The sequence below is a fragment of the Micromys minutus genome (assembly GCF_963924665.1).
Source record: "Micromys minutus genome assembly, chromosome: 4".
Lineage (NCBI taxonomy): Eukaryota > Metazoa > Chordata > Mammalia > Rodentia > Muridae > Micromys > Micromys minutus.
This window is the reverse complement of record NC_137973.1, coordinates 33,193,362-33,318,000: the sequence shown is the minus strand read 5'-3', so window position 1 is coordinate 33,318,000 and position 124,639 is coordinate 33,193,362. Positions and strand designations below refer to the sequence as shown.

At 42.2% G+C, this 124,639-nt stretch overlaps 1 protein-coding gene across 2 annotated transcripts; it reads left to right on the top strand.

The window, feature by feature from the left end:
- Positions 1 to 17,084: 17,084 nt before the first annotated feature.
- LOC308420278 (NADPH-dependent 3-keto-steroid reductase Hsd3b4-like) lies at positions 17,085 to 69,132 on the top strand (the record flags this gene model as incomplete). Of its 2 annotated transcripts, none has more annotated exons than XM_080916235.1 (3): positions 17,085 to 17,232; positions 64,920 to 65,084; positions 68,321 to 69,132. In XM_080916235.1, 3 exons carry the CDS (start codon positions 17,085 to 17,087, stop codon positions 69,130 to 69,132), a joined length of 1,125 nt encoding a protein of 374 aa, XP_080772361.1. The 2 variants fall into 2 exon arrangements, with proteins under 2 accessions (XP_080772361.1, XP_080772362.1); XM_080916236.1 differs by lacking the exon at positions 17,085 to 17,232 and adding an exon at positions 61,497 to 61,641.
- Positions 69,133 to 124,639: the final 55,507 nt, after the last annotated feature.

The following is a 124,639-nucleotide window of genomic DNA, read 5'->3' as shown; positions in this document are numbered from 1 at the left end:
GGACCATAAATTATTAGTAATCCAAGAGCTAAGAATAGAGCCTTGTGGCAATTTTTAGTATTCAAAGATCATTATGTTTAATCTATACACACCAAGAAAACTCTGACTGTCTCCTTGTATGTTCTACTCTACATGTACTTTATGCTTATGGTCACTAGCAACAATGACCTCTTAAGCATTTCACTGACAGAAGCTCTCCCTCAGCAATCACATTTGAGTGCAGCACCCTGCAACAATGTCTTTGAATGGACCCAGAGGAACTGTGTAGTTTTACACAATGGAGTCTGAGATAAAAAAGTAAGTGGTCCCCTTGGAATTTCTCTTCTCAGATAATTACCTTATTAAAGTTGAGTTGTGCTTTACTCAGATTTTTTAGGAGTGAGACACAGACAAACTCTTTGTCAAAACATAACAGGAGTAGTTTCTGGCCAAACAAACAAACAATGTTTTCACATTTGAAATGGCACTGCTGATATTAAAATCATAGTGTTTACTGTCAGCACATCTTTAGCATTCTGGTCTTCCACTTTCCCAACAATCATGTGCTAAGATGTTTGTGCCTTTGTAGGAATTCTCTAGCCTGAATCTAGAGTCTAGGAATCTCTAGCCTGTTCACATCATCATGAACCACGGATCAGAGAGAAAAGGTGGAACCAGGGCTTGACTGTACTTCAAAGGCATTTCACTACACCTTCCCAATGTCTTCACTGGCTTTCAGGTTAAAGTATTGACTATTGGTATGTTCTCATGCAAAGGTTTAGTTCAATAATCAGGGGCAGAGAAGAAACTGTGGGGCTAAAGAGATGAATAAGTGTTTAAGAGCACTTGGTACTCTTACATGGAAACCATATATTGGCCCCAGCCCACAGATAACAGTTCTCAACAGTAGGCATTAAATATACACACAGGTGTTTTCACAAACAAGAACACACACACACACACACACAGAGCTTTTGTCATTAATTAAATAAAAGAGAACTGATTTCAGTAGCCATTGGGGACATATTCTAGAAACAAAGTATACAAATTTATGAAACTCAAAATGCCACATTTCAACATGGAAACAATTTCACAGAATTTTTTTTTACCTTACATTGATAGCTTTATTTTTTTAACTTTATTTTTAAAAACAAAGATAAATTTACAGATTTTTTTGCATTTTTGCATAAAGGTATACAAATACATTTTTATAAAATTGTAGTTAAGTATTTGTGGGTACATATACATACACTTAAGTATATATATATACCAATAATATAGGAAAGAGGTTATTATTTGAGGAGATAGGAAAGAAACTGGGAGGGGATGTAGGAAGGAAAGGGGGATGTGATACCGTTCTATTTTAATTAAAATATATTCTTTTTTAGTTTTTTCTTGAACTTCACAAAGTCTGTGAATTGTTTCTGGGGTATTCAGAGCTTTCTGGGGTTAGTATCCTATTATCAATGACTGCATGTTAAGTCTGTTCTTTTGTGACTGGGTTATCTCACTCAGGATGATATTTTTTAGATGCAACCATTTTCTTAAAAATTTCATTAGGCCATTATTTTTGATAGCTGAGTAGTACTCCATTGTGTAAATGTACCACAAATTTTGTATCCATTCATCTACTGAAGGACATCTGGGTTCTTTCCAGGTTCTGGATATTATAAATAGAGCTGCAATAAATATTGTGGTGCATGTATCTTTCTTGTATGTTGGAGCATCTCTGGGGTAAATGCCCAGAAGTGGAATAAGTGGATCTTCAAGTAGTACTATGTCTATTTTTCTGAGGAACCGCCAGACTGATTTCTAGAGTGGTTGTATCAGTTTACAACACCAGCAGCAGTGGAGAAGTGTTCCTCTTTCTCCACATCCTCATCAGCACCTATAGTCATCTGAGATTTGGATCTTGGCCAATCTGATTGGTATGAGGTGGAATCTCAGGATTGTTTTGATTTGCATTTCCCTGATGGCTAAGGATATCAAGCAATTCCTTAGATGTTTCTCAGCCATTCGATATTCCTCGATTGAGAACTTTTTGTTTAAGTCTGTATCCCATTTTTTAATAGGGTTGTTTGATTCCCTGGTGTCTAGCTTTTGGAGTTCTTTGTATACCTTGGATATTAGGCCTCTATCTGATGTGGGGTTGATAAAGATCTTTTCCCAATCTGTTGGCTGCCGTTTTGTTTTCTTGACAGTGTCTTTAGCCTTACAGAAACTTTGCAATCTCATTAAGTCCAATTTGTCAAACTTTGACCTTAGAGCTAGGGCTATTGGTGTTCTGTTTATGAAATTTTCTCCTGTGCATATAAGGTCTAAGGTTTTCCTTACTTTCTCATCTGATAGTTTCAGTGTATCTGGTTTAATGTGAATATTTTTGATCCACTTACTTGAGCTTTGTACAAGGAGATAAGAAAGGGTCTATTTTCATTCTTCTGCATGCTGAGTGCCAGTTGGACCAAAACCATTTGTTGAATAGGCTGTCCTTTTTCCATTTAATGTTTACAGCTCCTATGTCAAAAATCAGGTGACCATATACGTGAGGGCTCATTTCTGGATCTTCTATTCTATTCCATTTATCCACGTGCCTATTTCTTTACCAGTACCATGCAGGTTTCAGCACAATTGCCTTGTAATATAGCTTGAGGTCAGGGATAGTGATTCCCGCAGATGTTTTCTTGTTCTTGAGGATGGATTTTGCTATTCTAGGTCTTTTGTTATTCCAAATGAAATTGCACATTGATCTTTCCAACTCAGTGAAGAACTGTGTTGAAATTTTGATGGATAGTGCATTGAATCTGTAGATTGCTTTTGGTAAGATGGCAATTTTTACAATGTTGATCTTTCCAATCCATGAGCATGGGAGATCTTTTTATTTTCTGAGGTCTTCCTCGATTCCCTTCTTTAGAGATTTCAGTTCTTGTCATACAGGTCCTTCACTTGCTTAGTTAGAGTCACACCAAGGTATTTCATAGTTTTTGTGACTGTTGTGAAGGGTATCTTTTCTCTAACTTCTTTCTCCACATGTTTTTCCTTTGAATATAGGAAGACTACTGATTTGTTTGAGTTAATTTTATATCCAGCCACTTTGCTAAACTTTTTTATCAGCTGTATTAGCTCACTGGTGGAATTTGTAGGGTCGCTTACGTACACTATCATGGCATCTGCAAATAGTGATGTTTTTGCTTCTTCCTTTCCAATTTGTATCCCTTTGTTTTTCATTTGCTGTCTAATTTCTCTAGCCAGGACTTCCAGTACTATGTTGAATAGGTAGGGAGAGAGTGGGCAGCCTTGTCCAGTCCCTGATTTTAGTAGGATTGCTTCAAGTTTCCCACCATTAAGTTTGATGTTGGTGGGCAGAGAACAGAGCTCTGCCCATCTGCTACCTTGACCAGCAGTTCCCAAAGGTAAAGGCCTGGTGAGAAGGAGATCTGAGGAGCAAGGGTGCAGAGAGATCTCTGCTGAGTGTGCACAGAAAGCATGCCCCTGCCGTGCCTGATCCAGGGACCAGGAACCCAGCATTGGAACCTCTGTTCCAACCCAATGGGTTTGGGGCGCAGAACAGGGCTTGGACCATCCGCCACCTGGACCAGAGGAGATCCAGGGACACTGACCAGATACAAGGGAAAGGCAAGAACATATCACTGAAAACAAGATGGCAAGAGGAAAGCAAAAGAGCATATCCCAAGGAAACCAAGACAACCTGGCAACACCAGTACCCAGGTCTCCCACAACAGCAAACATTGGAATGCCGAACACTCCAAAAAAAGAAGAAGCAGACCTAAAATCATACCTCAAGACAAAGATAGAGATCCTTATACAATAACGGGAGGAAAAGCAAAAAGAATCAAAAGCTTTTAAAGAGGAAACAAGAAACACACTCAAAGGACTCAAAGAACTAGAGGAAAACAGGACCACAGAGATGAAGGAATGGAAGAAAAAATTTAAAACAGAAATTGACACAATAAATAAACATAAAAGAGATAACCTAGAGGTAGAACACCTAAAAAAGAAATCAGGAGTCACAGATGCAAGAATTTCCAATAGGCTACAAGAGATGGAAGAGAGAATCTTGGGGGCCAAAGACAACATTGAAAACATAGACAAAACAGTCAGAGAAGATGCAAAAATCAAAAATCTCTTAACCCAAAATGTCCAGGAGATGCAGGACACAATGAGAAGACCAAACCTAAGGATAATAGGAATAGAAGAGGGAGAAGAATATCAACTAAGAGGCACAGTAACTATATTCAACAAAATTATAGAAGAAAGCTTCCCTACCCATGAGAATGACATGACCATGAGCATAAAAGAAGCCTTCCAAACTCCAAATACGATGGACCAGAAAAGAAATTCCTCCCAACACATAATAGTCAAAATACCAAGTGCCCAAAGCAAAGAAAGAATACTAAAAGCAGTAAGGGAAAAAGGTCATGTAACATATAAAGACAGACCAATCAGAATCACACCAGATTTCTCAACAGAGACTATGAAAGCTAGAAGAGCCTGGTCAGACATCATGGAGACCCTAGAAGAGCACAAGTGCCAGCCCAAGCTGCTATACCCAGCAAAATTATCAATCACCATAGATGGAGAAATGAAGATATTTCCAGACAAATATAAATTTACAAAGTATCTGAAAACAAACCCAATACTACAATGAATTATAGGTGGAAAACCCAATACAATGAGGGGTACTTCAACCTAGTAAAAACAAGAAAGCTCCTAAGTATGAAAACGAAAAGAAGAAAGAGGAACAGAAACAACTAAACCTACTAAAGCAATAATAGCAGGAAAAAGCAACCACTATTACTTGATATCTATTAAAATAAATGGACTCTACTCCCCAATAAAGAGACATAGGCTATCAGACTGGATACATAAACAAAATCCAGCATTTTGCTGCGCACAGGAAACTCATCTCAGAGGCAAAGACAGACACTATCTCAGAGTAAAGGGGTGGGAAAAAACTTCCAAGCAATAAGCCCCAAGAAGAGAGCTGGAGTGGCTACGCTAATATTGAATAAAGTAAATTTCCAACCAAAAGTTATCAAAAAAGATAAGGAAGGACACTTTTTACTCATTACAAATGAAATCTGTCAGGAGGAACTCTCAGTCCTTAACATATATGCTCTAAATATAAAAGCACCCACATTCATAAAAGAAACCCTACTAAAGCAAAAAAATAAAATAAAATAAAAAAATAAAACTACATTTCACTCCACATAATAATAGTGGGAGACTTTAATACCCCACTAACACCAATGAACAGATCATGAAAACAGAAACGGAACAAGGACACCGTAAAACTAGCAGAAACTATGAACCAACTAAAATTAATAGATATCTAAAGAACATCACCCTAAAGTAAAAGAATACACCTTCTTGTCAGCACCCCATGGCACCTTCTCGAAAATTGACCACATAATTGGACACAGAACAAGCCTCAATCGATATAAGAAGATTGAAGTACTCCCAAATAACACCAATACTCTCAAAACTATTCCACAAGATAGAATCAGATGGAATACTACTTAACTCATTTTTTGAGGCTACAATAACCCTCGTTCCTAAACTACACAAAGACCCTACAAGGAAAGAGAACTTCAGACCAATCTCTCTTATGAACACTGACGCAAAAATACTCAACAAATCCTTGCAAACCGAATCCAAGAACACATCAGAACGATCATTCATCATGACCAAGTAGGCTTCATCCCTGGGATGCGGGAATGGTTTAATATGAGGAAATCCATCAATGTAATCCACCATATAAACAAACTCAAAGAACAAAATCACATGGTCATCTCACTAGCCACTGAGAAAGCATTTGACAAAATTCAACACCCCTTCATGTTAAAAGTCCTGGAAAGAACAGGAATCCAAGGTCCATACCTAAACATAATAAAAGCAATATACAGCAAACCAACAGCCAACATCAAACTTAACGGTAAGAAACTTGAAGCAATCCCACTAAAATCAGGGACTCAACAGGCTGCCCACTTTCGCCCTACATATTCAACATAGTACTGGAAGTCCTGGCTGGAGCACTTAGACAGAAAAAGGAAATCAAAGGGATACAAATCGGAAAGGAAGAAGTAAAAATACCACTCTTTGCAGATGACATAATAGTGTACTTAAGTGACCCCACAAATTCCACCAAAGAACTCCTACAGCTGATAAACAAGTTTAGCAAAGTGGCTGCATATAAAATTAACTCAAACAAATCAGTAGCCTTCCTATATCCAAAGGACAAACATGTGGAGTAAGAAACTAGGGGAAAGATATCCTTCACAATTGTCACAAAAACTATTAAATACCTTGGTGTGACTCTAACTAAGCAAGTGAAGGACCTGTATGACAAAAACTTAAAACCTCTAAAGATGGAAATCAAGGAAAATCTCAGAAAATGGAAAGATCTTTCATGCACATGGATTGGAAGGATCAACATTTTAAAAGTGGCCATCCTACCAAAAGCAATCTACAGATTCAATGCAATCCCCATCAAAATCCAACACAGTTCTTCATTGAGTTGGAAAGAGCAATGTGCAATTTCATCTGGAATAACAAAAGACCTAAAATAGTGACATCCATGCTCAACAACAAGAAAACGTCTGCAGGAATCACTATCCCTGACCTCAAGCTACATTACAAAGCAATTCTGCTGAAACCTGCATAGTACTGGTACAGAAATAGGAACTTGAATCAATGGAATAGAATAGAAGATCCAGAAATGAGCCCTAACGTATATGGTCACCTGATTTTTGACAAAGGAGCTGTAAACATTAAATGGAAAAAGGACAGCCTATTCAACAAATGGTGTTGGTTCAACTTGCACTCAGCATGCAAAAGAATTAAATTAGACCCTTTCTTATCTCCTTGTACAAAGCTCAAGTGTAAGTGGATCAAAGTTCTCCACATTAAACCAAATATACTGAAACTATTAGATTAGAAAGTAGGGAAAACCTTAGAACACATAGGCACAGGAGAAAATTTTCTGAACAAAACACCAATGGCTCAAGCTCTAAGGTCAAAGATTAAAAAATGGGACTTAATGAGATTGCAAAGTTTCTGTAAGGCTAAGAACATTGTCAAGAAAACAAAAGGTCAGCCAACAGAATGGGCAAAGATCTTTACCAACTTTATATCAGATAGAGGCCTAATCTCCAAGGTATACAAAGAACTCAAAAAGCTAGACACTAGACAATCAAACAACCCTATTAAAAATGGAGTACAGAGCTAAACAAAATGTTCTCAATTAAGGAATATGGAATGGCTGAAAAACACCTTAGGAAGTGCTTGATATCCTTAGCCATCAGGGAAATGCAAATCACAACAACCCTGAGATTCTACCTCACACCAGTCAGATTGGCCAAGATCCAAAACTCAGATGACAGCAGATGCTGGCGAGGTTGTGGACAAAGAGGAACACTTCTCCACTGTTGGTGGGGTTGTAAACTGATACAACCACTCTGGAAATCAGCTAGTGATTCCTCAGAAAATTGGACATAGTACTACCTGAAGATCTAGCTATTCCACTTCTGGGCATATACCCCAGAGACACTCCAATATTCAACAAAGATACATGTACTACAATGTTCACAGCAGCTCTATTTATAATAACCAGTGGCTGGATAGAACCCAGATGTCCTTCAGTAGATGAATGGATACAAAAATTGTGGTACATTTACATAATGGAGTACTACTCAGCTATCAGAAACAATGATTTAACCAAATTCTTAAGAAAATTGTTGCATCTAGAGAGGATCATCCTGAGTGAAATAACCCAGTCACAAAAGAACAGACATAACATGCAGTCACTGATAGTGGGATGCTAACCCCAGAGGCTCGGACTGTCCCAGGAACAACTCTCAGACTGTGTGAAGTTAAAAAAAATGAAGAAAAGAAAAGAAAACAATAGAAAACAAAACAAACAAAAAAAAAAGTTATACTCAATTCTTACATACCCAGAAAATGTTGACTAATTCCGGTTTACATCCTGTTTAACATGTACTTTTTGTTCATTGTAACTAGTAAGACCTTAATGCAGAGTATCAAACCTTAAAAAAAAAAAAAAAAAAAAAACCCAAGCACTGACAAAAATGTATTTGTATACATTTATGCAAAAATGTTTAAAATTTTTTCTTTTATCTTTGATTTTTAAAATAAAACTTAAAAACTAAAAAAAAATAAAAAAGATTTATGTTGGCTGTTCATTTGTTGTATATTGCTTTTATTATGTTTAGGTATGGGCCTTGGATTCCTGTTCTTTCAACACTTTTAACATGAAAAAGTGTTGAATTTTGTCAAAGCTTTCTCAGCTTCTAGTAAGATGACCTGTGGTTCTTCTCTTTGAGTTTGTTTATATGGTGGATTACATTGATGGGATTTTTCTATGTTAAACCATCTCTCCATGCCAGGGATGAAGCCTACTTGATCGTGGTGAATGACATTTTTGATGTGTTCTTGGATTCAGTTTGCAAGGATTTTGTTGAATATTTTTGCATCAGTGTTTATAAGTGAGATTGGTCTGGGGTTCTCTTTCCTTGTAGGGTCTCTGTGTGGTTTAGGAATGAGGATTATTGCAGTTATATAAATGAGTTAGGTAGTTTTCCATCTCATTCTATTTTGTGGAATAGTTTGGAAAGTATTGGTATTATGTCGTCAATAAATGTCTGATAAAATTCTGCACAGAACCCAATGGACCTGGCCTTTTATTGGTTGGGAGGCTTTTGATAATTGCCTCTATTTCTTTAGGTGTTATGGGATTATTTAGATGGTTTACCTGGTCCTGGTTTAACTTTAATACCTTGTATCTGTCTAGGAATTCATCCATTTCCTCCAGATTTTCCAGCTTTGTTGAGTATAGGCTTTTGTAGTAGGATTGATGATTTCTGGAATTTCCTCAGTTTCACTCATTATTTCTCTACTTTCATTTCTGATTTTTTTAATTTGTATAATCTCTCTTTGCCCTCTAGTTAGTCTGCTAAGGGTTTATCAATCTTGTTGATTTTCTCAAAGAACCAGCTCTTGGTTTTGATGATTTTTTCAATGATTCTTTTTGTTTCTATTTGGTCGATTTCTGCCCTAAGTTTGATTATTTCTTGCCATCTACTCCTCTTGGGTGTATCTGCTTCCTATGTTCTAGAGCTTTCAACTGTGCTGTCAAGTTGCTGATGTATGCTCTCTCCAGTTTCTTTTTGGAAGCACTCAGAGCTATAAGTTTTCCTCTCAGTACTGCTTTCATTGCATCCCATAGGTTTGGGTATGTTGTGTTTTCATTTTCATTGAATTATAGAAAATCCTTAATTTCTTTCTTTATTTCTTCTTTGACCCTGCTATCATTTAACAAAGGGTTGTTTAGTTTCCATGTTAATGTGTGCTTTTTCTTGTCTTTGTTGTTGTTAAAGACCAGCCTTAGACCATGGTGATCTGAGAGGATGCGTGGGAGTATTTCAATCTTCTTAGATCTATTGAGGCTCATTTTGTGACCAATTATGTGGACAATTGTTGAGAGTGTGCCATGGGGTGTTTAGAAGAATGTGTATTCTTTTACTTTAGGGTGATATGTTCTGGAGATATCTATTAATTCCAGTTGGTTTATAGTCTCTGCTAGTTTTACAGTGTCCTTGTTCAGTTTTTGTTTCCATGATCTGTTTATTGGTGAGAGTGGGGTATTGAGGTCTCCCACTTTTATTGTGTGGGTCGCAATGTATTTTTTGAGCTTTATTAGGGTTTCTTTTATGAATATGGGTGCTTTTGTATTTGGAGCGTAAATGTTAAGAATTGAGAGTTCCTCTTGACAAATTTCCCCTGTAATGAGTAAAAAGTGTCCTTCCTTATTTTTTGATAACTTCTGGTTGAAAGTTTACTTTATTCGGTATTAGAATGACCACTCCATCTTGCTTCTTGGGGCCATTTGCTTGGAAGTTTTTTTTCGAACCTTTTACTCTGAGATAGTGTCTGTCTTTGTCTCTGAGATGGGTTTCTTGTATGCAACAAATTGCTGAGTTTTATGTATCCAGTCTGATAGCCTATGTCTTTTTATTGGGGAATTGAGTCCATTTATGTTAACAGATATCAAGGAATAGGGGTTGCTGTTTCGTGCCATTTTTGCTTTTGGAGGTTGAATTGTGCCTGTATGTCTTTCTTCTTTTGGTTTTCTTGCTTAGGAGTTCTCTTGTTTTTATTAGGATGTAGTTCCCCTTGTTGCAATTGGTTTTCCACCAACATTGTAGTGTTGGGTTTGTTGTCAGATATTGTGTAAATTTAGTTTTGTCTTGGAATATCTCAGTCTCTCCATCTATGGTGATTGAGAGTTTTGCTGGGTATAGCAACTTTGGCTGGCACCTGTGCTCTCTTAGGGTCTGCATGATGTCTGTCCAGGCTCTTCTAGCTTTCATAGTCTCTGTTGAGAAATCGGGTGTGATTCTGATTGGTCTGCCTTTATATGTTACATGGCCTTTTTCCCTTACTGCTTTTAATGTTTTTTCTTTACTTTGGGCACTTGGAATTTTGACTATTATGTGTTGGGAGGAATTTTTTTTCTGAGCCAATCAATCTGTAGTTCGGTAGGCTTGTTTTATGCTCATGGTCATCTCATTCTTAATTTCGTCATATTTCTTCTCTAATTTTGTTGAAGATATTTACTGTGCCTCTTAGTTGATATTCTTCTCCCTCTTCTATTCCTATTATCCTTAGGTTTGGTCTTCTCATTGTGTCCTGCATCTCCTGGACATTTTGGGTTAAGAAATTTTTGGTTTTTGCATCTTTTCTGACTGTTTTGTCTATGTTTTCAATGTTGTCTTTGGTCCCTGTGATTCTCTCTTCCATCTCTTGTAGTCTATTTGAAATGCTTGCATCTGTGACTGCTGATTTCTTTTTTAGGTGTTCTACCTCTAGGGTTATCTCTTTTAGTATTTTCTTTATTGTGTCAATTTCCGTTTTAAATTCCTTCTTCCATTTCTTTATCTCTTTGGCTCTATTTTCCTCTAGTTCTTTGAGTTCTTTGAGTGTTTTTCTTGTTTCCTCTTTAATAGCTTCTAATTCTTTGTGCTTTTCCTCCCGTTCTTGTTTAAGGATTTCTATCATCATCTTGAGGTACGATTTTAGGTCTGTGTCTTCTTTTTCTGGTGTGTTTGGCATTGAGCTGTTTGCTGTGATGGGAGAGCTGGGTTCTGGTGTTGCCAGGTTGTCTTGGTTTCCCTGGGGTACGTTCTTTCCCTTCACTCTTGCCATCATGTTGTCAGTCTTGTGTCCCTGGATCACTGCTGGATCATCGCTGTCTCACTGCTGTTTCTGGTGGTAGGTGGTCTGAGTGCCCATTCCTCACACTGAGCTGTCCAGCTGGGAATACTGGTTCCCTGGAGCAAGCTGGGGTGGGTAGTGGGAACCAGGGGACCGCATGCTAGCTCACCACTGGCTCACTGCTGTTCCTGGTGGCAGGTGGTCTGAGTGCCGATTTTTTTCATTTTACATAAAAAGGAAGTCATAGATAAAGGCAACCTTAAAATGCATTGGTGGGTTCAACAGAGAGGTGCAACAAATGTAGTAAGCAGTTCTATAGATCTAAGAGGCTGTATAATGATGTTCTTGGCTCTTAAACTAGTAGAATGTTCTGCTAAGTGAATAGATTCTATTGTAAGGATAAAAAAAATCACTGAAGGAAGACCCCAAACTCGAATAGTAGGCAAAAACAAAGAACATTTATACTTTAGAAAGGGAAGCATGCTAGGGTCACTACCTTTCCGAATGGCAGCACCTACAGAGACACTCCAGATCCTTTTATAACTACTTAATTGATTCAGAGATAACAACAGATATATAAAACATAGGGCACATTTCAGGAGTTACAAAAACAATTAACCAAAGGTCATGGAGAAGATACACCACAGGGTCATAAGTGCAAATTCAAGAGATAAGATATTGACTGTATTATGTATTAGAAATTTCCAGAAAAATCATAGTTACAGTCTTTAACTTTCCATACACCTGTAAGCTACTAACAAATAATCAGTGTTTAGCCAGACAATTGTTCCTAGTAAATATTCATGTAGACATTTTCTGTTATAAACCCTTTATTTAAAAAAATCTTTTTACTCAATTTATGACCTGAATTTATATACAAAAAACATAGTGAGCTTGCTGCAAACCCATAGTCAAGAGCAACTTAAATGGAGAGAAACTCAATGCATATACATCAACATCAGGAACAAGGCACATTGCTCGCTCTCTCCATACCTATACAACGTAATACTAGAGACCACAGCTAGAGCAGTAGAACAGGAGATCAATGGGATATATGTTGAAATGGAAGAAGTCAAATTATCTTTATTTGCAGATAGTATAACAGACTACTGAAGTGATGGGAGAAATTCCACTGGAAAACTCCAAGAGTTGATAGATGCTTGTAGAAAATATCAGAACACAAAATCATCTTACAAAAACAAGTAACTTCCTATATTCAAATGACAGATTAAACAGAGAAAAAAATTGGGGAAGCAAAATTCCTTACAACAGTCTGAAATAACATGAAATATCCTTGAGTATTTGTAACCAAACAAGTGAAAGACTATATTAAAAACCTTAAGGCACTAAAAAGAGTATTAGGAGATGAAAAGAACTTGGATGATCATGGGTCAAGAGGATTAACATAGTTACAAGGGCCATTCCAACAACAGCAATCTACAGACAGATTCAATGATGTCCCTATTAAAATGTTAACATAACTCTTCAAATATCTTCATTTGAAAACACAGTAAAAACCTAGGATATTTTAAACCATTCCTGAATTATTAAAAGAATTCCTTCAGGTATCACTATACCCAGTTTTAAACTATAGTAAGAAAAACAGCATAGCCTTTGAATGAAGGCAGACACAGTCAATGGATTCGAATTGAAGAGCTAAACATAAATCCACATACTTCTGGACATTTGAACCCAAATAAGGAAAGCAGAAATACACAATGGGAAAAAAAATGCAGCATTTGTTACAAGTGGTACTCAAACTAAATGGCGGCATGTAGAAGAAGTGTAAATACATCCATACTTTTTATCCTGTGCAAAAACCAACTACTAATGAATCAAATGCCTCAACGCTAAGTAAGTTAATGGGAGGGTGATAAAAGAGAGACTGGGGAATAGCCTTGAACTCACTGGATCAGGAAAGTACATACTGAACACAACAGTGTTAGCACAGGCTTCAAGATCAATGATTAACACAGAAGATCTGATGAAATTGAAAAGCATCGGGAAAAGGACACCAGAATCTGACAGCCTACAAAATGAGAATTTTTTTCCTAATAGAAAATTTATAGAGGGACAATATCAAAAGTATATAAAGACCTCAAAAAAGTAGATAACAAGCAAACAGCCCAATTAAAGATGGTGTATAGATCTAAAAACAGGGAATCCACAAAAGTATAAACTCAAATGGCTGAGAAACAAAGAAATGTTAATATCCATAGTTATTAGAGAAATGCTGATGAAAACTATATTGACATTTTATCTTATACCAGTGAGAATAGCTAAGATCAATAAAACAAGTGACAAACCACGCTGGTGAGGATGGAGAATAAGGACAAGGCCTATCCATTGTTGGAGGGAGTGCAATTTTTTAAAAACAAGGTGGAAATCAATGTGGGTTCTTCAGGAAAATGAAAATTAACCTCAAGACTCAGCTATACCAGACTTGGACATAAACTCAAAGGACATGTTCTCTTACGACAGAGACACTTCCTCACACATGTTTATTGCTGCTTGATTAAAAGTAGCCAAAACTTGAAAGCAGGTTAGATGGTCATCGACAAACTTATAGATAGTGAAAATGTGAAAAAAACCATTGTGGAGGCAAGGCATGTCATGAACTTTTAAGGTAAATCAATAGAACTTAAAAAAAAATTATCCTGAGTGAGGTAACTCAAAAGTCAGACACAAATATGGTATGTATCTACTCATATGTGAATACTATCTGTTAAATGAATGATAACCGAGCTACAGTGAGAAACAAAAGAGTTTGGGTATCCAGGAAGGGTTTGGAGATGGGCAGATAGCTCTCTCTAGGAATGGGAAATAGAATAAACAATTATGAATGGATGAAGGAATGAGACTTGAATAAGACATTTGAGGCTAAGAGAGGGAGAGAAAAAGGGAAAATTCAGGGAAAGAGCTAAATCAAGGGCTACTTGATGGGTAGTGTGGAAACTTCTTATGATAGGAGTGTCCTAAAATTGTACATTAAGAATATTGTCTAAATGAAATCCACAAGTAATATGTAAGAAAGAACTCAAACTTGATCTCTTCTGTCACCAAATGAAACTTCCAGTACCAGGCCTGGGTCACATCTGATTGGATTGTTGGCCATAAGAGTTCCCTGAGTCCTCCTAAAAACCTTGGCAGTTGACAAAATGTAGGTTGCTTTCCAAAAAGTGACAGCAAGTCCCCATAGATGAAGACCACATCTACAGAACTCAACAAACATGGAGAAGCCAAGCTGCTGCCTACATATAACTTTCATTTCTATGGACTGGCATCTTCGGTACTAAAATACATTTTGCATGCTAACATAGGAGGAAAACACCAAGTCAGCCACAAAAAGTTTGAACTACAATGGTTTAATTCTGTCGGCAACATATGCTAATAGAATGTTGACACAAAGTTTATAGCACTAAGGAGACTATATCTGTTTTAATTTAAGTTCCATTTCACGAGTCTCACCCAGCACTGCTTGGGTGTCCAGAGACACAAACTAGATAGCCCAGAAACCTGGGGTAACACCAAATATAACTCTTCTGAAAGGGAAAAAAATACCAATAAAATAACTCCTAAGGACATTTTGATATCCTCATAGATCAGTGCCTTCTTCAGTCATTATTAAAGAAGCTTCCTCCTACAGAGGATGGGGACACATAGAGAAACCACAGCTGGACACTGTGCAGAGAGTGAGAGGCCTTGGAACACTCAGTATTAAATGAGAGAATCCATCAAATCCCTCCCCTCAGGGCACAGGGAACCCCGTGGAAGTGGAGGCAAAATGTGTGTAAGAACCAGAGGGATGAACAACCCCAAGAAAACAAGGCCTTCTAAATGAACATTATTCACACACTTATGAACTGAGAGAGAATAATGCAGCCTTCACAAGACCTTTACAGATCTGCAACAACTGGGGTCCTAGAGATGAAAGAAGTGATCATATGTTCCCATTGCTAACTCACAAGCAATGTCCAATAGATGGACACTTGCAAAAGGATGTTTAGTTTGCTCCAATGGAGTCTCACTGGGGGAAAAAAACTACTCGTAACAGTAGAATGTATGTCCAGCAGAAGTTAGCCAGCCAACTAATCAATGGCATGTTTTGAGGTTCTTTGTTTTATAGTACCATGTCAGGGTTTTTCATTTTTACTATATATATATGTGTGTGTGTGTGTGTGTGTGTGTGTGTGTTTAGTGACTTCTGATTTAATGCTTTTACAGGATTCCTAAATGTACAAACCAGTGGGTCTCTTTTTCTTCTGCCTTCTCATGGGATCTTTTTATTCTGTTTGTTTGGAGGATAGAATAGAAATGATGGTTCATAGTTTGGTTCATAGCTTTCCTCAATAGGCTTCTTGTATAATGACTATCAATCTAGCAATTAGCTACACTGTAAAAAAAATGAACATGGATCAAATTAGAGATAATCACCTACTTGTTTCTATAACCCAGATACGTACCTAGACATGTCTGTACAACATTCAACCAATAAGAACTACACATTCAAAAAACGAATCATTGAAACATATGTGCTCTCATGTATGGAATCCATGCTGCTGCACACTTATAGAAAGTCTGTCTACATCAGCTTTGTGTAGGACATACACAGTGCTCTGTGGGTACCTTAACTACAAGAAGGCTAGGAGCCCTTTCAATGCATATGTGTTCAACCTTTTAGAATTGCACCCAGACTTGGTCACCTAAAAAGACAACGACCAAGAACCTCATGAACGTTATATACCATTCTAAATAATTTCCAACTTTATATTAGGCAGCATTCATAGCTGTACCAGTCCACATTGACCTAAGGGCTGTAAGTTGGACACATCTTGCAGTGTTTCTACCATAAGGCCATTTACTCACCTACTATTGTCAATCTCAAGGAGCAGGCAAGTAGATGAGAGGCAGATCTTCTGCTAAATAATGATCTGACTTTTAGGTCAATATGCATGCACAGTATTTAACTGTGAGATGCTCAGAGTAGTTGAGACAAGGAGAAGAATTTAAAAACAATAACAACATGTATTACATCTAACACACTGAAAGAACAACCGTTGGCTGGGTATTGATTAGCCTTGATTGTACACTTGACATAACCTAGAATCATCTAGAAGGAAGAAAGCTCTATCGAAAAATACCCTCATTGAACTATTAAGCATTGTCTTCATCACTAACTGATCAAGGAGGGCCCATCTTCCTAAGCTTGTTCAAAGCTGAAAAGTTACACATTCCTAGAAGCTGGTACATCAAAGAAGGGAGTAGAATCCTTGTTCCCCTCTCTCTTTCCCCAGCCTGTGCATCTCTTGCTCTGTATTCTCTGTATTATCCTTCATAGGAATCTGATAAATGTGAGCTTGGGTTTCTGAAGTCATAGGACTGATGCTGAAAAAACTAACCATATGCAGTGAGGGATTGTAGAACTCACACATATGAGAGCTTCCTCATGAGCATGGGTAAGACAATGCAGAGTTTGTAATTTACATCTAAGGTGAGAGGGACAAATTTGGGGCACAGTCTAATGAAGTGTCTTAGTATCAAAGGTCACCTATGACAGAGATTACATATCTGGTGTTCAGTGCAGATGGGTGTTTGGTTTTGTTTTGTTGTTTGTTTGTTTGATTTGTTTGATTGTTTGGTTGATTTGCTTCTGGTTGTTTGCTTCCTAGAGAACATCCCAAAAAAATTGGGATCAGAGAGGTGCTGTGTCATGAGACAAATGTATAAGAGTTAGTTTCAGGACATTTTTCATGTAAACATAGTAGGAATTCCATGGCCCTGTACACATTGAACCGGTCCACAGGATCACCTTACCTAACATCTGCTCTATCAACTCTCTGCTCTCTCTGTTGACCATGCCTGGGTGGAGCTGCCTGGTGACAGGAGCAATAGGTTGTCTGGGCCAGAGGATTATTGGAATGTTGGTGCAGGAGAAAGAGCTGCAGGAAGTCATACTCCTGTTAGAGACCTCCAGTCCAAAAACAAGGAGAAATGCTCCAGTAAGTGACATAGGGAATGGTGAACACAGACTGAGTATGGTGAGTGCTTGCTTGTAAACTCCATAAAAACAGGTGGGTCTTTAGTAAACCTCACAAGAAATGTTCACAGTTCACAAGCACAAAAGGCACTCCATAAATTAAAAAATACACTCTGCTCTGAGGCAGAGCTAGAGAACAAGGTCATGGACAGCCCTGAGCCTAAAGGTCTCTTTTCTATTTTGACACTGCAGATCAGATTTTTCCTTTACTGGAAGCTCTTTTATGACCTAATGAACTAGACTTTTCATTATTTAACATATTGTGCAATATTGTGAAATATTAGCAAAAGATTATTAAACTAGAGACCTTACCAGTGGGTCTCTCCCTCTTTCGGATGTTCCAAATCTGCTTCATAGTTTATTTTTATTAAAGACTAGAGAAAGACTGCAGTTTATAGCAGAAAGTGCTAATAATATTCAGTAAATTTGTGAAGGCTATAAGGAAAGCGAGTGAAGGAGGCGAATGGGAAATTGTGAAGTGCATAGTGAGAGCCAGTAAGACTTCACATGTGTCATCCAGGATCCTCTAATGTTTTTCCCAGCATTCCTCCCCTCTGCCATTTCTCTTCAAAGAAAGTGACTGAGCGCTTTGCTGGAGAGGTACTGTATTTTTTTATGTTGTCTCTTCACCTTCAAGCCTAGGGCAAGCACTGGGTTGACAGTGCAGGTTCCCAGCTGCTCCATTCTCATGCCCTATGTGGAGGTAGCTGTGGAAGGGCCTCAGCTCCTAGTTGGAGACCATTATGAAGGTTTTCTCTTCCTCTATACTCCCCAGAGTTAATTTGCACTCATTGCTTAGATTCCACAGACTCATCCTTTGGCTTTGTCAGATTCAGTCTGGATCAAATCACCTATCAGGCATATCGTAGTTTGATTTTGATTGTTCCTCCTTCCCAAGATGAACTTAACCCTGGAGGTGATCTACCAGGTCCTATGAAGAAGGAAGATGATGGAGGCATGTCTTCATTGCTGTTCTGTTGCTAGGATAAGAACCTGCAAGGCCATTTACAGAAGAAAGAGATAACTGGGGACTTTCAGTCTCAGAGGGTTAGAGCCTATGACAATCATGGCTGAGAACATGGCAGCAGGCAGATGGGTATGGCACTGTGGCAGTAGCCAAGACTTCATATCTATTTTTACCCATAACCATAAGGCAGGGAACTATGGTGGAATGATCCATTTTATGAGGCTTTAGAAGCCTCATAGGCTACCTCTAATGCCACACATACTCCAAAAAGGCCATACCTCCTAACCTTTCCAGCAACTTGGGACCATTATTCTGAGTTATGAACCATCTCAGCCATTCTAATTCAAACCACAAGTCCATGTCTAAACTCTTTAAGATACATTTGAGGTTGAGAAAGAGTGGTTCTCTGTCCACATTTATCTGGATTTCATTGTCAACATAATTTCATCTATTTAAGGAATGATTAGCATCTGAGATTACTGGACCAATATTGTTATGTTAAAAACAATAGGCTTCAGAGTTTTGAGAAGCAATGGTTTCAATTTTTTTAAAAACACACACACACACACACACACACACACACACACACACACAAAATAAATAAATAAATAAATAAATAAATAAATAAATAAATAAATAAATAAATATCAAGAAGAACGAATCAGATTCTATTTTTTGGTAGTATTGAGCTAAAAATCATAATTTTAATGCAATTCTATTTTTCTCTAAGTGAATTAGAAAAATGCCATTTTTGTTATTTTATTTATTTATTTATTTATTTATTTATTTTTGTCAGTAATTGGTGTTTTTTTGTTTTTTTTTTTTTCAACTTTATTTAAGAAAAACAGAGATACATATACATACTATTAAAAGCATTTTAGCGTAAATATATATGAATATATTTTTCACAGTACTTGACTTTTTTAAAGGTTTGATAATATGCATTGAAATATTCCTATTTACAAAGATCATAAAGTATATGGAAAACAAAACATAACATGGAAATACTCAAAGTTTTTGGTATGTAAAGATTAAACATAATAATTTTTAACTACCAAATATTGTCACAAGACTATCTTCTTAGCTCTTGAGTTATTAATGGTTCACGTATAGGACTACCCCACTATGAGAGGTTGCTATACACTTTTTTTTAACTTTATTTAAAAAAAATTTAAAAATTTAAACATTTTATCATAAATATATACAAATACAATTGTGTCAGTGCTTGGCTTTTTTTCCCTTTTCTTTAAGGTTTGATACTCTGCATTAAGGTCTTACTAGTTACAATGAGCAAAAAGTACATGTAAAAAAGAATGTAACCCGGAATTAGTCAAAGCTTTCTTGGTGTGTAAGGATTGAGCATGACTTTTTTGTTTTGTTTTGTTTTCTTTTCTTTTTTCTTGAACTTCACACAGTCTTTGAGTTGTTTCTGGGGCAGTCCAAGTCTCTGGGATTAGCATCCCAATATCAGTGACTGCATATTAGGTCTGTTACTTTGTGACTGGGTTATCTCACTAAGGATGATATTCTCTAGATGCAACCATTTTCTTAAGAATTTGGTTAAGTCACTGTTTCTGATGGCTGAGTAGTACTCCATTATGTAAATGTACCACAATTTTTGTATCCATTCATCTACTGAAGGACATTTGAGTTCTTTCCAGCTTCTCGCTATAATAAATAGAGCTGCTATGAACATTGTGGTGCATGTATCTTTGTTGTATATTGGAGCATCTCTGGGGTATATGCCCAGAAATGGAATAGCTGGATCTTGAGGTAGTACTATGTCCAATTTTCTGAGGAATAGCCAGACTGATTTCCAGAGTGGTTGTATCAGTTTACAACCACACCAACAGTGGAGAAGTGTTCCTCTTTCTCCGCAACCTCGCCAGCATCTGCTGTCATCTGAGTTTTGGATCTTGGCCAATATGACTGGTGTGAGGTGGAATCACAGGGATGTTTTGATTTGCATGTCCCCGATGGCTAAGGATGTGGAGCACTTCCTGAGATGTTTCTCAGCCATTCGATATTCCTCAATTGAGAACGTTTTGTTTAACTCTGTACCCCATTTTTAATAGGGTTGTTTGATTCTCTGGTGTATAGCTTTTTAAGTTCTTTGTATACCTTGGATATTAGGCCCCTATCTGAGTTGGTAAAGATCTTTTCCCATTCTGTTGGCTGCCGTTTTGTTTTCTTGACAATGTCCTTAGCCTTACAGAAACTTTGCAATCTCATTAAGTCCCATTTGTTAATCTTTGACCTTAGAGCTTGAGCCATTGGGGTTTTGTTCAGGAAATTTTTTCCTGTGCCTATGTGTTCTAAGGTTTTCCCTATTTTCTCATCAAATAGTTTCAGTGTATCTGGCTTAATGTGGAGATCTTTGATCCACTTGCACTTAAGCTTTGTACAAGGGGATAAGAAAGGGTCTATTTTCATTCTTTTGCATGCTGAGTGCCAGTTGGACCAGCACCATTTGTTGAATAGGCTGTCCTTTTTCCATTGAATGTTTACAGCTCCTTTGTCAAAAATCAGGTGACCATATATGTGAGGGCTCATTTCTGGATCTTCTATTCTATTCCATTGATCAACATGCCAATTTCTGCACTAGTTCCATGTAGTTTTCAGCACAATTGCCATGTAATATAGCTTGAGGTCAAGGATAGTGATTCCCGCAGATGTTTTCTTGTTGTTGAGGATGGATTTCGCTATTCTAGGTCTTTTGTTATTCCAGATGAAATTGCACATTGATCTTTCCAACTCAGTGAATTTTGATGAGGATTGCATTGAATCTGTAGATTGCTTTTGGTAAGATGACCATTTTTAAAATGTTGATCCTTCCAATCCATGGGCATGGGAGATCTTTCCATTTTCTGAGATCTTCCTCGATTTCCTTCTTCAGAGGTTTGAAGTTCTTGTCATACAGGTCCTTAACTTGCTTAGTTAGAATCACAACAAGGTATTTCATAGATTATGTGACTATTGTGAAGGGTATCTTTGCCCTAATTTCTTTCTCCACATATTTGTCCTTTGAATATAGGAAGGCTATTGATTTGATTGAATTATTTTTATATCCAGCCACTTTGCTGAACTTGTTTATCAGCTGGAGGAGTTCTCTAGTGGAATTTGTGGGTCATTTAAGTACACTATCATGTCATCTGCAAAGAGTGGTGTTTTTACTTCATCCTTTCCGATTTGTATCCCCTTGATCTTCTTCTGCTATTTAACTGCTACAGCCAGGACTTCCAGTACTATGTTGAATAGGTAGGGGGAGAGTGGGCAGCCTTGTCCCTGATTTTAGTGGGATTGCTTCAAGTTTCCCAACGTTAAGTTTAATGTTGGCTGTTGGTTTGCTGTATATTGCTTTTATTATGTTTAGGTATGGACCTTGGATTCCTGTTCTTTCCAGGACTTTTAACATGAAGGGGTGTTGAATTTTGTCAAATGCTTTCTCAGCATCTACTGTGGTGACCAGGTGGTTTTGTTCTTTGAGTTTGTTTATATGGTGGATTACATTGATGGATTTCCTTATATTAAACCATCCCTGCATCCCAGGGATGAAGCCTACTTGGTCCTGGTGAATGATCATTTTGATGTGTTCTTGGAATTGATTTGCAAGGATTTTGTTGAGTATTTTTGCGTCAGTGTTTATAAGAGAGATTGGTCTGAAGTTCTCTTTCCTTGTAGGGTCTTTGTGTGGTTTAAGAACGAGGGTTATTGTAGCCTCAAAAAATGAGTTAGGTAGTATTCCATCTGATTCTACCTTGTGGAATAGTTTGGAGAGTATTGGTGTTATGTCCGCAATAAATGTCTGATAAAATTCTGCACTGAACCCTTCTGGACATGGCCTTTTTTTGGTTGGGAGGCTTTTGATGACTTCTTCTATTTCTTTAGGTGTTATGGGATTATTTAAATGGTTTGCCTGGGCCTGGTTTAACTTTAGGATCTTGTATCTGTGTAGGAATTTATCCATTTCCTCCAGATTTTCCAACTTTGTGGAGTATAGGCTTTTGTAGTAGGATCTGGTGATTTCTTGAATTTCCTCAGTTTCAGTTGTTATGTCTCCACTTTCCTTTCTGATTTTGTTAATTTGGATACTCTCTCTTTGCTCTCTAGTTAGTCTGGCTAGGGGCTTATCAATCATGTTGATTTTCTCAAAGAATGAGCTCATGGTTTTGTTGATTCTTTCGATGGTTCTTCTTGTTTCTATTTGGTCTATATTTGCCCTAATTTTGATTATTTCTTGCTGTTTACTCCTCTTGGGTGTATCTGCTTCCTTTTGTTCTAGAGCTCTTAGCTGTGCTGTCAAATTGCTGATGTGTGCTCTCTCCAGTTTCTTTTTGGAAGCACTGAGAGCTATGAGTTTTCCTCTCAGTACTGCTTTTATTGCATCCCATAGGTTTGGGTATGTTGTGTTTTCATTTTCATTGTATTCTAGAAAATCCTTAGTTTCTTTCTTTATTTCTTCTTTGACCCTGCTATCATTTAATAGAGTGTTGTTTAGTTTCCATGTGTATGTGGGCTTTTTGTTGTCTTTGTTGTTCTTAAAGACCAGCATTAAATCATGGTGATCTGAGAGGATGCATGGGAGTATTTCAATCTTCTTATATTGATTGAGGCTCATTCTGTGTCCAATTATGTGGTCAATATTCGAGAAGGTCCCATGGGGTGCTGAGAAGAAAGTGTATTCTTTTACTTTAGGGTGATATGTTCTGGAGATATCTATTAATTCCAGTTGGTTCATAGTCTCTGCTAGTTTTACAGTGTCCTTGTTCAGTTTCTGTTTCCATGATTTGTTCACTGGTGAAAGTGGGGTATTAAAGTCTCCACTATTATTGTGTGGGGTGAAATGTATTTTTTGAGCTTTAGTAGGGTTTCTTTTATGAATGTGGGTGCTTTTGTATTTGGAGAATATATGTTAAGGTTTGAGAGTTCCTCCTGACAGATTTCCCCTGTAATGACTAAAAAAGTGTCCTTCCTTATCTTTTTTGATTACTTTTGGTTGGATAATTACTTTATTCCATATTAGAATAGCCACTATAGCTTGCTTCTTGGGGCCGTTTGCGTGGAAGTTTTGTTCCCAAACTTTAACTCTGAGATAGTGTCTGTCTTTGTCTCTGAGATGAGTATCCTGTATGCAGCAAAAGGCTGGGTTTTGTTTATGTATCCAGTCTGATAGCCTATGTCTCTTTTTATTGAGGAGTTGAGTCCATTTATGTAAATAGATATCAAGGAATAGTGGTTGCTGTTTCCTGCTATTATTGCTTTTGTAGGTTAAGTTGTGTCTGTGTCTCTTTCTTCTTATGGTTTTCTTGCTTAGGAGTTTTCTTGTTTTTACTAGTATGTAATTGTATTGGGTTTTCCACCTATAATTCGTTGTGGTGCTATGTTTGTGGTCAGATATTTTGTAAATCTAGATTTGTCTTGAAATATCTTCATCTCTCCATCTGTGGTGATTGATAGTTTTGCTGGGTAAAGCAGTTTGGGCTGGCACTTGTGCTCTCCTAGGGTCTGCATGATGTCTGTCCAGGCTCTTCTAGCTTTCATAGTCTCTGTTGAGAAATCTGCTGTGATTCTGATTGGTCTGCCTTTATATGTTACCTGACCTTTTTCCCTTACTGCTTTTAGTATTCTTTGGGCACTTGGCGTTTTGACTATTATGTGTCGGGAGAAAATTCTTTTCTGGTCCAACCTATTGGGAGTTCTGAAGGATTCTTTTATGCTCATGGTCATCTCATTCTTAAGGGTAGGGAAGTTTTCTTCTACAATTTTGTTGAAGATATTTCCTGTGCCTCTTAGTTGATATTCTTCTCCCTCTTCTATTCCTCTTATCCATAGGTTTGGTCTTCTCATTGTGTCCTGGATCTCCTGGACATTTTGGGTTAGGAGCTTTTTGGTTTTTGCATCTTCTCTGGCTGTTTTTGTCTATGTTTACAATGTTGTCTTCGGCCCCCGAGAATCTGTCTTCCATCTCTTGTAGTCTATTGGAAATGCTTGCATCTGTGCCTCCTCATTTCTTTTTTAGGTGTTCTACCTCTAGGGTTATCTCTTTTAGTGTTTTCTTTATTGTGTCAATTTCAGTTTTAAATTCCTTCTTCCATTCTTCATTTCTTTGGCTCTGTTTTCCTCTAGTTCTTTGAGTTCTTTGATTGTTTTTCTTGTTTCCTCTTTAAAGGCTTCTGATTTTTTTTTTTTTTTTTTTTTTTTTTTTTGCTTTTCCTCTTTTTCTTGTTTAAGGATCTCTATCCGCATCTTGAAGTATGATTTTAGGTCTGCGTCTTCTATTTCTGGAGTGTTTGGCATTCCAATGTGTGCTGTGATGGGAGAGCTGGGTACTGGTGTTGCCAGGTTGTCTTCTTTTCCTTGGGATATGCTTTTTGCTTTCCTCTTGCCACCTTGTTGTCAGTGATATGTTCTTGCCTTTCTCTTGTACCTGGTCTGTGTCCCTGGATTTCCACTGGTCCAGGTTGCGGATGGTCTGAGCCCTGTTCTGCGCCCCAAAGCCCCTGGGTGGGAACAGAGTTCCCAATGCTGGGTTCCTAGTCCCTGGATCAGGCAGAGCAGTTGTGTGCTTTCTGTGTGCCGCTGGGTGGGAACCCACTTTTGTTATTTTTGTGGCATATACTAATACTAGATTTACAATGGATAACTGATAGAGAAACGTATCGTAGTTCTAGAGATTTCATTATCCCTTAGAACATATACAAATGCATATTTGATAAAAGAGGTCTAATATGCATGTCATTTGGACTTACAGGGCCTTCTGAAATCCTTGTGTCAGTAGTAAGTCACAGTGATTGAGGGGCTACAGAAAGAGCTCTCTGGTCAAGAGCACTGGATGTACTACCACAAGACCTTGGTTCATTTCTCAGCACCCACATGGAAGCTAATAACTGTCTGTAACTCCAGTTCCAGGATTCATAACACCCTCACACAGACATACATGCAGGCAATACATAAATGTACACAAAATAAAAATAAATAAATCATTTTTAAAAACTCAAAAGATTTGATTTTTTTGAAAAATATAGGAAAGCTTAACATATTTAGTAAATAGTACAAAACAAAACACACAACAAAGTAAAAGCACAAAGCACAAAAGATGTCTGAATGCACCAGATGTGACAGGAAAGTGTCACTGTACTCCACTAAGATCACATGTAAGAAACCTCAATATGTGTTGTTTTTCCCCCAGTACTGGTGATTGAACACAAAGCCTTTTTATTAATATTGGGAAGACTCCAGAGTGAACATTGCCTGAATAAGGAGCCAGTGTTCTATGATATTTATTCAGCACCTGCAAGTCAACACCCTTTGATCTCAAATGCATCTCTTTTATAAGTTGAAGTGGTTTCCTCGACTCTCAAGACCAAAACTCTAACAATCCATAAGAGGTAAAAAGGCTAGTCAGCTCAGGAGGACTAAGTTCCTAGTGTTAGTTCAAGTTTCTGCACTCTGACCCGAGTGGTTTAATTTTTGTGTATTTAAGCAGAGCAAAATTTGGTGAAACATTTCTGGTAATAGTTGACTTCATATACACAATAAAGTTTACATTAATCTCCTTTAGAAGCAAAGTAAGCTGAGATAAAGATCAGGAATGACCACACTGAAACACTTGGTGTAGTCCATGTGATGCCTTCCATGAAGATGGGTTCAATAGATTGATTAAGAAAAACAACATCATGTTTGGAGTCTGGGGGTAGGTACAATGTAGTTTCCAGCCATGCAGATTTTACAGAGTTCAAGAGGCTGAAATGTGTACTCACTCCCAGTCTTCTGGGCAGATAACTGGTTATGCATCCCTTCCCTTAAGGCACAACTCTGCCTACATTCAAGGTTTCCCTAGTGCTTGAGTGTGAGCACATGGTCCTCTGTATTTCCTGAGAGAAGTCCTGTGCCTTTCTGAATCTCTTTTGTAGCTTTCTCAAACCATATGGACCCATAGTAAATCATTCCGGGCCCCCCCCCTCTCTCCCTCTCTCTCTCTCCCTCTCTTCCTCCCTCTTGTTCTCCCTTATTTGGGAACAAAATCATCTTTATGGGAAACAAACAATCATGATTTCTCCCTTTTTCTCATCACATTTTTTATTTTATATTTCTCATTATAAATCTTTATTACACAAGTCACAATTTCTTCCGTTACTTGGTTGTTTTACTTTGTTTCATACATCAAAATGCCAAAATATATAGACCTTAAATTTCTGTTTACTGGTTTAGTATTTTAACATCCTCAGAAGCAACCTAGGCACCCTGTCTCAAAGCAAGCAAAGAAAAAGAAATAGTTAACATAAATTATCTGACTTAGCTAGGGGTACTTACTATGTCTGTGAAGAAACACCATGACCAAAGACAATGAGGGGAAAGGGTTTACTTGGTTTGAGCGTCCACATCACTCTTCAGTAAGGATGGAAACCAGGACAGGAACTCAAAGAGGGCAGGAACCTGGAGGAAGGAGGTGATGCAGAGACGACGAAGAGACAATGCTTACCAACGTACGTCCCATGGCATGCTCAGCCTGCTTTCTTATAGAACACAGATGTAAGTGTGCAGGGATGGCACCAGCCACAGTAGAAAGTGCTTTCACGTGGGTCACTAGTGATGAAAATTCTCCACAGGCTTTCCAACTGCTGGGTTTTATGGAGCCATTTTCCTCAGTTGGTGCTCCTTCATCCCAGTAAGTGTAAAGAGCCCTTCTAGTACCTATTCTGTGTCAGACTTCCCAGTGGTGTAAATTCCTTGTCCCTCTTCACCCTCCAATCCTTAAACCAGGATAACTGTGCTCTGATTCTACAAAGAAGGAGACATCGATAATAAAAACTGGCTTCCCCCAAATGTCGCAGCAACTGAGGTCTGGCAGCAGACCTGTTCTTTTAAAGGCTGCCTAGCATGAGCTTCTCTCTGGATCTCCTTCTACTTTAGACCACAGCATGATGTCACTTTCAGGACACGGAAATGCAACACAGCTGCCAAGTCCATGGTGTCTTGAACAAGGAGAGAGCTGTGGATCTACCACAAAGCACGCAGATGCCCCGGTATCTCAGTACCATCAAAGAGACATAGTGTGAAGCCAGACTATATACTCTGTAACAGTACCACCTGCCATGTCATAGCTACACCTTTGACACACTTTGTATAAAACTCAGATCCCATGAAAACAGAGGAAAGAGCATACAGAAAGAGACTCTCATCCTGGTACCTGCTTCCTTCCCAGAAGCCTTTTCCCCATTATGGAGGTTTGAATAGAAATGATCCCTATAGATTAACATGTTTGAAAACTTGGCCATAAAGAGTAGTGCTGTTAGAGGAAGTGTGTCACTGCAGGCCAGGATTGGAGGTTATATGTTCAAGCTATGATCATCATGGAAAGCAGTCTCCATCTGCTGCCTGAGGATCAAGTTGTAGAAGTCAAGGCTCTGCCAGTACCGTGTCTGCTGCATGCCGCCATGATGATAATGGACAGCCCCTCTGAAACCATAAACCAGCTCCAAATAAACGTTTCCCTTATGGGAGTTCCCCTGGTCATGATGTCAGTCCATTGTATTAGAAACCCTAAGGAAGACACACATCCTTCTCTACTTCAAGGCCTCCTTGTGGTTGCCTGAAAGGAAGAAAGAGCCTAGGGTAAATAAATCCAGCACAGGCTTGCTTCTGTCCCAAGAGGGATTTCTCCAGCTCTGGATTTCTACTTCTGCCTCTGTCAAGCTACTCTTCAGGTGCATCATAGATTCAGTTGAGCTGACTGTCTCACTAGAGTTGATCTCAGCCAGCCTTGGGCTTAGAGTTCATAGAGAAGTGAGCATGGATTGGAAGGAGGCAGGGGGACAGTGGAGCCTTCACTGGGCTTATGTGTGTCCTGAGGCCTGTTTCTGTAGTTTTCTGTGGTTCCCCAACCTATACTTGGGACATCAAAACCCTGAGTATTACGAGACGGCTGGAAGAAAAAAGAGGAAATTAAGAAAATCATGTGCAAAATATGAAGCTCCAGCCAGTGTGGGGACCTGTACAGGCTGCATGGACTCATGTTAACTTCATGAGCTAATTTTGTGAGTGACATTGTGATTGGTAGTATCATTCGATAGATTTCAGAGAAACTCAAAGATACTGGTGTATCCATTGCCCGTGAATATTGGTCTGGGTGAGGTTGCCCCATTTACATTATACAAATCTGACAAGAAATACTCATCTAAACTGATCATTGGAGCTTATTCTGAGTTCTCTCACAGAGGCCCCATTTTCCTCTCATTATTTCAGCTAGCTCTTCAGAAAGTTTTAAAACTTAATAGCCTTTGAAATACCCATCCTTGTGTCTCCTTGTTCTGAGTCCTTTTCACTGGAACTCAGGGGGACACATCCCATTAACCACCACCTCTCCAGCCACGTTAATGAATGTAGGAATTTCCCAGAACTCTCTGTTTATGTGCAACCACAAATGGCATCTTACTGCTCAGATGCACTTTCTACAAAGGGATGGGGTGCAAATAGATGCTTCCTCCTTCCCCACAAATGCTATGTTCTGATTTTTGAGCATTTACACTTCCTTCTGTAGAAAGTCCCCTCTCCAATGTCTTCTCACTATGACTTTCCTTGAAGGCCTAGGTAACCTGTGATACCTGTGTCAGAAATGGTCCATCCCAAGTAGAAAGCTTTCCAAGGACCTGCTTTGTGTCTACAGAGCTGCAGACCAAGGCCAAGGTGACAGTACTGAAGGGAGACATTCTGGATGGCCAGGGCCTGAGGAGAGCCTGCCAGGGCATCTCTGTTGTCATCCACACAGCCGCTGTTGACCCCTGAGATGCTGCCACCAGACAGCCTAACATAGTGAGATGGATTGGAGAGAAAAGCCCCTATTTTGGAACATCTGCAGGAACAGTGAGACGCCTGCTGTTGTAGTGAGAGATGCTGGGTAAGCCAGGATGCAAAAATTAGGACTCTTGTTCTTGGAAGAGAAGAAAAAACCATACTGGGCAAGGAAGAGACAGTAGGACAGAAAGTTTGTAAAGCCACATCCAAGGTACTTTCATAGCTTGGAACATTCTCCTGCCTCTTCACAACAGTGTGACTGGACTTGCTATTCACCAGCATCAGGGTTCCCTCCACCCCCTCTAGTGCTAAGCTGCCTCTTGCCCCGATTCCCATTGATTAGCTTGATAATCTTTTTTTCTTACAGCTTTATTTTAGAAAAAAAAAAAAAGAGGAATACATATACAGATTTTAAAGGCATTTTGGCATAACATTATATGAATATTTTTGTCTATACTCAATTCTTTTAGAGGTTTGATAGCATGCTTTGAAATCCCACTAGTTACCATAAGCATGAAGTACATGTAGGACAGAACATAACACGGAAACAGATTTCTTGTTGGGTATAGATGATTAGCTTGATAATCTAACCAAACCAGATTAACCTGAAATGCCAAGAGCTGTTGCTGCAGTTTCTCAGGCCATGGACCCCCCATATGGCTGACCTGCAGCTACCACTCCCTCAGCTCCCCTGTGAAACACAAACACTAGACACTTACATTATATCAGCCAGATTTATAATGCTAAATCTCCAGCCCCAAACTGCCCGTGCAAAGAACACACAACTCAGTAATATAATTACAAGCTGCACACTTAGACTAGACAAATATATCATACCACTACATTACTCTATTGCCAATCTATGAAATCTCATGGTACTTAAGGCTCCTCCAGGCCAGATGAGTCTGCTCCATCTTTACCCTCTTCTTCCTCCATCTTCTTCTACCTCCTTCCTCCATCTCTTTCCTTCTCTCCCTTCTCTTTTTCCTAAAACTTGCAGCTCTGCCTTTCCTTTTCAGTGGTCAATCACAGGCTCTAGCCTTATCTGACCAATTAAGATTCCACCTGACATTACCTGGATAGCCTACTCTTTATCAGTGCACCTCACTTGAGGGAGCAGAAAACAGAAACAGCAATCCACAACATTTCACGTCTTTGAAAGCAGGTTTCTAATCTACTTTATATAAAGAACTTGACCATATAAAATAGCCACACTGACTGCTGACACCAGTCTTTGTAGCATCACTATACTCCAAGGTCCTGCCTGCCATGTATCCCTGACATGACCTCCAAATGACTAACTGAGATCCTTTTTAAATGAATTCATTATTTGGGAATGGCCAAAACCAACTCAAAAGGATCCTCTTTAGATCTGTATTGCTACTGCTTTCTTAGCTACACTTTAATGTGCTATGAATAACCAGTCTCTATATTAATTCTTACTACATGAGAAAAAATACACCAGCCTTTAATGGCTAATTATGAGTATATAATGGTTTCCAGATGAAGTGATGCACATCTGTAATCCTAGAATTCAGGACTCTGAACCAGGACAATCATACCTTCCAGCCCAGTCTGAACTGTGTACTAATAGTCTACATGGAAAACAAAATAAAACAAAAATACATATTGCGATTTGCCACAAGGAACAGCAGAGATCCAGAAACACGGGTCTGGTTAGAAAGTGTTCTGAGTAGCTGGGGGGGGCAGCGAGATCTCTGGCAAGCATGGGGAAAGCGTGCCCCACTCCCTCCCTCCATCTTGCTTGGTTCAGAAAACCAGTAACACAGCATTGGTCTGTTCTCAGCCGGAGGCCTTCCGGCTCAGACCATCCTGCACCAGGAACAGCAGAGATCCAGGGACACAGGCCTGGAGAAAAGGCTTTCTGAGTAGCTGGGGAGCAGGAGGTCCCCTTACACAGGCCAGGTACAAGGGAGAGGCCAGAACCAATCACTGACAACAAGACCACAAAAAAAAAAAAACACACACAAAAAAAAAAAAACCACACACACACAAACAACAAGATGGCAAGAGGAAAGCTAAAGAATTTACCCCAGGGAAACCAAGAAAACCTGGCAACACTAGAACCCAGCTCTCTCATCACAGCAAACAATGCAATGCCAAACACAGCAGAAAAAGAAGACTCAGACCTGAAATTATACCTCAAGATGATGATAGAGATCCTTAAACAAGAACGGGAGGAAAAACATAAAGAATTAGAAGCTTTTAAAGAGAAAACAGGAAAAACACTCAAAGAAATCAAATAATTAGAGGAAAACAGAACCAAGGAGATGAAAAAATGGAAGAAGTAATTTAAAACAGAAATGGAAACAATAAGGAAAACACTAAAAGAGACAACCCTGGAGGAAGAAAACCTAAAAAAGAAATCAGGAGTAACAGATGCAAGCATTTCCAAAAGAATACAAGAGATGGAAGAAAGAGTCTTGGGGGCCGAAGACAAAAACAGTCAGAGAAGATGCAAAAAACAAAAAGCTCCTAACCCAAAATGTCCAGGAGATCCAGGACAAAATGAGAAGACCAAACCTAATGATAATAGGAATAGAAGAGGGAGAAGAATATCAACTAAGAGGCACAGTAAATATCTTAAACAAAATTGTAGAAGAAAACTTCCCTAACCTTAAGAATGAGATGACTATGAGTATAAATTAAGCCTACAGAACTCCAAATATATTGGACTAGAAAGAAAATTTCTCGCAACACATAATAGTCAAAACGCCAAGTGCCCAAAGTAAAGAAAGAATACTAAAAGCAGTAAAAGGAAAAGGTCATGTAACATATAAAGGCAGACCAATCAGAATCACACCCGACTTCTCAACAGCGACTATGAAAGCTAGAAGAGCCTGGACAGACATCATGCAGACCCTAGGAGAGCACAAGTGCCAGCCCAAGCTGTTATACTCAGGAAAACTCTCAATCACCATAGATGGAGAGACTAAGATATTCCAAGAAAAAACTAAGTTTACACAGTATCTGAGCACAAACACAGCACTACAATGAAATATAGGTGGAAAACACAATAAAACGAGGAGAACTTCATCCTAGTAAAAACAAGAAAATACCTAAGCAAGAAAATGAACAGAAGAAAAACATACAGGCACAATTCAACCTCCAAAAGCAAAAACAGCAGAAAACAACAACCACTATTCCTTGATACCTGTTACCATAAATGGACTCAATTCCCCAATAAAAAAATATAGGCTATTACACTGGATACATAAACAAAACCCAGCATTTTGCTGCATACAGGAAACTCATCTCAAAGACAAAGACAGACACTATCTCAGAGTAAAAGGTTGGGAAAAAAAACTTCCAAAAAAATGGCCCCAAGAAACAAGCTGAAGGGGCCATTCTAATATCAAATAAAGTAGATTTTTAACCAAAAGTTACCAAAAAAAGATGAGGAAGGATACTTTTTATTCATTTCAGGGAAAATTTGTAAGGAGGAACACTCAATCCTTAACATATATGCTCCAAATACAGTAGAACCCATATTCATAAAAGAAACCCTACAAAAGCTCAAAAAATACATTTCACCCCACACAATCATAGTGGTAGACTTTAATACCCCACTCTCACCAATGGAAAGATCATGGAAAAAGAAACTGAACAAGGACACTGTAAAACTAAAAGAAACTATGAACAAACTGGATTTAATAGATATCTACAGAAAATATCATCCTAAAACAAAAGAGTACAACTTCTTTGCAGCACCTCACAGCACCTTCTTGAAAATTGACCACATGATTAGATGCAGAACAAGCCTCAATCAATATAAGAAAATTGAAATATTCCCATGCACCCTTTCAGATCACCATGGTATAAGGCTGGTATTTAATAGCAACGAAGAAAACAAAAGTCCCATATACACATGGAAACTAAACAATGCTCTATTAAACAATAGCAGGGTCAAAGAAAAAATAAAGAAAGAAATTTAAGATTTTCTAGAATTCAATGAAAATGAAAACACAGCATACCCAAACCTATGGGATGCAATGAAAGCAGTACTGAGAGGAAAACTCATAGTTCTCAGTGCTTCCAAAAAGAAACTGGAGAGAGCATACACTAGCAACCTGACAGCACAGTTGAAAGCTAGAGAACAAAAGGAAACAGATACACCCAAGAGAAGTAGATGGCAAGAAATAATCAAACTTAGGGCAGAAATAGACCAAATAGAAACAAAAAAAAACCATTCAAAAAGAATCAACAAAACCAAGAGCTGGTTCTTTGAGAAAATTAACAAGATTGATAAACCCTTAGCCAGACTAACTAGAGAGCAAAGAGAGAGTATCCAAATTAACAAAATCAGAAAGGAAAGTGGAGAAATAATGACTGAAACTGAGGAAATTCAAGAAATCAGCAGATCCTACTACAAAAGCCTATACTCAACAAAGCTGGAAAATCTGGAGGAAATGGATGAATTCCTAGACAGATACAAGATACCAAAGTTAAACCAGGACCAGGTAAACCATCTAAATAATCCCATAACACCCAAAGAACTAGAAGCAGTCATCAAAATCCTCCCAACCAAAAAAAAAAGCCCAGGTCCAGATGAGTTTAGTGCAGAATTTTATCAGACATTTATTCACAACCTAATACCAATACTCTCCAAACTATTCAACAAAATTAAATCAGAGGAAATACTACCTAACTCATTTTTGAGGCTACAATACCCTCATTCCTAAACCACAGAAAGACATTACAAGGAAAGAGAACTTCAGACTAATCTCACTTATGAACATTGATGCAAAAATACTCAACAAAATCCTTACAAACCGAATCCAAGAACACATCAAAACGATCATTCATCATGACCAAGTAGGCTTCATCCCTGGGATGCAGGGATAGTTTAATATAAAGAAATCCATCAATGTAATCCACCATATAAACAAAGTCAAAGATCAAAACCACATGGTCATCTCACTAGATGCTGAGACAGAATTTGAGAAAATTCAACACCACTTCATGTTAAAAGTCTTGGAAAGAACAGGAATCCAAGGCCCATAGGTAAACATAATAAATGCAATATACAGCAAAACAACCGCCAACATCAAAATTAACTTGAAACAATTCCACTAAAATCAGGGACATGACAAGGCTGTCCACTCTCCCCCTACCTATTTAACATGGTATTGGAAATCCTGGCTGGAGGAATTAGACAGCAAAAGCAAATCAAAGGAATACAAATTGGAAAGGAAGAAGTAAAAACATCACTATTTGCAAATGACATGATAGTGTACTTAAGCAACCCCACAAATTCCACCAGAGAACTCCTACATCTGATAAACAAGTTCAGCAAAGTGGCTGGATATAAAATTAACTCAAACAAATCAGTAGCCTTCCTATACTCAAACGACAAACATGTGAAGAAAGAAATTACAGAAAAGATACCCTTCACAATAGTCACAAAAACTATGAAATACCTTGGTGTGACTCTAACTAAGCAAGTGAAGGACCTGTATGACAAGAGCTTCAAACCTCTAAATGAGGAAGTCGAGGAAGATCTCAGAAAATGGAAAGATCTCCCTTGCTCATGGATTGGAAGGATCAACATTTTTAAAATGGCCATCTTACCAAAAGCAATCTACAGATTCAATGCACTCTACATCAAAATTCCAAAACAGTTCTTCATTGAGTTGGAAAGAGCAATGTGCAATTTCATCTGGAATAACAAAAGACCTAGAATAGAAAAGTTCATCCTCAACAACAAGAAAACATCTACAGGAATCACTATCTCTGACCTGAAGCTATATTGCAAGGCAATTGTCCTGAAAACTGCATGGTACTGGTACAAAATTAGGCACTTGAATCAATGAGATAGAATAGAAGGTCAAGAAATGAGCCATCACATATATGGTCACCTGATTTTTGACAAAGGAGCTGTAAAACATTCAATGGAAAAAGGATAGCCTATTCAACAAATGGTGCTTGTCCACCTGGCACTCAGCATGCAGAAGAATGAAAATAGACCCTTTCTTATCTCTTTGTACAATGCTCAAGTGTAAGTGGATCAAAGATCATCACATTAAACCACATACACTGAAACTATTAGAAGATAAAGTAGGGAAAACCTTAGAACACATAGGCACAGGAGAAAATTTCCTGAACAGAACACCAATGGCTTGAGCTCTAAGGTCAAAGATTAACAAATAAAATTTAATGAGATTGCAAAGTTTCTGTAAGGCTAAATACACTGTCAAGAAAACAAAATGGCAGCCAACAGAGTGGGAAAAGATCTTTACCCACCCCACATCAAATAGAGGCCTAATATTTAAGGTATACAAAGAACTCTAAAAGCTAAACACCAGAGAATCAAACAACCCTATTAAAATATGGGGTACAGAGTTAAACAAATAGTTCTCAAGCGAGGAATATCGAATGGCTGAGAAACATCTAAGAAAGTGCTTGACATCCTTAGCCATCAAGGAAATGCAAATCAAAACAATCGTGACATTACACCTCATACCAGTCAGATTGGCCAAGATCCAAAACTCAGATGACAACAGATGCTGGCAAGGATGTGGAGAAAGAGGAACACTTATCCACTGTTGGTGGGGTTTTAAACTGATACAACCACTCTGGAAATCAGTCTGGCGATTCCTCAGAAAATTGGACATAGTAATATCTGAAGACCCAGTAATTCCACTTCTGGGCATATACCCCAGAGAAACTACAATGTACAACAAAGACTTATGCACCACAATGTTCAGAGCAGCTCTATTTATAATAGCCAGCAGCTGGAAAGAACCCAGATGTCCTTCAGTAGATGAATGGATACAAAAATTGTGGTATATTTACACAAAGGAGTACTACTCAGCTCTCAGAAACAATGACTTTATGAAATTCTTAAGAAAATGAATGCATCTTAGAGAATATTATCCTGAGTGAGATAACCCAGTCACAAAAGAACAGACATAATATGCAGTCACTGATAATGGAACCCCAGAAAGCTCGGAACACCCGGAAACAAGTCAGAGACTGTTTGAAGTTCAAGAAAAAAGAAGTAGGTCAGCTTTTCACCCTGCATACACATTAGCTCAGCTACACTGCTTTGTGGAATTGTGTTGTTTTGGTTGTGATCTAAGAATGGTGCCTTTATTTCATGTTTCTGGACCAAGATCTTACTTTAATGAAAACAACTATGCTTTTCATATTGTTTCATCTTTTAACAGTGTTTTTATATTTTAAAGGCCCTGTACTATGATTAGCTTTTAATTTTCATCAAACTCCCCTAATTTCACACCTGTTTTTGTTCAAAGGGGTTTCTGATAAAGAACAGCTAAGAACACAGACATAGAGAAACAAATTATGCATTTTAAGTATTTGTCTAAACCTCCCAGATGTGGATTAATAAATAAAGAAGAAAAAGAAGATTGAAATACTCCAATGAATCCTTTCAGATCACCATGGTCTAAGGCTGGTCTTTAATAACAAAAAAGACAAAAAAAAAAAAATCCCATATACACATGGAAACTAAACAATGCTCTATTAAACAATAGCAGGGTCAAAGAAGAAATAAAGAAAGGAATTAAGGATTTTCTAAAAATTCAATGAAGACGAATAAACAACATACCCAAACCTATGGGATGCAATGAAAGCAGTACTGAGAGGAAAACTCATAGCTCTCAGTGCTTTTAAAAAGAAACTGAGGAGAGCATACAACAGCAACTTGACAGCACAGATGATAGCACTAGAACAAAAGGAAGCAGATACACCCAAAAGGAGTAGATGGCAAGAAATAATCAAACTTAGGGCAGAAATTGACCAAATAGAAACAAAAAGAACCATTCAAAAAGAATCAACAAAACCAAGAGCTGGTTCTTTGAGAAAATTAACAAGATTGATAAACCCTTAGCCAGACTAACTAGAGAGCAAAGAGAGAGTATCCAAATTAAAAAATCAGAAAGGAAAGTGGAGAAAAAAACAACTAAAACTGAGGAAATTCAAGAAACCATCAGGTCCTACTACAAAAGCCTATACTCAACAAAGCTAGAAAATCTAGAGGAAATGGATGAATTCCTAGACAGATACAAGGTATTAAAGTTAAATCAGGACCAGGCAAACCATCTCAAAAATCCCATAACACCTAAAGAAATAAAGGCAATCATCAAAAGCCTCCCAACCAAAAAAAGCCTAGGTCCAGATGGGTTCAGTGCAGAATTTTATCAGACATTTATTGACGACATAATACCAATACTTTCCAAACTATTCCACAAAATAGAATCAGATGAAAAACTGCCTTACTCATTTTTTGAGGCTACAATAACCCTAATACCTAAACCACACAGTGACCCTACAAGGAAAGAGAACCTCAGACCAATCTCACTTATGAACATTGATGCATAAATATTCAACAAAATCCTTGCAAAGAGAATCCAGGAACACATCAAAATGGTTATTCATCATGATCAAGTAGGCTTCATCCCTGGTATTCAGGGATGGTTTAATATAAAAAAATCCGATAGAGGCTGAGCAACTGGCAACTTCAGGACGCAGAGCAGAGCCTGGCCCATCTGCTACCCGGAACGGCGGCTCATAGAGGCTGAGCAACTGGCGACTTCAGGACGCAGAGCGGAGCCTGGCCCATCTGCCACCCGTAACGGTGGCTCATAGAGGCTGAGCAACTGCGATTGGGAACAGAAAATTAGAACTTCTGTTTCCACCCAGAGGCGACTTCAGGACGCAGAGCGGAGCCTGGCCCATCTGCCACCCGGAACGACGGCTTGTAGAGGCTGAGCAACTGGTGGGTGGGAGACCTGGGCTGCCAGGGAGCATAGAAATCTCTGCGGAGTGCACACAGAAAGTGCGCCCCCTACCTTGCCCTGCCCTGCCGTGCCTGATCCAGCAACCAGAAACAGAACGTTGGAACTTCTGCTCACACCTGACGACTCTGAGGCATAAAACAGGGCTTGGCCCATCTGACAAATGGACCAGTGGAGAACCAGGGACACAGACCAGAGACAAGGGAAAGGAAAGAACATATCACTGACAACAAAATGGCAAGAGGAAAGAGAAAGAGTATATCCCAAGGAAACCAAGACAATCTAGCAACACCAGAACCCAGCTCTGCCATAAGAGCAAACATCAGAATTCCAAACACTCCAGAAAAAGAAGACACAGGCCTGAAATCATACCTCAAGACGCTGATAGAGATACTTAAACAAGAAAGGGAGGAAAAGCAAAAAGATTCAGAAGCTTTTAAAGAAGAAACAAGAAAAACACTCAAAGAACTCAAAGAACTAGAGGAAAACAGAACCAAAGAAATAAAGGAATGGAAGAGGGAAATTAATACAGAAATTGACACAATAAAGAAAACGCTAAAAGAGATAACCCTAGAGTCAGAACACCAAAAAAAGAAATCAGGAGTCACAGAAGCAAGCATTTCCAGTAGATGACAAGAGATTGAAGAGAGAATCTCGGGGGCAGAAGACAACATTGCAAACATAGACAAAACAACCAGAGAAGATGCAAAAAACAAAAAGCTCCTAACCCAAAATGTTCAGGAAATCCAAGACACAATGAGAAGACCGAAACTAAGGATAATAGGAATAGAAGAGGGAGAAGAGTATCAACTAAGAGGCACAGGAAATATCTTCAAGAAAATCATAGAAGAAAACTTCCCTACCCTCAAGAATGATATGACCACGAGCATAAAAGAAGCCTTCAGAACTCCAAATAGGTTGGACCAGAAAAGAAATACCTCCCGACACATAATAGTAAAAATATCAAGTGCCCAAAGTAAAGAAAGAATACTAAAAGCAGTAAGGGAAAAAGGTCAAGTAACATATAAAGGCAGACCAATCAGAATCACACCCGATTTCTCAACAGAAATATGAAAGCTAGAAGAGCCTGGTCAGACATCATGGAGACCCTAGGAGAGCACAAGTGCCAGCCCAAGCTGCTATACCCAGCAAAACTATCAATCACCATCGATGGAGAGATGAAGATATTTCAAGACAAATCAAAATTCACACAATATCTGACCACAAACCCAGCACTACAACGAATTATAGGTGGAAAACCCAATACAATGAGGGAAAATACAGCCTAGTAAAAACAAGAAAACTCCTAAACAAGAAAACTAAAAGAAGAAAAAAACACAGACACAACTCAACCCAAAAAAGCAATAATGGCAGGAAACAGAAACAACTATTCCTTGATATCTATTAACATAAATGGTCTCAACTCCCCAATAAAGAGACATAGATTATCAGACTGGATACATAAACAAAATCCAGCCTTTTGCTGCATACAGGAAACTCATCTCAGAGACAGAGACAGACACTATCTCAGAGTAAAAGGGTGGGAAAAAAACTTCCAAGCAAACGGCTCCAAGAAGCAAGCTGGAGTGGCTATTCTAATATCAAATAAAGTAAATTTTCAACCAAAAGTTATCAAAAAAGATAAGGAAGGACACTTTTTACTCATTACCGTAGAAATCTGTCAGGAGGAACTCTCAATCCTTAACATATATGCTCCAAATAAAAAATCACCCACATTCATAAAAGAAACCCTACTAAAGCTCAAAAAATACATTTCACCCCACACAATAATAGTGGGAGACTTTAATACCGCACTCTCACCAATGGACAGATCAGGGAAACAGAACCTGAACAAGGACACTGCAAAACTAGCAGAGACTTTGAACCAACTAGAATTAAGAGATATATACAGAACATACTATCTTAAAGTAAAAGAATACACCTTCTTCTCACCACCTCATGGCACCTTCTCAAAAATTGACCACATAATTGGACACAGAATGAGCCTCCATCGATATAAGAAGATTGAAATACTCCCATGCATCTTCTCAGATCACCATGGTCTACGGCTCGTCTTTAACAACAACAAAGACAACAAAAAGCCTACATACACATGGAAACTAAACAACGCTCTTTTAAAGGATAGCAGGGTCAAAGAAGAAATAAAGAAAGAAATTAAGGATTTTTTAGAATTCAACGAAAACGAAAACACAACATACCCAAAACTATGGGATGCAATGAAAGCAGTATTGAGAGGAAAACTCATAGCCCTAAGTGCTTCCAAAAAGAAACTGGAGATAGCTCACATCATCAACCTGACAGCACAGCTAAAAGCCCTAAAACAAAAGGAAGCAGATATACCCAAAAAGAGTAGACGGCAAGAAATAATCAAAATTAGGGCAGAAATAGACCAAATAGAAACAAAAAGAACCATTGAAAAAATAAACAACACAAAGAGTTGGTTCTTTGAGAAAACCAACAAGATTGATAAACCTCCAGCCAGACTAACTAGAGGGCAAAGAAAGAGTATCCAAATTAACAAAATCAGAAAGGAAAGTAGAGACATAACAATTGAAACTGAGGAAATTCAAGAAATCATCAGATCCTACTACAAAAGCCTATATTCCACAAAATTGGAAAATCTGGAGGAAATGGATGAATTCCTAGACAGATACAAGGTCCCAAAGTTAAACCAGGACCAAGTAAACCATCTAAATAACCCTATAACACCTAAAGAAATAGAAGAAGTCATCAAAATACTCCCAACCAAAAAAAAGCCCACGTCCAGATGGGTTCAGTGCAGAATTTTATCAGACATTTATTGAGGATATAACACCAATACTCTCCAAACTATTCCAAAAGATAGAATTAGATGGAATATTACCCAACTCATTTTTTGAGGCTACAATAACCCTCCTACCTAAACCACACAAAGACCCTACAAAGAAAGAGAACTTCAGACCAATCTCACTTATGAACATTGATGCAAAATACTCAACAAAATCCTTGCAAACCGAATCCAAGAACACATCAAAACGATCATTCATCATGACCAAGTAGGCTTCATCCCTGGTATGAAGGGATGGTTTAACATAAGGAAATCCATCAATGTATTCCACCATAAAAACAAACTCAAAGACCAAAATCACATGGTCATCTCACTAGACACTGAGAAAGCATTTGACAAAATCCAACACCCCTTCATGTTAAAAGTCCTGGAAAGAATAGGAATCCAAGGCCCATACTTAAACATAATAAAAGCAATATACAGCAAACCAACAGCCAACATCAAACCTAATGGCGAGAAACTTGAAGCAATCCCACAAAAATCAGGGACTCGACAAGGCTGCCCACTCTCCCCCTACCTATTCAACATAGTACTGGAAGTCCTGGCTGGAGCAATTAGACAGCAAAAGGAGATCAAGGGGATACAAATCGAAAAGGAAGAGATAAAAACATCACTCTTTGCCGATGACATGATAGTGTACTTGAGTGACCCCAAAAATTCCACCAGAGAACTCCTACAGCTGATAAACAAGTTCAGCAAAGTGGCTGGATACAAAATTAACTCAAACAAATCAGTAGCCTTCCTATACTCAAAGGACAAACATGTGGAGAAAGAAATTAGGGAAAAGGTACCCTTCACAATCTTCACAAAAACTATAAAATACCTTGGTGTGACTCTAACTAAGCAAGTGAAGGACCTGTATGACAAAAACTTCAAACCTCTAAAGAAAGAAATTGAGGAGGATCTCAGAAAATGGAAAGATCTCCCATGCTCATGGATTAGAAAAATCAACATCTTAAAATTGGCCATCCTACCAAAAGCAATCTACAGATTCAGTGCAATCCCCATCAAAATTCCAACCCAGTTCTTCATGGAATTGGAAAGATCAATGTGAAATTTCATATGGAACAACAAAAGACCTAGAATAGCGAAATCCATCCTCCACAACAAAAAAACATCTGCGGGAATCACTATCCTTGACCTCAAGCTATATTACAAGGCAATTGTGCTGAAAACTGCATGGTACTGGCACAGAAATAGGCATGTGGATCAATGGAATAGATTAGAAGATCCATAAATGAGCCCTCATGTTTATGGTCACCTGATTTTTGACAAAGGAGCAGTAAACATTCAATGGAAAAAGGACAGCCTATTCAACAAATGGTGCTGGTCCAACTGGCACTCAGCATGCAAAAGAATGAAAATAGACCCTTTCTTATCTTCTTGTACAAAGCTCAAGTGTAAGTGGATCAAAGATCTCCACATTAAACCAGATACACTTAAACTATTAGAAGATAAAGTAGGGAAAACCTTAGAACACATAGGCACAGGAGAAAATTTCCTGAACAAAATACCAATGGCTCAAGCTCTAAGGTCAAAGATTAACAAATGGGACTTAATGAGATTGCAAAGTTTCTGTAAGGCTAAGGACATCATCAAGAAAACAAAACGGCAACCATCAGAATGGGAAAAGATCTTTACCAACACCACATCAGATAGAGGCCTAATATCCAAGGTGTACAAGTAACTCAAAAAGCTAGACACCAGAGAATCAAATAACCCTATTAAAAAAATGGGGTACAGAGCTAAACAAAACGTTTTCAGTTGAGGAACACCGAATGGCCGAGAAACATCTGAGGAAGTGCTCGACATCCTTAGCCATCAGGGAAATGCAAATCAAAACAACCCTGAGATTCCACCTCACACCAGTCAGATTGGCCAAGATCCAAAACTCAGATGACAGCAGATGCTGGCGAGGCTGCGGAGAAAGAGGAACACTTTTCCACTTTTGGTGGGGTTGCAAGCTAATACAACCACTCTGGAAATCTGTCTGGCGATACCTCAGAAAATTGGATATAGTACTACCTGAAGACCCAGCTATTCCACTTCTTGGCATATACCCCAGAGACACTTTAATACACAACAAAGATATATGCACCACAATGTTCATAGCGGCTCTATTTATAATAGCCAGAACCTGGAAGGAACCCAGATGTCCCTCAGAAGATTAATGGATACAGAAATTGTGGTACATATACACAATGGAATACTACTCAGCCACCAGAAACAATGACTTAACCAAATTCTTAAGAAAATGGCTGCATCTAGAGAATATCATTCTGAGTGAGATAACCCAGTCACAAAAGAACAGACATAATATGCAGTCACTGATAGTGGGATGCTAACCCCAGAGGCTTGCACTGCCCCAGAAACAACTCACAGACTGTATGAAGTCCAAGAAATAAAGAAAACAAAACAAAACAAAAAAAAATTTTACAAAACAAGAAAACTTTAACTATTTCCATGTTACATTTTGTTTTACATGTACTTTAGCTCATTGTAACTATTAAGTTTTCAAGGCATACAATCAAACCTTGAAAAAAAATCAAGTCCTGACTAAAAAATATATTCATATAGTTTTATGTAAAAATTATGTTAAAATCTGAAAAAAGTACTGACAAAAAAATGTATCATTTTAAGCAAAAAATGTTTAAAATCTGTACATTTATCCTTGTTTTGTAAAATAAAGTTGTTTTATAAAAAAAATAAAAAAGAATTGATGTGGCAAACAGAAACCCCAGTAGCTTCTGGGGTTTATAATCTGAGGTTTGGTCAGGCTGAGTGTGCACCTGGGACTCCTAGAAGTAATAACCTACCTTCACTTTGTAAAAGAGCATGGCTTTTCTGAACCTGTCTAAGCAGTCTAAGTTCATATAATGTTTCTTATCCTTGTGCTGGGTTACTTTTCATCTGGATCTGTGAAGACTCACCCAGTGAAGGAAAGAATAATGTAGTCACAACAGCAATGTCAGGTGTCTGACCTGATGGCATGTATCTGTCACACAGAGAATCATATCAGACAAGCATATCCCATTTCTGTCCATTCTCTGTTTGCTTGAGTGCTTGCTTACTTGCTTGCTTTGTTTTGACACAGGGTTTTGCAGTGTAACCATGGCTGTCCTAGAACTCACTCTGAACATGAGGCTGGCCTTAAACTAACAGAGATCCTCCTGGTTCTGCATCTCATGTGCTGATATTAAAGGCTTGCACCACCACCTCCAGGCTGATATCTCATTTCTTCAGTGGAAGGAACTCCAACACCTCCAGGAGGTGAACATGATCGTGAGCTATGCCGAACACCCTTTCTGTTGGGCCCTTCTCAAACCTGCAAGAGAAAAGATAGTGTAGGGATCTCCATGAAGCCTCATGCCTTCCTGACCCACACTATCCCAGCATTCCCTCTTGCTTCAGACACTAAAGTGATCCAATCATCAAATACGCTAAAAGAAAACATCCAGCAGAATGCCATCTATGATGGAATTCAAAGAAGGAAATTACTGTGAACCTGCAGTGGCTCCACATTTACATCAATCAAGACTGTCCTTTTCACACAGTATAAGTTGTTGTGTGCACTTCTCTGCTCCCGCATGTGAACCAAGGCAGGTGGGGTCAGAGGTCAAAGGACAATATGCTGGAGCTGGTCCCAAGGACTGAACTCAGATTATTAGGCTTTAGGACAGGAGCATCATCTGCTGATCCATCTCTTAAGCTGAACTTGCAAACTGAATGCAGAGACTGTCTCTTTCTGACAGTCCCTACCCCAACCTTCTTTTTTTTCTGCTACCACTTAAAAAAAAAAAAAAAAAAAACTTTAGGAAAGGTTTGTATTTCAACTTGTTGTGCCAGGGAAAGGTTAGTGACTCCCCACAAAACAAACAGGAGCTCATCTGATGCAACTGAGTTCAAACTTAGGTCAGGTTCTCTACTAAGTAGAGTCTGAATTTAAAAGATTTGGCATCTCAAGCTCATCTAGATGACATGTTAGCATTAAAGAGAAAAAAAATTCTCAGCCTAGGCAGCTAAGTCTCAGACAAAAGCTGAAAGATTTCTGAGTTTAGAACTACAAAATGGACCCCAGAGCTACACAGTAAAGCTATGATTCCTAGGAAAGAAAGGAAAGAAGGAAGGAAGAGAGGGAGAGGGGGAAGGGAGGGGAGGGGAGAGGAGGGGTGGGGAGAGGAGGGGAGGGGAGAGGAGGGGAGGGGAGGGGAGAGGAGGGGTGGGGAGAGGAGGGGAGGGGAGAGGAGGGGAGGGGAGGGGAGAGGAGGGGAGGGGAGAGGAGGGGAGGGGAGGGGAGAGGAGGGGAGGGGAGGGGAGGGGAGGGGAGGGGAGGGGAGGGGAGGGGAGGGGAGAGGAGGGGAGAGGAGAGGAGGGAGGAAAGAAAATACAAGACCTAACTCTTAAAACATAAGAAAGGGGGGAAACATTAATTAAACTCTCAGTGTTGTTTCAAGTTAGAGATTTGCAGAAAGAATAAAAGATCCCATTTTAAAATAGATCTTGCAGTGGCCTCTCCTCCCACACTACCTCCTCCATTCCCTGGGAACTCCTGGATCCTGGCAGCAGGCCCAGCTTTTCTTTCTCCTCCATCCTCTTATGTGAGCAGAATATATCTAGAAACAGCCTCTGTGTGGAAGCCCAGTGACCATGACAGGCTGAGATCCAAATGGATGATTTGCATTCTTTTTCCTGTCCTTTATTACACACTCTAGCATCACGCAATCCCTGTAGCAGCCTGCTTACAGGAGCCTGACCTCTCAGACTACCTCTATTCCTGGGGAGCATGCCAAACCTTGCAACAGACCCAGCTCTCCTTCTTCCTGTGGACCCTCTCACTGCCCTCCCTGACTCACTCTAATCCTATCAGGCCCCAATACCTAGAAGCACTTTCAACCTGGGACCCCAGAAGCCACATCTGGCAGAAACTTGGGTTAAGGGATCACACTTTTCTACCTTCCCTCTAAAATGAAGTCTCTATTCTCACCCTCAGATGGATAACAACCTGCTTACAGGTGCCCTCGTTCCTCCCCAACTCCTTTCACTGGAGACTCCAGCTCTTGTCCCTCACCCCGGCTCCCTCTATCCCATTGAACCCCCTCTCTGCAGATCATTCTTTAACTTACTGCAACCTATTTGATATGGGAGGTCCGACTCCCATTTGCCTTTCCTAAAGCCACTGTTGCTCTCTGCCCTCTTATCCCTTCCTCTCAGGGTGCCTATATGTTGCTGCGCACAGAACTGGAAAGAAGAAGCAAAGACTGGAATGGGCAGACTTCCAGTCAGGCTGCAAGTCACTGCCTTGGGGCAAGACAACAGAAGGTCTTCCTTCTCTAAGGATCTTAATGTTACTGCTCTTTCAGGAAAATATCTTCTTGGATGATTTTAATGAAACAGTTCTCTGAGTCAATCTTAGCATGTGCATATACCTTTATTTTGAAGGGGCTTATAAACATGTAATGGCTATTCCTGCTTGTCAACTTGACTATATCTGGAATGAACTACAATTCAGAATTGGCGGGTTCACCTGTGATTCAGATCTTGAGGCTGGAAGACACAAGTTTCTGACCTGAATCTTGGCTTGGAGATCTTGAGCCATAGTAGCTATGAAAAGCTTAGGGCTAGGCAAGGTAGTACATAACTTTAATCCCAAGAGACTAAGGCAGGAAGATCTCTGAGTTCAAGGTCATCTAGGACAATGCAAGTTCCAGAATTAGGCGTGGTGGTACACACCTTTAATCTGGGCCACAACTTCTGCTGGAGACATAATGACTTTGAAAAAAATAAAGATTCACCCTTTGCCTGCTTGCATTTACTTGCCAGCACATCTCTTGTTAGTATCTACTTCTACAGAAGATCAGCTGAAACAATTAGCCTCAGACTGAGAAACTACTATATTCTTGGACTTCCTATTCACAGCTGACCATTGTTGAATTAGTTGGACTCCAGACTAAAAGTTATCCAGTAAATTTCCTCAATATAGAGAGACATTCCATAAGTTCTGTGACCCTAGAGAACCCTGACTAATACAACACATATGCTATATATGGGTGAACAAATGGTTATATGGTTTGCAGGAAGGGAGTAAAAATATTCAGAGTGGGTAAAGGTCATTGAATAAAAGCTAAGGTACTAAGATGCCTCATTAGCATGGGAAGAAGCATTCCAGGAGTCTCGGGAACAAATTCCTCAGGTAGAGGATATGCAGGTTTCCAATTCCCAGACAAGACCAGAGAAGAAGAAGCTTTGCTATCTCCTTTTGCTCCTACCTCAGAAAGATAATCAGACTATGGTAGCTTTTGATCTTAATTACAAGGGCAACAAGCCCTCCCCTGACCCACCCTTGTTCCTAGCATACCTCTAGTCCTCTTTGCTTCCCTTGAACCTGCAGAAGTAACTCTACCAGTCAACCACAGAAAACACACTTTTCTAAGATCCAGAAATGGCAACAGAAACCAAGAAGCAGAACACCAAATAAACACTAGCTATCAACACCTAGAATCACGTCAGTGTTCCCAACCCTAGATGCATAAACACATAGGTAGATGAACTCAGAGAAATGCTGAGAGAAACTTTTAGGAGATGCAAAAGAATAAGCAGGCTGGTACTGAAGAAGTGATAACTAAGCAAGTGGTAGGCATAGAGTAGTTTGAATGGTTAAATAAGTTAAGAGCTAGTGGGAATGACCAAAGCTAATGGCCAAGGCCACTATCTCTTAATAATTAGCCTCAGAGTCATCATCCTGAGAGCAGTGGCTGAGAAGGAAAAACAGATTTAAGATTATTTTTGCAAAGAACTTCAAAACAGCAATCATAAATATGTTCAAAGACTTTAAAGATGATATTTTTTTAAAAACTCCCTTAATGAAGTTTATGAAAATACAAAGGAACAGAGAATAAAATGATGAAACAGCTCAAGACATAAAAGTAGAAATAGAATTCCAACTCAATTCTTCATAGAGTTTGGAAAGAGCAATTTGCAAATTCATCTGGAATAACAAAAAACCTAGAATATGGAAATCTATTTTTAACAACAAGAAAACATCTGCAGAAATCACCATCCCTGACTTCAAGCTATATTACAAAGCAATTGTATAAAAAACTGCATGATATTGGTACACAGATAGACAGGTAGATCAATGAAACAGAATAGAAGATCCAGAAATGAACTCTCACACATATCTTCACTTTATTTTTGACAAAGTAGCTAAACACATTCAATAAAAAAAGGACAGCCTATTCAACAAATGGTGTTGGTCCAACTGGCACTCAGCATGCAGAAGAATGAAAATAGACCCTTTCTTATCTCCTTGTACAAAGCTCAAGTGCAAGTGGATCAATATCTCCACATAAAATCATGTACACTGAAACTATTAGAAGAGAAAGTGGGGAAAACCTTAGAATACATAGGCACCGGGGAAAATTTCCTGAATAGAACACCAATGTCTTGTGCTCTAAGATGAAGGATCAAGAAATAGGACTTAATGAGATTGCAAAGTTTCTGTAAGGCTAAGGACACTGTCAAGAAAACAAAATGGCAGCCAACAAATTGGGAAACGATCTTTACCAATCCCAAATCTGATAGAGGTCTAATATTCAATATATACAAAGAACTCAAGAAATTAGACTTCAGAGAATTAAACAATCCTATTTAAAAATGGGGTACAGAGCTAAACAAAAAATTCGAAATTGAGGAATATCGAATGGCTGAGAAGCATCTAAGGAAGTGCTCGACATCCTTAGCCATCAGGGAAATGCAAATCAAAACAACCCTGAGATTCCACCTCACACCAATCAGAATGGCTAAGATCAAAAACTCAGATGACAGCAGATGCTGGCAAGGATGTGGAGAAAGAGGAACACTCCTCCGCTGTTTGTGGGATTGTAAGCTGGTACAACCACTCTGAAAAATCAGTCTGGCGGTTCCTCAGAAAATTGGACATAGTACTTCCTAAAGACTCAGTTATTCCTCTTCTGGACATATACCCCAAAGATGCTCCAACATACAATAAGGACACATGTTCCACCATGTTCATAGCAGCCTTATTTATAATAGCCAGAAGCTGGAAAGAACCCAAATGCACTTCAGTAGATGAATGGATATAAAAATTGTGATATATTTACACAATGGAATACTACTCAGCTACTAGAAAAAAAGACTTTATGAAATTCCTAGGAAAAAATGGATGTTTCTAGAGTATATCATCCTGAGTGAGGTAACCCAATCACAAAAGAACAGGCATAATATGCAGTCACTGATAATTGGATACTAACCAGAGAAAGCTCTGAATACCCAAGAAACAACTCACAGATCATATGAAGCTCAAAAATAGAAAGGTCTAAAAAGTGGAAGCCTCAGTCATTCTTAGAAAAATAATAACTCTCAGAGTATGGTACACCTAGACCTTAACTCATTAATAACTCAAGAGCTATGTGGCAATTTTTGGTATTTAAAAATCATTATGTTTAATCTATGCACATCAAGAAAACTTTGAATATTTTCATGTTACATTTTGTTTTACATGTACTTTATGCTTATGGTAACTAGAAAAATTTCAATGCGTACTATCAAACCTTTTAAAAAATCAAGTACTGACAAAACTATATTCATATAGTTTAATGCCAAAATGCTTTTAAAAATCTGTACATGTATCTCTTTTTTCAATAAAGGTATAAAGGGGAAAAGATAGGAATAAAAGTTCTCTAGAATACTCAAGTGGGAATAAAACTGGAAAAGAAAAAAATTAGGGAGTTAAAAAAAAACTATTAGTGTACAAGATATGGAAAAGAAAATCTTAAGAGCTGGGGACAAATAGAGATGCCTCAGTCAAAGGAAATGTTAAATCTCTCCACAGCTCAGCAACCATTGCTCAGTCACACAGGATGGTCCTTTGAAAGTATTTATTGCCCTTACAAAGGGAGAACATTCCCTGCATTATGACGTCCATCTCACTGTGAGATTGCCTATGTACAGTGAGTGTGACACTGGAGCGTGTGGATTCTCAACTGTCCTTGAATGTGACTGCAGGCTTTCTTATTTCATTTTTTAAAAAAATGCTTCTCTATAATCAAACGACAAATTGTCATTTCTAAAGCCGTGTTAATGGGACTCAAGTCTCTAAGCTACATATCTCTACCCTCTCAAACTGCCATCCCACAAACCTGGATCAGGTAGTGCAGTTTGTTGAGCCAAGTCAGCAGTTTTTAAAGGACTTGGTTCAGCTGGTTAAAAGATGTACCAAACCTGATAGATAGAAAAGAATTCCAGAAGATCACCGTGGTCATAGCAATAAGATTTGCCATCGTGGGATTCAATGGCTTCCTTGGGAAACTGATCCACATCCATATTAATAACATTACTGTGGGTGGCTGAGTCCTTTCTCATTTGGGACTAGTGAACCAATGAGCTGGGTTCTGGTGTTGCCAGGTTGTCTTGGTTTCCCTGGGGTAAGTTCTTTTGCTTTCCATCTTGTTGTCTGTGATTGTATGTGGTCTTGTTGTCAGTGATTGGTTCCTGTCTCTCCCGTGTTCCTTGCCTGTGTCCCTGGATATCTGCTGTTCCCGATAGCAGATGGCCTGAGCATTTTGTCCGCATGCACGGGCCCTCTGGGTGTCAACCGAGTCCCTACAGCAGAGTTCCTGCTCCCCTTAACCAGTCGGGTAGAGTGCTTCCGTGCGCTCGGACCAGACCTCTCTGCGCCCCAGCTACTTGCAGTGCAGTCTCACCAGGACTGCATCCCCTGAATCTCTGCTGTTCCAGGTGGCAGATGGCCTGAATGTTTGGTCTACCTGCACAGGCCCTCTGGTTGGAAATCAAGTCCCTACGTCAGAGTTCTTGCTCCCCTAAACCAATTGCTTTCCAAGCGCTTGGCCCAGCCCTCTCTGTGCCCAGGCTACTGGCAGTGCAGTCTCACTAGACCTGCATCCCTGGTTCTCTGCTGTTCCCGGTGGCAGATATCCTGGGTGAATTTTTGGTCCAGTGTTTTCTTTTGATGGGGTATCTGACACAAGCCAAGATCCTGGAGATGCTGATGACAGAGAAATTTAAAGTTGTGAAAGTCTCTGTCTCCAAGTCCATGGGGGAAACCAGGCACAACCAACTGGTCTATCATCCACAGAGTCCTGTGAAAACAAATAAACAAAGCTTCTCCTGGCATAAAACATCCTGTCCTTTTTATAATGCATTTAGTACAACTTTTTATCTTATTAGAGGTTTGGAATGAATTATATTGTAAAATGTACTGACTGGTTTTGTGTGTCAACATGACACAAGCTGGAGTTATCACAGAGAAAGGAGCCTCCCTTAATAAAATGTCTCCATTAGATCCATCTGTAAGGCATTTTCTCAATTAGTGATCAATGGTGGGAGAACACATTGTGGGTGGTGCCATCCTGGGACTGGTAGTCCTGGGTTCTATTAGAAAGCAAGCTGAGCAAGCCAGTAAGTAACATCCCTTCCTAGCTTCTGCATCAGCTCCTGCTTCCTGACTGAGTTCCAGTCCTGACTTCCTTCGTTGAAGAACAGCAATGTTGAAGTGTAAGAAGAATAAACATTTTCCTCCCAACTTGCTTCTTGTTCATTACGTTTGTGCAGAAATAGAAACCCTGACTAAGACATCCCCCCTTGCTTTATATTGGAATTATGCCTTCAAAACAGAAATAGCATCTTGTTGATTTTGACAGCTATATCAATTATGTTTCCTATAGAGAAAGGATTTATTACTTTCATAATTTCAGTACTGAATGAGTAATTTTATTAAATACATAGCTATCAAAAGCAAAATTACACATGAAAAGCAACACAGAGAGAGAGACAGAGACAGAGAGGTGGGAGTAGGGGAGGAAGAGAGAAAGGGAGAAAGAAAAGAGAGAATCAACAAATAACATCATCAAATCAGAGGCTTACACTACCCAGCAGATAATACGGTAGTAGCCTGACTGGGAGAGTAAACAAAAGTAATGTCAAACAAGGCTCTTAGTACATCCAGTGGAAATGACTAGGGAGGCCCTGCTGAAAGAGACCTGCTGGAGCTCCAGAGGTTCATGGGGTTTAGATGCAAATAGGCTTGCATGTTTAAGCCTACGGTTCCTATTGGTGGAAATGCTGCAGAAGCATGAGGAGGTATGGCCTTGTTGAAAGAGGTTTGCCACTGGAAGTGAACTTTGAGGCTTCCAAACAATCCTACTATACTCTGTTCTCAGCTGCCAGATCAAGAAGGGAGCTGTGCCTGCCTTTAGGATTGCCAACCCTTGGCTACAAAGCGTAAGTCCAATTAAATTCTTTCTTTTATAAGTTGCTTTGGCTGTAGTGTTTTATGTCAGCAATACAGAGTAAGGAATGTTCTGCCTGGTAGGGAGGGTTCTATTTCCTTAAATGAGCTTCCTGTGGTCATTCCCACAGTAGGTAGATTTCTACCAAGTAAGAAGCTATAGGAACTTCTGTTAGCAATGGTTGTTTAGTGGTTGTCAAAGACAAAAATGTATTGAATAAACTTAACTCTTTTCTGTGCCTTGTCCCTGTATCACAAGGAAGGAAAGTATTTCTGAGGGAAAGACCTTAAAGGACATTTGAGGAAAAAACATCCTTGAGTCTGAAATCAGAATTCTGGTCTGGATCTCAGATTTGGCTCTCAATATGTGTAAACAGTGCTTGTGAATTTACCACTAGAAGTAGGAATGGGGTGTATATTCTGCTAATACATTCATCTCCACTCCCTACTCACTATACACGGCTGCTCACTTCAACATCTCCATGTCGTATCCATGACTGAGAGCACTGCCCTTATAAATATGTTGAGTGTCACTACCATATTTCTGCGTGAGACTGCGTCATATGTAACCTCTGTGTCAGCAGTGTTTGTCCAGGCAGGCGACCTAGACTGAGTGAACAGAAAATATATGTACAGCATAAAGCAGATTTTATCAAATTTCTGGCAGAAGGAGGAAAGAGGAAGCAAGAGGAAGAATGCTTTGAATATAAATATAAAATGTGAATTTAAAGCATTTTATGTAAGAATTTAAAAAGAGCAAGTTGTATAATCATGATGAGAATTGAGAAACAAAACTCCACTGGGACTCTATGGTAGACAAACTCATCCATTTACTATAAATAAGAAAACAGGGAAGGGGAAGGGGGAGAAGAAGGGAAGCAATGAGGAAGAGAAACATCCTTCACCGTCACTTGAAAACAAACCACCTACATCATGGCTTCTCTAGGACTAACCCTTCCTGTAGCACATTCCACTCCCTGTGACATCCTCAAGCACTTCCACTCACTTTGAGCTAACCTTAGCAGAAAACCTCCAGCCTGCTGGGAAGAGTTAAATACCCGTTCAGGGCACCTCTCACAGTTGACTGTGGCTGTTCACTAACCTATTGATCGTCCCACATGTCTATCTGAGCTTCAGTAGAATACCTGAAGACCTAGCACCAAAAACTAGTGCTTGTACCTAACTCATGTCCAAAATGAGTATCACATAAACTCGCAGAGGATAAGAAGGAAGAAGACAATGTCTAGGAAGAGATACGTTTATCCTCCATGTCCAGTATGCTCTAACAGGGATGAGCAGTCCTTTCTCTATGACTTTGCTATTGGAAGCACACATGGTCTCTCAGTCCAGCTGATTCCACTTGTTGCCTAGGTACCTCTGGTTAATATTGCTCCATATTAACATACCTCTTATGTCTTATGCTTTATACATTAGGCCATGCTTCACTCTCATAGCCTCATGCATCAGGATCTCAGGGTTGCCCAAAGGGAATCCAAGCTTACTACACATTATTATTAAATTCACTGTATTTCTTTAAAATATAGAGAAAAGCTTCCATAATCCAGGAAACTCTTGCATTGTGTATGCCTGGAAAACCGCAATATGGAAAAGATGCCAAGTTCTGCTGAATATCCACACAGCAGTTAGTCCCTCCTGGACCAAACCTGCAATGATGATGTCACTCAGCCTTTAGTACAAACATTTAATCTTCCTGGATGGAATCCAGATATGTGCTTAGTATGCATCTTTAATCACAAACAAGGAAGGTAAGGTTAGTTTGTAGAAGGAAGCACCAATGTTTGAAAATGACATTTAACTAGACAGAAAAAGTGATGAATCAGAGAAAGATTTGACATAATGAGCCAGAGACAGGATATGCGTACCTCTCATTGAAACAGATAGAAAAAAAAAAGAGACTACTTAAGGTAGCACCACAGGGGGGAAAGGGGGAGGAGAGAGAGAAGAGAAGGGGTGAGTTTTACAGAGACCTGTTGAAAAAAGAACCTGATAGACCTGTTGTGAATTGTCATGCAGCTGTTTGTATTTTGATGCTAATTCCACTTCCCCAAAAAGAGCTGCCTAGTCTAGTACTCCGGTGACTTCATCAGAACCTTCTTCCCATTTTAATTTGTAAGATAAAGGGGAGAGCCTGTGATTGGGCAGGAGAAGGGAAGGTGGATCTAGACAGTTAAGGGGGAGAAGAGGAGTCCGGAGTAGGAGAGGTGGAAGAAGATGGAGCTGGAACATGTGGCCTGGAGATACTGCAAGAGGTCTCCTAGCTGAGGAATAGAGTAGCATCATAGCAAATCTGCCCAATCTAAGCGTGCAGCTTTTACTCATATTAACTGAGCTGTGTTCTAATTGAATGGGTGAAGACAAAACAAGCCAAAGAATGATGAGCCAGAGAATTAGAACAGATTTCCAAATTTAGTTTAAGGCCAAGCAGAGCAAATGTCAGAGTCCAGTGAAGAAGCTAGATTGAATCAGTCCCCTTGGCGAGGACTTTGAGTCAGAACTAGCCAGCCAGAGATCAGAAAGAACTAGGAAGGGGCGAGCTCTTTCAGCCCCATATCTAAGAGGATGAACACATTCCAGGCATAGATTAGATTGGATGAAGGCTAGAAACTTTCAGGACAAGGCCTAAGTAAGCACACTGAGGTAGTAAGCCTCAGATAAAAATGACACAAGGCAAGTAACAGGTACTTTTACAATGCCGAGTTCTGCTGAAAATTCTAGCAGCAGTCAGACCCTCTTGGACCAAAACAGCAATGACCTCTAAGTGTTCTACTGACAGGAGCTCTTCCCTCAGCGATCACATTTGAGTCTAGTACGCTACAATCTCTTTGAAAGGACTCAGAGGCACTGTGCAGTTTTACACAATGGAGCCTGGGACCAAGAAGCACAGGGTCCCTTGGAGTTTCCTTTCCCACATTAATTACCTCAGAACATTGGAGTTGAGCTTTATTAGGGATTTTTAGAGTAAAAGTGATACAGAGACAAACTCTGACAAAACCTAGCAGGAGTGGTTTCTGGCCTACTTGTGACACGTCATTCACAGTTGAAATGGCACTGCTTCCATTGAAAAAGTTGTGTTTTCTGTCAACAAATTTGGCATTCTGGTCTTCTGCTCTCCCTCCAGTCCTGTGCAAAAATATGCTTGTGACTTTGTAGGGGTTCTCTAGCCTGAATCTGGAGTCTAGGGATCTCTAGCCTGTTCACATCATGGTGAACCATGAATCAGAGAGCAAAGGTAGAACCCAGGCTGGACTGTTGTCTTCAAAGCACCCTACTACAGCTTCTCAATGTCTTCACTGGCTTTCAAGTTGTGGCACTGATAAATGCTCTAAGATAGGTTTAGTCTAAGAATCGAGGTAAAAATAAATTGTAGGGCTGGAGAGGTAACTAGATGATAAGAGAATTTGGTAGTCTTACAGAGGACCCATGCCATGTCACCAACACACAGATAGCAGTTTGCCAATATGAGGGGGGAAACCCACAGCTCTTGTGTTGAAAGAAATAAGAAAGAGCTGATTCAGAAGCCATTTGGAGTTACCATGACTTGGGACACAGATTTAGATAGCTCCAAATGCCGCATTCCAACATGCAGAATTGTTTTCATTTTATAGAACAAGAAAGTTATAAGTCAAGACAATGTTAAAATTCCTTGGTGAGCTCACCAGATGGGCAAGTGCAGCAAGATGTGAGAAACTAATTTATAGACCTGAGATGAGAGCCAAAGACATTCTTGGCTCTTGACCTGGTAGAACTTAATGTTCTACTAAGTAAATGGATACTAGAAAGTTTTTACTTCTCATCACAAGATGTCAGTTTCCAAGCTAATAGCTTATTTATTATCAAGATGTGTTAGCTCAGATAGTAAGAGGGGCAAAGAATGGGTGCTCCAGAAAGCTAACTAGCCAAAGACAAAGTAATTAGCACCTGACCCAACAAAATTCCAGTCTCTTCAGGATACTGAAATTACAGTGGGTCCAGAAGTCACTGCAAACACAGAAACTCCTTCCAGGAGTGTTTGGCTCACAACCAGGCACAGCTTCTTTTCAGGATTTTTTTTTACGACCATCTTTGATCCCAATCTTATGAAGTCCAATGCCCTTGTCCTCTGACCTCCAAAGGCTCCAGGCACAGCTGTGGTGGACACAGACATATCCATTTAAAAGATACCACATGTGTAACTTAGTATCACACCTGAAAACTCTAAAGCAAATGGAAAAAAACATACACTTACAAGGAGTGGACAGCAAGAACTAAACTCAGGGCCAAGGTATATAAAAAATAGGAACAAAAAAAATCATTGACAAATGGAGTTCATTCTTTGACAAAATCAATAATATTAGCAAATCATTGTACAAGTTAACTAAAAGGCAGGTAGAGACTAAACTAACTAAGATAGAGTTTGAATGGGGATATAAAAATACAAAGGAAATTCTGAGAATTATAAAGACATTTTTTAAAAAACTTGTACTCTGTCAAATTAAAGTGGATAATTTTATAAATACACAACACTTACCAAAGTTAAATCAGGATCATATAAGAAATTTCAACAGACCTCTAATAAAATAGGCATAGTCACTAAAAGTGTCTCAACAAACAACATTGATCTGAACAAAATATTCTACCCAACTTTCCAAATAGTGTTAATGACAATATTTCTCAAATTATTCTACAAAATAGAAATGAAAGGAACAGTGCCTAATTTATGTTATCAAGCCACAGGTACCTTAATACACAAACCACATAAGGACCTAACAAAGATCAAGTGTTACAGAAAAAAATTTCCTTATGAATATAGATAAGAATTCTCAATAAAATACTTTCAAACTGATCCTAGAACATATCAAAAAGATAATCTCCCATAATCGTGTTGCTTTATTCCCAGAGATACAGGGATGGTTCAACATACATAAATTAATAATTATAACCCACCATATAAACAAACTGAAAGTGAGAAAAACCACAGGACCATCTCATGAGATGCTGAAAAGGCGTTTGACAAAACTCAACACCCCTTCATGATAAAAGTCCTGGGGAGATCAGAGATACAAGGAACATATCTCAATATAATGACCACAGATTACACAAGCCCAGAGTTAACACCAACTTAAATGGAGAGAAACTCAAAGCATTTCCATTAACATCAGGAACAAGACAAGCTTGCCCATTCACTCTATACCTACTCAATACACTACTAGAAATCCCAGGAGAACTGTAGGATGCACATTTAAAAGAAAGAAGTCAAAATATCTTTATGTGCAGATAATATTATATTACGGAAGTGATGGGGAAAAGTCCACTGGAAAACTCCTAAAGTTAATAAACACTTAGAGCAAATATCAGAACCGAAAAGTATTTCACAAAAATAATAGCTACCTATATTCAAATGGCAAATAGAGAAAGAAATGGGAAAGCAAAATCCTTTACAATAGCATGAAATAGTATAAAATATCTTAGAGTAACTCCAACCAAGCAAGTGAAAGATTGTATGATTAAAAAACAAAACAAAACAAAAACAAAAAACAAAAAACAAAAAAAACAAAAAAAAAAAAAAAAAAAAAAACCTTGCTGGGCTGGAGAGATGGCTCAGTGGTTAAGAGCACTGACTGCTCTTCCAGAGGTCCTGAGTTCAATTTCCAGTAACCACATGGTGGCTCAGAACCATCTGTAATAGGACCTGCTGTGTCTGAAAGAGCGGCAACATTGTACTCATACATAAAATAAATAAATCTTAAAAAAGAAAAAGAAAAAGAAAACACCTTAAGACATTGAAGAGAGTATCAGAAGATAAAAAGAGCTTCCATGCTCATGGGTCAGTAGGATTAACAGTAACAAGAGCAATCCTACACAAAGCCCTCTGCAGATTTTATGCAGGTCCCATCAAAACTTCAATGTAATTCTTCAAAGATCGTCATTTGAATACACATATATAAGGAAAAAACCTGAGATGCTTAAAACATTCCTGAATTATCAAGAATTGATGGAGATACCACTATTTCCCATTTTAAGCTGTATTACGGAGCTACAGTAATAAAATAAAAAAAGCCTGGTGTTGGAACTAAAGCAGACACAATCAATGAAATCAAATTAAAGGCCCAGACACAAGCCACATACTCATGTACATCTGAATCCTAATAAACAATACAGAAATAAACACAGGGGGGAAAGACAACATTTTTGGCATTTGGAACTGGTGAAATTAGATGTCTGCACGTAGAAGAATGCACATAGATCCATACTTATCACCCTATTTAAAATAAGAGAAAAAGAAAACTACCTCAACTCCTAATGAATTAAAACCTCACCACTAAATGAGATACACTGAAATTAAAGAAGAAACGATGGGGAATAGCTGTGAGCACAGGAAAACACATTTTGAACAGAATACTGCTGCACGGGTACTAAGATCAATAATTAACGAACAGAATTTGATGGAACTGAAAGGGTTCTGCAGGACAAAGAACACCAGAACCATGGCAAAGCTGCAGGCTATGGAATGGGGAAAGATTTTACCAACTACATACCCAGTAGAGGGTTGATATTCAAGATAACAAGAAAACAGCCCAATTAAGAATGACGTACAGGTTACATAAAGAATTCTCAAAAGAGGAAACTCAAATGGCTGAGAAACACTTAAATAAATGCTGTTATTTCCTAGTTGTAAAAGAAATGCAATTGAAAACTTTGATATTTCATGTTGTACCAGAATAGCTAAGTTCAATAAAACAGGTGATAACTCATGCTGGTAAAAATGTAAAACAAGGGTAAGATTTATTCACTGCAAGTAGGAGTACAATTTTTTTACAAACAATATGGAAATCAGTGTGGTTTCCTCTGGAATATGGAAATGGATCTACTTCAAGACTCAGCTATACCACTCTTGAGCATATACCTAAAGGACACCTCATCCTAACACAGAGATTCTTCTATCATGTTTAATGATGCTCTCTTGATAACAGCCATAATATGGAAACAGGCTAGATATCCATCAACAAATGAATAAATAATGAAAATGTGGAAAAAACATTGGGAGGGGGAATGACATTATAAATTTTGAAAGGAAATCAATCAAATTAAAAAAAATCATCCTGAGTGACATAACTCCAACCCAAAGAAAAATATAATATTTATTCTTTTATATGTAGATATTAGCTGATAAGTCATCGGTAATCAAACTACAATCTGTAAAACCACAGAATTTAGGTATATGGGAATGTATTTGAGGGTGGACAGATAGATCTCCCTAGAAAAGCACAAGGGGATAATTGAATATGGGTAGATGAAGAGAAGAAACTGGAGTGAGAGGATTAAGGTGAGAGAGTCAGGGAAGAAGGGGAAGAGGGAGGGAATTCAGGGTGAGAGCTAAGTTAAGGACCACCTGGGGAGGAGAGTGGAAATCTAACATAGTAGAAGCTGCCTAAAATATATGCATATATGAAGGTGGTCTAAAGAACATCAGCGAGTAATGGGGGAGACCAAACTCCAACTGGATATCTATTCTTACCACCTGAAGCTTCCAATACTAGAACTAGGTCAAATTTAAATTGAAGATTAGCAAAAGGGTTCCCATGGGAAACACTGAACAACTTGAGCTGTTGCCAAAATGCAGGTTGCTCTCTACAAACTGACAGCAAGGCCCCATTTATGAAGAGAACATCTACAGAACTCATTAAATATGGAGGAGTCATACTGGTGCCGACCAAGAACATCCGTTTCTATGTGCTGGCATCTTTCACATTGTAATGTATTCTTATGCTATCAAAGGAGAAATGAAAACACCAAACCAGCCAAAAATCCTACGATCTACAATGGTGTCCTACCTGCAACATAAACTATTACCCAAGTGTCAAAGAGCTTCTAACAGTAACATGACAATGTCTGGTTTATTTTAAGTCCCACTCCATGAGCTGGAACTCATATCCAGCACTACTTGGGTAACCAGGACGTAGATTATAAAGCCCAGACACCTAAGTTAAAACCACATATTACTTTTCTGAAAGGTGGTGGGAAGCACCAATGAAAAGACTCCTAAAGACGTTCTGATAGATCAGTGCCATAGATCAGTGCCTTCTTCAGTCATTATTAAAGAAGCTTCCTCCTGCAGAGGATGTGGACACATAGAGAAACCACAGCTGGACACTGTTGCAGAGAGTGAGAGACCTTGAAACACTCAGTCTTAAATGGGAGAATCCATCAAATCCCTCCCCTCAGGGCACAGGGAACCCCATGGAAGTGGAGGCAAAATGTGTGTAAGAGCCAGAGGGGATGAGAAACACCAAGAAAACAAGGCCTTCTGAATCAACATGATCCACACACTTATGAACTGAGAGAGACTAATGCAGCCTGCATAGGACCTGCACAGATCTGCACCACCTGGGGTTCTACAGCCGAAAAAAGAGGTCGTATGCTCCCATTCCTAACTCACAAGCAATCTCCAATTGATACACTTGCCAAAAAAAATTTGCTTTGATCCAAGGGATTTTCAGTGTGAGAACAAACTATACTTAAGGGTAGCATGCATGTCCAGCAGAAGTTGACCAAGAGAAGACTAAATCAATGGTATCTTGCAGGTTCTTTGTCTCATAATACCTGTCAGGGCCCTTCCTAACATTCCTAGATATTCACAGACATGGTTCTGTAATGTAAAGACATACTAGGTATGTATGCATAACTTTCAGGCAATATGAAGTAAGTGTGTTGACTATGAACCAGTGTGACATATGTGCTCTCCTTATACATCCAATACTGCTGCACTCACAGAAAATGTCTCTCTACCATATCATCATGTAGGATGTACTCTGGGCTCTATATAAACATCCACCACCAACAGGCTGTGAGCTCCTTCCATGCAGGTGTGTGCCATCTTTTGAGCCAGCATTCATACTTGTTCCTCTATGAAGTTCACGGTCAAGAACCTCATGATAGAGTCATGAAATGGCCTGAACTTTTCTAAATATTTTAAATAAATTCTGAATTCTGTGTTCCGCTGCATTCATGGCCACATGGACCTAAGGATTTTTGGTTGGACAAGTCTTAATAGTGTTTCTATTCCAAAGCCGTTGACTCACCTACTGTGGTCGGTCAATCTGAACAAAGAAACAAACAAGCATCAGATTATTCCACAAAATAAGGACATTTCCTTTAGATGAACATGTGAGTGCAGTGCAGTTAACTGTAAGACATACAAAGGGGTTGACACTGAGGGAAGGATTTAAAAATGTTAACAAAAAGTATTACATCTAACACACTGAAACAACACTCTTTCTCAGAATATTGCTTGTACACTTGACAGAACCTAGAGTCATCTAGAAGGAGGAAACCTTATTGGAGAATAGCCTTCATTGAACTATAAAGCATTGTCTTCATTACTAACTAATGAAGATTTGGAGCAGAGAGATGCTGTCTCATAAGAGAAATGTGTGAGAATTAGCTTCAGGACACTTTTCTACTATGTAAACGTAGAAATTCCACGACTCTGTACACATTAACCATCATTTCTAACCCTCCACAGGACCAATTTACATCACACCTGTTCCCTCTATATGAACAGTCCTGTGTGGACCATGCCTGTGTGGAGCTGCCTAGTGACTGGAGCAGGAGGGTTTCTGGGCCAGAAGCTCGTCCAAATGTTGGTGAAGGAGAAAGACGTGCGGGAGGTCAGAGCCCTATTCAGGACCTTCAATTCAAAACACAAGGAGAAATTGTCCAGTAAGTGATCTAGGACCTGGAGACATGAACTGGGTGTGAAAAGGGCTTCAACATAAAAATTATAAACAGCATTCACAGTTGGCACAGCACAAAAGTCACTGCATAGCTAGATAAAGTGATTTTATGTCTGACCCACAACTAGAGAGAATGGCCAAAGACAGGCCAGGGGCCTTCAGGTCTCTCTCCTATTCAGACACTGCAGATCAATTTTCTCCTTTGCTGGAAGCTCTTTTATGTCCTAAACAGAATAGACTTGTCAATATTTCCAATATTGTGAAAAACTAGGAAAAGATTATTAAGCTAGAGACCTTAGCAGTGGGTCCCTGCCTCTTTTGGATGTTCCAAATCTGCTTCATAGATTATTTTTATTAAAGACTGTGAGAAACTGAAGTTCATAGCAGGACGTGCTTATAATATTAAGGTAAATTTATGAAGGTTGTAGGGAAGGGGAGTGAAGAAGGTGAAAGGGAGATTAGAGAGCACATAGTAACGTCCAGTAAGACTTCACATGTGTCATCAGGAATCCTCCAATGTCTTTCCCAGCATTCCTCCTCTCTGCCATTTATCCTCAAAGAAAATGACTGAGTGCTTTGCTAAAGAGGTACTGTATTTTTTTTCTCCCACCCTCAAGCCTAGGTCAAACACTGGGTTGATAGTGCAGATTTCCAGTTACTCCATTCTCATGTTCCTTGTGGAGGTACCTATGGAAGGGCCTCAGCTACTAGTGGGAGACCATTATGAATGGTACCTCTTCCTCCATACTCTCTAGAGTACACCCATTGCTTGGATCCCACCCACCCACCCATCCCTTGGCCTTGTCAGGTTGAGTCTGGATCAAATCACCTATCAGACATATTGTAGTTTCATTTTGATTGTCCCTTCTTCCCAAGATGAACCTAACTCTGGAGGTGATCTGACCAGGTCCTATGAAGAAGGAATTTCTTAATTTCATATTTTATTTTTATAGTAGTTTTGAATCCCAAACCCCTATAATTTTTATACAATTCATTTTTTTCTTTAAGAAACTTATAAAATAGTTAGTTTGATTATTTTGAAAGTGTATAGAAATGTTATACAAGAATTATAGCTGATAGCATACATGCAATCATACTAGATATCCTGAGACTTATAAATTCTTGTAATATATACAAATGTATATGCTCAAATACAGGTCTAATATACATACCCCTTGAACTTGTAGGACCTTCTGAAATCCTAAAATGATCAAAAGGATTTAGAGGCTGGAGAGATGGCTCAGGGGTTAAGAATGCCAGATGCTCTTCATGTGACCTGGGTTCAAGTTATAGTACCAATACAGCAGCTAAGAACTATCTGCACCTCCAGCTTTAGGGGTCTCAAAACCTTCACACAGATATATATGCAGGTAATAATACATCAATGCACATAGCACAAAAATTGATAAATCACTTTTTAAAAATAAAAATAATTTAATTTTTATTTTGCAAAATATAGAAAAAGTTAAAATATTTGGTTAAAATTACACATAATTTTTATGCATAAAACAAGGCAAATTTTCTTTTTATACTTAGTCCTTAAGCTTTGTCTCATAAAACAAAATGTCAAATATATAAATATTATATTTCTGTCTTCTAATGTTTACTATTTTAACTTCCTTAGAAATAGCCTAGGTATCCTGTCTTAAGGCAAGCAAACAAAAATAAATAAATAAATGAAAAAAAAACATAAAGAATCAGTCTTAGGTTTGGATGCTTGCCTATAAAGAGTGGCACTGTTAGGAGGTATGGCCTTGTTAGAAGAAGTCCATCTGCTGCCTGAGGATCAAGACGCAGAAGTCAAAGCTCTGCCAGTATCATGTCTGCCTGCATGCCGCCATGATAATCATAGACAATGCCTCAGAAACTAAGCCAGCTCCAACTAAATGTCTTCTTTATGAGAATCTCAATGGTCATTGTGTCCCTTCACAGCAATAGAAACCCTAACAAAGGCACCCATCATTCTCTACTTCAAGGCCTCCTTGGGATTGCCTGAAAGGAAGAAAGAGCCTAGGGTAAATGAATCCAGCACAGGCTTGCTTCTGTCCCAAGAGGGATTTCTCCAGCTCTGGATTTCTACTTCTGCCTCTGTCAAAGTATTCTTTAGATGCACTGTAGATTCAGTTGAGCTGACTGTCTCAGAAGAGTTGATGCAAAATAGCCAGCCCTGGGCTTAGAGTTCATGGAGAAGTGAGGATGAATTAGAAGGAGGCAGAGGGACAATAGAGCCTTCACTAGGCTGATGTGTGTCCTGAGGCCTGTTTCTGTAGTTTTCTGTGGTTGTTCAACCTACATCAGGGACATCAGAATCCTGTGTACCATGATATAGCTGGGAAAGAAAAGAGAAAATTAAGAAAATTGTGGGCAAATTATGAAGCTCCAGCCAGTGTGGGAACCTGTACAGGCTGCATGGGCACGTGTTAACTTCGTGAGCTAATTTTGTGAGTGACATTGTGATTGGTAGTATCATTCGATAGATTTCAGAGGAAGCGGAGGATACTGTTGTACCCAGTGCCACTGACTACAAGCCTACAGTGTGGCCTGGTTGATGTTGCCTCATTTTCAAGGATCTATCTGATAAGAAATGTTCACCTAAACCCAACATTTGAGCCCATTCTGAGTTCGCTCACAGAAGCTCCTATCTTAGGGCTAATGTCTCATTTGTACACAGCCCAGTCCCTGAAAGCATCAGGACCTATCGGGGGCAGGGCTAAAATGTACATCTTTGTGTCTCCTTCTTCCAGATCCTCCTCACTGGAACTCCAGAGGACATTATCTGGTTAACCTGTTACTTGTCCGAATGTTTCTCATGTCTTCACACCTGTGCAGTTTACAACCCATCCCATACCCCTCTACTGCTAGTACAGCCTCCCAAGGAAGAACTCTGGTTCTGTTTCTTTCAAATCCAACCTTGATTTCTCCATTCCCAACCAATTAAATCTTTTTCTTCCTCCTTGCACCTCTCCAGCCACTTTAATGAATGTAGAAATTTCCCAGAACTCTCTGTTTATGTGCAACCACAAATGGCATCTTACTGCCCAGATGCACTTTCTACAAAGGGATGGGGTGGAAATAGATGCTTCCTCCTTCCCCACAAATGCTATGTTCTGATTTTTGAGCATTTACACTTCCTTCTGCAGAAAGACTTCCTCTCCATTGTCTTCTCACTATGATTGCCTTTTAAGGCCTAGGTAACTGACACCTGTGTCAGAAATTTTCCATCCTATGCAGAAAGCTTCTCAATGACCTGCTTTGTGTCCACAGAGCTGCAGACCAAGGACAAGGTGACAGTACTGAAGGGAGACATTCTGGATGCCCAGGGCCTGAGGAGAGCCTGCCAGGGCATCTCTGTTGTCATCCACACAGCTGCCGCTGTTGACCCCTTTGGTGCCACTTCCAGACAGACCATCCTAGATGTCAATCTGAAAGGTACAGTACCCAAGGGAGACGTGGAGCAGGTTGGAACATAAAATCCATAAGATGGGTTGGGGATGTAAGACCCTACTTTGGAACATCTGGAGGAAGAGTTGGAGCGGGTGGGGAAATTAGGATGTCCCAACAGGATTAGGACAGAAAGGGAAGGACAACCATGGGAACCATGAGACGCCTGCTGTGCTCTCTGTAGGTCAGATGCATCTGCTCAACAACCCAGCTGGCAGAACTCAGGACTGTTGTCCTTAATGTTTAGCAAAGGTAGAGAAAGAAAGGAACAGTGACCTCAGGGGTAGTCAATAGGACTGAACGGTTATAAAGCCACCACATGTCACTCAACTGCCAGGAGACTTCTCCTCCCTCTCCACACCGAAGTGACTGGACTGCATCTTCAAATGCTTGATGTCTGTCCACACACTACCTCTATGGACCAGACACTGACCCTTATCCTCCCTCGGGAGCCTTCAACACCACTCTATATAATCTGCCTGTGGAAAAAAAGTGCTTGTTTTCTTAACTGAAATTATTTTCCTATGCCCACAAAATTATCTCTTCAGATAAGCATTAGTCTATTCTTGGATTAAGCCTAGGCAGAGTTCAGCATCTCTCCTCCTTAGATTCCCATTCCTAAATGCTTAGTGACTCAGAAAGTAGGCTTCTATTTGACTTTAAGTAAAGGACCATGTAAAATAGCCACACTGACTGCTGGCTTCAGTCTTTGTAGCATTACAGTACTCCAGGGTTCCACCTGCCATGTATCCTTGACATGACCTCCAAATGAAGTGAATGGGTTCTCTTTCTAAATCAACTAATTATTTAGGTATACCCATAACCAAACTTCAAGGGTCCCTTTCAGTTCTGCGTAGCTACCTCCCTCTCATCCTCACTGTAATAGTGCTATGGGTAACCAGATTCCTATTTCTCTATTAACTCTTCCTTCATGAGAAAAATACACCAGCCATAGATGTCTAATATGGAGAGTATACTGCATTACCAGATGTAGTGGTACTCATCTGCAAGCCTAGAACTCAGAACTCTGAATCGGGACAATCATGCCTTCCAGCTCAGTCTGGGCTGTATACTAAGACTCTATCTGAAAAAAAAATATATAATAAAAATACATATTGCCCATACACCATAGGCATGGCACCTGAGTGGACATGCTGAAGATTCTAAACAACCTCTGACAATATGGTACCTTGCATTTTTTAATTAAAAACCCACTCTCCTTTAATGAAATGAAATGCATGATTAGTAACCTTTTGCTTTTATTTGATGAGGGAATTTTTCTAATTTTTTATTAGATACTCTCTGTATTTACATTTGAAATGTTATCCCCTTCGCCCACCTCAATCCCATTCCCCTCCACCTCTACTTGTCTTCATGAAGATGCACTAGATCCCAATCACGCTCTCCACCTCAGTGCCTTGTCATTCCCCTACATTGGGAAAATGTGCCTTCACTGGACCAAAGGCCTCTTCTCACATTGATGCCAGACACTGCTATTCTCCACTACATATGCAACTGGAGCCATGGGCCTTTCAATGTGTGCTCCATGATTGGTGTTCTAGTCCATGGGAGCTGTGGAGGATTTGGTTGATCAACAATGTTATTCTTCCCATGAGGTTCCTTCATCACCCCCAGCACTCTCACGGGGGTCCCCATGCTCAGTTTGATGGTTAACTGCAAGCATGTTGAGCTGCATGCTCTAACATATAATAAGGACACATGTTTCACCATGTTCATAGCAGCCTTATTTATAATAGCCAGAAGCTGGAAAGAACCCAGATGTCCTTCAACAGAGGAATGGATACAGAAATTGTGATACATTTACACAATGGATTACTACTTGGTTATTAGAAACAATGACTTTACGAAATTCCTAGGCAAATGGATGGAACTAGAAACTATCATGCTGAGTGAGGTAACCCAGTCACAAAAAAAGACACATGGTATGCAGTCACAGATAATTGGATACTAATTAGAAAGCTCTGAATATCCAAGAAACAATTCACAGACCATATGAAGCTCAAAAAGAAAGAAGGCCAAAATGTGGAAGCCTCAGTTCTTCTTAGAAGGGAGAACAAAACACTCATGGTAGGAGGTACAGGATCAAGTGGAAGAGCAGGGACTGAAGAGGGGATAACTCAGGGGCTGCCTCACCTGAGAATCCACCCCATGTGCAGCCACCAGGCCCAAGCACTATCTCTGATGCTGGGAGGTGCTTGCTGGCAGGAACCAGATAGGGGTGCCTCCTGATGGAATCCTTTTTAACTAAAGTTTTGTTGCTTCTCGGGATCAAGGCAAAGTCTCAACCACTGAGCAATATCCCCAAACTGATGTCAGTTTTTAGAACACAAAAACGAACACTTTTCCAAAAGAAGAAAAAAAAAAATCTAGGGACATACTTTCCAAAGTAAAAAGGACAGTTAGTTTTTGTCAGCTTCACACATAGTAGTCACCTAGAAAGAAGAAGCCTCAGCTGAGGAATTGCTTCCATCGAATTGGCCTGTGGGTGATTCTGTGGGCTATTTTCTTGATTAATGGTGGATATGAGAAAACTGGCATGAATATGATGCCACCTACTGGGCTGTGACAAGGCTAAGCAGGAAGTCCTGGGTTAAATATGTAAGCAAGCTGAGCAGCCAAGGCAGTGAGCAGCACTGGACATGGCTTCTGCCTTGGTTGATGCAGTGACTCTCTGTGATGAACTGGATTTGGACATATGAGCCTTACAAACCTTCCCTTTCCCCAAGTTCCTTTGGTCTTGGTATTTACCACAGCAATAGAAAGCAGATGAAGACAGTGTCTTGTCTTCAAGAAGCCAGGGGCCTTGTCTCACATGTAAAAGAACCTAGGTTTGATCTCTAGTATTAAAAAGAAGCAAACACATAGACATACAAACGGAGACAGACAGATACAGAGAGAGAGGGAGAGAGAGAGAGAGAGAGAGAGAGAGAGAGAGAGAGAGAGAGAGAGAGAGAGAGAGCTTTATAAATTATGAAAACGCAATTTATAAACCTGGAAATCCATCATTTCCAGAATCTTCGTGTCACCCCTATTAATTTTGGAGTTGATTTTGGCTATAGGTTTGAGTCAAGATAGGGTTGGAACGCATTTAGGTCTACAGTGGCTCTGCCGCTGGAGTTGGGATGGAGACCAATCTGACCCCATTGACACCGTGGGTCCTTCGCCTTATTTCCTAACAGTGATGGTGAAATTTCTATGAACAGGTACTCAGCTCCTATTGGAAGCTTGTGTGGAAGCCAGTGTACCAGTCTTCATCTATAGCAGCTCAGTATCTGTGGCTGGACCAAATTCCTACAATGAGATCATTCTGAACAGCACTGAAGAAGAGCATCATGAAAGCATGTGGTCTAATCCATACCCATACAGCAAAAAGATGGCAGAGAATGCAGTGCTGGCAGCCAATGGGAGCATCCTGAAAAATGGTGGCACTTTACATACATGTTCCTTAAGACTCCCAGTCCTGTATGGGGAAGAAAACCAAGTCATGTTAGACACACTGAACAATGCTCTCAAGAACAACAGCACATTTAAGAAATACGCCTCACACTCCATTGTCAACTCAGCGTATGTGGGCAATGCAGCCTGGGCACACATTCTGGCTGCCAGGGGCCTTCAAGACCCCAAAAAGTCCCCAAGCATCCAAGGGCAGTTCTACTATATCTCAGATGACACCCCTCACCAAAGCTATGATGATTTATATTATACACTGAGCAAGGAATGGGGCCTCCGCCTTGATTCTAGCTGGAGCCTTCCTCTGCCCCTGCTCTACTGGCTCGCCTTCCTGCTGGAAACTGTGAGCTTCGTGCTGCGTCCATTCTACCACTATAGGCCTCCCTTTAACCGCTTCATTATCACAGTGTTAAATAGTAAGTTCTCCTTCTCGTACAAGAAAGCTCAGCGGGATCTGGGCTATGAACCACTTGTCAGCTGGGAGGAAGCCAAGCAGAAAACCTCGGAGTGGATCGGGACACTAATGGAGCAGCACAAGGAGACACGGGACACAAAGTCTCAGTGATGGGAAGAGGGCGGGGACATTGCCCTGGGTGTTATCAGGTCCTCCAGCTGGGACTTAGACATAACCCAAATCTTACAATTCCATTTTACGCACTGTCCTATTTGTCTTTGGGTCACCAGAAACCTGTGAGTCACTGGCTCAGTCACAAGTCTTCAGCCCTCAGCACTTATCCAGCAGTGTACAGGCTTATATGCATCATCTGTCATAACCAAAGGCTCAGTTGCTCATACTGCATTGCCTGGAACCTCTTATAGGTTAGAATTTTGTCAGGGCTTTCACTCCCCCCCTCTCTTCCATGTCCCAAAGCATTTCTTGTCTGAAAAATTTCCCATTGCTCTATGAAGCTCAAAAAAAAAAAAAAAAAACCAATAAAATATTTAAATGCATATTCCAGAAACGGTGTGTGTTTGGTCACTCTAGTGACCAGTATTCTTTTTTGTATCCAGTAAAGTCCACAGTCAGAGCTGTAGACTCTGGCTCCTACTTAGTTGGGCCCAGGCATTGGCCAAATATCTCATCTAGAATGCTTCAGTTCAGCATCGCCAGGTCACAGTCAGAATCTGGCTCCTGGTCTTAAGAAATAAAGGCTCTCCTCCCTCTGAGTGGTCAAGCTCGTGCTGGTTGTTGGGGACAGGGTACAGCACAGCCCTAGAGCATAGTCTATTCCTGTAGGGCAAGTCTTGCCCCCTTGATCTTCCTCCTTAGCAACTGTGCACAGGACTCTCTAGAACCAGAAGAAGCCTTGAGAGGTAGGTACCCAAGAGTTCATGGGCACTAACAAATGGCCCTGGGCTGAAGAGATAATCTGAGAGTCTCCTTCTAATGACCCCCCCCCCCACACACACACACACACAATGTATCTTCTACTGAGTCATATGTGAAAATCTACTATCCCTACCTCTAAATACAGCTGCCTCCTCCTCTTGTTTCGTTCATTTCCCCATCTCCTCTCTCTGTTTATCCTTCTATTGCCTTAGCCTCTTCCATTGGTCTCCCCCTCTCTCACTCATCTTTCCCCAACTCCCGGTTTCTCTGAGCAGAGAAAGCCAGTGAAGACAGGTTGCAGGTCTTCCATGATAATGGAGTTAGTAGCTGACCTCACCCCCCAGAGCTGAAAGAAGCCCTGCTTGTTCACCCCGACAGGCCCAAATTGAACGAGATGCAGGGGACACCACGTAGAGGGAACAGAACTGCCTGTCTCTTATGACACCTGGGTGTTCACTTGCCTGCCATATGGTACCACAGACAGAAGTGAAATCTCACCCAGCATCAAAACATCTTCTTTCTCACCCCATATCGAGCAGTGTTTATAGGAAGCGATGTTTATAGGTTGGGGTTGAGCTCCCACACTACAATCAGGAGGCAAAACCATGCTGACGTTCTATAAAGTAAACCAAACCTAAGACTATTTCCCCAATCACCACAATAGTGAGGGAAGGAGGGAGGGAGGGAGGGAGGGAGGGAGGGAGGGAGGGAGGGAGGGAGGGAGAAAGAACAGCACGATTTCACACAGGCTATAAACAGAATGGGAAGTCCACTTTGTTTCTTATTGGCAAAGAGACAATCTGGAAAGAATCTGCCTTTCTTTACCCCTGTCATATCACGAAACCCTTAATTTAGCTTATTGGACAATGTTCTTTGGTGTAGACTGAAGAGTTGCCTTTTCCTAGGAATAAAACTAAATTCCAAGGGAGATTTCTAACCACGGTTATACCTTTGTGTTTTGACTTCTGCATCTGTGATTTCTTTATGTTGGACATCCAGCGAGGATGTAGGTGCAGCACGCAGTCTGTAAAGGGAAGGGAGAGACTCAGCCATCACCTGCAATGACTCGAACAGAGCTCCTCACTGGACATCCAGGCTGCGGGCAGCTGACGGCTGCAGCATATACAACCCCAGGCACCTTGCACAGAGTGTTCCACCCTGGGGTAATCGAACACCTTCCACAAAGCCTGATCCGTTAGCTAAGAAGGAAACCGGACTGATGGAGAACGAGAATGGATCTTCCATCTTGATTTTTAGCCTACTAAAACCCCTCATTGAATCCACCGAGCCAGTTTCTCAGAGGAAATCAGCCTCCTAAGCTCTGGCAGGGGTGAGTGAAAAGAAGGGAGAGTAAACTGGTTTGTGTATCTGACTTGATAAGCCCTTAGAATGCTTTGGATAACAAAGACCTCTTTCCTTACTCAACCTGGACACGGGCTGATGGCAGTTAGCACTCCAACACACAAGAGCCATGCACTACATGCAGACCATCACAAGGGGGCAGTAAAAGCCCAGAAAGATAGCAGCAGCCCGGCCAATGAAAGCTTTTCCTTTCCCCTGAATTCTGCAGTCTGTGGTCATGGAATAAGGGAGGTGCTCACTCATGGGGGTAAGTATGATGTGCCTATGACTGAAGATAATGGAACTGAGCAGAATGTGTCTGAGAAAGCTTCAGATAACAGGCGTTCCAAGCTGGAAGGACAGACTGAAGCTGGTACAGACAGGGTCAGTGTGCAGATGGGGAAGGAAGGAGCACCAAGGCAATAAAAGAGGCTGGACCGATGTAAGCAGGGTCTGCTGAGAGACAGAGCTGGGCACTAGACACGGGTGGCCTCTGGGGACCCGGAAGGTTCAATGGATGGTGTGCTTAAAAGGCCCTCTGCTGGAGAGTGGCCGGATACCAAAGGCAATCATGCTTGATCTTTGATCTTCAAATCCTGGGATGTGAGCGCCGCTCAAGGAAGAGAGTGGGTGGGTACCGCTCGTCACATGGTGGTGCATGCCTTTAATCCCAGCACTTGAAAGGCAGAGACAGGCAGATCTCTTTATAAGTTCAAGGCCATCCTGGACTACAGGGTGCGTTCCGAGACAACCAGGACTACATAGAGAAAACCTGTCTCAAAAAAGGAGGAGGGAGGAGAAGGAGGAGAAGGAGGAGGAGGAGGAGGAGGAGGAAGAGGAGGAGGAGGAGGAGGAGGAGAAGGAGGAGGAGGAGGAGGAGGAGGAGGAGAAGGGGGAGAAGAAGGAGGAGAAGAAGAAGGAGGAGGAGGGGGAGGAGGAGGAGGAGGAGAAGGAGGAGAAGGAGGGAAGGAGGAGGAGGAGGAGGGAAGGAGAAGAAGGAGGAGAAGAAGAAGGAGGAGGAGGGGGAGGAGGAGGAGAAGGAGAAGGAGGGGGAGGAGGAGGAGGAGGAGGAGGAGGAGGAGGAGGAGAAGGAGGAGAAGGGGGAGAAGAAGGAGGAGAAGAAGAAGGAGGAGGAGGGGGAGGAGGAGGAGGAGGAGAAGGAGGAGAAGGAGGGAAGGAGGAGGAGGAGGAGGGAAGGAGAAGAAGGAGGAGAAGAAGAAAGAGGAGGAGGGGGAGGAGGAGGAGAAGGAGGAGGAGGGGGAGGAGGAGGAGGAGGAGGAGGAGGAGGAGGAGGAGGAGGAGGAGAAGAAGAAGAAGAAGAAGAAGAAGAAGAAGAAGAAGAAGAAGAAGAAGAAGAAGAAGAAGAAGAAGAAGAAGAAGAAAACTGTCGTGCTATGCAAACTAAGAAAACATATTTTATGCTGAACCTTCAGCCTCTGGCCTGTTTTTCTTCTCTAATACAGACTTAGAGTTTATTAGAACACTCTCGGGGGCACAGGATTGATGTGCAGGGTCCCCTGCTTGGCTTAAGGGTCCGTACAGGGCCCCAGACTTAACTTTACATTTAATGGCCAGTATGTACCACCAATGCTGACTGTGATCATCTTCTCAGCCTGGCGCAATGGGCTCCTTCAAGTTCCTCTTTATCAACGAGAACACTGGGGTTTTTGAGGTGAAGGAACAGCTATGGGCAGCAGAGTTGGGCTGGACCCCAATTTCTCCACCCATCTGCTAAAGTAAAGGACAACATGGCTGCAGATGAGAAGTGGGGAGACACAGACAGTGAGTCCAGATCTAGGAACACAAAGATCTGGGATGGGATGCAGCCAGAAGCCACTTTATGCTATCTGCCTTTTTTTTTTTTTTTTTTGTTTTTAACCAACATTGGAAAGTGCTCCAGACACACCAGCCCTCCACCAGAACTGGTGTGTGTGAACTCGTCCCATTTCTCCATTGCAACTGCCCCTATGTCATTCCCTCTGTTTGAGCTCCCTTCCACCCAGGCGCTTGCTTGCCAGGCACCTGTCACTGGACAGTGAGTGTGGTTCCTCACTAACTTGCCTGTCAAGTTCCTGGTCTGTGGATTCTGGGAGAGTACCACAGGAGGCCTGCACTGGGAACCCATACACAGCTAAGTCTTATCCCAGGATAAGTCTTAAGTCTATCCCAGGATAGGGTCCTTGGGGCAAGAACGAGAACCAGGGGACACTGAACTGCAGTGAACAGCATGCTGGGAAATGCTTCAAAAGCCGTCTGGTGTGACTCTCCACAGTGAACTCTGATACCACCTAGAACACTGATTTTGCCAGCCCTCAGCTAATTCCTAAAGGCCTCCAAATCACTCCATGACCAAAAGATGGCTTTACCCGTTGTGCCTCTTCCAAATTTCTGCAGCTCGGGGTTTCTGGTAGCAGTCCTGAGCCTGTAGGTTGGTGTGTTGCATGAAGTCAGTGTGACATGAGAACACAGTTTCCCACTTCTTCTCCAGCCCCATTTGATACCTATTTGTAGAGGGATATCATAGTCCTCCACACACTGTGGGCTGGGGCTCAGAAGAGCCACTCCACCCTCGGATATGCAGTCTCCTCCGTGGCAGCACTGACATCAGCAGGGCCTCCTCATCACTCCAACACTGAGTTCTGGTGTTTCCCAGGGGAGACCGAAGTCCTGACAGTCATCCGAGGGGAGAGGCAATAATGGCGGTCTGCTTGTCAGATTCTTAACAATGTCAAACAAGCCTCACTCAAGACACTTGCTACTTGCTGGCAAGAACCTACCCTGCTCACCCCTGGATAAACTGATATCCAGATTTAGATAATGAAGTCACAGAAATCTCTCCACGGTTAAAAACATGCCTAGCCTCAACTCATCAAACTTGAGAATCCCATAGAGTGCAGACAAAGTAGGTCTAGGCTATGCAGAGGCTTCCCCATCAGCACTGAACAACTCCTACCTGATCCCAGGAAACAACAAACCAGTCTCCAAACGGCTATTGAGGCTGGCCTCAAATTCATGATCCTCCAGTACTGGCCTCCTGAGTGATGGGAGGACAAGCATATGCCACCGTATCCATCTAGCTGATCCTGCTGCCCTCCACTGAGAGGCTCAGTTGCTACAGTGCTACCTAACCTATGTGAAGCCCTGGGCTCCATCACCAGCACTGCCTAAAGCCAGGTGTGGTAGTGCTCACTGTGAGAAAATACAATTGCTCTAATCCCAGCAGGAACTAGAAGCCAGAAGGATTAGAAATTCAAGGACATTCAAGGTCACCCTTTACTAGGATCACTATGCTACGGCTCTGGGTTTGATTTCATTATCTTGAGATGCTTGCGGGACCAACAGCTGCTCTGGTTAATGCTCCAAGATGAGTCGGGTTTGGTGACAAACCCTGCTTTCTTGGCTTCCTCTTTGCCTTCCATAGCCCTGCCAAGTTGGGAAAGACCTCTGGGTTGTCCAAACAAGGCGACTGTAAATGTACAAAAATAAGGTGATACATTCTCATAATTCCATTTATGCCTTGAAGATCTCTCCCCTGGGAACTGAGTTGGTGATTTCATGTGGCCAGGACCAGACCACTTAGGGCATTTCGGCAAAAGTTTAGTCTAGCTGGTGAGTTTCCTTGGGTGCTATCAGCCATCACTAATACACATTATTGTGAACCAAGGCAAAGGAAATTTTGTTATGAGATTCAGGGGTACATATTACAGTCTCTTCCCTTCTCACTTTTTTCTTGAACCTTCTCTCAAACCCCTCCCACCACCACTCCCACCCTGAGAAGAGTGAAGATGGTTCTTTGGGGATGGAGACCAGTGCTGACAGTGAAAACATTGCCAGTAGTCCAAAGACACTTTAGGCTTGCTGTGCCGCAGTCACTGCTAAGGGGGTGCAAACTGTTGAAACCTCAGATGTGAGCCAGTCAGTCCTAGGGTGATCTGGGGTCTACCGAATGTTCTAGTGCAGGAGTCAGCAACTTCAGCAGATTCAAGTACGCATAAGCTTAAGCCCTTGGGAGATCACATCAGGAGTGAGCCCCAGGCATCCCATACTGGTGGGTTTTGGGTTTGCCATGATCTAATTGAAAGCATGCCCCGGGCTTCCCCGCTTGGAAAAAGTGTACACTGTTGAGAGGCTTTGGAGATTTTAAGGAGCTGGTCATTTTCAAAATGTTTGCATTTCTATAAGTCTTTAAAATTATACTGTTTTATATTAGGACATTTACACAATCTTGGAGACAAACAAGAAGGAAATGCTGTTTTAAATGCTTTTGTGTATCAAGGACAAGAGGTCAATTGTGCTGGTTAGTTTGGGGTTTTTTGTTGTTGTTCATTTGTTTCTTTATTTTTTTCTATTTGACACAAGGTGTAGTCACCTGGGAAGAGGGAACTTTGAGAAAATGCCTGTAGAAGACTGGCCAGTGGGCAGGTCTGTGAGGCTTTCTTTTTTGATTAATGATTAATGGGAGAAGAGACCAGCCCACTGTGGTTGGTGGCATCCTAGGGCAGGTGACACTCAGAGCAAGCCGGTAAGCAACACTCCTCCATGGTCAGCCTCTACTTCAGTTTCCACCCCTAGGTTCTCGCCGGTTTCCTTTCAGTGAGTGGGTTGTGATTAAAACAAGGACATCATGTAAACCATCTCCTCCCCAAGCTGTGTTTGGCCATGGTGTTTTATCACAACCACAGACAGCAATCTAGGACATACATGTGTGCACACATACATACATATACAGATTAACAGTGATTGTGAATCAGTGTCTTACTACAGACCAGGCTAGTCTCACACCAGCATTCAACCTGTAGGAGCTTCTTGCCGCATGCCCACTGCTCCCCCCAGACTGTGCTTTAAGTATGATAGTAAATATTTTAGGATTATGGCCCTTGTGATTTATGTCACAATTATTCATCTCCGCCGACGGTTGGTGTGGACAGTGTGGGTGAAACTTCGTCCCAGTAAAAGGTCACTTACAGAGAGTCAAACGTATGACACACAATAAAGTAGGATGATATAATAAAAGGCTGCTAGGAATTTAATGACAAATAGATCACATTGGTTGCGGAACACCAGGATGCTGTTCAAGGAACCATCATTAAATAAAACAACCTGAAAACGGCAGTTCTCACATACACAAGCACACGCACAGAATCTGGTACTCTTGGGATATTAAATTACTTACTACTTTAACAAACAGATGTAAGAAAACACTAAAATGGGAAGTGTGTACAAACTCCAGAAACACAGTTCAGATTGTCTATGAACATCAGGTTTTTTATATTTTTCCTCACAGACATGTACAGTCTCTAGGCCATAAAAGAGACCATGTGGCTCAAAGGGCTACTCACCTTCTCCTTCTGCCTCAGAACTAAGTCATTTCAGCTCAGGAATGTCAGGTTTTACTTATTAAAGACAGAGAATGAAGCCGGCTTTTTACCAAATTCCCCAGGAAATAAACAGTACAAGTGCCTCCAACCCAGTGATGAGTTGGGTCAAGGAATCTTTAATATTTCAAGCATGAACCGTAGTCACAAGTGTATCCTGAAGAAATGCTATTCTTCTAAGACAGAAGACAAGAAATAACCACCTGGGTGCATGGAATTTCTTGTAATGCAGGCATGTTCCCTGAAGAGAAACAGAATCACATTTTAAATACACCATTGGAGCACTCATTGGTGACTGGACAGTTTCTTCTGCTGGGAGGTTTGGCTCAGACAAGGAGTAACACAGTAGCCGATTCTTTTATCCACAGCAATAGAAAAAAACAAGAAAGAAGCCAACGGGTTTCTACTGCCATTACTTCAAGCCAGCTTGGCTACCCACAACCCACCAAACCCATTCTCTAAAGCTGCTGTTCTGTAAAACATTTGATAATGGCTATACTGTGTGTAATAAGCCCATAAAGTGGCTAAAAAAATATGAAGAATCAAATTTTCGATTACATTTCATTGGCACACACTTGAGAGAACTTGAAACAGGGAAGAGGTAGATGTGCATTAATTTAAAAAAAAGAAAGAAAGAAAGAAATGCTGGTTGTGGTGGGGTCACCTGTAATCCCAGCACTTGGGAGGCAGAGGCAGGCAGAGCTCTGTGAGCTCAAGGCCAGCCTAGTCTAGTGAGTTCCAGGACAGGCAGAGCTATGTAAAGAAACTTGGGGGAGGGGGGAGAAGTGGGGGGAGAGAGGGAGGGAGAGAGAGAGAGAGGGAGGGAGAATATTAAGATTGCCTACAAATTGGCTGTGTTGTTTTAAATGGGCCTCAGACACTGGGCATCCAGAAGGCAAGAGTCCAAATAAATAAGGGGCACAGACTCTGCCTGTATAACTCTTCACTAAAGAAAACTGGAAGAGAATTAGTGCTTTTCCAAACTACCCCTAGTGTGAGTATCTATTTCCATCTGTGAACATCAGTAAACAGATTCACTAGACAAAATCAGCAGGTAATATACAAAAGCTCAGATGTTCTCCGGATTTTTTTTAGTGTTCTAAGAATGAAAAAAATTAAAAATTAAAAAAAAAAAAAAGCTTCCCTAGACTCCCCAGAGAAACTCGTTACTAAATACAAATAATCGAGTATAAATTGATAGGATTCACAGAAATTTGGCTAAAACTGTAAAAACAATTGTATAGTTTCCCCCACCCCACCTTCAACTGTGTCCAACAGTTCAAGATTCCCTTGAACAATCTAGGTTAATAAATGTTAGTGAGGAAAACTTGACTACCACAACACTTAACATCTAAAGGCTAATCTAGGGAAGGCGTTTTCAGGGTAGGTAACCAAAATCTACACAAGTCATCTGCCTACAGTTCCCTACTAGAAACAGAACATAATGACAACACTGGAATCAGGTGACAAAGGCCAGCTCTGTCAATAAGGACATCTTTGGTCCTTCTAGGCTTTAATCTTTCCATCAAGTGTAAGAATGCTCAGTCTTCTTGCTTTATTATATAAATCAGAGCACGTAAGTCATCCTAGCAACCAAGCTTGAGAACACAGAAGTCAGGCTCCAGCATTCATGGTCCTCAGCCTTTCTTTGAAAGGCTTGCCACACTCCTGCCCCAGACTTTTGCTAATCACAGTCTGCAATACTGATTTATCTCATACGCATGTGAGAAACAATTAACAGTCATTAAAAAGCATAAAGCACTCTGTTACGTACAAAAGTGCTATTTTGGCATCTTGTATAACTAGAAAACATTCACTGTTTGTGCTATTTGGCAATTTTGCATTTCCACCTCTACGTGACTGTGCTCTCCATGTGTACATCCATGTCTCTTATATAATGGGGGTGGGGAGGGGGACTAAACTGTTTGGATCAAATCCCTCATTAATTTATGCATAAGTCGGGGTTCATAGGGTCAGGGCACACACATGCAAATGAAGTCGTCCCATCCCACGAACTAAGCTTTCCTGTTCTACACAAAGCCAGCAAAATTGAGCTAGTTGGTTGACTTCTGTGAACAGGTTTCTGAGGCGGCTGTTGACAGTCTACTCTTCTCCTGAAACCTCTCTAAGTTGAAATGAGACCTGGCAGGCTGGTCCCGAGTAACATTGCTGTTAGGACCATCCCTGGGCACCTCCTGACCCTGAATTATCGAAGAAATGGGTGCAGGACTTCCTAAGAGATCTGAGAACCAATTTATGTGAATTTCTGAACTCAAGGTTTGCCTCTGAAGTAACTGTGCAGTTTTTCTTCTAAAGTTCCCTTGTCTCAAAATAGCAGCTCACAGAAGGGAAGTGGATACTAAGCAACCTTTTCTATAGGGATGAGGAGGGTCTTACTAGAGCCGATATGAGAAGTGCCAAGTCTAACATTGGCTTTCCACTGCCCACGAGTATGGCAACCTTATTTCTACCCGTGATTTATTATACCCCCCGTAACTCTAATCAAATCACCTGTTCTTACAAGCAAGGCAGCCCAAACCCTCTCTACACAGCCCCAAATATCTTTCCTCCAAGCGTCTGCTCACCCAAGCTCTTCTCTCTGTGCAGTGTGCATTTAATTAAGCTATCAAGTCAAGCACATCTAAGAGTTACTTCGATGATGGAGGTGGGCACCTCAAAATAACAACTCTTATTAATTGTCCCCTAGGTGGGGCCAAACACCAAAAGGCTCCCCCAGATACTCTCAGGCTGTCCCTCCCGCCCCTTCCCCCACATCTACAGATCAGTAGCCAGATGACTCCCACCGCCGCCTCCTTCGGATGCCCGCCCTAGCACAAGTGCAATTTCTGGTGCTGTGCAAGGTGCGTCTTGTAGCGGAAGCCCTTGCCGCAGCCCGCGCACTTGTGAGGCTTGTTGCCGGTGTGGATGCGCCGGTGGCGGATGAGGTGGGAGCTCTGGATGAAGCTCTTACCGCACTCGAGGCACGTGTAGGGCTTCTCGCCGGTGTGCGTGCGCTGGTGCTGCGTGAGCGTGGAGAAGTCGCTGAAGCGCTTCTCGCACTGGCCGCAGCCGAAGGGCTTCTCGCCGGTGTGCACGCGCAGGTGGTTGACGAGGTGCGAGTTGCGGCCGAAGCCCTTGCCACACTCGCGGCACACGTAGGGCCGCTCGCCCGAGTGCGTGCGCTTGTGCGTGAAGAGGTGCGAGCTCACGCTGAAGGTCTCGCCGCACTCGGAGCACATGTAGGGCTTCTCGCCCGTGTGCACGCGCTGGTGCTTCACCAGGTCCGAGCGCCAGCTGAAGCGCTTGCCGCACTCGCCGCACCCGTGCGGCTTCTCGCCGGTGTGGATGCGCTGGTGGTTGGCTAGGTGCGAGCGGCGCACGAAGCCCTTGCCGCACTCCCCGCACGCGAAGGGCCGCAGCGCCGCCGCCGAGCCCGCCGAGTCCGCGCCGCCCGCCGCCGCGTGCGCGCGCCGGTGGCTGAGCAAGTGCGAGCTGAGGCTGAAGGCTTCGCCGCACTCCGGGCACGGGTAGGGCTTCTCACCCGTGTGCAGGCGCCGGTGCTTGAGCAGGTCGGCGCGCCAGCTGAAGCTCTTGCCGCAGTCGGCGCACAAGTTGGGCTGCTCGCCCGTGTGCAGCCGCAGGTGGTTGGTCAGGTACGTGTTGCGGCTGAAGCCTTTGCCGCACTCGCCGCAGCGGAAGGGCTTCTCGCGAGGGGGCCGGGCCAACGTTGGCCCCGCCCCGAAGCCGCCGGCCACGCCCACGTCCATCATCCCCACCACCCCTCCGCACTCGCCAGCCAAAGCGAAGGGCTCCAGGCTGGCCATGGCCGCGGCCTCTGCCAGGCGGTGGATGCGCTGGTGCTGCAGGAAGGCGGCGCCTGGGCTAAAGCTCTCCCCGCAGTCCGGGCAGATGGTGGGCGCGTCCATGATGCTGGCCATCAGGCTGTCGAATTCCCCGAGATCCACCGCCATGGGGTGATGGAGCCGGTGGAAGCGGCGAGGAGCAGGCTTGTCACCCCGGTGTCGACCGCCCAGGGAGAGGTGGCGCCTCCAGGGAAGCACCGGAGTAGGCAATGGCTCTTCCTCCTCTATCAAGCGGTTCTCCCCAGCGCTTTCCTCTTCCTCTTCCTCCTCTTCCTCTCTCCGGGGACTCCGGGTTATGCTGTCAGATTCTGACAGTCCTGGGAACAACGCCATGTCAGCCACACTAGGCTGGTCGTCCTCTTCCTCACGGAGGATAGCTCCTTTCTCCTCACTCAGCAGCCCCTCTGAAACAGACAAGTTGGCAGTGGGGTCAACTAGACCTGAAGCGCAAAAGTGATGCTAGGGGAACAGTCCTACAAGGAGTGTGAGCCAAAGCAGGAACGCCGTCCCCACCCCCACCCCCGCCTCCTAACACCTACCTTTACTCCAGCCTCTTCCCCACCAGTTTCCTCCCACTAAGAATGAAGGACAGTGCACTCTGCCCCACTGCCAACTCTTCTGGCTGACTCCACCTACTAGACACCCCAGGCTCTGCTCGCCAAATCGCCTGAAGCCTGCAAATGGCCAGGTTTGTACCAGATGGGAATATGTCTTCAGAAGGGAAAAGGGGGAGAGGGTATTTTTTTCTCAACCATATTTTCTAAAACTAGAGCCTCAAAACACAAGTCGCATTAGTCATGAGCAGGAGGACTCATCAGGTCCCAGATTCTAAAACAGAAACAAAAACACTTGGTCAGTCTGGGAAGAGCTTAAGAGCACGTCCAACCTCTGACATTCCATCACTGTGTTATCATCTACAAAGTTTGTGCTCCACAAGCCGACAAGTCTTAAGAAAATAAAATTAGGAGAGCTCATCTCTAAAGCACTGGTTCTCAACCTTCCTGATGCTGTGACTCTTTAATACAGTTCCTCATGGTGTGGTGACCTCCAAGCATAAAATTATTTTTCCTTACTACTTCATAACTGTAATTTTGCTACTGTTATGAATTGTAATGTAAATGTCTGTTTTCTGATGGTCTCGGGCAACCCCTGTGAAAGGGCCATTAGACAACCCCCGAAGGGGTTGAGACCCACAGGTTGAGAACCAGTGGGCTACACTGATTTACATGCATGAGGACCTAATTTTGATACCCAGAACCTACAAAATGGACCCTTTTTTCTTTTCTCCATCGTTTGTTCAGTGGGGGGGGGGATGTGGGAGGTCGCAAGGGTTGGGGAGCAACCATGGAGGACTAGGAAGTAACTGTTAATGTTAATCATCATTAAACATATTACGGTGAGGGAGAAAGCCAAAGGGGCTGGCTAGTATTTGTTATTTTGGGGGAGGTAGAGACAGGGGCTTGCTGGTCAGCCAACCTAGCCTACCTAGTTCAGCTCTAGGCCAAAAACAACCCCATGTCAAAATTCAAGTTAGATGTCTCCAACGGAATAATGACCAAGGATGACCTCTGACACACACAACAACCCACACGTGTACACATGCACACACAAGCTCAGGTGTTAATCACATTTACAATCTTGTGTTGGAGCATTCATTGCTATTCTCAGTAGCAGGCTGCACATACCTATGAGCAAGCTGAACTCAGCATTGGAGAAGGGGGGATGGGTAAGGGATGACAAGCAGCCCAGCACTAGTAAGACCAAGTCAGACGCTGGTAGAAGATACAGACCCGTCAGTCTATGATGGTGAGGAGGGCTTCTGTGTAGTGTGGGGGAGGAGAGGAGCAGGGAGTCTGGGACTCTGCCACGGGGAAAGGAATGTAAACACACAGTCCTGGCCAGAGAATATTTCAGCTCTTTTCTGTCCCTGCTATATATCCTGAACAGGACAAAGCAACCAGTGTCCAAGGACAGAAACAAGGAAATGGCTAGAGACACAGCATTTGCTTTCAGGTCAGAAATAGCAAGGGCGGTAACCAAGAATCTTGGGCACTTGGGTAATCAGCTTCATGAACACAGGTCACTTAACCATGAAATTTGCATATACAGAGGAGAAAATGATGATTTAATTAGAAATATGTAATTCACCTAGCACTGTGGTAAGTCACTCTTGAAATTTATATATATATATATATATATATATATATATATATATATATACATCTTTTCCATCTATAATGTATGAATGTGAGTTTGTGTATACCAAGTACATGCAGGTGCCTGCAGAGATGAGGACATTGGATCCCCTGGAACTCACTCCAGGTAGTATGAGTGGAATGATATGGGCGCTTAGACCTGAACTCAGGTCGTCTGCAAGAGTAGTAAGTATGCTTAACCACTGAGTCATTTCTCTAGGCTCCAAAGTCACTGTTTAAATCCAACACATCATGTCACTCCCCAAACATCTGTGAGATAGGCCCCAGTATTGCCTGTGATCCCACTGTAATGTTGTTAGGAGTGATCATCTACAGCCAAGAGCAGCACCCATGAGTGGCCCTTTACTCACACTTACCAGCCTGGTCTCAGTGTGCGTGCTATTAAAGAAATGGATACTCAGGCACCAGCATTAGGAGAGCCAAGTCAGTTGAGAATCCTGCTCAATGGCCTCTAGAGAGCCCGCCCCTAGGTCCCCAAGATGCCGACCCTCATATGCCTGCGGGATCCAACGTAAATATGAGTTCTGCGACCTCAGAGGATCCTCGGTCTTCTCACCTGGACAGAGAGTGGACACTGTGTCCCTCTCTTTTGAGTCCCCTCTTAGATCATCATCCTGTGGGTTGGGGTCCACCCCCTGCTCCAGGTGGCCTCTCTCTTCTGTGTCCTGTGGGTTAGAGCCCACTCCTCTTTCTTCAGCGTCTCCTTCTGGGTCCTCGGAGTTCTCAAAGTCAGAACCCATGCCTCTGTCTTCAGGAGTCTGGTATTCACACACACCCTTATTGTCTTCCTGTTCCATCCAGCAAGAGAAGCGCAAGCAAGGAGGTGAGCAGGAGTCCCTGCTCAGACAAAACACAGAGGAGAGGTTCTATCAGCCTGGACTCAAGCTTTTACTATGTGTGGTCTTGATTTCTCCATCCAATAACACATCTGGAGTTGCAAGTGGCGGCCGCAAGTCAATTCAGTGTCACAGGCAGTGTGATAAACAGCTGTGTGAAGTAGGACATTTGGGTAGGGGAGGAACAATGGTCACATCCTGAGACCACATGCCACCACTCCTGAGACTAAAACTAGATCAGTCTATGCAATAAATGTCTGAGTGTACATGTATGATTTAACATTGACGTAAACATTGTTCTGTTTGTTTTATTTTTTACTTTAATCCACAGTGCAAGATTGAACCTAGGACCAAAAGCACACTACTACTGAGTTATATCTCCAACTACTTATTATTATTTTGGGACAAGATCTTGCTAAGTTACCTTGAACTCATTCTGTCTTGAACTTTCTGTCTTCTGCATCAATCAGTCTCCTGAGCGGTTGGGACACTGGCTATGATACTTTCAGCTGTTTAAAAACCTTTTGTGTTCATCCAGCTTCCTCACTCCGTGCTTGCCACTGACACATTCAGCACACGTGGAACCACCACAGCCCACGTCTACCTGACCACACACTGAGTGTGAGGGTTGATGTTTTCAACCTCCTTGGTATAAAACATCAGCAATTCTCTTGCCAATGGCTTGGGGATAAAAAAAGGCTATCATGGTGTGTTAAACCCTAGACTATTCTGGATACCTCTAAACAGTCCCCAGAAGAGGAAAAACCACTTCTATAGCTGAAAAACAAACAAAAACAAAAAAAAATCCTTAGAGAAAAGAAAGAGAGAGAGAGAGAGAGAGAGAGAGAGAGGAAAGAAAGAAAGGAAAGAAAGAAGGAAGGAAGGAAGGAAGGAAGGAAGGAAGGAAGGAAAGAAGGAAGGAAGGAAGGAAAGAAAGAAAGAAAGAAAGAAAGAAAGAAAGAAAGAAAGAAAAAGAAAGAAAGAAAGAAAGAAAGAAAGAAAGAAAGAAAGAAAGAAAGAAAGAAAGAAAATCCCATGAAACTTCTAGTGCAGACAGGAAGCCAGTTTTGCTATCCTATGCTTCCTCCATTTTGGGAAGCCTGCCCTCCATAAGCCTGAACCATTCTTACAAGTATTTAGCTGATTAGCAGAGGCCCTTTATGGAGCCAGAGGGAGGGCACACTCCTTACACAAGAGTAACAAACACGGATATGGCAACTTCGTATCTAAGACTACACGGTTTTCCACAGCACACTCAGCCTGGCTTTATGGCAAGGTTTTGCTGTATCTTTAGAGGAAGAAAGCCAAGATGATTGACACCGTGGCAGGCTTTTTGGAAGCAAGAGCCCGATGCTAGGGCCTGCTGTGTTACAGGCCACAACCACAGTGTTGTGAACTGTACTCAGTGTGATGTGTCAGTCCTAGACAAACTGAAAAGGAGCATGTATCAGGGACTACTGGTAATCCTCCCACAAACAAACAAAAGCCCAGCAGCATCAGGTTCTGAAGCCCTCTTTGGATGTCCGGTTTGCATCTCAATGCAAAGCTTTCCATATCAACACTGGGGAATTGAGCCAAAAATAATTAGCTTCTGCCATCCATCTCGTTTGAAGCTTAGCTCAAGGAAGGGAAGGCACATCCAGGTCAAGGATCTTGGTCTGTGGTTTGAAGAACACCACTGTCTAAGCCATCCCCAGAGAGGACCGCAAGAATAAAGTTGTTGACTCGATCCCTTGCTTCGGAAGAAGGGATGGACGCAGCAGTGGCTGGAGATGTATCATGGGTACACCTGGATAGGGTACTTGCCTATTACGCACAACACAAACCCTGAGTTGAGTCCCGTGCACCGCACAGAACCAAATGTGTCCATGTGTAAATGTGATCCCAACACTCAGGAGGTGGAGGCAGGAGGATCAGAATCTCCAACAGTGAGTCAGAGAGCAGCTGGGCTCCAGGAGAGACCCTGTCTCAAAACAGAAAATGCTAAAATATAAAGAGCAAAGAAAAGTGTGTCAAGCAAGGATGCCCCATCCTTCTCCAGAATCTTTCCCTCTTCTACCCAGGCCTTCCTTGCTGTGAAAAGCAGGAGTTATGCATAGAAGAGATCCTGGGTCCGCTGGCCCAAGGGAAGTCAACTAGCCTCTCATAGGTGGAAGGAAGGTAATGCTGCGTACTTAACGTTTCTCACAGAGAGGGCCTCAGAAGGAAACTAAAAAGCACTTTGGAAAACATTGAGAGAGTCATTAGTCCTCTGAGCTTCTGAGTTTCCCTGCTGTAGAGAACGTGCGTTGTTCCTCTCAGCACACCTCTCAGAGATACACCAGCTCACACACCACCCCAACAGTGAGATCTTTCCCCATGGTGATGGAGTATAAAGACTGAGCCCTTCCCTTAAATGTCCTGGGGAAGCTGTTGTGTCTAAACATAGTCAACAGCATCATGCAGGGCAGGTGAGTTTCTTTGAAGGTGGACTGACTATGCTGCCAAGTTTCAAAGGAAGAAAGGGATATTATTATAGTCGTGAACTTTCTCAGAGGTGAATTCCACATGAGACTTCTGTCCTCAGTCACACTGTATAGCACTCTTTGACCTTCTGGAAGTTAGACTCAACAGTCAGGTACATCCCTTGAATCTGCACATATAGTGCACCTGAAGGTGTTGGGGAGGATGGGGTTCATGCAAGACAAGGTTTGCAAATGTGGCTTATTAGTTTGCTAGTCGGGGAGGGGCTTAAGAGAGGTTTCTGACTGCAGCAAGAGAAAAGGAATGTATCCCAAAACTAAAATTGCAAGGTCAGCAACTGCAGCCCACCTCCCTGAATTGTGGACCATGGTGGTCCAACGTGGCAAGAAAGGAGTACAGCTTTACCTCAAAGACCCTTAAATGACAGCTTCTTGGAGAGCAAGAAGCAAAGGACACTCTGGATGGTGACTTCCTGTGCACCCATTGGCTCCCCTACTAAGGCCAGCATCTGAATTCACAGGACTGCCACACTAAATCAAGGCAGGCTCTGAGCTCCAAGAAATACCTTCCTCATCCTTACCACAAGGGGAGGGAGGGTTCAGAAGGAAAGGAGAAGAGCCCCTATCACCCGAATTGCCAATTTTAATAGATTTGTTTTAAAATGCCTTATGTTAGCAGGAGACTTGCAGTCTATAAGGCTGTTCTGACCCGCGCGCACACACACACACATACAGACCTGCAACGACACAGACTCAAGTCCACTCACACCATCCCCTCCTGGATTCTAAGTAGCTCTCAGACAAGGATGGAAGCTATTTAGAGGCAACAATAGGTGTTCAGCATATGTTACGTAATAAAAAATTACAGCTGGTTTTTAAAAGATCTTATTCTCTTTACTATAGACACAGTAGGTTAACCATATATACATAGGCTTAAAAAGGAATATTTTAAAATATTAACCATTTCTGGGTCACTTTTTGGAGGTTTCTGGATGTTACTGCTTATCTTACCAAAACCCAAGGATATAGGCCATGTCCAGCTTCACAGACAAGAAACAACAGAACTGATTATACCAAGGCCGCTCAGGACGCATGCGTGGTGAACTACAAAGCGGACTGAGATCCAGCTCACCTCAGAGAGCTGCTGGTAATTTGGGAGATCTTCGACATTTTTGTCTACATCTGCATTTCCTTCAGTAAACATGTATTTTTTTTAACGCAGAAAAAAACAGTTGCCTTTATTTTCAGTATGATCAAATATGTTAATGAAAGAACTGTGATTATTCTAGAAGCAACAAAACCACAAGCAGAACAGCTGGGGTTCTGTCGCTCCTGGGGACTTAGCTTTCAGAAGTGCTAACCACTCACTGCAGGGAGTGGGGGTTTGTTCCAGCTCCTTTCCTCCTCTTTCTCAAAAACTAGCAACATTTTACCTGGGGAGGGGAGTGCTGGGCCAGGTTTGAATAATGAGTAGGCAGCAGGGCAGAGTGATCACTTTGTAGCCAGACTGACCCATGCTTGAACTGTCTGCTCTAAACCAGTTACCTGACTGAGTCACATGACTTGGAGGCGGTCTAATTCTGTGTCCATAAAAACAAGGATGCCCCCTCCTACTTGCAGAGCCTGATAAACTACCTTTTGTTAAAGCTGATGACACGTTCGAATTTATAATGTATAACTTTATTATAAAGTTCCAGGTACTTGACTTAAACACTTGCACAGTAAACTAAAGTCACTGTCCATGTCTATGTTCCCTAGAAATACATTATTTTTCCAGCTTCAGGCAGAACTTCCCTCAGCCTCACTGCTGTTAATAAACAACTCAGCATGTGATGACAAGAATCAAGTTGTGGGTGTTGCTGAAAGGAGCTGGATATAGGGTGAACAGTTGGTAGTTGCTAAAATATCCATCTTAAGCACAGAACTTGGTTCTAAAGCTAAACGGAAAAGTGGGTGTGTGGCTTAGCACGCCCCATTCACACTATCGCTAAAGGAGCCTGCTCCCCCAGTAAGAACAGAGAGGAGGTTAATAAGGGAAAAGAGTGTAGTCCAGCAGGAAAAATTAACTCCACATCTACTTCTGGGGCTCGTGGAGGCGGAGGCAAAGGAGCAGCAAGTGCTGATGGGAGAGTCCCAGGTGCAGCCAGTACCACCACTGTGCTGTGTGTCCTATCCCAGCTTCTAAGAGGTGAATGTGGGAGGTGGGGGGGGGGGGCAGGTGCAGGGCAGGTGGAGGGGAGGTGGAGGGCAGGTGGGGCAGGTGGAAGGCAGGTGCAGGGCAGGTGGAGGACAGGTAGAGGGCTGGTATTGGGCAGGTGGAGGGCAGGTGGAGGGGAGGTGAAGAGATGGCTCAGCAATTAAGAGCACTGGATGCTCTTTCAGAGGACCCAGGTTCAATTCCCAGCAACCACGAGGTAGCTCACAGATGCCTGTAACTCCATTTCTAGGGGATCTGCCACAAACATACATGCAATAAAAGAAAAGGGGAATTTACATTTGAAATGTAAATAAATAACCAATAAAAAAATAAATAATTTTTAAAAATAATTTTTAAAAGTTTTACAGTAGGAATCTAATATCTAAAGTGGTCATTTAGAATTTTTGCTTGGGAGAAAAAAATTAAGATGGACACCCCTATCTTCCTTTTCCAGCAACATTTAAAGAAATAAAATAGAAACATAAGAAGTGGTTGCACATAGATTGCATCTATAAAATATCAGTAAGCTATTTATTACCTTCATATAAACAGTAGTAAATGTGTGTTCTTTAAAAAAATAGGAACTGAGAAGTAAGACTGCATCTATCATTAAAGTGCTTTATGTAAAATTTAAAAAAATATAGGGGAATGTTTAATTTTTATAAAAATGTCTGAAGTTTACAAATGATAAATGTAATGGTGATCTATGCATAAAATGAAGTGGAACTTTTTGTAGTATATACTTTAGAACAAAACTTTTAAACATTTAAGTGCGAAAGAGAAATTCAATTTAAATGGATTCAAAATAATTATAAATATTCAGTAGGCTACTAAATATTCATAATGTATTGATACTAATTTGTCTTTTGGTCCTATTAACATACTTTCTACAAAAATTATATTTTTCTATACAATCTAGATAAAATTTTGCATTAGATAAAATTAGATAAAAGCGAAATAAACTTAAACCACTAAAAATACAAAGATTACATCAATTGAAAACTATTATTTCCTTCAGGTTGTTGATCATTTTAATCAACATTTTTGTAGAGATTGCAGACCAATACTCAAGGTCTATGGAGACAACACACACCACAGCTACTCGGAAGGCTGCAATGGGCACTGCCTTAGAGACTGGTTAGGTGGTTATGGTTTAGTCAGAAATCAGCAGTTACAGTTGAAATTTTATGAAAATGTTCTTTTTTCCTCATAGTACCATGTGAAGACATTTAGTGGTTCTAACAATTTAAAGTCTTTCCACAAAAATGAACTCCAAACCTTTTCGTACATCACTTGAAGTTATCAGACAAGAGCCTTAGATCTTGTATTTCGGCCATCTTTTGTAATCAAGATTTTAGGAAAAAAAGAAATACATCTATCTTTATGAAATTTTGGGCAAGTTTTTGTGTATCAATATTTTGTACTTTAGGGAATATTTTATTTTTTTAGCAATTTGTGTCAAATTATTTTAGAAGGTACTGCAGAAAATATACCATGTTTTTATACAGGTTCACAGCTGTACTTAGAATGGACCCTGTCCATCTGTATTCTTTTTGTATAAATTTTTAAATGTCAAAGATCTAGAAGGTCATAATAAAATGCTTCTATAGGTAGAAAAACATTTATCCTTCTCAGTGCTTTGCACTAAAATATACTGTGAAAGGAATTTAGAAAGTCTGTAATTGCTGCTGGAAATGTTCTATATTGAATGTACATGTTTATGTTGGGAAAATGTACTATATATGATGAAATAAACCAGACTAAAAGTTAAAAAAAAAAAAAGTTTTAAAAATAGTGTCTGAGTCCTTGACAACCAGGTATGTTAATCAATAGAAGCACAAACAAAGCTCCACCTTGTCAACCATCCACCATGTTCATATGATCTTTCTCTTTTTTTTTAAATTGGATATTCTCTGTATTTACATTTCAAATGTTATCCCTCCTCCCTCCACTTCCATCCCCCCTCCCCCTCCCCTTGCGTCCATGAAAGTGCTCCCTCTCCAAACCACTTTCTCTACCTCAGTGCCTTGGCATTCCCCTACCCTGGGAAAACGTGCCTACACTAGACCAATGGCCCCTTCTCCCATTGATGCCAGACAATGCTATTCTCTGCTACCTATGCAACTGGAGCCTTGGGTCTCTCCATGTGTGCTCAGTGGTTGGTGTTTTAGTCCCTGGGAGCTCTAAAGGATTTGGTTGGTTGATAATGTTGTTCTTCCCATGGGGTTGCAGACGCTTTCAGCTCCTTCAGTCCTTTCTCTAGCTCCTTCATTGGGGTCCACATGTTCAGTCTGATGGTTAGCTGCAGGCATCCTCAACTGTATCTGTATGACACTGGCAGAGCCACTGAGGAGACATTCATATCTGGCTCCTGCCAGTAACCACTTCTTGGCAATAGTGCTTGTGTTTGGTGGCTGCATATGGGGTGGTTCTCTAGGTGAATCAGTCTCTGAACGATCTTTTCTTCAATCCCTGCTCCTCTATTTGTCCCTTTATTTCCTCCTGTGAGTGTTTTGTTCTCCCTTCTAAGAAGGACTGAGGCATCCATATTCTGGCCTTCCTTCTTTTTGAGCTTCATAAGGTCTGTGAATTGTTTCTTGAGTATTCTGAGCTTTTTGGGCTAGTATCCACTTATCTGTGAGTGCATACCATGAGTGTTCTTTTGTGACTGGATTACCTCACTCAGGATGATAGCTTCTAGTTCCATCCATTTGTCTAGGAATTTCATGAAGTCATTGTTTCTAAGGCTTTTCTCTTAAAACTGAGCTGGGCACCTCCCTAACACTGTTTAAATCCAAGTTTCTAATACTTATATATTTTCATGTTTCTTGCTCCTCCTCTATGGTCCCAGCTTTAAAAAATGTTAATAGCCTTAAATTAGCCAGGAAAATGCTCGAGAGCTTAACTCATCTGAATAATGTCTGAAACGCCCAATCCGTGCACCTGGAAGATACTGGTGCTGAGTGGGGGAAGCATGATCTAGCAGCTTTGGGGGTTTTGCTGTGGTTGTTGTTATATGTTTTGTATATATGAGCTCCCTACATAGTCAATAATAATCCTGAATTTCTGGTCCTGAGACTGCAGGTACTATCTGCCAGGCTTATGCAGCACAGAGACCCAAACCCAGCAGATCACGCATGCTCCACAACTGGGGTGCATTCCTGCCCACAACGTATCTCTATAAAAAGGAACAGGAGGGAAAGACTGAAGCAGAGGGAGAGGAAGCCAGGAGAGCTGGAAATCCGACTTTGACCTGGGTTTACTGACATATTTCACCCTCTCTAGAGCTACCTGCAAACCATTTCTTTAATCAAGGTTCCACCCCTTTATAGATCAGATCTAACTTTCTACGGATGGGCAGACAGTCCCATACCACACTCCTACCCTCCCTGGATTTTACAGAGAAATTAAGGCCAGAAATAGCACCATGACAAAGCACCCTCCTGTAGCATCCGGGACCACCACTGCCCTGCTGCTGTGGGACAGCTCCTGCCTTGTGAAGATCAGAGACCAGCTATGATAGTCCCAGGCTGGGAGGCAATGTCTCATTTGATTGGACCTATGCAACTTACTGTACTATCGGTCCAGTCCCTCTCCATTGATCCTAGAACTATCGGGAAAGCGGGATGCTCAGTATATGTGTTAAGAATACCACTGGGCAGTGGTGGTGCATTCCTTTAGTCCCGGCACTCAGGATGCAGAGGCAGGAGGATATCTGTAAGTTTGAGGCCAGCTGGGTCTACAGAGTGAGTCTCAGGAAAGCCAGGGCAATAATACAGAGAAACCCTGTATTAGAAAAAAAACAAACTCTGAGCGTGTGGCCCATCCCCTAGAGTTAAGACTCACCTGTATTGTAGCAAATGGAAGCAGCTGACAAGAAAGCCTGTGACTCAGAAGAGGCAGGCTAATCCTGGAACCTCCTGCCTACTCCCTCAGACCTCCGGTGGATAAGAGTCATATGCTACGGCCAATGCCAGGTGGCAGGTGGCCAGGCCAGCAGAGCCATCTTGTCAGGGAAAGGAAGTGCTCTCTGGGCAGGAGGCCAGGAGTGGCTCCATTCATCAGCCTCCAGACTGAAGCGCCCTTCCTGTCTCCTACTCATCTGGGGGGGGGTGTTTCCTTACCTCCTCAAGAGTAAGCCAGAAATCCAGCAGCAGCATCTAGAAGCTTCTTCCCGATGCTTCCCAAAGCCCTGGCCCAACACTCGCTCTCCAGGGATAGTTTCCGCACAAGAGTTCAAGCAAAGACACCCAATTTGGAAGAAACTGGTAGAACGACTCCAGGCAGCAATTCAGGACAGGCAGTGAGGTCCAGCTGGGGACTGCAGGAGTTAATCATTTGTCCGTCTTCATCGGCAACCAAGTAAAAGAGTTAGCAGTCAAAGTGCTTCTTGGAGGAGGATGGTCTCAGAGGCCTGCACCCTTACTGGCCAGCTCACAGAACAATAATCAGACACCTTACTGGACAGGTGATGTCTCTGGTGAACGAGAAACAACAGCTTCGTCACCCTCTTCCCATGTGTCCCATCCAAAGATGGCCAACAGACCCTCACCTTGGCTGGCTTTCACAGACCACCCAACCCTCAATGCCAGAGTCCTGAGTGGCAGACTGTAGAGCAAGATGGATCTGAGTTCCAGACAGAGGACAGCAAAACACGCCTGCCACTAAGTACTGACCATCCCCCCCCCCACAAGAGAAGCCGGAATAATCTGGCTTCTGATCTGTGGTGACTGCCCTTTGACCTGGCAGGGAGCCCAAATAGGAACATAGACAGTGGGAGGCTCTAAATTCAGTCTCTAGACACAAGTGCTCACACAGGTGCAGGCACACACCAGACAAACTCGGAAAACCACACAGTGTCCTTAGGGCCAGGTATTTCCTGCCCATTATCTCAGACAGAACCTCTCAGCTTGTGCAGTCTGTCACCCCTCACCACGTGACCACTCTACAACCCCTTGTAGACAAAATAAGAATTCGTGTGATACAGAGACAGGTCCTAAGTGAAAATTAGATTCTCTGTCTTCAAATGAGAGGGTGGACAAGCACGCTGTAATTCCAACATTTGGAGGGCTGAGGCAGGAAGCCAGCCTAGACTTCCCAGAGAGACCCTGACTCAAGATGAAACAGATCAGGACGCTCATGCAGACACCTATCCATCCATATCTTCAGTTTTGCTGATTGGAATCGCCTATCTGATGGACAAGAATACCTAGTGTTCAAAGTTTTTCTCCCCTGAACACTGGCATTTACTATCTGCTTTTTGGCTTTTATTTTTCATTTCTTATTTCATGACAGAAACTCTAGTCTGTCCTTAGGAGGCTCTTCTCATCCCTGTTCAGCAACTGGCTTCTCTATCCAATGTCTCTCACAGACTCAAGGGCTTTGAAAATCCCTTGACCCTTCATGAGAACAAATGGAAGCTGAGAGCAACTGACAGGGTTAGAGACAGACAAACAGAATGTTACAAGAGGTAGGTCCCAAATCTCAGTCTTCTGATTGGTCCCTCCAACCCTCTTTACATCCCTTTGATACAAAATACCACTTAAAAACAGCCAGGGCCAGGTATAGCAACACTTACCTATGATCTTGCCATGGGGAGGGTGGGTGAGGCAGGGGGATTGAGATTTTTAAGGCCAGCCAACATAGCAAGACGCATTCCCACCCCATCTCCCTAAAAAGGAGAGTGGAGATAAATCTGTGACAGTCCTTCTACACCCCAGCCATACTAGTCAGGTTCTCCAAAGGCAGCAGAGCCAGTAGGCTGCACGTATATTTGGAAAGAGATCTATAATAAAGAGTTAGCATATGCAGTTCTGGAGGCTGCCAGAACTACACCCTGGAGAGCAGACACCGAAAGCGATAGGATGGAAAGATCAGGAAGACCAGACTTTTGATCCGCTCAGGCTTTTCACTGACGGAAGGAGACACACCCACATGGTAGATGCTAGTCGGCTTTCCTCAGAGTCCACTGTCTTAGATACAAACCCACCTTCATGGAGGGACTGCAAACACAGTACTGTGGTACAGACAGTTGCAGGTGTCATGAGGAAACTTTGTAGGATAGCCTAAAAAAAAAAGCTTATAAATTGTATTCTGTGACACACACACACACACAGAGAGAGAGAGAGAGAGAGAGAGAGAGAGAGAGAGAGAGAGAGAGAGAGAGAGAGAATTAGGCAGCAAGCACCTTTACCCACTGAGGCATCTCAACAGCCCTAAAAAAAAAAAAAAAAAAAAAAAAAAAAAAAACTCACAGAAACATCCATAAATGTTTGATTACGTTGCTTGCCACATTGTGGCCCAGACAAACTGACACAAAAGGTCAGCTACCATACACACGCTGACTCAAAAATAATCTCAAATGATCCCTTCACACTTCAAATTTACCCCTAAGAGCATCGGCTTTTGTCATGAAAACCACAATACAAACTTACATACAGTTTCTACAGCTTGTGATAAAGAGGACAAGGAAAAAGACTCAGGCTGATCTTAAAAATCCCTAGACTGGCCTGGTCGTACAGGCCCGTAAGCCCAACATGACAGAGGCCGAGTAAGAAAACATGGCAACTTGGGCTACATGGTGAGTACCAGGCTAGCCAGGTCTGTGGAGCAAGACTCTTGCAAAACTAGCAAAAATCCTCCAAGTGGGGGAAAGCCTCCTAGACACATGTATGGTACACACGGGAGGAAGAGACACAGTTCATAACTAATCTTGCTTAAGGAAGAAGAGACCCAGAATGCAGGAGGGGTGTGTCTGATGAGAGGTGCTCAAAAGCAGCCTCGTTGAGGATGTACTAATAGGGGGAGGGGCTCTGTTAAGGTTCCTGGGTGGGGTCAATAGACCTCCGAAAGTCTTTCTAAATCTAAATGATGCTCCAGTTTCCCATGAAATGAGTAGTCTTGAGAGAAATGTTCTTCATAGCAAAGAAGAAGAGGGAGTGTGGGGGCCGAAGGGTTTGAGGCAGACTCTCTGTCACCCAGCTTCCCATGTAGATTCAACAGGAAAAACTGTTGTTCCCTTCTCTGCCCAAAATAGCTGCTTGGTGTTACTGACAAGGAATGGCTGGCATGTTTGGCTCAGAGCATTTCAGCTGGGTAAGTGACACCTCTGTGTGTAACCAGCCAGGAGAGGGTCCCGCAAGTGGGAAACGCGGGGAAATGCTAAGCTACCCGATATCCAAATGTTCCTTGCCTCTTAGTGTCTTAAAACTCCGAAGCCAGACTGATTAAAAGTAAAACAAAACAAAACAAAGCACTGGCAGACACTTGAAAACACTTTTAAAAACATAACTTAGTCGTACTGCCTTAAAAACAACAGGATATGGATCATAAGAAACTGCATAAGACACATGATATCCAGTTTCTTTACCAAGAGAACAATGGCAAAAAACAGCAAGGAAAAAAATATTATAAAAAGCAGAAAGGAGGGAGGGAAGTCCAAAGGCCAAAACCTAAGTAATGAATCAACCAACCTCAGCATTCATACTTACAGAACTCCAACTCAAATTAGAACACCACAAAAGCAAGTTCTAAGCAGTTGGGCAGGGCACACAGAGAGACAGGGGCATGGAAAACCCAAGGCCAGCCTGAGCTACACAGTGAGGCGCCCTCCAAAACCAAAGCCAAAGCACATTATGAGATAACTAAGTAAACTGTGAGCTTCAGATTAGCTATCTGAAATCGAGAACTGTTCATCTTTAGGATGCTGGTATTTGGATAAGTTTGCAGAGTTCTTCATAGTCGATATATTAAATATTTACAGAGGAGATGACAGCATCTGGAATTTGCTTCAACACAGTTCCGAGGATGAGAGGACTAGATGGGTGAGGGCGTAAAAGCAGGAAAGGTCACAAATCTGCTACTGCCGCTGGTGAAATGTTTTCAACCTAAGTTTGTCATTCCGCTCTACCGGCGTTTGCATTTGTTAAATAGAAAACCTGCTTTTTTACCCATAGGTCAGTGCTGCTGCCGACCTTCCCCAATGAAGCTTCTCTGCAGTGGGCAGCAGTTAATGCGGAGACTCACCATAGATTACAGCGCTGAGTGTGTCAAGCTCCAGCCCCCAAGGCTCAGGGAACATTGAAGGAAACGGGTGGAGATGGTGTAAGAACCATCCAAAAGCATCTTATTGAAATATCTCAGAAACGGGCCACAGTGGTTTGGAGAAAAGGAGGAACAATTTTAGCTTTGTGTTTGCCAAGATGTCTGGTTGAAAATAATAGCAGTGCATCCAATTCCAGGCCGTAACAGACAAACGTGCCAGCAGCTTCAAATGGAGTAGAGAAGGATCAAGGAAGTGTAAACAGCCCAAGCACTGTCCTCGAGTACACAAGCAAGTGGCAGGCAGGAGACTAAATCCCTACCATACTAACTTTTGCTCCAATCAACACCCAGGGTAGCCAGTGTACTTTGGCTAATCGAACTAGCAATCTGTGACTTTCAGCACCACTAATGTGCCTGCCTTTCACTTCCTAATCTGTGGTGTAACAGGTACCCTTGGAGAAGAAAGCTGTTCCCCGAGTCTCTAACATACTACCTCTCTGGGATATACCTAATTTACATATCTGGCTCTGGTATTTGTAGCTTCTGTTAGCTGTTTGATAGGACAATGAGTCAAATCCAATTAATCAAATCAAAATCTGCCCAGCACATGGATCCTTTGTTAGGTAATTTCCATCCTTGTCATAAAAAAAAAAGATTTAAAGTCCTGCCGAAGTCACCAATCCATTCCTAAAATATCTTCAAAGTGTTAGCCAAATCATCTACCGGCAAATGAGATCCTGGAATACCTGGTCAAGGGGAAGATTCTTATTTTAATATTTATTTTTATTATTCTTTAATTATGTACGTACATGTGTCTGTGTGTACACAGGATCCAGACAAAAGAGGTGGATTCCCTAAGGCTGAAGTTACAGGCAGCTGTAAGTCAACCAATGCTGGCATGGGAGCCCAACTCAGGTCTTCTGCAAGAACTGTAAGAGCTCTTCATTGAAAAGTCTCTCCAGCCCCTAGAGGGGGTTTTTAAGAACTACACAAAACTGTCCAAGACACCAAACCATAAGCTAGAAGATGCATATAGATCAAGAATCCAAGTCATCTAATCTACAATGAACAACTCCTCAGATTCAGATTCTCCATATATATCTCTTTGCTTCTGTTTTAATAGCATTCCCCCTCCCTATCTGGGAAACTTCAGAGAAGTACACTAGGTGGCCGATGACTACAGTGACATTTTGCTGAAGAGACTATACTCATTGATAATGAGAAAGTCTGCCGAATTTTATATGCTTCAGACAGACAGAGACAGAGGAGACAGAAACAGAGAGAGAGAAAACATTTCCTAGGGAAGAAAATGAGGCCCAATAAATATGTAAGTTCTTTGTTTGAACACACAAAGATGGAGTACTGGCTGGTTTTGTGTGTCAACTTGACACAAGCTGGAGTTGTCACAGAGAAAGGAGCCTCAGTTGAGAAAATGCCTTCATGGGATCCAGCAGTAAGGCATTTTCTCAACTAGTGATCAAGGGGCAAGGGCCCAGCCCATTGTGGGTGGTGCCGTCCCTGGGATGTTAGACCTGGGTTCTATAAGAGAGCAAGCTGAGCAAGCCAGGAGAAGCAAGCCAGTAAGCGACATCCTTCCATGGCCTCTGCATCAGCTCCTGCTTCCTGACCTGCTTGAGTTCCAGTCCTGACTTCCTTTGGTGATGAACAGTGATATGGAAGTGTAAGCTGAATAAACTCTTTCCTCCCCAAATTGCTTCTTGATCATGATGTTTGTGCAGGGATAGAAACCCTGACTAAGACGGATAGTAAGCAGGCAGAGCACTGAGACAGCCATCCAGAGTCACCCGGTTTGTTGCAATCTCTTCTGCTTCTCTAATGGCCCCCTCTGTCATCCTCATGGTTTGGTGTTCCAGCTATAAGAACCACGTTTTTCCGGGCAACACCTTCCTTCTTCCTATTTCATGCTCTCTCCCAGACTTCGACCAACTTTTATTGTTGTGTCCCTATTATAATTATGACTAACCTGCCTCTACAAAACTAAAAAAATAAAATAACCTTAAAAGTTTCATCTGATTTTCTAAGATGGTTTCCAACAAACCAGGTATTGGATTGTCTATAGTTTTCACTCAAGAAACAAGATATCCTGCTGACTTTTAAGTTGTTTGAATTAACATTGACTTGAAGGACTATTATGGTCAACACTGAATAACTCTAAGCCTTCTGTGTAATTGTGTGAAAGATAGGCAGGGGTTGGAACATGACTATAGACCGTGGATATGTAGACAGTCTGCTCGGCCATCTTCAGCTATCTTTCCCCCTCAAAGCTGGTGACTGGACCTCAGGCTTCATCCGTGACAGTCAAGTGCCCCACCACTAAACTACATCCACAGACCCACCCGAAAACAAACAAACAAGCAAACAAATTAAGTCATTATTTCCATCCAAACTATGAATGCTTCTCATTAAAAGGGGCTAGTGGCTTCTTAATCCAGCAGTATCATTTGCCTAAAGCCAGTCATCAAACTTGACAGCACTTCTTCCTAAAGCGTCATTTGTTTTCTTTCCAAAAACCAAACCTTGAAGACTACTCACCGGGAAATGACTCAGGGCACAGGGTCACAGCATCGCCACTCACGCCTGTTCCTCGGGAGCCTGGGTGTTCAGGTGTGAGCTGGCTTGGCCCGTGACAGCAGCTCTCCTTTCCGGTGCCATTGTCACTGCACCGGACACAGGCTAGATATGCACACTGACAAGTCACTGTAGAATCGATCCTAAAACACACGTGCCACTGTTCTCCTGTCCCGGGACCCCTATATGTCACCAGCAGAGAAGCGGAGATTCTAAGTGCTCAGTGATAGAGATCAAGACTCTGCCTCGTGCCTAGAATCCCATGACAGGTACTCACTGTGCTGGCTCATGCTGTCCTTTCCAGGGCACACAAGAGTTATTTCTCATTTCCTTCCCACGTGTAGTGGTCAGAACTCAGCCCTCTGAGCCAGACCAATCGTGGAAACCTAGCCTCTATAACCTGGGGCAGGTGTTCTAACCACTGAGCCATATCCCCAGCCAGCCCTGCTGGGGCTCTCCGAGCCTCCATTTGTTCCATTTATAAAATTGGTGAGAGAAATTTAATTTAATCTATAGAATTACTGATAATGGCTCACACAAAATTATCTCGTTGATTTTTATTTCACTGTGACTGAATCTTGCTTTATTTTGGGAAAACTATTATTTCTGTAACCAAACCCACACAGATAAGACCTTACATATTTAGTAATGTGTTACCAATGTACTAAAGGGAAAAAATACGTTTAACATTTCTAAACCAACACAGCTGCTAATTTATATAATATGCAAACTTCACAGAGTTAGACCCAGCTTCCCTCAACTTACTTTGCCTGACATTTGTTTGTAATTATGAGCATATTTATAGTTAACTAGGGATTTAGTTCAGTGGTAGAATACTTGCCTACCAAGTAAAGGACACTGGGGGGATGAGCCTCAGTGTCTCTACAAAACAAAGCAAATAGATTTGACTGTGTACATATAATAAATACATAATTATTATACATATATAAATTATTAAATAGGCATGATTATGTATATGTATATATATATAATAAATAGATATAATAAATACATACCTACCTGTTGGCCCTCCCTTTCCCTGCCACCTCTCAACTAGCCATAAGTTCTTTGGATAAGAAGTTGGGTTTTATTCACTTTGGGTGATTTTCCCACATGATTTCTCAAATGTTCCTTGAAATATATAAAATTCTGTTGTTTCATTACCTCTGCTTCAAAAGGAAGAACTAAGAAAAAACTAGGAAATTCAGAGACCTGGCCAAGATCACATCAGGTAAAATGGAGGCATGAAAACAACTTTTTTTTTTCAAAAAAAAATATTTGTTTGTTTGTTTGTTTGTTATCAGAGACACACTCTTACTATCTAGTCCTGGCTATCCTGGAATCGTTCTGTAGACCAGGCTAGCCTCACACTCACAGAGATCCACCTGGCTCCGCCTCCTGAGTGCTGAAAAATCAAGACATGCCGCTACACCCAGCTACCTTGCCACTCTCAACCAGATCCAATAACCCGTCAGCACCAGGAGCCAAGCCAACTGTCCCACTACAGAGGCCGTCGTGACAGATGGTAGTTAACTTCACACACTGACAGAATTGTCTCAAAACGGAAAACTGCACCGCTTGCTCAAGTATCATCACCTTTTGCTTATATTAGATGGCCCAGCATAGATATGCTTTCTATTATAGCTGTACAAAAGGAAGGAAGGAAGGAAGGAAGGGAGGGAGGGAGGGAGGGAGGGAGGGAGGAAGGAAGGAAGGAAAGAAGGCAGAAATAGAAACAGAAGAATGGAAGATGAAAGCGGCCCAGTGTGTTTGCTCTTCATGGAAAGCACCCCAGTCCTCCCCAGCCCTCTCAAGTCAGCTGCTTCTCTCTCACCAATGACATATAGAACAACCAATAGCAGAAATCTGAAGATGGACGAGAGAAGACCCAAACTCAATCTTCCAGAGTAATAATGAGAGTAAAGAAGACGCTGGACAAGGAGGGAGGGGCACCATGCAAACACCAAGAGGCACCTGCACATAGTGTTAAGGGTGTCTATGTGAAGGGAACTGATCTCTTACAGGTGTTTTGTTTTCCTCACTAGAGTTATAAAGGTATAGATTTCCTAATTTCTCGGGTTCCTGTGTCCAGTTGTCCTTCCTAAGGGTCTAGAGTTAAGTTCTGATGCCTGAGGTGTCTGAGGTGATACAGATGTTCTGACTCTCACCGATGTTGATGTTAGAGGTGAGCGGAGCAGCAACCACAAAGTATGAAAAGATTACAGGGCATAGGAAGTGGTGGCCAGAAATAAACAACAAACCACCAACTCAGTGCCTATTAGGAAGTAGGGAGCTGGAAACACAAGGTTCCTATAGTCATGCACCGGCTGTTTACAATCCACTGACATTGTTGCTGCTGCTGATCCTCCTCCTCCTCTCCCTCCTCCTCCTCTCCCTCCTCCTCCTCTCCCTCCTCCTCCTCTCCCTCCTCCTCCTTTCCCTCCTCCCCCTCTTCTAATGTGTCTGATCATTTTGCCTGCATGTATTAAGTGTGCACTGTGCATTTGCACGTTGCCTTCTCAGACCAGAAAAGGGTACTGGACCCCCTGGACCTGGAGTCACACTGTGAGCTAACATGAATTGAGTTTGGGTTCTCTGTAAGAGCACTAAGTACTCTTAATTGCTAAGCCAACCTTCCAGACCCTCATTTTAAAAATCAAAAATGAGCACGAGACAGGTATTTCTCATGGTTTTGTCTTCTGTTTCTAGGATAAAGCAAGTTTATTTTTATCTGGCACATGCACACCCCCGGAGGAGAAAACAGATGGTGAATGCTCAGATATAAATATTGACACAGGTACAGATAGATCAAAACAATGAGATAAGCATAGACTTAGAGAAAATATTTGCAAAAATGTATCTGATAAAGGAGGATACACAGAGTAATCAATCTTACCACCCAACAATAGGTCTGAGGAGATGGCTCCATCAGTAACATCCTTGCTCCACAAACATAAGGACCTGGGTTGAGTACCCAGCTCCATAAAAAACCCAGGGCTGGGATGCTCCCATAATTACAGCATTGCTGACGCAGGCACCAGAGGGTTTTCTGCTGAAAAGAGATATCTCCCAGCTTCTCGTGTGGACTACAGAAGACATTTCCACCCCGTAAGGAGTCCCAGCCCATCTTCCTCTGTGGGCATTTAGGCCATCGGTACATGTGGGTGACGCCCCTGGCAGACAATAAACTTGGTCCAGCCTAAGATCACACCAAGCCTCCCTTTCTTTCTTTACACTTACCCTCTCTCTATAGCTGCCTCTTAATAATATAACATATGGTTACATTACTTTCAATATACAACAGTGTAACTTTGTTAAAGGATCAGGGTCTTGAGAGCCTGCACCACAAGTGAAATGTCTCAAACCACAGAGCGCCATGTAAAAATCCCTCTACCCTCAATGTCTCCTGAGCTGATTTACAAGGATGCTGTGAACAGATCTCTGTACCTAAGCCTATCATCTGACTGGCATGGGACCAATTCAACTGGGCCCTAGCACTCCATCCTTCCTCTTAGCAGAAGTGAACTTCATGGTCTATACTCTAACCATCCATGTTCCCTCACTAAAGGAAGATCCCAGATACTCTGTCACCAAATGCACAGCTTGGGAAAGGTATACAGAATATTCTAGAAGTGTCTTTGACTAAGGTAAATGTCTTCTATGCAATCCCTATGGTGTTGGGACCCACAGGTTGAGAACCACCGGCTTAGATGAAGGCAATTTTCTCCAACCTGTAGTGCTTTGAGACTATAGTCTAGTCTGTGCCCAGACAGAGGACTCCAGGGCCAGAGCCCACCACTTGAAGTCTACACGGAATACACAGACCTTGACAGTGAAGCTTGTAGATGTTCTCCAAAAAATTCCCACAGCCAGGATCTGTTAGAGCTCACTTAATTATTTGGTTATCTTGCTTTACAACAACCTTTTTTTTTTTTTTAGAAAAAATAGAATCAGGTTTTTAAAGACATGCTTATTACTTTGACTATGCAGTGACTGAAGGAGTAGAGAGCTGGCTGTAGCCCGCTTTGTTAGTCCAGTCTGTGGTGTAAATTATTTATTACAGATCTGACGTGCCGGCTGTTTTCCTATCTCAGCTGTCAGCTGAGCGTATGGAATGAGAAGGTAGACATTTAGCGGTTCTGGTGACAGGGTTCGTTTTAGAAAACTTTGTAAAGTTTTCACTTACTGACATGGCCGTCACTGACTAGAGGAGCAGCTGAGGGTGTTCAGGGGTGTTCCAAAGACGAGCCTGCTGCAGAGAAAGCAAGGCAGCTGCTGTCTCTGGGACGGTGTTTAAATTGGGAATTAAAGATCATTTCTTTGGGAGAAATACAACTTACAATTAAATCGCCCCTTGGGATATATGAATAGCAATTTGATGTTAAGAAAAAATATGTAATGTCATGTTTTCAAATACTAGAGATGGTCATTTAAGGGAACAACCCCAGTTTTTAAAATGTTTACCTTATCAAATGGTTTCTAACCACACATTTTGTCTTTACTTAAGATACTGTTTTCGTACATTCAGTAACAGCTGGTATTGTTGATATTTAAAGCATGCACACAAAGTTCATCATATGTAAAAGCAAGGGGCATCTCTCAGTCAGGTTCTGTTCAGAGCCACTCCTTGGACGCTGCCTTTAACTGACTTCTTTTACAGGGCTTCCAGGTATGTGCTTTATGCAGGAGTCTGATGTAACAACCTCTGATGACAGTGACCTTTTCCTCCTGCAGACCTGGGTGGTCTAGCCTCCTGCAGAGCTCTGGGCTGTGGTCTAGCCAGCTGCATTTAACTTCTGTTGATGTTGATGTGAAAGCTTTCCTGGAGTAACTTTGTTTCTTAATGACCCCCACAGAGCTGCACAGCTGTAACTTCTGACTTATGTTCTGACCTTTGCCGACCATTAAGTTGTATCATGGCCCCTTGGATGACCCTCTTCCTAGATATTCTAAGAGCTGTTCCTCTTAACTGTTCTGTCAGCCTTCAAGCAGTTACAGAGATACAGACATCCCCAAACCCCTAAAAAGCATCTGGAGTGACCTCTACAAGGGGACTACTGGGCCATGGGCCATGCACATTGTCCCTCTTCCTGCCACTCTGTACATCCTTTGGGGGACTCACAACTCCTTTCCATTGATTAAGGCTCTCAGTCTCACCAGCTCGGACTAGCTTAAACGTCCTGCAGGACCAGCTGGACTGCTCGCCTGCTGCAGTGCTCCAAGATGAAAAACGGACTAGACCTGACTGCTGGGGTGAGATTTGTGTCCTCTCCACAAACAATGTGGCTTCCACACCAACAAACCCTAACTGGTTTAGGATGAAGCCTAGAGACAGAGACCATGAAAACCTCAACTCCAAGCCTCCTCTTACGTTTGGGCTTCTGGTCCCCTACTACCCAGGCTCCTCCCCTGGGTCACTTCTTTCTCTCTTATTACCCTCAACCATGGGTACTTACCCTATCTTTTAAATGATTTACTTAGGGAACCTTACCCTAGACCCAAACAAAATGTTCCAGGTAAGCTCTTCCAAAACCCTCACCGTACAACCGCTCCATTTGCCCCTGAGACATCTGCAAAAAAGATCTTTTAGACAATATAAAGAAACTCTGGCTAAAAAGGACTATCAGCTCTATCACCCCAGACCAGATACATTTTTTTGTATTTCTCTCCTACTTCCTCCTATCCCTTCCTTTGGTCATCTGCCACTCCCTGCTACTTCAGCTCCTCATTTCCGTACAACAATCCTGGCAATGGGACCAGTCACAGTCACCCGGAATGAACTCTATGCCCACTTTCTCTCACTGGCCCACTCAGTCTATCCTACTTTTGGCCACTCAAAGGTCCTAGAAATTCTCTTAGTTTTAACTCTGTAACCAAATCAAATGCTTTCGACTTTCTGATTATTTCCCAAGCCTCTATAAGAATGCAGGTCGGCAACAGCATGATCCATGCAGCTGATTAAGTTAAGACCGCCCCCCCACGTTGCTAAGTGACCAGAGGACCTCCCGTTCTTCAATGGACCCAGAACTACCCACTCCAACAAAGGACTACACTTCCCACCTGTCCTTGTGGCTTTTCAAGTGTAACAAATGTATCAAGCTGGTACAGGATGTTGAAAGTGGGGGAGGCTGTGAAGGGGGGGGGAAGGAGACACAAGGAGACTCTGTACCATCTGCTCAACTCTCCCATGAACCTAAAAACCTAAAATTCTCTCCTTTCCAGTTGTCTAGTTTTTAAATTATGTATGGTTGCTACATGATTATTTCCTAGCTCAGTGTATAAGCATTTGTTCTTTCCCACGTTTCCTTGTAACAAGTTGATATGTGTTTAACAAATATTCGATCGACAACTGTGTTAAATAAGCCATAAGCTACCATTTTTTCTAGGTTCTGGATTGCTAGAGATCGTGTCTAATGGATTTATGTTTCTATCCAGTTTTCAAAAGCACCTACCATTGTCAGAAATCTTTATTCATATCTGCTAAGGGACTTCCAAAAAGGCCCGGGAGAAAAAAGTGATTTCTTTCTTTTTTTTTTTTTTTTAACCAAGGTTCCCAAGTTTGATTCCAAAACAAAACAATAGCTAAAAAGGAGGCATTTTTCACTAATGTTCCTCACCAGGCATCAAGCAAAGTGTGCTAGTCACATGATAGCACATGGCCCTGAACCCGAAGTGGGACGTTTCTTAGAAATAAGCCCAGGAAAAATGGTTGCTGCTCCACCATCCCTTCTTGCCGATGTAAAGCCCAAACCCATCCACAACGCTACTCTTCCCACTAGAACAGGGATATTATCATATCTTCTTTACCCCAGCCTTTCCATTTTCTATTTCCCGCCCTGCTGGCACCTATCGAACCCCTATGGTTTTCTTAGCTGTACAGAAAAAAAAAGGCCTTTCTTGATCTAGTAAGGGTGGACACGCCAGCTGAAGCAGGGGCCCCACCCACATCATTCATGTTAGCACAAACATAGAAAACAGCTTGCCATGGCTCTGACCTGCATCCTTCCAACCGGAGCTTAGCTGTCAGAGGCCAACCGATGGCATGATAATGTTTCATACCTCCATTTTGCATTTCACCCATGACTAATAATTCGCCGTGACTAAGTTCTGAAAATCCACGGTGTGCCATGCTGCGTTCTGGACACACAGTCCCTGTCATGTGCTCGGTTAAGTTCTCATGAAGACGTCAATGGAACCCAGGTGTCTCAGGCAATGCATGAGCTGACAGACAGCCTAAGGAGGGCGGCATGATCAAGCCAACCTACCCAGAAGATAAGAGACTTAGCCTGGAGAGGACAGAACACAAATTCAGACAGGCTGGAAGAAAACAAAACAACAAAGAAGAATTCTAGGCACGTTTCTGTGCCCAAAGGCTCTACAGAGTCTAAACTTGATATTTTCGACTGATAGCCATAGGAAATTAAAAGCATGAAAAAAAAAAAAAAAAACAAAACTGGTTTTGTTATTGTTTTGTTTTTAATTAAAAAAAAAAAAAAACTGTGATTCTTGGAATGAGAACCAGTAGGATGACTTTAGAAGCCCATCAATGTGCAACCTGCAAAAGTGAAGGGCTGTGGAGACAGAAAGGCAGCCATGTGGTATGAAAAGCAATTCTGAAAGCTGTGGTCAACAGAGCTACATTACAATGCATCTCCAGTTCAGAATCTGGGGGGTCCAGGCAAGTTTCTTGATGTCGCTATGACCTCTGGTTTCCTCATTTTTAAAATGAAGATAATGTCAGTTAACAGATGAAGTAAGGCAATGCAAGTAAAATGTCTAGTTTATTCTGTGTATTCGAACAGGTGCACACACAGGTGCACATACACAGGTGCACATACACAGGTGTACACACAGGTACACACATACAGGTGCACACACAGGTGCACATACATACAAGTAACTACAGAGGCCACAGGACAGTCTTGGCTGTCATTACTCAGGTGCCGCCCACCTTTTTATCAGCCAGATCTCTCAGTAACCTGGAACTTACCAAGTACAAAAGTCTGGATGGCTTCCTGAATTCTCCTGTCTATATGTCCCCAGGGCTAGGATTACAGGCACATGCCACCATGCCTGGCTTCTCGGGATCAGATTCATGTTCTTGTACCTGCAAAGCAAGCACTGTACCAACTAAGGCATGCATTTCCCCAGCCCCAAATTTCCTAGTGTAATTATTGATGTATTCCATGATGTATCCACTAAGCACTGACTGCTATAAACCACATGAAAAACTCAATTATTTGCCAATGAAAAATGCTGAATTGGAAGAAAATAAAGTTTGAGCACTTTCATGTGCTATATTTTGACCCTCCCAGACAGCTTAGGCTGTAAGAAGGAAGAGGCGTGTTCAATGTCTGAGTCAGTTGCAAAGAGCAGGACTTTACAACTGAGAACAAAAATCATCTTCCCCCATTTCGCATTCTAAAAATACCTGACCATGCACTTGCATTAATCCATTCTCTCTGTTGCTGGGGCTTAAAAACAGTCAGGCTGGCAAAGAAGCTCAGTGGTATTGTGCTCGTGAACATCTTTCAGTAGACACCATGACAAACACATTTAGACCATCTTAAACCAAGAGAAAGGAAAGGTTTCGGTATCCTGAGAAACAGGTTTTATTTTCCCCGTTTCAAATGAGTCCTCACAAGTCTATGGAAAAGACCCCAAAGCTTTACTATAGAAACTAGGTAAGAGATAAAAATAAGCCATATGTGGGCTGGAGACACAGTTCGGACGGTGAAGTGCTTGCCAAGTCTGCATTACACCCGAGGTTGGACCTCAGTAAGGCATAAAAGGGGATGTCCTGAAGCACACCTCTAATCCTAGCATTCAAGAGATGGGAGCAAGAAGGATGGGAACCATCAAGCCTTTCGGTCATCCTTGGCTACACAGTGAGTGGGAAGCTAGCCTGGGCTACATGAGACCTGATCTATAAATAAAAACAAGATGAGTGTATGTTATTTTGTTGCTTTCATTTATTTACGAACTTCAAATTAAACATCCTTTGTGCATCTGCTAGTTATACAGCATTAGGCAGAAAAAGTCATTGTCTTCAAGGGGTTATAATTTAAAGGGGAACAAGATGAACAAGCTCTCATAACGGACAGGGAGAGGTGTCGACAAATTTCAAAATACCATGAGGAAACGCTTGATACTAACTAGGAATTCTTTCTATTTTTTAAAAGAATTATTTGTTTATTTCACAAATATAAGTACACAGTCCCTGTCTTCAAGACACACCAAAAGAGGGCACTAGATCCCATTACAGATAGTTGTGAGAAACCATGTCGTTGCTGGGAATTGAACTCAGGACCTGTGGAAGAGCAGTCAGTGCTCTTAACCACTGAGCCATCTCTCCAACCTCACTAGGAGTTCTTGGAAGTTTCCTGTGAGGGAGCTGGGGATTGGGACACTAATGAGAGGCAGCACAGGAATGTGCTACAGGCATGTGGTTTGACCTCAGTAACCAACACCCAGGAACGTGCACTGCATCTTGGGTTGAAAGCTGTTTGGTGCAAGGACCAGTAGTGAATGTCGATACAGTGGAGAAGTGGGCAGGCACTGGCTGTGTGCAGAACTCTAAATGGCAAATTAAGTTATTAACCTTTGCCAATTACATTAACACTAATGTTAATAGCATGTAGTATACTGAGAAACCCACCAAGGCACAGAGAAGAAAGGAAAAGCAATGAGCTGGAATGTTTCAAATGGCTGCGACCTGGACTCCTTCGTGCTGCTGTGGCTTTCTGTATTATCCCTTGAACAGCAGACAAGCCCTTTGCTTGTCTTACTGGAACCAACTTCCACTCTTTCTCCTTCCTTTCCCAGGACACTAAAAATTAGGCAGACAAGTAAATAGATTCTGGAGAAATCCGAAGAGCTCTTGGCAGGAGGGAAGGGAAACGTTATGCAAATCCATCAGCCTCAGACATGCAGCCTCCAGTGAGGTCACCCTGGTCCCTTCAACTTGACTTCTTGTCACTCACGCCTTAATTCCAGTAGGTTTTGAATGCCATCAAGGTTTCTTTTTTTCCTCCTGAGTGACCCGGAAGGCAGCCTGCCTTCCACTGTAGGGTCTTGGTTCGATCTCAGGTCACGTCATTGTCTCTTGGGCTATCAATCTCTCCCTTAAAGATCCTACCGCCTGCATGCATGACCAGTGTGTGCAACTGGGAACTTTTCCCACCGCAGAAACCCTTTCTTCGTTTCATCCTAACACTGGCTGCCTGGACAATTTCAGTTGGCTCATTCCAACTTAATTCACATGTCTTCTCTAGCTAACAATGCCGACGAGAACCCTTTCTCCCCCTACAAGCCATTTATCCAGGGTTCAGAGCATCTTTTTCCTCCATGAGCCTTAGCTCATCCTTCTCCCTACTTAAGAGGCATCCCTTTGGTTTTAAAGTATATTATACGGTAAGTAATCGTCGCACGTTTCCTTAAGAGAAGGGATGCCCACTTGTATACCCATGGAAGAGCAGAAAGGCAACAGAGGCGAGTGAATTCCCTTACAGGAGTCGCGCTCCAGCTGCGTTCAAAGTTGCCCACTTGTCCATAGCAGCTCACAAAGACCACGAGCTGGCTAGCCCGTTGCCGCGTTTACCACAACAGTCTCTTGGGAAGAGACCCACTGTATGGGAATGCTGACGGCCAACAGAGCCTGACTCAACAGGCAGGATTACAGCACTAAATTAAATTATGCCTCATACTCATGTGGAGGGGTAGCTGATTCACTATCAGGGAATGGGGGGGGGGAGGGTGTCGTTAAGATAAAAAAAAAAAAAAAAAGGTTAAATCATGGGAAGTCCCAGAGGAAGTCCTAAAGTCCCATTCTAGAGACCTGCTATTGTGTGCTCTGGCTGTGAGGTACACACACCCAGGACCCCCATCTCACTGTTCCTCTTCACCATCACTGATACCAACATATGCCTCACCCCAGGCCACCTGAGTGTCAATAAGCCCCCTGGCTTCAGGCTCCAGCTCTGTCCACCACCTGCCCATGACCAGCCAAAGTGGACGTTTGTGGCTGGGTGATTCTAGAAAAACCAGACAACGACCCCTCCTGGGCCACAAGCGGCTGGCTAGCTCAGCCTTCCATTCGCGGCTTTCATTGTACCTTTCGCCCAGTCCGATCGCAGCCCCTAAGCGGTAACCGGAGTCGGACAGACAGATGGGAGGAGCAGGGAACAGACACACATTTCACAAGGGCCAGAAGGAACCCGCTGCCCCTCGCGAAGTCCCCACCTTCACCCTTTACCTTACATTGGGTCTGGGGGCACTGACTTAGCAGGCAAAGGGAGAACGATCTAAGCCGGCGCACCATTGCACACAAAGCCCTTCACCTTCTGCTTGTCTTGCAAGCTCCTCCCTGGGTTTAATCTCCCAGGGTCTCTGATGCCCCCTTCGGTGGTCTGTGGGACGGTCCGACTTGCTCTGGCAGCAGTCTCAGCCTCCTCCTCCCCGCCCCTCGCCACAGAGACCAGAGGGAGCTCAACCAGGCTATATTAAGACACGAGGGCTCCCCATGCGTCCTTGGTTCCTGAGCCCATAGGTTTGGTGAGCGAAGGACGTCTTCGCTCCGCAGCTCAACCACAGCACACATCCCAGCCCCGAGGTGATCAGCTCAGGTCCCCAGCTCCTCATGCCCGAAGCCATCCAGCCCAGCCGCAGCGGCGCTCTTACCTGTGATGCGCCAGGCTACTCTGAGCGCACTGCCCAAGCCTGGCGCCCGCGCGTCTGCCCGATGCGGCGGCGATACGGCCGCCGGCTGGCACTCGGGCTGGCTGCCCACTGCCTCCTCGCTGGGGCTTCCTGTGGGGCTGGACAAAGGACATTTCCTGGGAGGAGCGGGGGAATATTCCCAGCATGCCCCGATTTGTAGTTCACCGGGACTTCCTGCCATCGTAGCAACAACGGGGTACACCTACTCGGACCCTAGGACTGAAGGAGGGGCACTCGCTGCATCCCTGGACACTGTTGAGCTGTAGTAGCGTGTGGCCGATGGCCGACCCGCTGCCACCGCTTGGTAGAGTCACGGTCCCGCAGACGCGTGCTGCCCTGTGAGCGCAGTAGGAGCGGCCTTTTCTTTAGAAGTGAAGTTGCTAACAGGTTCTCTTTAAGTTGGCCTTCTCCCCCTTCTAATAAGGTCTTCCATAGGTGAGGTTGGGGGGGTCGGGGGAGGAGAAGCACACTCTGACACTCACCTAGACAACTCACTGCGATTCTTCCTAAGCTTCAGGTGAATGCCAAACCAAGTTCATTGTTCTGTTGTTCTGCTTGTTTCTGTTGTGTGCTAATCTGCCTTAAAGCTGCCCACAAGTATGGCAAGTGCTCTGTCCATCAACCAACTTTTTCACCTTCCAATTTCTCCAACCCAATGTTTCTCAACTTGTAGGTCAAGACCCCCTTTGGTTCAAATGGCCTTTTCACAGAAGTAGCCTAAGACCATCGGAAAACACAGATATTTACATTACAGTTTATAAACCATAGCAAAATTATAGTTATAAAGTAGCAACTAAAATAATGGTTGGGAGTCACCACAACATGAAGAACTATATAATAAAGTGTCGTGTCGCAGCGTTAGGAAGGTTGAGAACGGACTTGGCTGTGGCCTATATAGGAAAAACACTTGACTGCTCTTCTGGGTTCAGGCTCCTTAAAGATCTTGGCACTTTGTCCCTAAAAACCATAAGGAGCTGATTGTTTCTAGATCCTGGCTTAGTGACATCCCTTTTCTCCACTGCTGGCCTTTGCCCAGGCTTTTCAAGAAAAGAAATTGAAAGATAGAAAATAAACTTCATAAATTAGATATGTGAAAGTCGGTATGCCCTTGAATTAGGATGGTTCTGGAGTCCGTGTTCATCTTATCCTCATTCACCTCTAGGATTTAGGTTCCTCAGCACAGAAACACGTTTGATGGAATGTGTGTTGGGTGGGGAAGGACACCGGCTACCAGAAAGAGGCTCCAGTTTCAGCCCAATGAAGTCTCTAAGTTTTCCCCGAGTTCCCATTAGTTTGTGGGTCTTAAGACCCCCGTGAAAAAGTCTAGGCAGGGCAACATAAAAACTAAATTACAAGCCAGATGTTGGTGTGTGCCTTTAATCCCAGACCCAGGAGGCAGAGGCAGATGGATCTCTGGGAATTTGAGGTCAGCCTGGTCTACAGAACAAGTTCTAGGACAGAGAGAATTCTAGGACAGCCAGGACTACACAGGAAAACAGTCTTAAGAAAACAAAAACACAAACAAACAGAAACTAAACTGCTAAAAGCTGTGCTTCCCAAAGAATGGCAGGAAGGGTATGATGAACCAACCAAGGGAAAGGACAGGTCCTAAGATTCTCTAGAGTACTTGAAAAATAATCTGGCAATAGCTCAAGGTAGTGTCGTCACCCAGAGGGCTGAGGCAGGAGGGTGTGGAGTTGAAAGTTAATGTGGGCTACCTAGCAAGACCCCAGCCCTAGGTAATACGTGCCTACATACGCAATCAGAAAGGTACAGTGTGAGTCACATTTCAAGTTGAGTCACATTTGTCAACTCACATTTCAAGTCTGCAGAAGTAGGGACCTTTGAGAGAGGGCTTCGGTCTGTGTTTAAAAACAGGTTATCTAAGAGTGCTGTCTTACAGAGAGACCTTTCGTCCTGGGATAAATGGCTGGTTTAATTAAAGGCGCAGAACTGATGAAGAGCAGTCGATAGCATTGCGTACTCCCCAGAAGTTGGTCTGTTGGCTATCCATCTGAACAAGTTGCTCCCCACTTCCCCTAGAAAGAACTCATGGGTGTTTGTCAAGTCGCGTAGCCTCGTAGTGCTCAGTCTGAGAAGGAGCTAGGCTTATCGATGGCACTGAACATTGTCTTCTCTGTCCCCAACGGAGCTGTTTGCCCCCCTTTCCTCTAACGTCACCTTTTTTCTACATGTCTTACTTTTGTTGATGATATGGAAATTTAGCACATTACCTCCACCACCCCATATCAAACCCACCCTTCCAGTTTGTTTGTTCGTGTGTTTGTTTGTTTGCACTGTGGTTAATTTATTACTTTGGCAACTTTCTTTTTAAGAAAACATACTCTTGCCTTTACAGCTTTCACCAGGGACCTCGCTGTTGTAACCAAGTCCTATGGAACCTGAAATGGCCACTGAATGTGGAGAGTGTATTTGAGGTGGTTGGGAGAGAGACTAGCCATAGAATACCGCTTTGCTTCCAGATTAACATTGTGTAATTAAGGGTGTGCGTTACCCTCAAGAACCTGCGTCCCAGCTGACACAGTCACTTCACAGAACCCACATCCACCCAGGAGAGAAACTGTAAAGGAATCCGTGCTCTCAGAAGCTTCCGGTCTTCCCATAAGCTCTTCTGTACCTCCAAGGCAGCGCTTCTCAACCTTCCTAATGCTGCGGCCCTTCAATACAGTGCCTCCTGTGGTGGTGACCGCACCGGAACCATAATGATTTTCACTGCGACTTCATAACTGTAATTTTGCTACTGCTTTGAACTGAAATGTAAATATCTGTGTTTTCCGATGGCAACCCCTGTGAAAAGGTCGTTTGGTCTTCAAGGTTTTGGTCCTTTGTCCCTTTGAACCTTTTGTGGGCTGAACCACAGGCTGGGAACCACTGCTCTAAGGGGTGGGAATAGAAATGAGAAGGAGAAAAGAGACAACTGAGAGGCACAGTTAAGGTGTGAACTTTGACACTGGAGGAGGATGAGCTCAGTGGGAATGGGCTCAGAGCTAAGTGTTGTTCACGCACGGCGTTTTTTTTTTTTTTTTTTTTTTTTTTTTGACTTTCGATCATGCGCAGATCTATGAAAAATATTGGGATGTTGGGCTTGGAAAGAGACGCAGATGGTAAAGCCAAAGGGAGAGGGGATGGATAAGGGATTAGTATTCAACAAATACTTGTTGAATGAACAAATTCCTGAAACGTAGCATGGCTGGTGCTGTGGGCCAGCAGATGATCAAAGTGCACATTCCCACTGTGCAATCCGAGAGCAGACAGGACCAGCATTCCTTTCTCCAGGCTCATACTCCCTCCCCTGCCCTTCACATCCCCAGGGGCAGACAATGATGAATGAGAGAGAGGAGGGACTCAAGCCACCCTGCTGCTGGAGAACAGGCTCTCTCTGACTTAAGGATAGATTTAAAAAATAGACAGCAACTCAGAGCAGCCGGAGTTCCCAGGCATTTTTGTTTTTACTTATGTTTAAATAAATATAGTACCTTCGTCTTGTATTATTCTTTCTAGTCCTGGGCATTGAAAAGGTGCCTCTTAAATTCTAGGCAAGGGCTCTATAACTGAGTCACATCCATGCACACGTCTTGTCTTTCTTAATTCAACGCTGTGTCTCTCGATAAGTTGCTCAGGATGGCCTTGAATGTTCATGCTCCTGCCTCAGCCTCGCTGGTGTAATCAGCCTGTGCTGCCAGGCCCTGCTGATTTTGTTACTTTTCTACCCCGAAGTACAATAAAAAGCAATTCTTATCCTGTCCTTCCAAAGATGAGAGCTGGGCTTAGAAAGATTGCCCAGCAACATTTTCGATCAAATGGCTCCTGTGTTTTGTATTAATATCATTTTCGTTAGAGTTTCTTTAGGTGAACAGGAAGTAGGATTCACTGGTGGGGAGGGTTGTTACAGACAAGGTTGCTATAGGTACCTTCTCCAATGCAGGCTTAACACTTGGGGGTGTGTTTGATCCTGTAGCCACAGGGGATAGGCCACTTGTCCACCACCGTATTATCAAGTTTAGCTCTATTAAACGGTAAAATCCCGTTTCTTTGAGATGTGGATCTTCTGGTGGTGGCCAGAGAAGCTGAATATGACTCATGCGTAGGGCTTTGTTATATGTTCTTTCTTTTGCAGCCTGGTGATCGTCCTAGTGACAGGACCAGTAATGAACCCTGGCCACCTTGTCCTGGGGCTCCCCAGAGACTCCTGTCAAACTTGTCTGGCATGAACAGCCTGGGAACATCCTGAGATCAGAGGCATGCACGCCTCCTTTACAGGGTGGTCTAGAAGACTGTTGAGGGCAGCTATCCATATTCCAGCAACAGGTCAAATGCATGACCACGAGGCTGCTTTTGTATCAGTTGCACAGAGAACACCAGGGGCTAAGGTACAGAAGTTTTAGATGCTTTGGGGTATAAGGTAGACACCTATCATTTTTCTTAATCTAGTAAGCAATCTTTCCCCATTAATTGGATAGCAGCACCTTTGAAAAATAACCCCCAAGTCCTTGCAGTTTAGAAAGAGACAGCCTCTACTTTCCCAGTTCCATTTCAGTGAAGGATGTGACCAAGACATACCAGTTGTGATGCTATACTAAGGACAAACACACACACACACACACACACACACACACACACACACACACACACACGATCAAAGGGCGGAAAACCTAAGAAAATCTTTAAGATATTGTTGGATTGAGGCTGAAGCTTACATACCCATAGGCTCTTACGTTTCCTGAGCCAAAGCATTCCTTTGGATATTTCTTGAGCTATTTCAAGCAAAATTCTCTGCCTTGTAGCTAAGAGTTCTGTATAGCTGGACGTAGAAGGTTGTAGCATAGCAATTGGTGGAGGTGAGGGTGGGTAAGAATAGGAAGAACCCCCAAGTGCCAGAGTCAGGAATTGGAATCCCTTGTGGTGTGATGGCCAAAGGACTGAGCTAGGAGTGGCAAATCAGCATGTGAAAGGTGAGCTGGAGAGGCCTTAGCAGACTGGTGTTGGAATTTTAGAGTTGTTTTACACTGATTGTTTCACAGAGAATCTAAAGAAAGGGGCCTGTGAGTCTGGCTGCAGTATTAGCAGAGAGAGGGGTGACAGACAGGCTCCAGGGTGTTCTTCCTACCAGTCCTGAACACCTAAGGACTGTCAAGCACATCGATCCAGGCCAGGCTGGAAAGCAGGCATTCTCTGTCCCCAGCAAGGCTACAGGAAAGACAGGAAATCCTGGAAAGCCCGATTCCTGGGTTTAGATTAACTTCCTCCTGTGTGCCATCCGTGTTTAAGGAAAGGAAAAGTTAAGGCCCTTTTAAGTAGGATGACCACAGTAAGTGGGGCAATTCTGTGTATGAAGGTGGGTAGTGCTATTAAAAATTAAACCTAGTTGATACTGCTAAAGCAGGTTACCCCGGTTAACAGAGCTATCACAACAGCACAGTCCTATATCAAAAAGCCAACCCCTTAGTCCTCACCACCAGACAATTATTTCTGCTTGCCCCTGACGGAGGCCAAGATGGCAGCTAGTCAGCTGAGGAGTGGAGACTGAACCAGCCCTGAGTCTTTCCCTGGGAGACTGTGTGACCATGGGTCAGAGCGCAGAGGAGTTCTGCACTCCGAAATGCAGTGGCCAGTGGTGGCTGAAGCCATTCGTCCCAAGAAGGGGGCTGTCCAAAGTTCCCATCACAGTTCATTCAAGGTGTAAGGAAAAGATGACGGGGCGCCAATGAAAGGAAAAGTCACTGAAAGGAAAAGTCACGGGGCACCAATGTTGTGAAAAGATGACATCCCGGGTTTCGTCCCGGGTTTCGGCACCAATGTTAGGGGAAGGATGAGGAGAATGGGAGGCATATGGCCCGTGGAGATGTGGTGAGGTCTGGGGGCAAGGGAGATGCCTCTGAGGGGCCCATGTTGGGAATCCCTTCCCCTTGAGGGACCAGCCACACAATGGTATAGTACAGAATAGAGTTTATTTAGGTCATGGGAGAGTTAAGAGGATAGTAGAGGCGGGGGTGGGGGGAGTAGAGGCAGGCCATGAGCACATGGAAAGATAGCGGGAAGGGAAGGGGAAGAGGAGGGGTAGGGTTGGGAGAGCAAGAGAGCCAGGAGGCAAGAGAGGCCAAGAGAGAGAGGAGGGGGCAAGCAGCATACCTGTGTTTGGTGTCAGGTCACTGGGGCGGAGCATACCTGGCTACTGTCAGGTAATTGAGGGGTGGGGTTTACAGAATCCCAACACAAGGACCCTGGTAAGAAGCCCGCCCCACCCCGCCCCATTACCTTATCTTAGAAAAGACAACTGGGTAAACTAGAAATTAGCCAGAAACCTCTCTTTGGGGTAGATAAGTTTTGAAGGGTTGGTATGTGGGATTGAACCCAGGGTCTTACATGTGTTTGGCAAGTACCAAGTACTCCTTTCTGTTATTTTCAAACAGGATCTCATTACATATCCCAGATATGAACTTATAGCCCTCCCTTCCCAGCCTTCCTAACAGATAAAATTACAGGTGAGAGTTACCAAACTCCCTGTTAGTTTTCTTGATGTGTGGCAGTTTGTTTTGTAAGGGTTTTTGGTTTTGTTTTGTTTTTTACTATTTATTTGTTCTCTCTCTCTTTCTGTTTGTGTGTGTGTGTGTGTATGTGTGTGTGTGTGTGTGTGTGTGTATGTGTGTGTTGGAAGTGCTAATTAAAACTATAACACCAGGAGTTAAAAGATGAATCAGGTGTTAAGAGGACCGACTGCTCTGGCAGAGGGCCCGAGTTCACACACAGCACCCACACACACAACAGCCCACAACTGCCTATAACTCCAGTTCCAAGGACTCTGACAACTTCTCCCAGCCTCTACAGCCACCTAGGGCACACACGTGATACACGTGCATAAATAGAGGTGAAACATTCATACACATAAAAATAAATCATTTTTTTAAAAAAGTGGACATGTACTCTTATTTTTAAAAGGAAGGATGGAAGGAAGAAAGAAGGACAGCACATAGCTGAACATGCTAGAAGTTCTAGCCCATGTGTAGACTGAAGACAAGAAAGGAAGGAAGAAAATAAGACAGAAATTTCTTTGAGTCCAACATATCTGTCCCAGTCTGTCCTCCCCCTTTTAGTCACGTGACTCAATCTCCCTCCTCTGCCATTTTGTTTTTATCTAATATCAACAGAAACTGCTCCAAATGACCTCAGAGAGTTTGAACTTTGTTCTCATGTGCCTGTGGCAATACTTCTCAGAAAAGGAGGAAGGAAAGAACAAGACAGTTCAGAAGGGTGGGTTTACAGAAACAACACCACCAACCAGGAACTTTTCCTTGGGAGACACACTATTCTTCCACAGTCAGCATCGAAGGGCTCCAGCTGACCACCTGGCAGGACTGAAAAGGTGTGGGATGAAGTCAGTCAGTGTCCTGCTATTAGGTGAGCACAGCCGTTTCCAAATGTTCTATTGGTTCATTTGCTTGAAGAAAGAACATCTTTTTTTAACATAGCCCTCACCCCAGGTTAACTAAGAATTCCACCAACCGAGTCACATCCCCAGCCCCTGAAAAATGATCTTTAAGCCTTAAAGTTCCTGTTAGCTTGCTGGGATTGTTCTTAGGTAACATTGTAGCTCCAGCTTTGTTTGTTTCCCCAAGGCATTTCTCTCTGAAGTCCTGAGAGTTTCCAGCATTCCATAACACCCTGAGACCTTTCCCCTCTTTTGCCTGGAGTCAGCATTCCAACTGAGGGCCAGCTTTTCTGTGGCCAGCTCCTTCTCCTCTCAGCCTGACTGTCTGGATGAAGAATGTGGCTCAGTGGTAGAGGATGCAGTCACCAAACTCAGCAGCATCTCTGAGCTCCTTTGCAACTTTACCTAAAGCAACTGCCCTCCCTCTTTTCCATCGCTTTGTTTTCTTCATATTTGAAATGATTTGCCAGCTATTCTGACACAATGAGATTAGAGACAACATCTTACACACGGTTCATTCCAAGATCTTAACATAGTGGCCAGCTTTTGAAGTACAAACTCCCTAGAACACTGTTGACTCCTAACAACCCTTTTATTTCATAAGCAGTTTCCAGGAACCTGGGTGTTCGTCAGTGGACAACTTGTTTTGCATATGTCTTTCCAAAGTAAGCTTATTGTGGACGTATACAGTACGAAGGTGAATATTTCACTAACAAATTCGTATTTTGAAGTACATCTTGTTCCCCAGAGGAGACTTTGGGGAGATGGAAGTGAAAGGATTTCCCATATGGTCAAAGGAATTAGGTGGGGGTGGCCATGAAGAATGTTATCACTGGGATGTGCCTGGCTGATTGAGGGCTAGCCCTAAAATAGCATCCTGCCTACATTGTTTTCATAGCAAATGCCCAACACTGGGTGGGCTTCATCTAGGCTGGGATCTCTGGTCCTCGGGGCTGGGAAGAGGAGGAAGCTGTGAGTCACAAGGAAACCCAGACTCAGAGATTCCGAGCACCTCACCAAGGCTAACTGTATTTCAATTCCTGAATCTTAAAAAACAAACTCGTATCTGATTTAATGAAGGAACATGAAGTACTCGGCCACCAAGATGTGACTCAGGGTAAGAATGTCTGTGTCATTGCTTTCCAGCTTGGTGTGGGAAATTGATGACATCACAGCAAGAGAAGACTCTGGAGATAGTAAGAAGTGAAGAGCCCCAGCTGTTGTTTGCTGAAGCCATAATCATCTGTGTGGAATTCACTGTAAACTAAATGCCCTCTGTCTACTTAATCTGTGCAAACAATCTTGCTTTTTTTTTTTTTTTTTTTTTTTTGTTTTGAGTAAGGAGAGATGGGCTTTGCGAAGTTGTGTTTACCCAAGGTAGGCTCTGGAGACTGAACTGAATGAAGCACAAAGCAAGGATTTCCACAGTTGCGAACAGCAGCTCTCAACCTGTGGGTTGTGAACCTTTGGAGGTCAAATGAGCCTTTCACAGGGGGCACATATCAGAAACCCTGCATATCAGATATTTACCATACCATTTTTGACTGCAGCAGAATTAGACTTATGAAGCAACAACAAAAATAATCTTATGATTGGGGGTCACAACAACATGAGAAACTATATTAAAGGGTCGAAGCGATAGGAAGGTTGAGAGCTACTGGTATGGGAATATTCAGAATGGGAGTGTGAAGGGGAGGTCCAGGAAATCCCATCCACCCACCATCCACCCATCCACCCATCCATTCATTCATCCATCCATCTACCCCCCACCATCCATCCATCCATCCATCCATCCATCCATCCACCATCCATCCACCCATCCATCCACCCACCATCCATCAATCCATTCACCCACCATCCATCTATCCATCCATCCACCATCCATCCATCCACCCACCATCCAGCCAGCCATTCATCCACCCACCCACCATCCATCTATCCATCCATCCATCCACCATCCATCCATCTATCCATCCATCTACCCACCCACCATCCATCTATCCATCCATCTACCCACCCACCATCCATCTATCCATCCATCTACCAACCCACCATCCATCCATCCATCCATCTACCCACCCACCATCCATCTATTCATCCATCCATCCATCTGCCCGCCCACCCATCCATCCATCCATCCACCCACCCATCCATCCATCCATCCACCCACCCACTTATGTCTACTCTCTTTTCTTTACAATGCTTGATTCTGGGTGCCCCAGTATAAAAAGACAGGGCCCTGAAACCAGCCAGGAAAGAACAATGATCCTGTGACCAATCAGTGCTGAGCAGTCAGCTGGGCACAGAAAACAGCAGGGGCTTTCAGAGATGTTTGCCCCTACGTCGACACTGAGCTGCAGGGTAAAAATAGGCTTTCTGGGCATTTCAAATAATGGCCAGACACTGACATTTGTAAGGCAGGAAGTGAGGCAGAATGGTTGTACATACGCACTGGCTTGTAAGCAGATGGGAGTTGACTCCGAAGGACATTTATGTTAAGGAAAAAATGTAAATAGTATACACAGCAGTGATGAAATAAAACCCTGACTGGGGGAGGGGGACACCTATGCTGCCAGACAGACTGAAGGGCAAGCATTCAGGCCCTGTAGTGGGTTGAATGGGGATGTGGAGTTAAGGCACTTTGTTTTTCTCTTCTTCTGTTGTATCTATACTCAGCGATGATAATGATCACCTCTGTCAATAGGCAAGTTTTCTGTGGTTTACACCTGCCCGACAGCTTTTTCACTAGAATTTGATCCTATTCCTAATAAAGTTGCATTAATATCTTGTTGCCTTGGCTAACCATCATCCCCACCCTCTGCCATTTACCTCTTCTCTCTGAGCAAACATTATTTCATCTTATTTAATCACTAGCTTTTGAAAAAAGTAAAACAATAAATGCACTCATATACTAAATGTTTACAAGCATTTGTGGTTGTATGAATATGCCAGTGAACAAAACATGGATCCTATTTTCAAAGAGCTTGTGGGCTCAGGTTAGCCACAGTGGTTAATATAGCAGAAGTCATTAGTGTTTGATGGTAAAGTGCACCGTGTGCCAGGACACATGAACCCTTCAGTTATTTATTGTCCCCAGCCACCCTGTATAGGAGTTCTTATGGCTATCTTCCTTCCCTGGGTCACTTTGCAAGAGGTTTGAACACCTAGTGCTGTGTGGTGAGTTCTTCCCCTTAACAACAGTCTTCTGTGATGGATGACCTGACATAGACATTTTCCATAGAGCAATATTCAAGGTGCTATGGTACCTGAGGTGTAGAGGCCAGGAAGTGCGTTCTGAAAAAGTTCTCAATCAAGTCTAAAAAAGGCTGTTAGCTAGTTAGGTTCAGAAGAGAAAGAGATGTAGCAACAATATTGGCATGTTGGTTTCATTGAAAGACACAGAAATATTAGAATATGTTTTTGTTTTAATCCCATTTGTGGAGATACGGGGTTGCTTCACAGCAGGTGACTGTGATTTGCCTCATGCTTTAGCAGAGGTAGGATTTTGCCAGCTGCAGATAGCTTCTGTGATTGTGTGATGTTTGAAATGCTGAGAACTTTTCAGAGGATATATGAATGCTAGAGTCCCAACAGATGTGGTTTGGTGGTTGGTTGATGTTTGCTCCTGTTGGTGGCAATTTTTCAAGTAGTCATACACAAAGAAGAAACAAGAAGGGAGAAGAAGAAATTAGATATCCTGACTTCAAAGATCAAACTTTTCCCAAGGAATTTGGCACACCTAATCAGAAGTAGTCTAGAGATAACCTCACCCCCCCCCCCCACACACACACACACTATCATTTTATTCTTCCCTATCTAGTGAAAGTGAAAGGGTGGAGAAGGGTAGGAAGAAAAAAAAAAGAACTCACGAAATAGCAAATGGCAGGTGATTCCGGGCCAAAAATATCTTATGGGCAATGATCCTGAACCCAGAAGCAGATTGGCTTACAGCACAACTGCAAAGCATCATGGAAGGCAATAAGGCCAAGATGCAGGGGTGAGGTGAGGAGGGAACAGTACAAGTGAAACTGAAGGGGTAGTTGTCTGTCTGTCTGCCTGCATGTGTGTATGTATGTATGTAGGTGTGTATGTATGTCTGACTTCTTTCCTTTCTTTCATTGTTGTTGGCTTTTTGACATATATAATGTTACTAAGTGGCACAAACTCATGATCTTCCCAAGAAATGAGCATTTGAGACCAGTCTAGGATAAGTAGCAAGAATCTATCTTCAAAATCAGCTTTTCTAAGCCACATCTAAATTAACTCATAAGCTTAACAAGTGACAACTAGGTCATTCTTAGATGTATTTCTTTTTCTTTTATGTGTACAAATGACTGTTTTGCCTGTACCCATCTCTGTGTACCAAGTGTATACTTGTGCCTACAAAGGCCAGCAGAGGGTATCAGATCCCCTGTAGCTGGAGTTAATGATTGATTGTTGGTGCTAGAAACCAAACCCATGTCCTCTGCAAGAGCAGTGAATGCTCTTTACCACTCAGCCAGCTCTCCGGGCTCAGGATTCGGTTTAAAGAGAAAATGTTCCCATAAATGGAAGAGCATCTAATATCTGAATTCAGGATTTCCAAGAATTTAGCTTTGCTTGATTTCTATTTTGTTTTTCAAGTGCAAACATCTTCAGATGTAAAACAACCTCTTTGTCTTGTTGTGTTTTGTTTTGTTTGAGACATCATCTCATATAGCCCAGGCTAGCCTGGAGCTCAGTGGTATAGCCTAGGTTTGTCTTGCTGGGTGAATGTGAGTGACTGTCACTTTTTAACTCCAAGAGCTACAGAAACTGGGACAAAGACAATATGAAGGAAGTAAATATCGTGCCTCCTTAGTGCATACTCAAAGCTCATCTGAGAGCTTAAAGGAAACTTTGTTTTTATTGATGGATGAAATCAATGGTAGCCCAGTGCCTCACATTTAATGATATGGATTTGAAGAACCATTCACCTACCCAGGGCCTGGCTCTGGCTCCTGAGGCATCTGTCAGTGGCTGAGTCTCTGCTCTTTAACTGTGGGGAGGCTTCACGTTTTCTGCCACCTCTACTTTCAAATTCATTTTCTCCAAATATATTTCAAAGCACGGCGGATGCCTGTGGATTGCATGGTCTGTACATCATGATGCTGTGTTTGATTTTTGTCCTCTTCCTGTTGGTTTATGAGTCACTTTGTACAATGTACTGCTTTCTTCTCCCCAGCTGGACTCACAGCTCTCCTATACAGGGACCATTTGTCACTTCATTTCTGATTGATGCATAATTGCATAATGTAACTACAGGCTACAGTGTGACAGTTCAACACATACATAAGTATCTGGTGAACGAATCAATCATAGTTGGCATTTCCATCCCTGTTGCAGTAAATATTAAAATGGATGGCTTATCTCTTTATCCCCCCCCCAGGTCTCACTCCTCGGGCGCTGCTTTAGTGTGAAGCCCACCACAGGGACTCTGTCATTTGGTCCAAGCCACCCTCTCTGAGACACAATTCCCTTCCCAGGTGGTTCAATCCACCTGCCCTGCTGCTTCTGCCTGTGTAGATACAACCGCCCCGACATGTTTCTGTCCACTACCGCCCAGCACAAACGTTACTCCAAAACCCAGTTGCTTTTCATTATAGGTTTATATATTCAATTCTCAATCCACAAGCCCTCTCTATAATAAGATTACATCCAATGAACAAAGACACAAACTGCCCTTCTATATGAGATTAAATGGCCTACAGAAACCCTTAAAATATTCATATCTACCTATCGCTGATTAAGTTCACCTGGATCCAGGTCCACTTTCCCCTGTCTCTCCTCCCACTCCTCGACCTTTCCCCACCTGTTTTTTTCCTGTCCAGTTATGTATCACGGTAACATAAATCTACATATCTTCTGCGACAACTCCTCTTTCTTTGTATTTGAAGACTTCAGACCCCAATCTTGTAATTCGTGTATTGTAAGATACAATAAGTTGTTCAAGAGTCAGACGTGCTTCTGGAGCCTTCAAAATCCTCTCTTTTAGCTCCTTACAAAATCCACAATAAAACCACTGTGAAGTCAGTTATGTAACCTCGGTCCTTAGGAAGCAGAGGAAGAAATCTCGAACTTGTGGTTATGTCAGCTTTATAGCAAGTTTGGGGCCAGCCTGGGATACATGAGACCCTACTCACCACTATCTCCCTCCCCAAATAAATAAATAACAAACTAAACAAATAAACAGCCTAAATAAATAAATAGCACAAACTGGAATTGCCCTGCTATAGACCCCATGCTTCCTATGGGAGTTCCTGTGGCTATGATCCCAGCTCCTAACTGCTTCCATTGGAGGCCACATGACAGTTTCATATGGGGCACATATCAGACATCCTATGTATCCCATGTTTGCATGTCAGCTCATGACAGTAGCAAAATTACAGTTATGAAGTAGCAATAAAGATAATTTTATGGCTGGGGGGTCTCCACAACATGAGGAACTGTATTAAAGGGTCGCAGCTTCAGGAAGGTTGAGAACCACTGCTCTAGGGACAACTGCCCACTCTTCTTCCATGAGCTTAACTGTTTCAACTTCCATGTGAGTGGGAACGTGTGGTACAGGGATCTTGCCCCGGGCTTGTCCACTGACTGCCTTTTCCACTCTGCTTGGTAACTGCGTAGTTTCCAAGGC